Source organism: Oncorhynchus masou, chromosome 29 (assembly GCF_036934945.1).
Source record: "Oncorhynchus masou masou isolate Uvic2021 chromosome 29, UVic_Omas_1.1, whole genome shotgun sequence".
In the NCBI taxonomy this organism is placed as follows: Eukaryota; Metazoa; Chordata; class Actinopteri; order Salmoniformes; family Salmonidae; genus Oncorhynchus; species Oncorhynchus masou.
This window is the reverse complement of record NC_088240.1, coordinates 10,350,999-10,495,177: the sequence shown is the minus strand read 5'-3', so window position 1 is coordinate 10,495,177 and position 144,179 is coordinate 10,350,999. Positions and strand designations below refer to the sequence as shown.

At 42.5% G+C, this 144,179-nt stretch overlaps 3 protein-coding genes across 4 annotated transcripts in view; 1 reads left to right on the top strand and 2 right to left on the bottom strand.

Moving 5' to 3' along the window:
• Positions 1 to 26,872: 26,872 nt before the first annotated feature.
• On the bottom strand, positions 26,873 to 78,353 carry LOC135518970 (calcitonin gene-related peptide type 1 receptor-like). Its single transcript, XM_064943957.1, has 13 exons — positions 78,124 to 78,353; positions 45,829 to 45,954; positions 43,242 to 43,395; positions 36,480 to 36,590; positions 35,559 to 35,671; positions 35,030 to 35,121; positions 34,740 to 34,866; positions 33,984 to 34,137; positions 33,142 to 33,202; positions 32,791 to 32,857; positions 31,291 to 31,509; positions 27,762 to 27,803; positions 26,873 to 27,142 (listed from the first exon to the last, which is right to left on the bottom strand). The coding sequence occupies exons 2-13, from the start codon at positions 45,901 to 45,903 to the stop codon at positions 26,921 to 26,923; spliced, it is 1,437 nt and encodes a 478-aa protein (XP_064800029.1). The 5' UTR covers positions 45,904 to 45,954; positions 78,124 to 78,353; the 3' UTR covers positions 26,873 to 26,920.
• A 2,157-nt stretch (positions 78,354 to 80,510) lies between these two features.
• tfpia (tissue factor pathway inhibitor a) lies at positions 80,511 to 131,683 on the bottom strand. 2 transcript variants are annotated; one of them, XM_064943956.1, is made up of 6 exons: positions 131,520 to 131,683; positions 98,649 to 98,849; positions 84,684 to 84,860; positions 83,812 to 83,913; positions 82,415 to 82,609; positions 80,511 to 82,083 (listed from the first exon to the last, which is right to left on the bottom strand). In XM_064943956.1, the coding sequence occupies exons 1-6, from the start codon at positions 131,605 to 131,607 to the stop codon at positions 82,013 to 82,015; spliced, it is 834 nt and encodes a 277-aa protein (XP_064800028.1). In that variant the 5' UTR covers positions 131,608 to 131,683; the 3' UTR covers positions 80,511 to 82,012. The 2 variants fall into 2 exon arrangements, with proteins under 2 accessions (XP_064800028.1, XP_064800027.1); XM_064943955.1 differs by having other exon boundaries at positions 98,649 to 98,852; positions 131,520 to 131,680.
• A 10,161-nt stretch (positions 131,684 to 141,844) lies between these two features.
• LOC135518971 (PTB domain-containing engulfment adapter protein 1) overlaps positions 141,845 to 144,179 on the top strand; it is a 224,257-nt gene continuing 221,922 nt past the window's right edge. The window contains exon 1 of the mRNA XM_064943961.1: positions 141,845 to 141,947. The gene's annotated coding sequence lies outside the window, so the exon portion shown is untranslated. The remainder of the gene's footprint in view (positions 141,948 to 144,179) is intronic.

Sequence of the window (144,179 nt, the reverse complement as noted above, 5' to 3'; positions counted from 1 at the left end):
GAAGGCAGCCAGCTCTCCGGCCTCTCTTTCTCTGCCTCCTCTTCACGCAGATCACGGGGTTCAGGGCCTGTTCCCAAGGTATCCGTATATCCTCCTCCTCGGGCTCGTTAGAGTCGTGAAAGAAGAAAACGGATTATGTTAGTCCTTGGTGAGTATTTCGCAGTCCTGATGTCAAGAGTTGACAGTGCATGTCAGAGCAAAAACCATAAGGTAAAAGGAATTGTCCGTAGAGATCCGAGACAGGATTGTGTTGAGGCACAGATCTGGGGAAGGGTAAGAAAACCTTTCTGCATTATTGAAGGTCCCCAAGAACACAGTGGCCTACATCATTCATAAATGGAAGAGGTTTGGAACCACCAAGACTTTTCCTAGAGTTGGCTGCCAAGCCAAACTGAGCAAGCAGGGGAGAATAACCTTGGTCAGAGAGGTGACCAAGAACCCGATAGTCACTCTGACAGAGCACCAGAGTTCCTCTGTGGAGATGGTTGTCCTTCTGGAAGATTCTCCCTTCTCTGCAGCACTCCACCTATCAGGCCTTTATCGTACTGTGGCCAGATGGAGTTGGCAAAAGGCACATAAAGGACTCAGACAAGATTCTCGGGTCTGCTGAATCTAAGATTGAACTCTTTGGCCAGAATGTCAAGCGTCACGTCTGGAGGAAACCTGACACCATCCCTGTGGTGAAGCATCATGCTGTGGGGATGTTTTTAAAGCAGCAGGGAATTGACAACTACTCAGGATTGAGAGAAAGATGAATGGAGCAAAGTACAGAGAGATCCTTGATGAAAAAATGCTCAGGACCTCAGACTGGGGCAAAAGTTCCAACAGGACAACGACCCTAAGCACACAGCCAAGACAAAACAGGATTGGCTTCGGGATAAGTCTTTGAATGTCCTTGAGCGTTGAACATCTCTGGTGATACCTGAAAATAGCTGTGCAGCAATGCTCCCCATCCAACCTGACAGAGCTTGAGAGGATCTGCAGAGAAGAATTGGAGAAACTCCCCAAATACAAGTGTGCCAAGCTTGTAGCGTCATACCCAAGATGACTCGAGGCTGTAATTTCTGCCAAAGGTGCTTCAACAAAGTACTGAGTAAAGGGTATGAATACTTATGTAAATGTGATGAACCTGTTTTTGCTTTGTCATTACAGGGTATTGTGTGTAGATTGGTGAGGGGGAAAAATGATTCAATGCATTTTGGAATAAGGGGTCTGAATACTTTCCTAATGCACTGTACCCGTCTGTGCAGGTGAGCTCTGAAGACCTACAGTACATACCCAGGGAGAAGAAGTCACACATTGATATATGATTGGTTGACAGATTCGAAGAGGGATCATCCAGATATCCCGATAGATTCCTGACACAGAGGCGCGGACATGTAAATTATTGCTTTGAAATGGTTGACGCAAGAAATGGAACAAGACACTCAATGGGCTCTTGAATTTCCTCAGGCAGTTATATACTACTGAGTCAGTAACTCTGTAATGTGTAGTAGAATGACCCAGTTGATAGTTGATGGGGAATTTCAATATTTGTATCATCCCTCTTGCTTAACACAAAAGCATTCACAGTCATTTCTTAGCTCACGGAAATGTGCTTGGTCACTATCACAACCCCTTGAGATCATCTTTCACTTCAGCTCATATCTAAGTCAACAACTTGCATTCAGTGGCTGTGTCAATGATCCTTTCCTTTCAGAGGATAAAAAAATAGACTTATTTTTTATGTATTATTTTAGAATGTTCAATTGACCCAAATGTTCTGTTCCGGATGACAGTAGGCGGTTTTAGCTGGGAGCAATCCAATTCAAGACTGCATCTCTGGTCAGTTGGTACACACACACACACACACACACACACAAACGCACACACACACACACACACACACACACACACACACACACACACACACACACACACACACACACACACACACACACACACACACACACACACACACACACACACACACACACACACACACACACACACACACACACACACACACACACACAGCTCTGGTTACCCACACACAAGAGCTATGTCCTGACTTCTATTCTCACTCGGTTACGATACACCTGTCTTCGCACACCAGGCTCTAAAGACCGTTCGGGCTGACGCAAGTTGGCCGCTGCTTCGGAACTTCTCTCCGTTGGATCTCAGTGGATTATGCACATAGCATTGGACTTGGTGATTGAGGGCCTTGTTAGCCATACATTATTCCTGTGGGTGTGCAGGTCAAATAAACTGGTTGGTGGGACACAATCACTACTGTGATTGTTGGGCTTCCACAACTAACCTCCTACTGATGTTTTACTCATTCTCTTTGTTTTGAGAGGATAAACTTGCAACGTGTTGTTAGGCTGCCAAAGCCATTAGAGAAGAACTGCTGTTGATTTCTCAGTCGAACTAGGCTCTGGCCTTCAGATCTTTCTCACCAAGGCACTGCTCACAAAGGTAATGCTCACAAATAAAAATCCCCAAATAGATAATGCTCACAAAAGCAATACTTACAGAGATAATGCTACATAAAGATAATGCTCACAGGGATAATGCTCACAAATATAATCCTCACCTGGGTAATCTTCACAAAGGTAATGCTTACAAAGATAATGCTCACAAAGTTAATGCTCTTATGTGTGCTTTTATTCATGGTGCTGGTTTGGCCTCTGGGAAGGAGGGAAGAGCATCCAGGCAGAGACCTTGTTGTTACAATGCCAGGGGATGAATCTGATGCTGTTGAACTTAGTGAACTGTGAATACAGAGTTACAGCGTTTCAGGAAGGTTCCACTGCTTTAACAATCCGTGCTGTTTCAGATATCTGCAACAGCCATCACCATTACACACTATGGCACAGCATTTGTGATTTGACGACACGTGTGCATCGTTACTGTAATGAGCTTATGTCAGGTAGATAGGTGCACATGTACAGAAAGTTCTATAAGACTGCATGATTTACCGTCCAGAGTAGGCGAGCTACATTGGTTATTCATTCAGTACTTCTTTTTATAAGGGCACTGCAATACAATATGTGTCCTGAACACTGATTCGAATAACATACAGGGTTAGCATAGCTGCTCAGTGAAATGACAAACAAGCAGTCCATTGCCTTGGTCACATTACGCCAAAGCCTCCTTGGGTGTTTCCTGAGGCACGGAAAGACAGATCCGACCAATCCGATCCTTACTCGCAGCAGTGACCCCTACAAAGGGACAGAGGGGGGGGATGACTGAACACCCTCTCAAATATCAGCACCTGTCCCTGTTGTGTTTCTGGGGGGGGTGTAATGGGAGAGAGGAGTGTCCTACTCTTCTCAGAAAACCGAGGTCAACCAATGAACAACTCCACGTAACGGCCCACAAGAGGATCCCCTCAAATTCAGACCTGTCTCAGGCTACCGTTAACTTCTTATGGCGGCTGGGGCAGTATTGAGTAGCTTGGATGAAAAGGTGCCCAGAGGTGCCCAGAGTAAACTGCCTGCTCCTCAGTCCCAGTTGCTAATATATGCATATTATTATTGGTATTGGATAGAAAACACTCTGAAGGTTCTAAAACTGTTTGAATGATGTCTGAGTATAACAGAACTCAGGCAAAAACCTGAGAAAAAAATCCTAACAGCAAGTGGGAAATCTGAGGTTGGTCGATTTTCAACTCAGCCCCTATCAAATACACAGTGGGATATGGGTCAAGTTGCACTTCCTAAGGCTTCCATTAGATGTCAACCGTCTTTAGAAACTTATTTGGGTATTCTACTGTGAAGTGGACCCGAATAAGAGGGGAATAAGTCTGGTGTCTGGCAGAGTGCCACAGGCTGGTCACGCGCATTTCACATGAGAGGGAGCTGCGTTCCTTTGCTTTTCTGAAGACAAAGGTATTCTCTGGTTGGAACCTTATTGATGATTAATGTTAAAAACATCCTAAAGATCGATTCCATACATTGTTTGACATGTTTCTAAAGGACTGTAACTGAACTTGTTGACATTTCGCCTGCAACTAGTGAATGCGCTTCGTGAGTTTTGATTTGTTTACCAAACAAGCTAACAAAAGTAGCTATTTGGACATAAATGATGGACATTATCAAACAAATCAAACATTTATTGTGGAACTAGGATTCCTGGGAGTGCATTCTGATGAACATTATCAAAGTGAACATTTATAATGTTATTTCTAACTTCTGTTGATTTGGTTGGTTTGCTTTTTCCATAAAGCTTTTTTGAAATCTGACACAGTGGTTACATTAACTTCATGCGACGAGCAATCCCGGATCCGGGATCCTATTTATAGCCTCAAGCTCATTAGCATATCGCAACGTTAACTATTCATGAAAATCACAAACGAAATGAAATAAATATATTTCCCCTCAAGCTTAGACTTTTGTTAACAACACTGTCATCTCAGATTTTCAAAATATGCTTTTCAACCATAGCTAAACAAGCATTTGTGTAAGAGTATTGATAGCTAGCATAGCTATAAGCCTAGAATTCAGCCAGCAACATTTTCACAAAAAGAAGAAAAGCATTCAAATAAAATCATTTACCTTTGAAGAACTTCAGATGTTTTCAATGAGGAGACTCAGTTAGATAGCAAATGTTCAGTTTTTCAAAAAGTATTATTTGTGTAGGACAAATCGCTCCGTTTTGTTCACGTTTGGCTACGAAAAAAACACAATGAAGTAGTAGAAGTAGTAACTAGTATTCGTAAGTGGAATAGGTAGTGGCTCGGGTGGTAGATGTCCTTGATGATCTTTATGGCCTTCCTGTAAGACCACCCGATGTTACAGGAAGGCCATAAAGATCATCAAGGACATCTACAGTTCCGGTTGGAGCGAGCGGCCGCATCTACACTTCGGTCCGCAGGTAGTATAACTTTTTATAACTTTTCATTACATGTGTCTATCTATCCCTGTTCTCTCCTCTCTGCACAGACCATACAAACGCTCCACACCGCGTGGCCGCGGCCACCCTAATCTGGTGGTCCCAGCGCGCACGACCCACGTGGAGTTCCTGGTCTCCGGTAGCCTCTGGAACTGCCGATCTGCGGCCAACAAGGCAGAGTTCATCTCAGCCTATGCCTCCCTCCAGTCCCTCGACTTCCTGGCACTGACGGAAACATGGATCACCACAGATAACACTGCTACTCCTACTGCTCTCTCTTCGTCCGCCCACGTGTTCTCGCACACCCCGAGAGCTTCTGGTCAGCGGGGTGGTGGCACCGGGATCCTCATCTCTCCCAAGTGGTCATTCTCTCTCTCTCCCCTTACCCATATATCTATCGCCTCCTTTGAATTCCATGCTGTCACAGTTACCAGCCCTTTCAAGCTTAACATTCTTATCATTTATCGCCCTCCAGGTTCCCTCGGAGAGTTCATCAATGAGCTTGATGCCTTGATAAGCTCCTTTCCTGAGGACGGCTCACCTCTCACAGTCCTGGGCGACTTTAACCTCCCCACGTCTACCTTTGACTCATTCCTCTCTGCCTCCTTCTTTCCACTCCTCTCCTCTTTTGACCTCACCCTCTCACCTTCCCCCCTACTCACAAGGCAGGCAATACGCTCGACCTCATCTTTACTAGATGCTGTTCTTCCACTAACCTCACTGCAACTCCCCTCCAAGTCTCCGACCACTACCTTGTATCCTTTTCCCTCTCGCTCTCATCCAACACTTCCCACACTGCCCCTACTCGGATGGTATCGCGCCGTCCCAACCTTCGCTCTCTCTCCCCCGCTACTCTTTCCTCTTCCATCCTTTCATCTCTTCCCTCTGCTCATACCTTCTCCAACCTTTCTCCTGACTCTGCCTCCTCAACCCTCCTCTCTTCCCTTTCTGCATCCTTTGACTCTCTATGTCCCCTATCCTCCAGGCCGGCTCGGTCCTCCCCTCCCGCTCCGTGGCTCGATGACTCATTGCGAGCTCACAGAACAGAGCTCCGGGCAGCCGAGCGGAAATGGAGGAAAACTCGCCTCCCTGCGGACCTGGCATCCTTTCACTCCCTCCTCTCTACATTTTCCTCCTCTGTCTCTGCTGCTAAAGCCACTTTCTACCACTCTAAATTCCAAGCATCTGCCTCTAACCCTAGGAAGCTCTTTGCCACCTTCTCCTCCCTCCTGAATCCTCCTCCCCCTCCCCCCCCTCCTCCCCTCTGCAGATGACTTCGTCAACCATTTTGAAAAGAAGGTCGACGACATCCGATCCTCGTTTGCTAAGTCAAACGACACCGCTGGTTCTGCTCACACTGCCCTACCCTGTGCTCTGACCTCTTTCTCCCCTCTCTCTCCAGATGAAATCTCGCTTCTTGTGACGGCCGGCCGCCCAACAACCTGCCCGCTCGACCCTATCCCCTCCTCTCTCCTCCAGACCATTTCCGGGGACCTTCTCCCTTACCTCACCTCGCTCATCAACTCATCCCTGACCGCTGGCTACGTCCCTTCCGTCTTCAAGAGAGCGAGAGTTGCACCCCTTCTGAAGAAACCTACACTCGATCCCTCCGATGTCAACAACTACAGACCAGTATCCCTTCTTTCTTTTCTCTCCAAAACTCTTGAACGTGCCGTCCTTGGCCAGCTCTCCCGCTATCTCTCTCAGAATGACCTTCTTGATCCAAATCAGTCAGGTTTCAAGACTAGCCATTCAACTGAGACTGCTCTTCTCTGCATCACGGAGGCGCTCCGCACTGCTAAAGCTAACTCTCTCTCCTCTGCTCTCATCCTTCTAGACCTATCGGCTGCCTTCGATACTGTGAACCATCAGATCCTGCTCTCCACCCTCTCCGAGTTGGGCATCTCCGGCGCGGCCCACGCTTGGATTGCGTCCTACCTGACAGGTCGCTCCTACCAGGTGGCGTGGCGAGAATCTGTCTCCTCGCCACGCGCTCTCACCACTGGTGTCCCCCAGGGCTCTGTTCTAGGCCCTCTCCTATTCTCGCTATACACCAAGTCACTTGGCTCTGTCATAACCTCACATGGTCTCTCCTATCATTGCTATGCAGACGACACACAATTAATCTTCTCCTTTCCCCCTTCTGATGACCAGGTGGCGAATCGCATCTCTGCATGTCTGGCAGACATATCAGTGTGGATGACGGATCACCACCTCAAGCTGAACCTCGGCAAGACGGAGCTGCTCTTCCTCCCGGGGAAGGACTGCCCGTTCCATGATCTCGCCATCACGGTTGACAACTCCATTGTGTCCTCCTCCCAGAGCGCTAAGAACCTTGGCGTGATCCTGGACAACACCCTGTCGTTCTCAACCAACATCATGGCGGTGGCCCGTTCCTGTAGGTTCATGCTCTACAACATCCGCAGAGTACGACCCTGCCTCACACAGGAAGCGGCGCAGGTCCTAATCCAGGCACTTGTCATCTCCCGTCTGGATTACTGCAACTCGCTGCTGGCTGGGCTCCCTGCCTGTGCCATTAAACCCCTACAACTCATCCAGAACGCCGCAGCCCGTCTGGTGTTCAACCTTCCCAAGTTCTCTCACGTCACCCCGCTCCTCCGCTCTCTCCACTGGCTCCCAGTTGAAGCTCGCATCCGCTACAAGACCATGGTGCTTGCCTACGGAGCTGTGAGGGGAACGGCACCGCAGTACCTCCAGGCTCTGATCAGGCCCTACACCCAAGCAAGGGCACTGCGTTCATCCACCTCTGGCCTGCTCGCCTCCCTACCATTGAGGAAGTACAGTTCCCGCTCAGCCCAGTCAAAACTGTTCGCTGCTCTGGCCCCCCAATGGTGGAACAAACTCCCTCACGACGCCAGGACAGCGGAGTCAATCACCACCTTCCGGAGACACCTGAAACCCCACCTCTTCAAGGAATACCTAGGATAGGATAAGTAATCCTTCTCACCACCCCCCCTTAATGATTTAGATGCACTATTGTAAAGTGGCTGTTCCACTGGATGTCAGAAGGTGAATTCACCAATTTGTAAGTCGCTCTGGATAAGAGCGTCTGCTAAATGACTTAAATGTAAATGTAAATCTACCACCCGAGCCACTGACTGTTCACCCCGCTATCATCCAGAAGGCGAGGTCAGTACAGGTGCATCAAAGCTGGGACCGAGAGACTGAAAAACAGCTTCTATCTCAAGGCCATCAGACTGTTAAACAGCCACTACTAACACTGAGTGGCTGCTGCCAACACACTGACACTGACTCAACTCCAGCCACTTTAATAATGGGAATTGATGGGAAATGATGTAAATATATCACTAGCCACTTTAAACAATGCTACCTTATATAATGTTACTTACCCTACATTATTCATCTCACATGCATACGTATATACTGTACTCTATATCATCGACTGATTACTTGTTGGTTATTACTGCATTGTCGGAACTAGAAGCACAAGCATTTCGCTACACTCGCATTAACATCTGCTAACCATGTGTATGTGACAAATAAAATTTGATTTGACTTGATTTAGGTTAAAACACAATGAAGTAGCAGAAGTAGTAACTAGTATTCGTAAGGGGAATAGGTTAAAACACAATGAAGTAGTAAAAGTAGTAACTAGTATTCGTAAGTGGAATAGGTTAAAACACAATGAAGTAGTAGAAGTAGTAACTGGTATTCGTAAGTGGAATAGGTTAAAACACAATGAAGTAGCAGAAGTAGTAACTAGTATTCATAAGTGGAATAGGTTAAAACACAATGAAGTAGTAAAATTAGTAACTAGTATTCGTAAGTGGAATAGGTTAAAACACAGCTCTGTTCTGTAAATCCCCCATGCACCCTTCTTTCTCTCTGAAGATAGCAAATGTTCAGTTTTTCAAAAAGTATTATTTGTGTAGGACAAATCGCTCCGTTTTGTTCACGTTTGGCTACGAAAAAAACACAATGAAGTAGTAGAAGTAGTAACTAGTATTCGTAAGTGGAATAGGTTAAAACACAATGAAGTAGCAGAAGTAGTAACTAGTATTCGTAAGTGGAATAGGTTAAAACACAATGAAGTAGTAAAAGTAGTAACTAGTATTCGTAAGTGGAATAGGTTAAAACACAGCTCTGTTCTGTAAATCCCCCATGCACCCTTCTTTCTCTATGAAGTTCCAGCATGTTAGTAGTCTGTGTTCTTTCCCGCTTCCTTCCAAACCTTCTGAAATATCATGTCGTACTAAGAGTTTAGGTCCAAATTTGTCAAACTCCCCTCAAAAATACAATACACCCTAAGAAAAACGTTGAATTATCTCCGAATCTCACTAAAAAGTTAATGTGACCATCCAAAAGTTTGTACAGTAATCTTAACATCTCAACTGTGCTTACATAATGGCTAGAGTCCAGTCATTAGTCTAACAGTCCCTAAAGTCCAGCTGCACTCAAACCACCTCTTGTTGTTCTTGTTCAAAAACGGTGTACTTTCCAGATAACCATTTCCAAGTTCTGCAAATAAACAGATGTTTATCTCCATAAAAAAAAAGTTGTTTCAGTTCCTAAGGATACATCGCCGACATCAGCAAGGGCCTCTGTAATTGTTTTTATTGAGCAAAGACCCTTCCTTTGCCCCATTTCCTCTGTTATCATAGGGAGTGGGGGTGATTAGATAGGAAAAACACACAAGTTGGCGCCTTCCCATCCTGCCTTGCAGCCTACAAGAGTCTGAGCGGTTCAGGATCTTCGTAAATCGCTGCATAAAAACAAACCCAATGTTTTTCTGTTGTGTTCAACTGTCCATGCAAGGAAAGGACTTTAGTACAATAGATATTCACATATTTGATAAAGCACAATAAGGAAAATGTCCACTTCTGGGGTTTTAAAGCCATCCAGCTTATGGAGAGTGTCAAAAGTGATTGATGACATTTTTTTGGACATGTTTCACCACTCTTCAATAGGTTATGTCATCCTGAGGCTCAGTAGGGTTAGCCCGCTCTCTGCTATCCTCACTTAGGTGGTGGCCAGACTATAAACACTTGGTTTTCCTGGCACCGCTGTGATGGTGTTGCCCGATTGTTGATGAAGGACACCGGTGGTTGATTCTCATGAAGTCCTTTGTTTTGTTTGGCCAATCGTCGACAGGTTGAAGTCTGTCAGGCCACAGTATATAGGAAGGTCAGTCTGTTGATAACTTCTGATCAACATCCCTACACATTCATGGGGGTTACCCTGGGGGACGGGTGTGTGGGCTACACCAATGCCATGAAAAAAAAAATATATATATATATATATGAATGAGTGATGGTATAAAATGGCATAGGCAAGATACAGTGGATGGTATAGAATACAGTATAGACATATGAGATGAGTAATGTAGGGTATGTAAACATATGAAAGTGTCATTGTTTAAAGTGGCTAGTGATACATATATTACATACATTTGTCCATTATTAAAGTGGCTAGAGTTGAGTCAGTGTGTTGGCAGCAGCCACTCAATGTTAGTGGTGGCTGTTTAACAATCTGATGGCCTTGAGATAGAAGCTGTTTTTCAGTCACTCGGTCCCTGCTTTGATGCACCTGTACTGACTTCGCATTCTGGATGATAGCAGGGTGAAAAGGCAGTGGCTCGGTGGCTGTTGTAAAGAGTTTGGTCTCCTGTTTCTCCACACAGATCTTTACTATAGACTACTGAGGTATTCTGTATGTGAAACTCTGTCTGCAATTGCATTTTATTACAAAAGAGTTTTATACAAAGGTTCCTGTGCATCTATCTGGAAGACTGATTGTTAAAGGAAACTTACATCACCCAATGCAAAGGACTACAACATAAACGGGTTATAAATAAATATCTATTTTGAGTAATCAAAAAACAGTCTTTTCACTTTTTTCATCTTAGAAATACAAGGTCTCTAAAGTGGGCAATCATCATGTCAAGCCTCCCACGCTCTACAGACATGGCGACAGGTTGCCAAGCAGTTAAAAGCGTTGGGCCAGTCACCAAAAGGTCGCTGGTGTAACTAATGCGCTGAGAGTTGGGAAGCAAGTACGAATCAAATCAAAGTTTATTTGTCACGTGCGCCGAACACAACATGTGTAGACCTTACAGTGAAATGCTTACATACAGGCTCTAACCAATAGTGTGAAAAACAGGTGTGTGTGTGTGTGTGTGTGTGTGTGTGTGTGTGTGTGTGTGTGTGTGTGTGTGTGTGTGTGTGTGTGTGTGTGTGCGTGTGCGTGTGTGTGTGTAGCTTTCCCCCTTTTTCCTCTCTCTACCCTACTGATGTTGCATTTGCAAACCCCTTTGGATAACATAGAGATTCTGGGAACATCAGAAGGTGGGGGGAAATTAACTATATTCTGGTAATCCGACCAATTGAACATATGCGGTGGTACTTAATGAATATGATGTTAGTTCGGTTGTCATCTGAGACATTCTCATCAATGATAAGATAACCTAAACTTGACAGTGGAAAGTCTACACATCAGAGTTATCAGATTCACATGGAATTGTTGTTCAATTTAAATGTTTGAATATGAAATGATTTGTGATGGGATGAAATGTGAAGTTAGCTTCTAAAATGTGAGATTTGGGTTTTCATAAGGTTAGGGCTCTGCTCAATCAGTGGCCTGCCCCTGTGAAGGGACATGGGCTATACAACTTTTCAAATACGCCCTCCTCTCCCTTCCTATATAAAGCCTTGACGACAATATAACCTCCTGTTTCGAGGACGTAAGGAAGACGGTCCGATGTCAGAATGGTTCAGATAATAACTACAGAACGAAGGCAACATCAGCGTGAGCTTTGGTTGCAAATGGTATGAACTTTGAACTCTTATTCACTACAGAAGTGATACCTCCGAGCTGTTGAGTTAGCAGGTTAGGAAGGAACAGACAGAGTATCTCGTCTATCACACAACGATGTTACTTCAACATATCCAATTTACCAGCAGAAACATTCTTCAAAGGACAAAGGACTCGGTTGGGCAACACTGCCTTCCATCTACCACCAACCTACTGAAGTGCAGCTCAGAGTAAATATTTATTGCATTTTCCTTTTCCAAATGGGCGGTAATTTAGAATACACAAGATACTGTATTTATGATAGCACAGCTTCTCCCTTTGTCCCTCAGTCTTCCCGCTCTTTCACTCAAACCCAGCCCCTTTTCTTTTGTGTAACCAGCTGTCATATCTGTTCTGCCCGCTAGGGACATTTTCCTTTCTGAAAGAAATTTGTAATTAAGTTATGATTAATTATTTGTATGTGTTATTCTGTGTGATTAGTTAGGTATTTAGCAAATAAATAATTAAACTCTATTTTGCATTGCTAATTCAACTTGTTAGCCAGGGTTCGTGCAGATAACCAATAATTTACAATTTTGAGATGAGACTGAATTAAGGTGATGATTATTATTGACTGCATTGATGTAAAATATTACTAGGTCTTTAAGAGTTTATTTGGAAGATAACAGCTCTATAAATATTATTTTGTGGTGCCCCGACTCTCTAGTTAATTACATTTACATGATTAGCTCAATCAGGTAATATTAATTACGGAGAAATAATTTCATAGAATAGCATGTCATATCACTTAATCCGGCATAGCCAAAGACACGACAGTGTGTAGGTGAGTAAAGAAATAAAACAACAGCAAAATGACATTTGAAAATAACAGTAGCAAGGCTATATACAGACGACCGGTTAGTCAGGCTTATTGAGGTAGTATGTACATACATGTAGGTATGGTTAAAGTGACTATGCATACTGTATATGATAAACCGAGAGTAGCGGCAGCGTAATAGAGGAGTTGGGGGGCCACACAATGCAAACAGTCCGGGTAACCATTTGGTTACCTGTTCAGGAGTCTTATGGCTTGGGGGTAAAAACTGTGAGTGAGTGTTTTAATAAATAAATAAAAGAAACACTGAACACGAACACAAACAAAGCACTGACATGAAAACAGAGTCAACAACACCTGAGGAAAGAACCAATGGGAGTGACAGATTTAGGGAAGATAATCAAGGAGGTGATGGAGTCCAGGTGAGTGTCTTGAGGCGCAGGTGCGCGTGACGGTGGTGACAGGTGTGCGAGATAATCAGCAGCCTGATGACCTAGAGGCCGGAAAGGAAGTATAGGTGACAGCTGGTTTAAATCCCTGAGTCGACTTGGAGAAAAGTCTGTCCTTGAGAAAGGCACTTAACCATATTTGCTCCTGTATGTCACTCTGATTAATGACAAAAATATAAACGCAACGTGTTTATGTCATGAGCTGAAGTTAAAGATCTCAGAAAAAGCTTATTTCTCTCTAATTTTGTGCACAAATTTGCTTTACATCCCTGTTAATCAGTATTTCTCCTTCCCAAAATAATCCATCCACCTGACAGGTGTGTCATATCAAGGAGCTGATTAAACTGCATTATGCAAGTGCACCTTGTGCTGGGGACAATAAAAAGCACTCAACACAATGCCACATACAGGTATGTCTCAAGTTTTGAGGGAGCGTGCAGTTGGCCTGCTGATTGCAGGACGGTCCACCAGAGCTATTGCCTCTCAAAAATTTTGAGAATCTGGCAGTATATCCAACTGGACTAACAACCACAGACCACGTGTAGGCGAGTGGTTTTCCAATGTCAACTTTTTGAACAGAGTGCCCCATGGTGGTAGTGGGGTTATGGTTAAGGCAGGCATAGGCTATAGATAACAAACACAATTGCATTTTATTGATAGCAATTTAAATGCCAAAGATACCGTGATGAGATCCTGAGGCCCATTGTCATGCCATTCATCCGCCGCCATCACCTCATGTTTTAGCATGAGAATACACAGACCCACGTTGCAATCTGTACACATTTCCTGGAAGCTGAACATGACCCAGTTCTTCCATGGCCTGCAAACTCACCGGACATGTCACCCATTGAGCATGTTTGGGATGCTCTGGATCAACGTGTACGACAGCATGTTCCAGTTCCCGGCAATATCCAGTAACTTCACACAGCCATTGAAGATTAGTAGGCCAACATTCCACTGTCCACAATCAACAGCCTGACCAACTCAATGCCGAAGCAGCTGTGTCGAGCTGCATGAGGCAAATGATTGTCACACCAGAACCTGACGGGTTTTCTGATCCACGCCCCTACCTTTTTTTAAAGGTATTGACCAACAGATGCATATCTGTATTCCCAGTCATGTGAAATCCATAGATTCGGGCCTATGGAATTTATTTAAATTGACTGTTTTCCTTATATGAATCTTCAAAATTGTTGCATGTTGAGTTTATATTTTTTTTCAGTATTCATGGATTCCCTATTGACTACAGTGGATTTATATACAGTATATATATTCAAGAATAAACCACGTAATTTGTCAACACCATTCCCTCTTGTCCCGTTGTCTCCAAAGACCCCAAATATATTCTTAACCCTGGGCAATATTTTCCAGGCATGTCAGTGGTACCATGAAGGCCACAGACATCTCTTTATTGGCACTGCCAAACCTCTGGATGTCCCTGTTTTCCCCTCTTTTCCTCCCGCACCAGGCTTCGTTAGAGAGCCATGGGAGAATAAGAGCGCTGATCCGTGAGGGGAGAACCGGGGTTCTCTGACACATTTCACTAGCACTCATAGCGGGATGAAAACAGCTTTCTGGAGCCCACTGAGAACAATGGGAAGTTGGACAAAAGGAGGGCAGCATTTTGCCATTTGGGTGCATTGGGTGCATGTGGTTTGCTGGTTTGTTTCAGCAGCCGTGCACGGCACGTGCTCTGCTTCTGTTTTACAGCATTTTGGTTATTAGTGACAATAATGTTGAAGGTTCGTCTCCTTCCTTTAATGCATTTTGAACATGTGTCAATCAAAAGCTACTTTGTGCATTATGTGCCAGGTTTTACCAGGATGTGAATGAAGACCTGTCCATGGATTTGAATTAATGTCTTGGGGTTGCGACTAACGATTGGGCTGTTGGAGGACAAATCATTTTGTTCACTTAGAGGCTTAATACATTCTGTCTTGCAAGAGAAAAATACTCTTGAAGTTTCATGACAAAAGAAGTGGGAAGCTATCATTTTAGTAGGTAGAGCAATCATGAAACAAAAGAACAGTGTGCTGAGAACTTATATTTTTGCTCTACCAATTTTCATCCCACACATCGTTCCGTTTTTGGAGATCTGAGTCACTGAAACAGAATTCAGAGTTAAACAAAAAAATGCTGGAAATGATTTAACAGTAAAATGATTTGCTGGTACTTATGAGGTTTTGAAGGGCAGGGAGTCATCGACTGTAGTCTGAGTCTGCAGTTATGTTCTGTGTAATGCATGTTACTGTCACATTTGGAAGCTAAGCGCAGGTGACAGTGGCCCAAAGGAACCTTGTTCTGCTTTATCCAACCATTGGTGTGGCAGACCATGCAATATTCAGGTCATTCTGCAGGAAGGCAAGTTGGCATTGCAGCATTAGACCGACACGAAAGCATTCTGTCTCAGGCAATATACTGTAGAACTGGACTTAAAAGAGGAGTGCTGTGAGATGGGTTTTTTCTCTCTCTTTATGCAGACTTTTAAAGGAAAAGGTCTAAAAACATACGTGTGGACTGGTGTGAGAGCATTAGGAAGTGTTGCGAAGGGTCATTTGTGGACTGGTGTGAGAGCATTAGGAAGCGTTGCAAAGGGTCATTTGTGGACTGGTGTGAGAGCATTAAGAAGTGTTGCAAATGGTCATTTGTGGACTGGTGTGAGAGCATTAAGAAGTGTTGCAAAGGGTCATTTGTGGACTGGTGTGAGAGCATTAGGAAGTGTTGCAAAGAGTCATTTGTGGACTGGTGTGAGAGCATGAAGAAGTGTTGCAAAGGGTCATTTGTGGACTGGTGTGAGAGCATTAGGAAGCGTTGCAAATGGTCATTTGTGGACTGGTGTGAGAGCATTAGGAAGCGTTGCAAATGGTCATTTGTGGACTGGTGTGAGAGCATGAAGAAGTGTTGCAAAGGGTCATTTGTGGACTGGTGTGAGAGCATGAAGAAGTGTTGCAAAGGGTCATTTGTGGACTGGTGTGAGAGCATGAAGAAGTGTTGCAAAGGGTCATTTGTGGACTGGTGTGAGAGCATTAGGAAGTGTTGCAAAGGGTCATTTGTGGACTGGTGTGAGAGCATGAAGAAGTGTTGCAAAGGGTCATTTGTGGACTGGTGTGAGAGCATGAAGAAGTGTTGCAAAGGGTCATTTGTGGACTGGTGTGAGAGCATGAAGAAGTGTTGCAAAGGGTCATTTGTGGACTGGTGTGAGAGCATGAAGAAGTGTTGCAAAGGGTCATTTGTGGACTGGTGTGAGAGCATGAAGAAGTGTTGCAAAGGGTCATTTGTGGACTGGTGTGAGAGCATGAAGAAGTGTTGCAAAGGGTCATTTGTGGACTGGTGTGAGAGCATGAAGAAGTGTTGCAAAGGGTCATTTGAATTTCCAGACATCAACTGCAGCTAGTCGTGACCAATCCTACAGCCTTAACCTAGCTGTACATAGTTATAATTAATAAGATAAGTGAAAGATGTGAGGTTATGGGAACCATTTAGTTACTCATAGGTTTTATTGTTAAGGTATGTTATGACGATTATACACATTTTGTCCCTAGAGAGTTGCAAGAGGGACAGTGTTCCGATGTGGTTAATTTCTTGAGGTGGTGAATTGGTGCATCCATTTAGCTTAACTACGGGTCTCAACGCCCACCCACAGAATGAGAATACTACATGGACTGTTTGAATTCGTTAGACTTCCATTTGGAATGTATTCAGATCCCAAAATGTAAATACCAGTACGTACCAGGCCAATTTAAGGTTTATAAAGTACTGTATTATATTGATTACTGATCAAGACTGTAAAACCAGGAACCTGAAACCAGCAGGACTGTGGAGCCTGAACCTGAAACCAGCAGGACTGTGGAACTGGAAGTGCCTGTTTTGTATGATCATGGTTTAAAGTCATTAATTCAGGTTCTTCAACAACTCTCCCATGATTCTATCTTTACAGCAAAATACTAGCATTGTCATTGTTTTTCTGCTGTTCTGTTTCACATAGGATGGGATTGGATATTTTCACATAGGATTGGAGGTTTTCACATAGGATAGGAGGTTTTCACATAGGATAGGAGGTTTTCACATAGGATAGGAGGTTTTCACATAGGATAGAAGGTTTTCACATAGGATAGGAGGTTTTCACATAGGATAGGAGATTTTCACATAGGATAGGAGGTTTTCACATAGGATAGGAGGTTTTCACATAGGATAGGAGGTTTTCACATAGGATAGGAGGTTTTCACATAGGATTGGAGGTTTTCACATAGGATAGGAGATTTTCACATAGGATAGGAGGTTTTCACATAGGATAGGAGGTTTTCACATAGGATAGGAGGTTTTCACGTAGGATAGGTTTTTACATAGGATAGGAGGTTTTCACATAGGATAGGAGGTTTTCACATAGGATAGGAGGTTTTCACATAGGATAGGAGGTTTTCACATAGGATAGGAGGTTTTCACGTAGGATAGAAGGTTTTCACATAGGATAGGAGGTTTTCACATAGGATATGATAGGATATTTTCACATAGGATAGTCGGTTTTCACATGGGATAGGAGATTTTCACATATGATAGGAGGTTTTCAAATAGGATAGGAGGTTTTCACATAGGATAGGAGATTTTCACATAGGATAGGAGGTTTTCACAGGATAGGATAGGATATTTTCACATAGGATAGGATGTTTTCACATAGGATAGGATAGGATATTTTCACATAGGATAGGAGGTTTCACATAGGAAAGGATAGGATATTTTCACATCGGATAGGATGTTTTCACATAGGATAGGATAGGATATTTTCACATAGGATAGGATGTTTTCACATAGGATAGGATAGGATATTTTCACATAGGATAGGATGTTTTCACATAGGATAGGATAGGATATTTTCACATAGGATAGGAGGTTTCACATAGGATAGGATAGGATATGGAGACACATGGACACATGGAGTAAACAATAAACAAGCCAATAACACAATAAACATGTCAATGACACAGTAGAAAAAAAGAAAGTCTATATACAGTGTGTGCAAAAGGCATGAGGAGGGAGGCAATAAATAGGCCATAGGAGCGAATCATTACAATTTACCAGATTAACACTGAAGTGATAAATGAGCAGATGATGATGGGCAAGTAGAGATACTGGTGTGCAAAATAGCAGAAAAGTAAATAAAATAAAAACAGTATGGGGATGAGGTAGGTAGATTGGGTGGGCTATTTACAGATGGACTATGTACAGCTGCAGCGATCGGTTAGCTGCTCAGATAGTTGATGTTTAAAGTTGGTGAGGGAAATAAAAGTCTCCAACTTCCGCGATTTTTGCAATTCGTTCCAGTCACTGGAAGGAAAGGCGGCCAAATGAGGTGTTGGCTTTGGGGATGCTAAGTGAGATATACCTGCTGGAACGTGTGCTACGGGTGTGTGTTGTTGTCGTGACCAGTGAACTGAGATAAGGCGGAGCTTTACCTAGCATAAATTTATAGATTACCTGGAGCCAGTGGGCCTGGCGACGAATATGTAGCGAGGGCCGGCCAACTAGAGCATACAGGTTGCAGTGGTGGGTAGTATAAGGTGATTTGGTAACAGAACAGATGGCACTGTGATAGACTGCAACCAGTTTGCTGAGTAGAGTATTGGAAGCTATTTTGTAGATGACATCACCAAAGTAGAGGATCGGTAGGATAGTCAGTTTTACTAGGGTAAGTTTGGCGACGTGAGTGAAGGAGGCTTTGTTGCGAAATAGAATGCCGATTCTAGAATTGATTTTGGATTGGAGATACTTAATATGAGTCTGGAAGGAGAGTTTACAGTCTAACCAGACACCTAGGTATTTATAGTTGTCCACATATTCTAGGTCGGAACTGTCCAGGGTGGTGATGCTTGTCGGGCGGGCGGTTGCGGGCAGAGAATGATTGAAAAGCATGCATTTGGTTTTACTAGCGTTTAAGAGTAGTTGGAGGCCACGGAAGGAGTGTTGTATGGCATTGAAGCTCGTTTGGAGGGGAGGATTCTAAAACAATCAATAGTTAACTGATAAACAGTACGGTCATGACAGGATTATTATAAGTAAAAAGGAGATGGGTGTTATAAGAAGGCATGAGAAACCCGCACACTTCTCTTTCTCTTGCATTAATTTCTCTAATCCAAGATGGCGTAGCAGTTCAGATGTCTTTGTCTTCGTCGTGTTATTTTCCTTTGTATGTATTTCGTATATTTTTTAAATATTTTAACCTCAGTCTCAACATACTCTCCTGCAACCCGCCTCACCCAATGTGGTATTGAGCTGCTATTTTCTATACTTTAGAACCGGAACCCCCAACAGGAACTAGCCAGCTAACTAGATACTAACTAATAGTCTGGTTAGCCTGGTTAACTCCTGCCAGTCTATACAACGCATTTCAACCCAGAGCTTACCGGACTGCTCTTTCCCCACATCTCCGGTTTCCTACCGCAAGCTCTGAACTGGTTCACCTGTTTTGGTTAGTTATTATTGGTTTATTTCACTGTAGAGACTCCAGCCCTGCTAAATATGCCTTAACTTGCCCTTTAATTTTACCTCCCACAACATGCGGTGACTTCACCTGGTCTAAATGATGTCTCTAGGGACAAAACCTCTCCCATCATCACCTCATCACCTCTCTCAATGCCTAGGTTTACCTTCACTGTATTCACATCCTACCATACCCTTGTCTCTACATCATACCTTGAATCTATTCTTCCGCGCCCAGAAAGCTGTTCCTTTTACTCTCTGTTCCGAATGCACTAGACAAGCAGTTCTTTTAGCCTTTAGCCATACCCTTATCCTCCTCCTCCTCTGTGTCTTTGGTGATGTAGAGGTTAATCCAGGCCCTGCAGTGCCTAGCTCCACTACCATTCCCCAGGTGCTCTCATTTGTTGACTTCTGTAACCATAAAAGCCTTGGTTGCATGCATGTTAACATTAGAAGCCTCCTCCCTAAGTTTGATTTACATACTGCTTTGGCACACCCTGCCAACCCGGATTTCCTAGCCGTGTCTGTATCCTGGTTTAGGAAGGCCACCAAAAATCCTGAAATTCCCAACCCTAACTATAACATTTCCCAACAAGATAGAACTGCCAAAGGGGGCGGAGTTGCAATCTACAATTCGAGCTTCTACTTCTAAAAATCCACCTTTCCAGAAACAAGTCTCACCATTGCCGCTTGTTATAGAACACCTTCTGCCCTCAGCTGTGCCCTGGACATCATTTGTGAAAAGAATGCCCCCATCTATCTTCAGAGCTCTTACTGTTAGGTGACCTAAACTGGGACATGCTTACCACCCCGGCCATCCTACAATCTAAGCTTGACGCCCTCAATCTGACACAAATTGTTAATGAACCTACCAGGTACAACCCCAAATCCATAAACATGGGCACACTCATAGATATCATCCTGATGATGTCCTCTAAATACACCTCTGCTGTCTTCAACCAGGATCAGGATCCAACCAGGATCTCAGCGATCACTGCCTCATTGCCTGCGTCCGTAATGGGTCTGCGGTCAAACGACCACCCCTCATCTCTGTCAAACGCTCCCTAAAACACTTCAGCTTGCAGGCCTTTTTAATCGCCCTTGCCTGGGTATCCTGGAAGGATATTGACCTCATTCCGTCAGTTGACCTCATTCCGTCAGCACTTTAAAAGTGCTTTCCTCACCATCTTAAATAAGCATGCCCCATTCAAAAAATGCAGAACCAGGAACAGATATAGCCCTTGGTTCACTCCAGACCTGACTGCCCTTGACCAGCACAAAAACATCCTGTGGCATTCTGCATTAGCATCGAATAGCCCCCGCAATATGCAACTTTTCAGGGAAGTTAGGAAACAATATACACAGGCAGTTAGGGAGGCAAAGGCTAGCTTTTTCAAACGTAAATGTGCATCGTGTAGCACAAATTACAAAAAGTTCTGGGACACTGTAAAGTCCATGGAGAAAAATAACACCTCCTCCCAGTTGCCCACTGAGGCTAGGAAACACTGTCACCACCGATAAATCCATGACATTTGAGAATTTCAATAATAATTTTTCTACGGCTGGCCATGCTTTCCACCTGGCTACCCCTACACCGGTCAACAGCCCTGCACCCGCCACAGCAACATGCCCAAACCTCCCCCATTTCTCCTTCACCCAAATCCAGATAGCTGATGTTCTGAAAGAGTTCCAAAATCTGGACCCCTACAAATCAGCTGGGCTAGACAATATGGACCCTCTCTTTCTAAAATGATCCACCTCAATTGTTGCAACCCCTATTTCTAGCCTGTTCAACCTCTCTTTCGTATCATCTGAGATCCCGAAAGATTGGAAAGCTGCCGTGGTCATCCCCCTCTTCAAAGCGGGAGACACTCTAGACCCAAACTGCTACAGACCTATATCTATCCTACCCTGCATTTCTAAGGTCTTCAAAGCCAAATTATACAGATCACTGACCATCATACATATCACTGACCATTTCGCTGCTATGCAATCAGGTTTCCGAGCTGGTCATGGGTCACCTCAGCCACGCTCAAGGTCCTTAACTATATTATAACCTCCATCGATAAAGGACAATACTGTGCAGCCGTATTCATCGACCAGGCCAAGGTTTTTGACTCTGTCAATTACCACATTCTTATTAGCAGACTCAACAGCCTTGTTTTCTCAAATGACTGCCTCGCCTGGTTCACCAACTACTTCTCAGACAGAGTTCAGTTTGTCAAATAGCAGGGCCTGTTGTCTGGACCTCGTGCAGCCTCTATGGGGGTGCCACAGGGTTCAATTCTCGGGCCGACTCTTTCTCTGTATACATCAATGATGTCGCTCTTGTTGCTGGTGATTTGCTGATACACCTCTACGCAGACAACACCATTCTGTATACTTCTGGCCCTTCTTTGGACACTGTGTTAACTAACATCCAGACGGGCTTCAATGCGACACAACTATTCTTCCGTGGCCCCCAACTGCTCTTAAATGCAAGTAAAACTAAATGCATGCTCTTCAACCGATCGCTGCCCGCACCTGCCTGCCTGTCCAGCATCACTACTCTGGACGGTTCAGACTTAGAATATGTGGACAATTACAAATACCTAGGTGTCTGGTTAGACTTTAACCTCTCCTTCCAGAGTCACATTAAGCATTTCCAGTCCAAAATTAAATCTAGAATCGGCTTCCTATCCTTGACTTCAGCGATGTCATTTATAAAATAGCCTCCAACACTCTACTCAGAAAATTGGTTGCAGTCTATCACAGTGCCATCCGTTTCGTCACCAAAGCCCCATATACTTCCCACCACTGCGACCTGTATGCTCTCGTTGGCTGGCCCTCGCTTCATATTCGTCGCCAAACCCACTGGTTCCAGATCATCTATAAGTCTTTGCTAGGTAAAGCCCCGCCTTATCTCAGCTCACTGGTCACCATAGCAGCACCCACCCGTAGCATGCGCTCCAGCAGGTATGTTTCACTGGTCACCCCCAAAGCCAATTCATCTTTTGGCCGCCTTTCCTTACAGTTCTCTGCTGCCAAAGACTGGAACAAATTGCAAAAATCACTGAAGCTGGAGACTCATATCTCCCTCACTAACCTTAAGCATCAGCTGTAAATAGCCCATCCAACTACCTCATCCCCATATTGTTATTTATTTCATTTATTTTACTCCTTTGCACCCCAGTATCTCTACTTGCACATTCATCTTCTGCACAGCTATCACTCTTGTGTTTAATTGCTAAATTGTAATTACTTCACCAAGACGGCCTATTTATTGCCTTACCTCCGTAATCTTACCTCATTTGCACACGCTGCATATAGATTTTTGTTCCTTATTGTGTTATTGACTGTACGTTTGTCAATTCCATGTGTAACTCTGTGTGGTTGTTTGTGTCGCACTGCTTTGCTTTATTTTGGCCAGGTCGCAGTTGTAAATGAGAACTTGTTCTCAACTGGCCTACCTGGTTAAATAAAGGTGAAATATATATGTAGATTTTTAATTGTTGGTATCACTTATTTTTTATTAAAGCATATGTGTCAGCCTCTTTGCCATTCGTCAAAGCTTTGTTGAGTGTTTGCAATTTGCACCCACAAATAGACATTGCTCCACCCACATCATTCCAGTGTGTGCAAAAGGATTGGAATCAAAAGATGCACTTGTCTTTGGTATCGCCATGCAACAAGATAGCCCCGATGTGCAGGTGCCTTTTTTAACTCTGTTATTAAAAGACCAAACAGTTGTCCAAATGCTTCTTGCTTAAGTGATGTCATCAAGAGTAATTGCATTGAGCATGATCTGGAGTCAAGATCCTCTTCACTGAAAATGTTGAATTTAACAAACACATACACCTACCATTTTGTGCAATGGCTTGTTGTGCAGTCATTGTACAAATGTGTCAATATCTAACTGTTGCTGTAGCAATATGAAGTGATCACAACAAAAGGACATTATGTGACTTTCCGATCAAAATGAGACAATTCAAATAGTGTATCTTATTTTGTCTGTTGAAATAGACAATATCAAAAAGTGATTTGCTAGTAAAGTACGATTGTCTGATATAGATTCAGATAAAAATCAGAGAGAAAAATTGATTTTACACAAATATATATTTTCACATCCAAAGAATAAAACATATACAAATGACTTTCATACAGTAGAGTGGAGGCAGGGTGTGTAGACTTCCAAAGACACACATATATATATATATATATATATATATATATATATATATATATATATATATATATATATATATATATATATATATATATATATACAGTACAGTTGTAACATACAATACAGACATTGTCCTTGAAAATACTTTGTAGCAAGTGCTACTTGAAATATCAAAGTCGTCCAATATGAAAACGGCTTTGAATACAGTTTTAAGATCAGATTAAGTCCTTTAGTTAGAAACTGTCCTGCAGTCCGTGTCACATTCTGACAAATGTTACGAAACAGGATGCATTTAATTCACTTGCCATAAATACAGCTAGCTAATATGCAGATGTATCTGAGAGTTGGTACCGACATGTGTTCTGGTCCTATACACACGCTTGTGCAGTGTCATGGTGTTCATTTAGTTACCAATGGTCACTGTATGATTATGATTGAATAACGTTCCAGTGGTAGATGCCTGTTCCTCTTCCTACAAAAAAACTGGAAAAACAACTCCAAAGGAAATTACAGATGCAATTCAGGCATCATTCACCCTCCATCGGAGGACACAGGCAACATGGAGGTGTGGCTTTGCTTGTACCCTTGTGCACAGCTAACAGAAAGGGCACAAAGAACATTAATTTAAATGTCCGACTGATGGGTAAGGTACGCTAATAATCGTGCTTCCTCTAACATCAACAAAAACAGCAAAATGGTACAAACAAAAAAGCGAACCCCCTGACAACCTTCCACACATTAGACAGCTGCTTCCTATTTCAATGCCTCGCATACACCCATAAATACTGTGTTATATACACTGCACATTCACAAAACAGTCACAGCACCCACCCCCTGCAAGATTTACAACATATTTACATCTGATTGTGAGTTGGTTCTAGCATTTGGATGAAAACATTATTTTAATAAAGTTATGAAATCCAAATGAATGATCCAAGGAGGAAATGTGTAATATATGAACATAGTGAATAAAGTGTATACGTATCACTGAGAGGAATGTAATGTTGATCCTATGTATAAAACTATTCTATAGATTTACAACAGTGCCATAACCAAATTTCATCATTGAAGTAATATTCAGTTGTACAAGGACAGATATTGGCATAAACTATAATAGTTGGTAATGGTAAAGCTTGTAACTTTTCACAAGTTAATTAAGCACCAAAAAGTGACTGTACTGTATCTTTTTGTCAGGGTTTCCATTAGCTGGTAATAGTTGGCTTTTGGCCGCTAAAAAAATACAAAAGCCAATAAATAAAATTGGCACCGGCCATTTGTCTGGGAGGAAGAAATAAAATACATCAAAATAAGGCTTTTTACCCCATTCATTAATAATGGAAATACCAATTGCTGTAAATGCATTTCACCGGTCACGCTTATAAGGCTATGCGCTAATTTGCCGAATTTAGTGGAATTAAATTGGCGCGTGTGTATATTCGCAATATATCTTATTTATCACACACTCACAGCATACAGATACAGAACCTTTGTGTGGAAAATCTGTTAGACCGCTTTTATAAACCCAGTAATTGCGCAACAATTGTAAATGCAATCCTGCATTAAAAAATAGATTTTGGGTCACAATTAAAACGAGCTACTATTTTTTTTCTCAACTGGTAATTGTAGCACTCTTCTCATTCGCCATTCAAATACATAGGGAACGGAAGGCAAGCTCTGTCATCATAAGGTCCTGTGTTCAGTCGGTAGAACATGCTGCTTGCAATGCCTGGGTTGTGGGTTTGATTCCCACAGGTGACCAATACAGAAATGTGTTTACTCACTACTGTAAGGTGCTCTTGATAGATGTCATATTCAATTTGTCTCCCCTTCTCGTAAGCCTGTTATATTGGACAGTGTCATTTTTATTGATATGTTTGTAAGTGTCAGCAGAGTAGCCTACCCTGTAATTTGTCTTATTAAAAAGATTCTGCTAATGTCTCCAGTCAAATAAAGTGTAGTAGAATTGCATGATGTGTTTTTCCCAGAAAGAATAAACGTATATAGCCCAGGCTAGTATTCAATACACACTCCACCATTCATTGAAATTCATTTTTTTGCAGACAGTGATTGAGTTATTAGCTTAAATTCTGACTATCCAATCTACTCATCACATTATGAATGGTAGACTATCTTACATAAGTCTACAAATGCAATGATGCACGGAATGCTTAATTATAAAGGTGTATTTTTTATGGTGAACATTTGCTTCCCCAAACTTGAAACTCACGTGTCACATATACATATGCTAGCTCGTGATTTTGCTCTTTCGATACTCGTCTTGTTGGCTGAGGAAAAGTACATGTGAACAGTTATTCTAACATCTTCAAAGTGCGCAGTAAGGACACAAGTCATTGCATCCTCAACTTGCATGTTCTGTTCAGATGAATTACAATAATCTAAATGTGATTTATGTAATTCTGAGCAGTGGGTGGAAGCCCTAATCAGGTTACGCACCCAATGCATATGGGTCCAGTAAATGTCTCGAAGATCCATTAAATTAAAATATGCCTGTCAAATTTCCAGCGACACATTTTCATAATGGAAACCCTGCTTTGTGTATAGTTGCTGCAAGTGTAACCTTGTCCTCAACTTTAGCCTAGATTCAGCTAGACTAGAGGAATACAGAGCATAGCCTCATAGTGGTATAGTTGTAATGTGTAAAATTAACCGACAAGAGCGATTATTGGTTTGGCACAAAGCAAGTCACAAATAGCATTTTTTTTTGGCAAACAGCCAAGCTTTATCTAAACTCATAATATCATAATTTGGATTGTCAAACCTCCTTTTGACTTGTACAGTCATGTTGAAAGGACTGCCCAATATGTAAATGCTTTAAGACAAATAATCAGAATATATACATTCGGCTTCCACTGAAAAGAGCAACAGCATGTTAGAACATGTATACTTAGAATATAGTGATTCTGACAAGGCAGATAAAACGATTAAGTGCCCATTCAAACATGTTAATCGAAGGTAGCAAATGTAGTTTTTTTCAGTGTGTATAATTCTTCTATTGTTTATCCCTTCTTTTTTGGGGGGGTGCTTATGCAGAAAATATCGGGAGAACAGTTCAGTTCTCCAACGTCGCTGTGTGACAGTAACCCAGTAACCATAGTAACAAACTGCAGCCCACCCAACCTCCATTCCCAAACACACTGCAACCCCCACCACTTCCCCCACCCCTCCCCTCATTCCCAAACACGCTGCAGCACACCCTCCCCCCTCCTCCCCCCAACCCTCCATTTCCAAACAAGATGCAGCCCCTCTCCATTTCCAAACATGCTGCACCCCCACCCCCCCTACCCCACCCCTCCCCTCCATTCCCAAATACACAGCCGAGTTAGCCTTTCTTCAGGCAAACGGGTTCTCCGATTTTAAGATGGAGGTCTCGATGTCAAGGCAGCCCCCCTTGCCATTCAAGTGTTCTGTGTTGCTGTCGATGCTGTAGCAGCCCTGGACATCGGTGATGGACGAGGCTGTGTATGAGGCGGACCGCATGGCATCCGAGTGGGTCAAGGTGCTCCCAAACTGCATACGGTACTGTTTCCAATGTCTCCTCAGAACACCTTGCACCTGCCAAGACACAATGTGGACCATTTCATTCAGTACACAGAATATACATGAATACAATTAGCAATGAATTACTTTCATGAATGACTAAGAATGAATTAACCCTAATTGCAAGACTATCCATGTATCTTCATACAGTATTTGCCTCGCCATCTTCCAGTCATTTACAAGGACCCTTGTCCTCTCCATGTGTCTTGTGAAGCATGGCTGTCAAAGGAGGTAAAGGGCCAAGCAAACCAAATCCATACCCTAATTACTACTTTGGTACAAAACCCTCTCTAGCACTGCTGATACCACTCTGTGGACGGTCCCTTGACATCTGGATGCATGCCAATGCTTTCATGATCTCTAGTCTGGGAGAATCCACTCCTGAAGCTCACACACTCCTATGCAATGCTCTGGAAGGTCAACTCCCGGGGAGGGTATGCAAAGAGAAAGTGTCCTAACCTCAGCTTATACACACAGGGGGCTGAGGACAAGGAGGTACAGGGGAGGAGAGAATTGCAAAATTCCTGAAACAGTCCTGGAAAATTCTTAGCTGGCAAGGGAATCATCCAACCTAGAATTCTTTATCTGGGATTTCAGAAAACCTGATGGACATGATTGTGGGTGAGAAACATACCTCTCCGTTGAAGAAGCAGAAGATGGTGGCCACCAGCAGCCCCTGAAACAAAAGTGTTGCCCAGTCAGGTGATTAATGCATCATCATTTCCCGAGGAGAATGTCTCAAGTTCTCTAACAGCAAAAAAACTGTTGAGGCATGGGGCAGAATGCTGATTTTCACACTTTCATGCATTTTGGCATCAGGTCTTTCGAGGAGCATGTAAAACAAGTGTGAGAGAGAGAGAGAGAGAGAGAGAGGAGAGACAGAGAGAGAGAGAGACAGCAAGAGACAGCGACAGACAGAGACAGAGTGTGACAGAGAGAGAGAGAGAGAGAGAGAGAGAGACAGCAAGAGACAGAGAGACAGCAAGAGACAGCAACAGACAGAGACAGAGTGTAACAGAGAGAGAGAGAGAGAGAGAGAGAGACAGCGAGAGACAGAGACAGACAGAGACAGAGCCGTACAGAGAGAGAGAGGGAGAGAGAGAGAGAGAGAGAGAGGGGGGGGGAGAGAGAGAGAGACAGAGACAGAGCAGTACAGAGAGAGACAGAGAGAGAGGGAGAGAGAGAGAGAGAGATAGAGACAGCAAGAGACAGAGACAGACAGACAGACAGACAGAGCGGGACAGAGAGAGACAGAGAGAGAGGGAGAGGGAGAGAGAGGGAGAGAGAGAGAGAGAGAGAGAGAAAGAGAGAGACAGCAAGAGACAGAGACAGAGCGTGACAGAGAGAGAGAGAGACAAAGACGTTGTGTTGTATGATTTATTGAGCTGAATCAGCCTGGCCCCAGAACGCTCCAACTGCACCTCCCCATCATGAGCTGCAGCATTCAACCCTCCCCTCCCAGACAGTGACTTATGTTTTCCTTCCTGCCAGTCTTCCACAGGCCATGGGATAAAGATGCAGGAGCTGACAGGAGTCGACCTGGTCTTCATAAAAACTCACAAGCCAATAATAGGGAACACAGTGAGAGACAGTGGCTTTAGATGAATGTGTTTGATGCGCTTATAGACAGTAACTCTGGACAAGAACATCTGCCAAATGACAAAGGACAACACACACATCCAATGCTATCAGAAAGTATTCACACCCCTTGACTTTTTCCACGTTTTGTTGTGTTACAGCCTGAATTTAAAATGTATTAAATAGAATGAAAAGTGAAACGTATTAAGTCAATAGATATTCAACCCGTTTGTTATAGAAAGCCTAAATAAATTCAGGAGTAAAAATGTGCCTAACAAGTCACATGGTCTCTGTGTTCAATAATAGTGTTTAACATGATTTTTGACTATCTCATCTTTCAACTACACACCTACAATTATCTGAAAGTTCCATCAGTCGAGCAGTGAATTTCAAACACAGATTCAACCACAATAACCATGAAGGTTTTCCAAAGAAGGGTACCTCTTGGTAGATGAGTCAAAATAAAAAAGCAGACAATGAATATCCCTTTGAGCATGGTGAAGTTATTAATTAGGTTGAAGGAGGTTGTATAGATACAACCAGTCACTGCAAAGATACAGGCATCCTTCCTAACTCAGTTGCCGGAGAGGAACTCAGGAAATAGCTCAGGGATTTCACAATGAGGTCAATGATGACTTTAAAACAGTTACAGAATTTAATGGCTGTAAGGAAACTGAGAATGGATCAACAACATTGTAGTTACTCCACAATACAGACAGAGTGAAAAGAAGGAAGCCTGTACATAATACAATTTTTACAAAACATACATCCTGTTTGTAATGAGTCAGTAAACTAAAACTGCAAAAACTGTGGCATAGGAATGAACGAACCGGCCTTGTCCGTACCATGAAAAACAGCCCCAGACCATTATTACTCTTCCACCAAACTTTACAGTTGGCACTATGCATTGGGGCAGGTTGCGTTCTCCTGGCATCCACCAAACCCAGATTCGTCCGTTGGACTGTCAGATGGTGAAACGTGATTGATCACTCCAGAGAACGCGTTTCCACTGCTCCAGAGTCCAATGCTTCACACAACTCCAGCCGAAGCTTGGCATTGCACACAGTGACCTTAGGCTTGTTTGCGGCTGCTCGGCCATGGAAACTCATTTCATGAAGCTCCCAACGAACATTTATTGTGCTGAGATTGTTTCCCGTGGCAGTTTGGAACTCGGTAGTGAGTGTTACAACTGAGGGCAGATGATTTTTACACGCTACGCGCTTAAGCACTTGGTGGTCCCGTTCTGTGAGCTTGTGTGGCCTACCACGTTACGGCTGAGCCGTTGTTGCTCCTAGATGTATCCATTTCACAATAACAGTACTTACAGTTGACCGGGGCAGCTCTAGCAGGGAAGTTATTTGAAGAACTGATTTGTTTTAAAGGTGGCATCCTATAACGGTGCCACAATGAGTCACTGAGCTCTACAGTAAGGCCATTCTACTGCCAATGTTTGTCTATGGAGATTGCATGGTTGTGTGCTCGATTTTAAACACCTGTCAGCAACGGGTGAGGCTGAAATAGCTGAATCCACTCATTTGAAGGGATGGCCATATACCTTTGTATATATAGTGTATATATTTAATCACTTTGGAATTCAGGCTGTAACAACAACATGTGGAATAAGTCAAGGGGGATGAATACTTTCTGAAGGCATTTTACATAGAAATTCATTCACCACAAGCCAACTGGGAGACACACCAAACATGTGGAAGAAGGTGCTCTGGTCAGATGAAACCAAAATTGAACTTTTTGGCAACAATGCAAAACATTATGTTTGGCGTAAAAGCAACACAGCTCATCACCCTGACCACACCATCCCCACTGTCAAACATGGTGGTGGCAGCATCATGGTTTGGGCCTGCTTTTCTTCAGCAGGGACAGGGAAGATGGTTAAAATTGATGGGAAGATGGATGGAGCCAAATACAGGACCATTCTGGAAGAAAACCTGATGGAGTCTGCAAAAGACCTGAGACTGGGACGGAGATTTGTCTTCCAACAAGACAATGATCCAAAACATAAAGCAAAATCTACAATGGAATGGTTCAAAAATAAACATATCCAGGTGTTAGTATGGCCAAGTCAAAGTCCAGACCTGAATCCAATCGAGAATCTGTGGAAAGAACTGAAAACTGCTGTTCACAAATGCTCTCCATCCAACCTCACTGAGCTCGAGCTGTTTTGCAAGGAGGAATGGGAAAAAAATTCAGTCTCTCGATGTGCAAAACTGATAGAGACATACCCCCAAGCGACTTACAGCTGTTATCGCAGCAAAAGGTGGCGCTACAAAGTATTAACTTAAGGGGGCTGAATAATTTTGCACGCCCAATTTTTCCGTTTTTGATTTGTTAAAAAAGTTTGAAATATCCAATAAATGTCGTTCCAATTCATGATTGTGTCCCACTTGTTGTTGATTCTTCACAAAAAATACAGTTTTATATCGTTATGTTTGAAGCCTGAAATGTGGCAAAAGGTCGCAAAGTTCAAGGGGGCCGAATACTTTCGCAAGGCACTGTATATTACTGTAAGCCTAGAAATGTATAATTTCACTGAGCTGGGGTAACTAGCAGAGAATAGATAGTCTTACCTGATAATGCATTAAGATGTGCATGATGTAGTCGTAGATCTCAGAGGAGACTCGTTCCTCTGGTTTGTAGGGCAACAGGACGTACTGGATGCCCAGGAGAGGTACAAGAATCAGGGTGGCGCGCACAGCCTTCATGTAGAGGCTGGACTCAGCCTGGTTGGTCACCTTCAGCTTGGTGATCAGGACGCGCACAATGTTCAACAGGAAGAACAGGTTAACCTTGGAGGAGAAGGAGAGAGAAAACGGACAAATTAGTCCGAATAATATTAGCAGTCTAGAGGACATGATTATCCAAAGGACCCGCTATACCATACCGGAAATATAGAAGAAATACTGTTCAGGACTGTTAGCAACAGTGTGTTCATTTCTTGATGTTGGAAAATTGTGAATTCTTAAGTTTCTGAATCACTGATGTCGAGAGTGGATTCACATAATCACCATTACAATTCTCGTATTGACCAGACAAGGAGAAAACATAAAATCAAATCAAATGTATTTGTTAAGCCATTTTTACATTAGCAGATGTGCTTTTACAGAAACCCAGCTTTAAACCCTGAACAGAAACCAATGCAGATGTAGAAGCACTGTGACTAGGAAAAACTCCATAGAAAGTCAGGAATCTAGGAAGAAACCTAGAGAGGAACCATGCTCTGAGGGGTGGCCAGTCCTCTTTTGGCTGTGCTGGGTAGAGATTATAAGAGTACATTGAAATTTTTAAGGCCAGATCGTTCTTCAAGATGTTCATAGATGACCAGCAGGGTCAAATAATAATCACAGTGGTTGTAGAGAGTGCAACAGGTCAGCACCTCAGGGGTAAATGTTAGTTAGCTTTTCATAGCTGAGCATTCAGAGGTCGAGACAGCAGGTGCGGTAGGTAGAGAGAGAGAGAGAGAGAGAGAGAGAGAGAGAGAGAGAGGGTCAAAAACAGCAGGTCGCATGTCCAGTGAACGGGTCAGTGTTCCATAGCTGCAGGCAGGACAGTTGAAACTGGAGTAGCAGCACGACAAGGTAGCACATTATGCAGAAGTCCTCAAAATAAAGAAACATCAGCACATCTGATAAGACAATGCAGCGGTGTACCAGATTGGACCCTCAGACAATAATTGTAAAGCACAGGAGGATGCTTGATTTGCCGGTTTACTTTGAAGGGTGACCAGTGACATGTTGTTCTGCCAAATGACTCATGGATGAGTCAGTCCACAGAGGGACCAGCCGTTGAGGCCAAACTGCAGGTAAATTAAAGGGATAGTTCTGTGAAATTATTTACGTAGATATTACTTGGCCAATTTAACAAAACTAAACTGTGAATTTCAGTCTCTCCTTGTCCATAGGCTGCTTTCACGGTAAGGAAATTAAATATGTAATTTCACTGAACTATCCCTTTAAAATTAAAACAACATTCTGTTACACTGCACTCCCCTTTTTATCCAAGATTGCACTCAACAGTCGCCAGAATATAGTTTTTTAATTTCCCCGAACCTAACTGTATTGCAGACTTACCAACAGAGCAGCGCAGATGGGCCCATGGATTATGTAGAGGAGTGAAGTGTTGGAGCTTATCCAACAACTGTAGGAGGGAGAATCAGGCATTCAGGAGAATCAGGCATTCAGGGTCTGCTACTTTTATTGTTGAAATTCGATTTAAAAGGAGATGCTTACAGGAAACATATGAATAAAAAAATGTAATTGAAAGCACTAGAAAGCAATCGATATCAGGGTAGGGAATACTGGTAGCTGTCATAGAAACTAATGACAGGACATAGGCATTATGCTGTATGAATAGTTTGTAGTTTTAAGGAATGATCAATTCGATGAAAACAATTAAGGGAAAAAGCGATGGAAGTAACTCACTTGTCATTGTAGTAGTAACTGCGAGCGATCGCATGTATAGATGCTGGAATTAGAGGAAAGCCTGAAAAACAACAGACATCCTTTGTTAGTGACAAACAATGCTACTTCCATGAAATAACATCACACTTCATATCCTATAAGGGATATGACGTTATCCCCAAAATATACCCCACCCGTGGAGATAGTACCACATCCCCCAAAAACCTACCCCAGCCGAGGAGATAGTACCACATCCCCCAAAAACCTACCCCAGCCGAGGAGATCCCAAAAACCTACCCCAGCCGAGGAGATAGTACCACATCCCCCAAAAACCTACCCCAGCCGAGGAGATAGTACCACATCCCCCAAAAACCTACCCCAGTCGAGGAGATAGTACCACATCCCCCAAAAACCTACCCCAACCGTGGAGATCCCAAAAACCTACCCCAGCCGAGGAGATAGTACCACATCCCCCAAAAACCTACCCCAGCCGAGGAGATAGTACCACATCCCCCAAAAACCTACCCCAGCCGAGGAGATAGGACCACATCTGCCAAAAACCTAACCCCAACCGTGGAGATCCCAAAAACCTACCCCAGCCGAGGAGATAGTACCACATCCCCCAAAAACCTACCCCAGCCGAGGAGATAGTACCACATCCCCCAAAAACCTACCCCAGCCGAGAAGATAGTACCACATCCCCCAAAAACCTACCACAGCCGAGGAGATAGTACCACATCCCCCAAAAACCTACCCCATTCGAGGAGATAGTACCACATCCCCCAAAAACCTACCCCAGCCGAGGAGATAGTACCACATCCCCCAAAAAACCTACCCCAGCCGAGGAGATCCCAAAAACCTACCCCAGCCGAGGAGATAGTACCACATCAAGTGCTGTTTCTCAGCGAACACGGCAACAACGATGAGGGTATGCAGGTATATCCCTTCACATAGCATCCAGAAGTAGTTGCAGCCAAACAGATAAAGATGGATGAACACGGACACTTTACAGCTTGTCTAGAAAAAAGAACACGGGGTGAAATTTAGGGCTGGCCACACGATATACGACATCATCACCATATTTAGGTGCCGATACCATATCTATTGCGATTCTCAAGATTCTATATGTATTGCGATTCGATACTGTGACTTTATTGTGATTTGATATTCCTAACATATTGCTCATAAAATAGCAGAGTTTTGACACAGGTACAGCTGACTGGCGCTAGCTGTCGCTACCTAGCTAACGCAAAAATAAGTACTATCAATTTGGATCCATGTCACGTAGTTTTTCTGGGCAAAATATCTATAAATGAATATCTATAAATGAATATCTATAAATGCAGCAGTAAATTAGCAGTGTGTGTCCTACCATTACCCTGGTGTGTGGCTGTATGATATACATAACATAGTATAATATAGATATACAATTATTTATATTTATATACAAACGCATGTTATCTACCACCCACACACCTACCTACTACCCACCCACCCATCCATTCATCCATCCATCCATCCATCCATCCACCCATCCCTCCAACGATCCATCCATCCACCCATCCAACCATCCAACCATCTATCCATCCAGCCATCCCTCCAACGATCCATAAACTCACAGGGTTTCTTTGTACCAGTTCCTGGTTATTCGCCACAGCGGTCAACCAGATGATGGTGATGACCGAGTTCAAAACAAAGGAGAAGAAGAGGTTTTTGTGGAGAGTGACCCTTTGGCAACTTAAACTCCTACACGAAAGGAGAAAAGGAGTAGACGTTGTCATTGTGGAGATAAAAACAGAAACACAAGGTAAAAAGTTATTTGTACCAGCTATCTGTGAATAAAAACAGACCGAGGAACAACGCCTTTGAGTATTTAATTATTTATGTTGTTTGGTTAATTTATACTCACTTGAAATTGAAAAATATTCCCAGGGAAATGAATAGGGATATCAGTGACAAGCCGTGGCCAATGAGAGCCAAGTAGAATAAATTCATGGCAGTCTGGAAGAGAGTAGACACGATAAGCCTCATATTATCCTAGCATGTCTTAGCCTGGCTAACACCCTCACTACATAATGCACTCAATAATCAATATAAAATGTCCTTGTTAGTTTTAGTCAAAGAGCCCTGATAATCACAGAGCAGAGAGCTCAAAGCCTTAGCCAAATACCATCTCCACATGTTTTTTCAAATGCTTTATGTCCATTCAAAACAGCAATCTGCAAGTTTCTCTAGGAGGGCATACATTTACATTTAAGTCATTTAGCAGACGCTCTTATCCAGAGCGACTTACAAATTGGGCAAAATAACATTCCTCACATGCAGCAAGCAACTGTTTTTGAATTACTAGAACATCCATTTGATATTCTTTTGACTTTATACTGTAAAATCTTGTGTAATTGAGAAGATGAATAAAAATATTTCAGACTGTGACGTACCATCCTGCCTTCTTTAGTGTGCTCGTTGCATCGCGTGTAGTTAGTCCACGTTCGGTTGCTGTCGGGATGCAGAAACCAGTGTCCGTTCTCACTGCAGATTTTTGTCACCATTTCTGTAGAGCATTACATCAAAATGCTGGAGATGAAACTCTAACCACATCAGATACAGGCTTCAAAATGCAGAGATCTGAAGTTCATCTTCAAAACAGGTCCTTTTTCAGAAAATGTCATCTTTCCTCGCAGTAATATAATTTGCAAGTGCTTTTAAAGCAACAAAGTTTCTGAAGCCTCTGGGACTTGAATTAAATAAAAAGTAAATGGAAAAAGAAAAAAGAAAGGCATTTGATAAAAAAAGGATGGGACTGCCCCTCAAAACGACCAAACGAGCCCGGAAGGAGGAGGGATTGCTGTGTCTGCCTCAAACCCAGTGTTTCTCAATGTTGATCCTGGAGGATCCACTGTATGTTGGATTTCACTACCAATGATATCACCCCATTAGACTAGGGCTGTAGAACTCCAGTCCTGGAGAGCTACATGATGTGCAGGCTTTTATTCCAGCCCAGCACTAATACACCAGATGAAACTGGTCGTGGTCCCGACTGATGACTATGATTAGGATTATTTGAAAAAGATGTGTTAGTGCTGGGCTAGAACAAAACCCTGTGGTTTATTTACATCTGCTTGGTTCGAGGGAACTAATGAACTAGAACACCTTGAATCTGCTATTTTAGAATTATTCCAAGACAGAACATATCACATGAAATAGCTGAAATGATTCAAAGTTACATTTTCTACATTTAATTCAGCAGTTTTTATGGGAGTTGCAGGTTTAAATGAAAACCTGCATAAAAGGTGGGTCCCCACTCCCCAGGAACTTTAGCCCATGTCGGTGGGCACATGGTGGGCCTTCAAGGGGCTCACCTGAGGGGTCAAAGTCCTGGAAGTAGTCAGGGCAGTGCTGCTCTGAAGTGAAGCCTGCCTCTGTGTCGTCCCAGCACAGCCATCCATCCCAGGTCCGGTTACACACTGGCCCTGCAGCATAGAAACCATCAGAGTTCAAATAAAGCACTTGTTCACATAAAGCAGGAGCACTGAGAGGTCACTGAGAGGTCACTGACACTGTCTGCTACAAGAATCAACAGGTCACGTCAATCAATACGCAGTTGAAATCAATATGTGATATAAGTAAAAATGTTGTTTGTTGACATCACAGTCAGTAGTTATTAGAGACACCTGCTGATATATTGTGTTGCTAATGCTAACGTCTTCATTTATTCTTGCATACAAATCAGGTTAAATAGATTACGATTCTGCCAATGCTCCTATTGTATGGTGGAAATGAGACATTACAGTAGATAACCCAGATATTGAAATATCCCTCATCCCATATCATTGTTTCCTGACTCTGTCTTCCATCAACCATAACATCAATTTTAGGGAAAAAAATTGAATGGGAAAGGCATCTTTTAAAGAAATATCAGCCAGGATGTGTATCTACCTCTGCCTCTCTCACTGTATTAAATATCAGCCAGGATGTGTTTCTACCTCTGCCTCTCTCACTATGTTAAATATCAGCCAGGATGTGTTTCTACCTCTGCCTCTCTCACTGTGTTAAATATCAGCCAGGATGTGTTTCTACCACTGCCTCTCTCACTGTGTTAAATATCAGCCAGGATGTGTTTCTACCTCTGCCTCTCTCACTGTGTTAAATATCAGCCAGGATGTGTTTCTACCTCTGCCTCTCTCACTGTGTTAAATATCAGCCAGGATGTGTTTCTACCTCTGCCTCTCTCACTATGTTAAATATAAGCCAGGATGTGTTTCTACCTCTGCCTCTCTCACTGTGTTAAATATCAGCCAGGATGTGTTTCTACCTCTGCCTCTCTCACTATGTTAAATATCAGCCAGGATCTGTTTCTACCTCTGCCTCTCTCACTATGTTAAATATCAGCCAGGATCTGTTTCTACCTCTGCCTCTCTCAGGAGAGACGCTATCCGAAGCGGTGCAGCCAACGGGTTTCTCCACGCATCGCGCCGACAGAAACAAACACCTTTCTGGTAAGAAGAGGGGTGGAGGCGTATGCCTTATGGCTAATGAGGCATGGTGCGATGAAAGAAACATACAGGAACTCAAATCCTTCTGTTCACCTGATTTAGAATTCCTCACAATCAAATGTAGACCGCATTATCTACCAAGAGAATTCTCTTCGATTATAATCACAGCCGTATATATCCCCCCCCAAGCAGACACATCGATGGCTCTGAACGAACTTTATTTAACTCTTTGCAAACTGGAAACCATATATCCGGAGGCTGCATTCATTGTTGCTGGGGATTTTAACAAGGCTAATCTGAAAACAAGACTCCCTAAATTTTATCAGCATATCGATTGCTCAACCAGGGGTGGAAAACCTTGGATAACTGTTACTCTAACTTCCGCGACGCATATAAGGCCCTGCCCCCCCCTTTCGGAAAAGCTGACCCACGACTCCATTTTGCTGATCCCTGCCTACAGACAAAAACTAAAACAAGAAGCTCCCACGCTGAGGTCTGTCCAACGCTGGTCCGACCAAGCTGACTCCACACTCCAAGACTGCTTCCATCACGTGGACTGGGACATGTTTCGTATTGCGTCAGATAACAACATTGACGAATACGCTGATTCGGTGTGCGAGTTCATTAGAACGTGCGTTGAAAATGTCGTTCCCATAGCAACGATTAAAACATTCCCTAACCAGAAACCGTGGATTGATTGCAGCATTCGCGTGAAACTGAAAGCGCGAACCACTGCTTTTAATCAGGGCAAGGTGTCTGGTAACATGACCGAGTACAAACAGTGCAGCTATTCCCTCCGCAAGGCTATCAAACAAGCTAAGCGTCAGTACAGAGACAAAGTAGAATCTCAATTCAACGGCTCAGACACAAGAGGCATGTGGCAGGGTCTACAGTCAATCACGGACTACAGGAAGAAATCCAGCCCAGTCACGGACCAGGATGTCTTGCTCCCAGGCAGACTAAATAACATTTTTGCCCGCTTTGAGGACAATACAGTGCCACTGACACGGCCTACAACGGAAACATGCGGTCTCTCCTTCACTGCAGCCGAGGTGAGTAAAACATTTAAACGTGTTAACCCTCGCAAGGCTGCAGGCCCAGATGGCATCCCCAGCCGCGCCCTCAGAGCATGCGCAGACCAGCTGGCTGGTGTGTTTACGGACATATTCAATCAATCCCTATACCAGTCTGCTGTTCCCACATGCTTCAAGAGGGCCACCATTGTTCCTGTTCCCAAGAAAGCTAAGGTAACTGAGCTAAACGACTACCGCCCGTAGCACTCACTTCCGTCATCATGAAGTGCTTTGAGAGACTAGTCAAGGACCATATCACCTCCACCCTACCTGACACCCTAGACCCACTCCAATTTGCTTACCGCCCAAATAGGTCCACAGACGATGCAATCTCAACCACACTGCACACTGCCTTAACCCACCTGGACAAGAGGAATACCTATGTGAGAATGCTGTTCATCGACTACAGCTCGGCATTCAACACCATAGTACCCTCCAAGCTCGTCATCAAGCTCGAGACCCTGGGTCTCGACCCCGCCCTGTGCAACTGGGTACTGGACTTCCTGACGGGCTGACCCCAGATGGTGAGGGTAGGTAACAACATCTCCTCCCCGCTGATCCTGAACACTGGGGCCCCACAAGGGTGCGTTCTGAGCCCTCTCCTGTACTCCCTGTTCACCCACGACTGCGTGGCCACGCACGCCTCCAACTCAATCATCAAGTTTGCGGACGACACAACAGTGGTAGGCTTGATTACCAACAACGACGAGACGGCCTACAGGGAGGATGTGAGGGCCCTCGGAGTGTGGTGTCAGGAAAATAACCTCACACTCAACGTCAACAAAACTAAGGAGATGATTGTGGACTTCAGGAAACAGCAGAGGGAACACCCCCTATCCACATCGATGGAACAGTAGTGGAGAGGGTAGCAAGTTTTAAGTTCCTCGGCATACACATCACAGACAAACTGAATTGGTCCACTCACACAGACAGCATCGTGAGAAGGCGCAGCAGCGCCTCTTCAACCTCAGGAGGCTGAAGAAATTCGGCTTGTCACCAAAAGCACTCACAAACTTCTACAGATGCACAATTGAGAGCATCCTGGCGGGCTGTATCACCGCCTGGTACGGCAACTGCTCCACCCTCAACCGTAAGGCTCTCCAGAGGGTAGTGAGGTCTGCACAACGCATCACCGGGGCAAACTACCTGCCCTCCATGACACCTACACCACCCGATGTTACAGGAAGGCCATAAAGATCATCAAGGACATCAACCACCCGAACCACTGCCTGTTCACCCCGCTATCATCCAGAAGGCGAGGTCAGTACAGGTGCATCAAAGCTGGGACCAAGAGACTGAAAAACAGCTTCTATCTCAAGGCCATCAGACTGTTAAACAGCCACCACTAACGTTGAGTGGCTGCTGCCAACACACTGACTCTGACTCAACTCCAGCCACTTTAATAATGGGTATTGATGGGAAATGATGTAAATATATCACTAGCCACTTTAAACAATGCTACCTTATATAATGTTACTTACCCTACATTATTCATCTCATATGCATACGTATATACTGTACTCTATATCATCGAATGCATGCTTATGTAATACATGTATCACTAGCCACTTTAACTATGCCACTTTGTTTACATACTCATCTCATATGTATATACTGTACTCGATACCATCTACTGTATCTTGCCTATGCTGCTCAGTACCATCACTCATTCATATATCCTTATGTACATATTCTTTATCCCCTTACACTGTGTATAAGACAGTAGTTTAGGAATTGTTAGTTAGATTACTTGTTGGTTATTACTGCATTGTCGGAACTAGAAGCACAAGCATTTCGCTACACTCGCATTAACATCTGCTAACCATGTGTATGTGACAAATAAAATTTGATTTCAGGATGTGTTTCTACCTCTGCCTCTCTCACTATGTTAAATATCAGCCAGGATGTGTTTCTACCTCTGCCTCTCTCACTATGTTAAATATCAGCCAGGATGTGTTTCTACCTCTGCCTCTCTCACTATGTTAAATATCAGCCAGGATGTGTTTCTACCTCTGCCTCTCTCACTATGTTAAATATCAGCCAGGATGTGTTTCTACCTCTGCCTCTCTCACTATGTTAAATATCAGCCAGGATGTGTTTCTGCCTCTCTCACTATGTTAAATATCAGCCAGGATGTGCTGCCTCTCTCACTATGTTAAATATCAGCCAGGATGTGTTTCTACCTCTGCCTCTCTCACTATGTTAAATATCAGCCAGGATGTGTTTCTACCTCTGCCTCTCTCACTATGTTAAATATCAGCCAGGATGTGTTTCTACCTCTGCCTCTCTCACTATGTTAAATATCAGCCAGGATGTGTTTCTACCTCTGCCTCTCTCACTATGTTAAATATCAGCCAGGATGTGTTTCTACCTCTGCCTCTCTCACTATGTTAAATATCAGCCAGGATGTGTTTCACCTCCTCACTATGTTAAATATCAGCCAGGATGTGTTTCTTCTGCCCCTCACTATGTTAAATATCAGCCAGGATGTTTTCTGCCTCTCTCACTATGTTAAATATCAGCCAGGATGTGTTTCTGCCTCTCTCACTATGTTAAATATCAGCCAGGATGTGTTTCTACCTCTGCTCTCACTAGTTAAATATCAGCCAGGATGTGTTTCTATCCTCTCACTATGTTAAATATCAGCCAGGATGTGGGGCTTCTGTCTCCGGAAGGATGGTCACTGTCCTGTTAAATATCAGCCAGGATGTGTTTCTCCTCTCACTATGTTAAATATCAGCCAGGATGTGTTTCTGCCTCTCTCACTATGTTAAATATCAGCCAGGATGTGCTTCTGCCTCTCTCACTATGTTAAATATCAGCCAGGATGTGCTTCTGCCTCTTCACTATGTTAAATATCAGCCAGGATGCTACTGCTTCTGCCGTCTGCCTCTCTCACTATGTTAAATATCAGCCAGGATGTGTTTCTACCGGATGCGAGCTCTCACTATGTTAAATATCAGCCAGGATGTGTTTCTACCTCTGCCTCTCTCACTATGTTAAATATCAGCCAGGATGTGTTTCTGCCTCTCTCACTATGTTAAATATCAGCCAGGATGTGCTTCTGCCTCTCTCACTATGTTAAATATCAGCCAGGATGTCTTTCTGCCTCTCTCACTATGTTAAATATCAGCCAGGATGTGCTTCTGCCTCTCTCACTATGTTAAATATCAGCCAGGATGTGTTTTACCTCTGCCTCTCTCACTATGTTAAATATCAGCCAGGATGTGTTTCTACCTCTGCCTCTCTCACTATGTTAAATATCAGCCAGGATGTGTTTCTGCCTCTCTCACTATGTTAAATATCAGCCAGGATGTGCTTCTGCCTCTCTCACTATGTTAAATATCAGCCAGGATGTGCTTCTGCCTCTCTCACTATGTTAAATATCAGCCAGGATGTGCTTCTGCCTAAAAGCTCTCACTATGTTAAATATCAGCCAGGATGTGCTTCTGCCTCTCTCACTATGTTAAATATCAGCCAGGATGTGCTTCTGCCTCTCTCACTATGGTAAATATCAGCCAGGATGTGCTTCTGCCTCTCTCACTATGTACTTTGTATCTCTTTTGTCAGGTGTTTAAGAATTTGTCCTTAAGTGACTTGCCTAGTTTAATTTAAAATATATATATATATATATATATATATATATATATATATATATATATATATATATATATATATATATATATATATATATATAATATATATATATATATATATAAATAAATAAATAAATACAAATAAAAGAAAGGTCGTAAATGCACTTTTGCAAATATCTCCAAATGTTTTGGTTTGATAAGTCAGATAAATCAGGATTATGTTTAGAGTCTATAAAAAGCTGTGGCATTACACCTGTAGCGTTCCCCTAACATTAAGTATGACTGAACACAGCTAACACTTTACGTCTGTTCTGTCAGATGCTCCCTCTCTCTCCCGAAGCCTCCTGCAGCTCCCCTTCCTCACTAACTACTCCTTACCTCTCCTCACGCACTTACAACCACCACTCTCAGACAGACACCCTAGAGCCACACCTTACTGTGTGATAGGATTTCTAATTAGCCAAGACGCCAAGCGAACACCTCCTAGCTGATTGCCGGTGTGACTGCAATGCTAATCAGACACAACGCTTGTGGATTACCATCCAAATGAGAAGTTTACAGCACCTTGTGTAAATTACAACACAGCAGCACTGATATATTGGCATTCCTCTCAGTCCCTCAGGCTGATTTAAGATGCACTGTCTCCTCACCTGCCAACTGGTTAATGTTAATGGTCTGGATACTAATAGACTGGTGGGATTATCACACTTTAGTCATTGACTACACAAAACAGATTATTTTCTTCTTCTTCTCCCTATAAAAGAGCTCCTGAGTGGACATCAGGTGCTCAACTCGAGGGCTTATGCAACATGAATCGATCCCACTTAGGATTCAAACTCATGCACTCAGTAATCAAGTTATCGTACCTAATGGGCTGAAGATGTAGCCAATAACCATTAATTTTTGGCGTTTGGCAAATATTTTTCCTGAAAGCAGGTAATATCTGTTGTTTTTGTTACCTATTTTGTTGTGGTCGTTATCCTTCATGATTTTCTGGTAGCACTCGAACTGGGCTGTCACAATCTTGTTCCTGGTGAGTCCTATATCGTGGTAGACATTCAGCTGTAGGTGCTGCTGGGTACTGTTCACCTCTGGGCTCGCCGCAACTAAGATCTGCAAGGAGAACCCATAACATCACATACCATACCATAACACATAGCATCACATCACATACCATAACACATAGCATCACATCACATACCATAACACATAGCATCACATCACATACCATAACAGATAGCATCACATCAGAATACCATAACACATAGCATCACATACCATACCATAACACATAGCATCACATCACATACCATAACACATAGCATAACATACCATACCATACTACACTGCTTAAAAAAATAAAGGGAACACTAAAACAACACATCCTAGATCTGAATGAATGAAATATTCTAATGAAATACTTTTTCTTTACATAGTTGAATGTGCTGACAAAGAAAATCACGCAAAAATGATCAATGGAAATCAAATTTATGAACCCATGGAGGTCTGGATTTGGAGTCACTCAAAATTAAAGTGGAAAACCACACTACAGGCTGATCCAACTTTGATGTAATGTCCTTAAAACAAGTCAAAATGAGGCTCAGTAGTGTGTGTGGCCTCCACGTGCCTGTATGACCTCCCTACAACGCCTGGGCATGCTCCTGATGAGGTGGCGGAGGCTCTCCTGAGGGATCTCCTCCCAGACCTGGACTAAAGCATCCGCCAACTCCTGGACAGTCTGTGGTGCAACGTGGCATTGGTGGATGGAGCGAGACATGATGTCCCAGATGTGCTCAATTGGATTCAGCTCTGGGGAACGGGCGGGCCAGTCCATAGCATCAATGCCTTCCTCTTGCAGGAACTGCTGACACACTCCAGCCACATGAGGTCTAGCATTGTCTTGCATTAGGAGGAAGCAGGGCCAACCGCACCAGCATATGGTCTCACAAAGGGTCTGAGGATCTCATCTCGGTACCTAATGGCAGTCAGGCTACCTCTGGTGAGCACGTGGAGAGCTGTGCGGCCCCCCAAAGAAATGCCACCCCACACCATGACTGACCCATCGCCAAACCGGTCATGCTGGAGGATGTTGCAGGCAGCAGAACGTTCTCCACGGCGTCTCCAGACTGTCACGTCTGTCACATGTGCTCAGTGTGAACCTGCTTTCATCTGTGAAGAGCACAGGGCGCCAGTGGCGAATTTGCCAATCTTGGTGTTCTCTGGCAAATGCCAAACGTCCTGCACGGTGTTGGGCTGTAAGCACTACCCCCACCTGTGGACGTTGGGCCCTCATACCACCCTCATGGAGTCTGTTTCTGACCGTTTGAGCAGACACATGCACATTTGTGGCCTGCCGGAGGTCATTTTGCAGGGCTCTGGCAGTGCTCCTCCTGCTCCTCCTTGCAGAAAGGCAGAGGTAGCGGTCCTGCTGCTGGGTTGTTGCCCTCCTACGGCCTCCTCCACATCTCCTGATGTACTGGCCTGTCTCCTGGTAGCGCCTCCATGCTCTGGACCCTACGCTGACAGACACAGCAAACCTTCTTGCCACAGCTCGCATTGATGTGCCATCCTGGATGAGCTGCACTACCTGAGCCACTTGTGTGGGTTGTAGACTCCGTCTCATGCTACCACTAGAGTGAAAACACCGCCAGCATTCAAAAGTGACCAAAACATCAGCCAGGAAGCATAGGAACTGAGAAGTGGTCTGTGGTTATCACCTGCAGAACCACTCCTTTATTGGGGGTGTCTTGCTAATTGCCTATAATTTCTAACTGTTGTCTATTCCACTTGCACAACAGCATGTGAAATGTATTGTCAATCAGTGTTGCTTCCTAAGTGGACAGTTTGATTTCACAGAAGTGTGATTGACTTGGAGTTACAGTGTGTTGTTTAAGTGTTCCCTTTATTTTTTTGAGCAGTGTATAACATAGCATGGGCTGGCAGGTAGCCTAGTGGATAGAGCGTTGGGCCGGTAACCCAAAGGTTGCAAGATCAAATCCTTGAGCTGACAAGGTAAAAATCTGTCATTCTGCCCCTGTTCTTAGCTGACTTGCCTGGTTAAATAAAGTACACTGCTTTTGTATTCAATGGATTTTCTGCTGTCTGATATTTTTGTTCTAGATCAGTCTGCCAGTGTCCTGACCTATATATTATTATATTGACCACTTACTAATTATACAGGCACCTTATTGATTACTCATCAATATAAATGTTCATTCACCAAAGTTATTTAGATTTTCCACATAAAGAAATCACTAGAGCGAGAAAGGATACATACACCAATTAATGCTCCCAAACAACCATGGTGTTGTACTACTGAGCAGAGTATTAACATGGCACACATGTTATACAGTGTATGAATCCCCCCACTGACACAGTAGACAATATGGTCCTGCATTTGTGTGTGTGTGTGTGTGTGTGTGTGTGTGTGTGTGTGTGTGTGTGTGTGTGTGTGTGTGTGTGTGTGTGTGTGTGTGTGTGTGTGTGTGTGTGTGTGACAGAGAGAGCGACAGATAGAGATACAGAGTAAAGAAAGTTAACTCTTGCCTCAGTAGCAGTGCCCAGTAGGAGACAGATGACCATCCAACAGTACCCAAAACAATCCATCTTCTTTTTTGGCATATCAAACAATCCACTCTTCTGGTTATTTCTCCCTCTTTAATGACTATCGATCTGTTGAAAGGGAGAAAAAGGCCATTGAAACACAGACTTACATTGTCATTTACACCATTAACTGTTTCTTAGTAAGAAGAGGGTTTGGACAGGGTTTCCCAGTATTTTCAGGTTTTCTCTCACAAAAATCACAATTTATTTGTATAATAACAACAACATTCGGATGTTCTAAGTCCACATCAATGCTAAAAACACATCAGGAGACCCATTTTGAGGTCTGAAAAAATCGTAAAATTGTTGAATTCTGGATGTAGTTACCCTTTAACTCAACTGGGCACCACCCAGAGACTGTTGTTTGGTTAGCTGCGTTTCTGTGGGGCTCATCTGATTGCAGAGTTTGCAAAACAAATAGCCACTGGGTCGATGCAAATAATCATGATATTATTCTAGCAGGAAGGCACAGGCTACTTTGTAGTTAACATTTAATTGAGAAGATTTTTGGGAAAGCCTTTCTATCTACCAGGAGATGGTTATCATTAGCATTATCGCTAATGGGTACAAAGTGACATACGCACGCACACACAGCATACAAAACACACAGACAGGGACGGGAGGTAGTGTACCAAGTGGGGCGGCAGGGTCGCCTAGTGGTTAGAGTGTTGAACTAGTCACCGAAGGGTTGCAAGTTCAAATCCCCGAGCTGACAATGTACAAATCTATCGTTTTGCCCCTGAACAGGCAGTTAACCCACCATTCCTGGGCCGTCATTGAAAATAAGAATTTGTTCTTAACTGACTTACCTAGTAAAATAAAAACTCTATCCTGTTTCTCAATCTGGTTCTCTTTATCATTCTTCTCAATCTGGTTCTCCCTCCCTCAGCCCATAACTCTATCCTGTTTCTCAATCTGGTTCTCTCTCCCTCAGCCCATATCTCTATCCTGTTTCTCTCTCTGGTTCTCCCTCCCTCAACCCAAAACTCCATCCTGGTTCTCTCTCCCTCAGCTCATAACTATTTTGTGCTCTTAAAAGGGCATTCATTTAACATGAATATCACAGCAATTAACACCATTACATTTCCATTCCTCCTTCACCGCTGCCGTTGTATTCCTTCTCACATCTATGCGCTCGCCTCTCACCTCTTCCCTTTGCTTGTGAACTTCAATACACATCAGCTGTATGTGACCAGGCGAAAAACACTTTCCAAGCCAAACAGCTACACGCTGCCTACATAGTTGTCAACATTATTAGCTAAAGTAACGTCATAGTCAGCAAAGCTAATAGAACTAAGACGTTAGTAAACCCGCTACAATCATGCAGTAACGTTACAATGTACCGTCAGTAAGCAGTTACACCGGCAGGCCCCAGGGGCAAAAAAATAGTCAACCCAAAAAGCTTGACTTGGAAGAGTTCCAGTGTTGTGTTGGATAGTCATAGCCAGCTAGCTAACATAGCATCCCTCTGTTATAGCCAGCTAGCTAACATAGCATCCCTCTGTTATAGCCAGCTAGCTAACATAGCATCCCTCTGTTATAGCCAGCTAGTTAACATAGCATCCCTCTGTTATAGCCAGCTAGCTAACATAGCATCCCTCTCTTATAGCCAGCTAGTTAACATAGCATCCCTCTGTTATAGCCAGCTAGCTAACATAGCATCCCTCTGTTATAGCCAGCTAGTTAACATAGCATCCCTCTCTTATAGCCAGCTAGCTAACATAGCATCCCTCTGTTATAGCCAGCTAGTTAACATAGCATCCCTCTGTTATAGCCAGCTAGCTAACATAGCATCCCTCTGTTATAGCCAGCTAGTTAACATAGCATCCCTCTCTTATAGCCAGCTAGCTAACATAGCATCCCTCTGTTATAGCCAGCTAGTTAACATAGCATCCCTCTGTTATAGCCAGCTAGCTAACATAGCATCCCTCTGTTATAGCCAGCTAGTTAACATAGCATCCCCCTGTTATAGCCAGCCAGTTAACATAGCATCCCTCTGTTATAGCCAGCTAGTTAACACAGCATCCCCCTGTTATAGCCAGCTAGTTAACATAGCATCCCTCTGTCATAGCCAGCTAGCTAACATAGCATCCCTCTGTCATAGCCAGCTAGCTAACATAGCATCCCTCTCTTATAGCCAGCTAGTTAACATAGCATCCCTCTGTCATAGCCAGCTAGCTAACATAGCATCCCTCTGTTATAGCCAGCTAGCTAACTTAGCATCCCTCTGTTATAGCCAGCTAGTTAACATAGCATCCCTCTGTTATAGCCAGCTAGCTAACATAGCATCCCTCTCTTATAGCCAGCTAGTTAACATAGCATCCCTCTGTTATAGCCAGCTAGCTAACATAGCATCCCTCTGTTATAGCCAGCTAGTTAACATAGCATCCCTCTGTTATAGCCAGCTAGCTAACATAGCATCCCTCTCTTATAGCCAGCTAGTTAACATAGCATCCCTCTGTTATAGCCAGCTAGCTAACATAGCATCCCTCTGTTATAGCCAGCTAGTTAACATAGCATCCCTCTCTTATAGCCAGCTAGCTAACATAGCATCCCTCTGTTATAGCCAGCTAGTTAACATAGCATCCCTCTGTTATAGCCAGCTAGCTAACATAGCATCCCTCTGTTATAGCCAGCTAGTTAACATAGCATCCCTCTCTTATAGCCAGCTAGCTAACATAGCATCCCTCTGTTATAGCCAGCTAGTTAACATAGCATCCCTCTGTTATAGCCAGCTAGCTAACATAGCATCCTCTGTTATAGCCAGCTAGTTAACATAGCATCCCCCTGTTATAGCCAGCCAGTTAACATAGCATCCCTCTGTTATAGCCAGCTAGTTAACACAGCATCCCCTGTTATAGCCAGCTAGTTAACATAGCATCCCTCTGTCATAGCCAGCTAGCTAACATAGCATCCCTCTGTCATAGCCAGCTAGCTAACATAGCATCCCTCTCTTATAGCCAGCTAGTTAACATAGCATCCCTCTGTCATAGCCAGCTAGCTAACATAGCATCCCTCTGTTATAGCCAGCTAGCTAACTTAGCATCCCTCTGTCATAGCCAGTTAGTTAACATAGCTTCACTCTGTTTGAGCAGGGTGTTTCAGTAGGCTAAACTAGCTGGCTACATTTGCTAGCTAAGTAAGTGGAAAAAATATACACACTCTCTCTTTCTCTCTTGCTTCTCCTTCATTTTGGAAGAAATTAATTTGTAAGTTTACGGAAGGGGGTGAGAACCATGAGCCTCCTAGGTATTGTATTGAAGTCAGTGTACCAACAGGAAAACAAAAGCTAGCTGTCCCCCGGCTACACCATGGGGCTACCCTACAGAGTGCTGTTGAGGCTACTGTAGATACTTTTTGCAGATAGTGTGTTTTAATCAATTGTTTGGTGACATGTGATTATATTTCGTATGCTTTACAATTAAAATGTTTATGAAATTCACTGCAGAGGATGGTCCTCCTCTGAGGAGCCTCCACTGATATACACCCATTTGCTCTCTACCTAAATCAAATGAACTCCCAAAGGAAGTGAGCGCTCTTGTCCCCCCTCCTCAGATTATTCCCAACCACGGACATCACATGGGCTCCGTAGTGCAACTGTGGGCTGTGCTGTGCCATCACCATTACTTAAGGCAACAGAGCATACATATGTAATCCAGTTCAGATCTTATTGGACCGTTCTTATTGGCCTAGAGGATGTACAGAGGGCAATAGGGACAGTGAAGAAACACCTCATGTCTAATATGTTCAAACTTGATTGACTTGGAGGGATTTTTCTTGTACATTTTCTCATCTTGGTGTAGTCCTAATGTATTTGTATAGAGCTCAACACTGTGGCTGAAGACATATACAGTAAAAAGCATTTGCTAGTCCACACAATCTTTGAGAAAAGTCTTTATACTGCTCTCTTTGTATTTTGAAGTATTTGCATTGCATTAACATTACATTTTGAAATTCCCAATGCATACAGTTGACACAAGTCTTTGTCAGGTGCATGCGAACACCAGTCTCTTGGACGTTAATGTATATGAATCACGATTTAGAAGCGTAGCCCTGACACTTTGGACAGAAAAGGTTACAGATTGTCCCTTTAATATGAGTATTGTGGAATTTGTCTGGAAAGAGACACCGAAGACTACGCATTTAAAGCAGCATGGTAACGGTTTGAGGTTGCAGCACGGCTGGTGCATAGTTCAGAAGACACAATTCAAATGTGCACATGCCCCTCAGGTTGAACAAGTTTGCTTTTCAAAATCAAGGGAAGGTGAGGGAATTTCCTTGTTAGCCAAATGTGGTTGCCGTATTGACCAAGATAAGACTACATTTCTGCACAAACGCCATTTAGCAGACATTTAGTGAGTGCATACATTTTCACATTTGTTCATACTGGTCTAGCACTTACAAGCAATAATCCAGCTGATTACCAAGACATGCAGACATGTTTGCAGAGTCAGAGTTCCGTATGATGCATCGGCTGAACATTGACATCATTGCAGTAATGTTGCTATTTGGACAGCGGTTAGCAGATGTAACTATTGAAATAGCAGTGAAGAACATTCCCTGACACATAAGCCTCCATTGTGTATACAACAGTTATAACAGAATATGTTAGCTAAATATGTATGTTTATGGAAGAGGAGCTGTGCTACTTGAGTGGACGGGTTAAGTGAACTGAAATACACTTAATGGCACTTAATGGCCTAAAGGAGTAGGACATTTTTATTCTTCAAGTTCAATTAAACTGGAAGGCAATTGAGCCAGGAGAATAGGAAATACAGCTGAGAGAAATACATTACTGTTTGTATTCAAGAACATCCAGCCAGGGGGGCCTCCCGAGTAGAGCAGCGTTCTGAGGCAGTGCTGAGGCGCCACTCCTGCCTGGGGTTCGATCACAGCCGGTCGTGACCGGGAGCCCCATAGGGAGGCCCCCTGGCTGGAAGTTCCTGAACACAAACAGCAGTGTTTCTCTCTCAGTTGTTCATACTGGTCTAGCCAGGGGCTTTCTATGGGGCTTTCCTTGGCTCATCGCGGTCTAGCAACTCCTTGTGGATGGCTGGGCACCTGCAGGCTGACTCAGGTTGTCATTCGAACAGTGTGTCCTCTGACACATTGATACAGCTGACTTCCGAGATAGGCCAGCTGCAAAGTCAAGATTGGCCACAGGGCCAATTGTAAAAATGTATGAAAAAAATAATGAGCTTTTTGGTCTCAATTTAACATTAGGCTTAGGAATTAGTTTTGCAATCGGGTTAAGGTTAGGGTTTAGCATTGTGTAACATCAGGTTTTATGACTTTGTGGCTGTGCTAGATAGTGACCACCCTACAGCGCTGCCTCCAGAACAACATTCATGACAGAAAACACTAACCTGCAGAACTTTCCTGCAATCTAGGAAATGTAAAACTTATAGTGTATTTGAGGTTTAAAAGGGATTCTGAAGTTTCTCATTTCCACTTTGAAATGTCAGACTTGATTTTCCCTTACGAAAAATGTATCAACCCCCACAAAAATGTCCCCACATGAATTATAATCCACCTAATTATTCACATTTCCAGTTGCTGCAGTACTCTTTTCCTGCTGTAGCAAACTGGCTCAAATTAAGATCCTACATCATACCTCTGCCTCAAAGCCCAACAATCATGAACATGGGTAACTTCACTTCATCCTGTGCTATGCTATCTAGATCCAAGCCAGGGGAATGAATGCCAGCCTCCCAAGTGTGCTTTGTGTTAAAACCCCATTACACCAGAGGAACGCTGGAACTGGATTTGTAAAACATTATGGCAACGTGCAAATTGGAAACAGACCGGAAACGATCAGCTGTACTGTCACAAGCTAACGGTCCTCGCTGCCAAATCCCCCAGCTGTACTGTCACAAGCTAACGGTCCTCGCTGCCAAATCCCCCAGCTGTACTGTCACAAGCTAACGGTCCTCGCTGCCAAATCCCCCAGCTGTACTGTCACAAGCTAACGGTCCTCGCTGCCAAATCCCCCAGCTGTACTGTCACAAGCTAACGGTCCTCGCTGCCAAATCCCCCAGGTGTACTGTCACAAGCTAACGGTCCTCGCTGCCAAATCCCCCAGCTGTACTGTCACAAGCTAACGGTCCTCGCTGCCAAATCCCCCAGCTGTACTGTCACAAGCTAACGGTCCTCGCTGCCAAATCCCCCAGGTGTACTGTCACAAGCTAACGGTCCTCGCTGCCAAATCCCCCAGCTGTACTGTCACAAGCTAACGGTCCTCGCTGCCAAATCCCCCAGCTGTACTGTCACAAGCTAACGGTCCTCGCTGCCAAATCCCCCAGCTGTACTGTCACAAGCTAACGGTCCTCGCTGCCAAATCCCCCAGCTGTACTGTCACAAGCTAACGGTCCTCGCTGCCAAATCCCCCAGCTGTACTGTCACAAGCTAACGGTCCTCGCTGCCAAATCCCCCAGCTGTACTGTCACAAGCTAACGGTCCTCGCTGCCAAATCCCCCAGCTGTACTGTCACAAGCTAACGGTCCTCGCTGCCAAATCCCCCAGCTGTACTGTCACAAGCTAACGGTCCTCGCTGCCAAATCCCCCAGGTGTACTGTCACAAGCTAACGGTCCTCGCTGCCAAATCCCCCAGCTGTACTGTCACAAGCTAACGGTCCTCACTGCCAAATCCCCCAGCTGTACTGGAGTGGCTGACTCCAGCCTTTTACAAACTGAGATTACAATGAACGATGGATCTGTCCAATGACAACTTAAAACATATTACAGAATTCATACATGGTTTATCTGGATAGGATTTAGATATGCAGTGCTACTTCATGATACACATCCCAGTGGGTAAAACTTGGCAAAAACTGATTAAAATTAAGTCAACCAGTTTTGCCCGCTGGGGTATCGACCGAGAGGTTTGTAGAAATGTGTTATCTAATCAGCAAACCATCTTAAGATACCAATAGAGAAATACTTAGCTCTATGTGAAAAGTGGCTGTGAAACTTTTTACTGTGATAGACAATATCTGCAAAAGCCATTCCCATTTCATTGTTTTTGTAATCTGGACATTCACTAAATATCTTAAATTGTTGCATATTTTCAAGACGAATAACCATGACTTTAACAATCCTAACGATATATCACATTGTGTAAGACATTGAAAGGATTTTTCAAGATTGAGATGAGGAATATATTTTCAGAATGATTTAATGTTTATAGTACATCTAAAAGTACAAGTACAACCCACAGGTATAAGTAGCTGTTAAAGTGCTTTAGGAGGACCACCCAACCCTTCCCATGAATCATGTTGCCATGGACTACAATACCCTATGTCTGGCGCTGCACACTATAAGACAAATGGAGGAATACAAAGATTATGTATATACTGTATATAAGATACATGTCTCTCCGCCCTAACAATGGGCTGTCTAGCTCCCGCCTATCCTTTCTTTGGATTGGTGGATACATCTCATTATTGTAATCCTTTTTTAGAATGTTCGATGAGTGTTGTTGATGTCAACCGCCTGAATTCAAAATAGAGAGATACTATGCTACGAGCCTCATGCCATAAATATGCATAGCCATCTTGAGACAACTCCGATATGAAGTTTTTTTTCTCAAAGTTGCCAGGATGTATTAAATAGGGTGAAATGTTCATTGCAGAATCAATTCTATTGTAATAAAATTAAACAGTAAAGATGATTTAATCGCGTGGAGTATCCAATCGTGTCCTTTCAATCCACTTTAGCTACAACAGGATGTATTTTCTGTCTGAAACGCGGCCCACAGGGAAGGGCCTCAGCAAGTATCGGGTTGGTTATTTATCTACTTATTTATGTTTGTCTTGTACAGTACGTACGTCAGAGTAGTAGGCCAGGAAAGAGGTTAGTCACGGAGACTTTGTCATGAAACAACCTTACTTCTTCTACATCTAAAGGCCCAGTGAGTTCCCTGAGAAATATTCAGAAAAGCTGTGAGTTCTTGCCCGCCGCCAGAAGCAAACAAAGGAAAGATCCAGCGAGCGAGTAGCCTTTGCTTATCAACTCCATTGTCCGTCAATACGGTTGCGTGTTGTAAACATCCTACTACCCTCACAGGATGTTTACGCCCCATCCTTTACAAGTTCCTCTTGAATGGCTTTTAGAAAATGCATTTATTTCACAATTTAGAAAACTCTCAAACATTGCGCTCTTTTTCTCACAATATGAGCCGCTGCGATTACATTTATTGGTCAATAGCACACAAAACATAGACCAATCGCAAGGACACAAACATATACATTGGCCAGATCAAATGCTTACATAATTCCCAATACTGTTTAAGAAATTCAAATAGTAAAATGGCAACTGGAGCACCTAGATAAGAGCTGTGTGTGTACATATGAACAAAAACACTGCTGGCAAAATATCGTTAGTTGTTTATCTTTCTTTGTGAAATCGTGCAGTATTCACTACAGGTGGGTGTATTTTATGCTTCACATATTTCAAATGACTTTACGATTCACAAGTTTTAACATTGAGTTCAACAACTGTGTAGGAAGGATCGTTGGGGAGAGAGGGAGGAGGTCTCATTGGTCAGTGCTGCAGTCAACATGCAGCTTTTAAACATTAAACTAGTGGCAGATGTCACATGGGAACGAGGGGAGGACTGACGGGCTTCTGGTTGCATTTAGGTCTGACATAACCCAGAGTAGCCCAGAGTAAACCTACTCCTGGGCCTGTATTCATAAAGAGCCTCAGAGACGGAGTGCAGATTTAGGATTAGGACACCACAGTTAATTTATTATCAGCTAAAAGGCTAAACTTAACCGAGATCGGCACTCCTACTCTGAGAAATGTTATGAATACAGGGCCAGGAAAAAAAAGCTACTTATTGGAGAAGCTTAGTAGAGTTGTTTTATCAGGTTTTCCTTCACAGCAGTACCAAGAGAAGTGGCACCTTATCTTTGACACAAGCAAGGACTTTGATGAAAAGGTTTTTTTCATTTTCTCCTAATGGTGTGCAGGTGAATGACGTACGGCACTCTTTCCTACACGAGATACCGTAATTCAAGGCAACAGGTGGTTGAGTGCACAGGCATTACCAGCTGCGACCATGAAACACTTTTCTGAGGACCCGACATAAGGATTGCAGGTGGTAGATGATGTGTTTGAATGAATTTGAATCCAACTTTATGGAGAGCAGTTCATATTATCCAGCTGGCCTGTGTTTATTTGCATATGCTGCTTTTAAGACCTGCTAAGAAGCCCTATGTTAATGTCAAGGGAATGCATTCAACGAAACACCATTCAAAGACTATTTTTTGTTAGACCCATCTGTATGTCATTATTAAATATATTGAACTCTGTCTAGCAGCTATGGGGAACTTGGGTAGAATGTCTCTTGATGGGTAACGACCTTTGGTTCCTAGAATGTCTCTGGTCGGAACCAAAGATCACCCCTACCTTGTCACAACACAACGGATTGTCTCAAATGCATTAAGAAGGAAAGAAATGCCACAAATTAACTTACAACAAGGCACACCTGTTAAGTGAAATGCATTCTAGGTGACTACCTCGTGAAGCTGGTTGAGAGAATGCCAAGAAGAGCGTGCAAAGCTGTCATCAAGGCTACTTTGAAGAACACTTTTTTGGTTACCATATGTGTTTCATACATAGTTTTGATGTCTTCAATATTATTCTACAATGTAGAAAATAGTACAAATTAAGAAAAACCCTTGAATGAGTATGTGTGTTTGGGATCACTTAGAAATGTCCTTGTTTTTGATAGAAAAGCACATTTTTCATCCATTAAAATAACATCAAATTGATCAGAAATACAGTGTAGACATTGTTAAACACCAGTCTCAACGTGAACACTGAAGAGTCTACTATGGGATGCTGGCCTTCTAGGCAGAGTTCCTCTCTCCAGTGACTGTGTTCATTTGCCCATCTTAATATTTTATTTTTATTGTCCAGTCTGAGATGTGGCTTTTTCTTTGCATCTCTGCCTAGAAGGCCAACATCCCGGAGTCGCCTCTTCACTGTTGACATTGAGACTGCTGTTTTTTACGGGTACTATTTAATGAAGCTGCCAGTTGAGGATTTGTGAGGTGTCTGTTTCTCAAACTAGACATTCTAATGTACTTGTCCTCTTGCTCAGTTGTGCAACTGGGCCTCCCAATCCTCTTTATATTCTGGTTAGAGACAGTTTGTGCTGTTCTGTGAAGGGAGTAGAACACAGCGTTGTACGAGATCTTCAGTTTCTTGGCATTTTCTCTCATGGAATAGCCTTCATTTCTCAGAACAAGAATAGACTGACGAGTTTCAGAAAAAAGTTATTTGTTTCTAGCCATTTTGAGCCTGTAATCGAACCTACAAATGCTGATGCTCCAGATACTCAACTAGTGTAAAGAAGGCCAGTTTTATTGCTTCTTTAATCAGGACAACAGTTTTCAGCTGTGCTAACATAATTGATCAAATGTTTTCTAATGATCCTCTAATGATCCTCTAATGAGCCTTTTAAAATGATAAACACAATGTGCCATTGGAACACAGGAGTGATGGTTGCTGATAACGGGCATCTGTACGCCAATGTAGATATTCCATTAAACATCAGCTGTTTCCAGCTACAATAGTCATTTACAACATTAACAATGTCAACACTGTATTTCTGATCAATTTAATGTTATTTTAATGAACAATGTACATGCCCTAGGAGGGCAGGGTAGCCTAGTGGTTAAAGTGGTGGACTAGCAACCAAAAGGTTGCAAGTTCAAATCCCTGAGCTGACAAGGTACAAATCTGTCATTCAGCCCCTGAACAGGCAGTTAACCCACTGTTCTTAGGCCATCATTGAAAATTAGAATTTGTTCTGAACTGACTAGCCTAGTTAAAAAAATATATACAGTATATATGTTAGTGTATGCATGTGCATCCAATAATATATGGTGAGCTTAATTTCTTCAAGAAACCTGACTACATTTAGGGAACATTGTCTCAGAACAATTTTTAACAACCAACTCAGAAGCAGAGGGCCAAACAAGAAAATGTTCTGCCATGTTCTCAGAACCTTCTAGGTACATTATTGACATGTCTTCTGGGTTGTGCACTAATAACTCTGTGGCATCCCTACCATATATATGATCATGGATGTTCCTGGCCTCACATCTCAGGCGGCATCCATTTTAGCAGGACAGAACGGATGGGCCTCATCATGCTGGATCATAGTTTGCCTTGGGCACTACCAGATGTCAGGGAAAACAATAAAAAACCCACACAGACTCTAGGAACGAGACGTTTTACAAGTGGACACGCAAGTAACCAAACGTGTTAGGCATGAATGTTATGATTAAACAACTATCATATAGAAAGAAAATCTGACCCAGTTGAGGAAAAGAGCAGATAAACACAGAGGCATGCAGTATAAAGCAAACACTTCTGTCGGGGCAAGAAAAGAGGCTTCATATTGGCACTGTAAGCGGGAGTGAAGGACCTAATACCCACTTTCCTCCTCACCCAGATGCCGAGCCTCTGTCTCTTCCCACAGCGCCTGCAGATGGTTTGCCAACCCTCCCAAAGCTTGGCATCCACACTCAAGAATCTATCCACCATTGTGTAACTCACTAGAAGGCTAACTAAGACAAGGCCAATGAAGGCATTCCGGACATTTGTTGAGAAGGAGGACGTCTCAAGGAGGTATCCCTGGTGCTAAATGACTATTGGACACACAATGGTAGAGTATGCTGTTATTACAAAAACATGGTATTAATGGACTTGACAAAAATGCTAATTCTGTTTCTGTAAGAAAATGCAAGGGTAAAGAGAAAACAAGTTTATTCGTTTTTTTCCCTCCATGAAATAGACTTGACAAATCACAAGTGACCTTTGAAGGTTAAAACTAGAGAGTTTATGAAATGTTGATGAGATTGAAGTGCAAACGTATCAAGTGCCATGTAATGTACCTTGCTGAAGTATCAGGACTGTGCCCAGAGCAAAATGAGGCACAGAACAGTCAGGACATTCACCAAAGTAAGGACAGACAGGAAAATAAGGGCAGTCATGACGATCAGGACAGTCAGGAGACAGCCCTGGACAGTCAGGAGAGCCAGGATGGTCAGGACGGTCAAGACAGTCAGGACAGTCATGACAGTCAGGACAGTCAGGACGGTCAGGAGAGTCAGGACAGTAAGAACAGACAGGACGGTCAGGACAGTCAGGACAGTCAGGAGAGTCAGGACAGTCAGGACAGTAAGAACAGACAGGATGGTAAAGACAGTCAGGACAGTAAGAGCAGACAGGATGGTAAAAACAGTCAGGACAGTAAGAACAGACAGGACAGTCAGGACGGTCAGGACGGTCAGGACAGTAAGAACAGACAGGATGGTAAAGACAGTCAGGACAGTAAGAGCAGACAGGACAGTCAGGATGGTCAGGACAGTAAGAGCAGACAGGACAGTCAGAATGGTCAGGACAGTAAGAACAGACAGGATGGTCAGGACAGTCAGGACAGTAAGAGCAGACAGGATGGTAAAGACAGTCAGGACAGTAAGAGCAGACAGGATGGTAAAGACAGTCAGGACAGTAAGAACAGACAGGACAGTCAGGACGGTCAGGACAGTCAGGACAGTAAGAACAGTCAGGACAGTCAGGATGGTCAGGACAGTCAGGACAGTAAGAACAGACAGGACAGTCAGGACGGTCAGGACAGTAAGAACAGACAGGATGGTAAAGACAGTCAGGACAGTAAGAGCAGACAGGACAGTCAGGATGGTCAGGATAGTAAGAGCAGACAGGACAGTCAGAATGGTCAGGACAGTAAGAGCAGACAGGACAGTCAGAATGGTCAGGACAGTAAGAGCAGACAGGACAGTCAGGATGGTCAGGACAGTAAGAACAGACAGGATGGTAAAGACAGTCAAGACAGTAAGAGCAGACAGGATGGTAAAAACAGTCAGGACAGTAAGAGCAGACAGGATGGTAAAGACAGTCAGGACAGTAAGAACAGACAGGACAGTCAGGATGGTCAGGATAGTAAGAATGGTCAGGACAGTAAGAACAGACAGGATGGTCAGGACAGTCAGGACAGTAAGAGCAGACAGGATGGTAAAGACAGTCAGGACAGTAAGAACAGACAGGACAGTCAGGATGGTCAGGATAGTAAGAATGGTCAGGACAGTAAGAACAGACAGGATGGTCAGGACAGTCAGGACAGTAAGAGCAGACAGGATGGTCAGGACAGTCAGGACAGTAAGAGCAGACAGGATGGTCAGGACAGTCAGGACAGTCAGGACAGTCAGGACAGTAAGAGCAGACAGGATGGTCAGGACAGTCAGGACAGTAAGAGCAGACAGGATGGTCAGGACAGTCAGGACAGTCAGGACAGTCAGGACAGTAAGAGCAGACAGGATGGTCAGGACAGTCAGGACAGTAAGAGCAGTCAGGACAGTCAGGACAGTCAGGACAGTAAGAGCAGACAGGATGGTCAGGACAGTCAGGACAGTAAGAGCAGACAGGATGGTCAGGACAGTCAGGACAGTCAGGACAGTCAGGACAGTAAGAACAGACAGGATGGTAAAGACAGTCAGGACAGTAAGAGCAGACAGGACAGTCAGAATGGTCAGGACAGTAAGAGCAGACAGGACAGTCAGAATGGTCAGGACAGTAAGAACAGTCAGGACAGTAAGAACAGACAGGATAGTCAGGACAGTCAGGACAGTCAGGACAGTAAGAACAGACAGGATGGTAAAGACAGTCAGGACAGTAAGAGCAGACAGGACAGTCAGAATGGTCAGGACAGTAAGAGCAGACAGGACAGTCAGAATGGTCAGGACAGTAAGAACAGTCAGGACAGTAAGAACAGACAGGATGGTCAGGACAGTCAGGACAGTCAGGACAGTAAGAACAGACAGGATGGTAAAGACAGTCAGGACAGTAAGAGCAGACAGGACAGTCAGGATGGTCAGGACAGTAAGAGCAGACAGGACAGTCAGAATGGTCAGGACAGTAAGAACAGTCAGGACAGTAAGAACAGACAGGATGGTCAGGACAGTCAGGACAGTCAGGACAGTAAGAACAGACAGGATGGTAAAGACAGTCAGGACAGTAAGAGCAGACAGGACAGTCAGGACAGTCAGGACAGTAAGAACAGACAAGATGGTAAAGACAGTCAGGACAGTAAGAGCAGACAGGACGGACAGGACGGTCAGGACAGTAAGAAATGGAAATGCCAGTTAGAAAAAATACCAGAAATACGGGTCAGTATCTACTTGTAATCATACTTCAACATCCAGGTATACAGCAACAATATTCTGAGATTTAAAGCAATGTAATTTGACAGAGCCTGACATCTTGTATTTCAGCCATACAGACAAAGTTGTCATTGTAGACTAAACTAAGTTTAATTTTCTATGACATGTACATGTAATGCCTTGGAGAAGACAAACTTAAATTACTCAAGCGACAACATTAACTATATTTCTTAATTATTCTTATTATTATTTTTTTTACTGAAATGTTTGCCTGAAAACAAAGTACAACACTTATTCCCACCACTTTGGTTTTCTGCCTTCAATGTCATGTCATCCTTGAACAAAGCAATGTGTAATTATATAATTTGTTTACCAGGCGAATAGGAAAAACAAGGGGAAACTCCGAAAACAAAGGGAAAAACCAAAACAAGGGGAAAAACCAAAGAAAAGAAAACATACACACACACACACACACACACACACACACACACACACACACACACACACACACACACACACACACACACACACACACACACACACACACACACACACACACACACACACACACACACACACAGAGGACACTCATGGGAAATAATCTGGTTTCAAAGGTTTGCTATGTTGCACAGAGGAGAAAAAACATCTGTAGAATACAGAGGTATCAATACAGGGGTATACAGTGCATTCGGAAAGTATTCAGACCCTTTTACTTTTTCTACATTTTATTAAATGACAGTCTTATTCTAAAATGGATTTAATACATCAATCTACACACAATACCCAATACCGACAAAGCAAAAACAGGTTTTTTAGAAATGTTTGCCAATATATTACACATAAAAACAGAAATACCTTATTTACATAAGTATTTAGACTCTTTGCTATGAGACTAGAAATGTATTTCATCTTTATTTAACCAGGCAAGTCAGTTAAGAACACATTCTTCTTTTCAATGACGGCCTGGGAACAGTGGGTTAACTGCCTGTTCAGGGGCAGGACGACAGATTTGTACCTTGTCAGCTCGGGGGCTTGAACTCACAACCTTCCAGTTACTAGGCCAACGCTCTAACCACTAGGCTACCCCGCCGCCCAAAATTGAGCTCAGGTACATCCTGTTTACATTGATCATGCTTGAGATGTTTCCACAACTTGATTGAAGTCCACCTGTGGTAAATTCAATTGACTGGACATGATTTGGAAAGACACACCTGTCTATTTAAGGTCCCACAGTTGACAGTGCATATCAGAGCAAAAACCAAGCCATGAGGTCGAAACAATTGTCCATGGAGCTCCGAGACAGGATTGTGTCGGGGCACAGATCTGGGGAAGGGTACCAAAACATTTCTGCAGTATTGAAGGTCCACAAGAACACAGTGGCTTCCATCATTCTTAAAAGGAAGAAGTTTGGAACCACCAAGACTCTTCCTAGAGCTGGCCGCCTGGCCAAACTGAGCAATCGGGGAGGGACCTTGGTCAGGGAGGTGAACTAGAAGCTGATGGTCACTCTGACAGAGCTATAGAGTTCCTCTGTGGAGCTAGGAGAACCTTCCAAAAGGACAACCATCTCTGCAGCGCTCCACCAATCAGGCCTTTATGGTAGAGTGGTGAGACGGAAGCCACTCCTCAGTAAAAGGCACATGAAAGCCCGCTTGGAGTGTATCAAAAGGCACCTAAAGGACTCTCAGACCATGAGAAACAAGATTCTCTGGTCTGATGAAACCAAGATTGAATTCTTTGGCCTGAATGCCAACTGTCACGTCTGGAGGAAACATGGAACCAGGTTCTCCAATTATATAATACAGTTATTATTATATCCCTACAGTGAAGCATGGTGGTTGTGCCATCATGCCGTGGGGATGTTTTTCAGCAGCAGGAACAAGGAGACTAGTCAGGATCAAGGGAAAGATGAACGGAGCAAAGTACATGCTCCAGAGCGGTCAGCCTTTAGCCCTTTATCATAGCTTCTAATGGGATACCATTACATAGTGGGCCTTTGCCCTTTATCATAGCTTCTAATGGGATACCATTACATACTGGGCCTTTAGCCCTTTATCATAGCTTCTAATGGGATACCATTACATATTGGGCCTTTAGCCCTTTATCATAACTTCTAATGGGATACCATTACATACTGGGCCTTTAGCCCTTTATCATAGCTTCTAATGGGATACCATTACATACTGGGCCTTTAGCCCTTTATCATAGCTTCTAATGGGGTACCATTACATAGTGGGCCTTTAGCTCTTTATCATAGCTTCTAATGGGATACCATTACATAGTGGGCCTTTAGTACTTTATCATAGCTTCTAATGGGATACCATTACATAGTGGGCCTTTGCCCTTTATCATAGCATCTAATGGGATCATTACATGGGATACCTTTATCATAGCTTCTAATGGGATACCATTACATACTGGGCCTTTAGCTCTTTATCATAGCTTCTAATGGGATACCATTACATACTGGGCCTTTAGCTCTTTATCATAGCTTCTAATGGGATACCATTACATAGTGGGCCTTTAGCCCTTTATCATAGCTTTATCATAGCTTCTAATGGGATACCATTACATACTGGGCCTTTAGCTTTATCCTTTTATCATAGCTTCTAATGGGATACCATTACATACTGGGCCTTTATCATAGCTTCTAATGGGATACCATTTAGTGGGCCTTTAGCCCTTTATCATAGCTTCTAATGGGATACCATTACATACTGGGCCTTTAGCCCTTTATCATAGCTTCTAATGGGATACCATTACATAGTGGGCCTTTAGCCCTTTATCATAGCTTCTAATGGGATACCATTACATACTGGGCCTTTAGCCCTTTATCATAGCTTCTAATGGGATACCATTACATACTGGGCCTTTAGCCCTTTATCATAGCTTCTAATGGGATACCATTACATACTGGGCCTTTAGCCCTTTATCATAGCTTCTAATGGGATACCATTACATACTGGGCCTTTAGCCTTTATCATAGCTTCTAATGGGATACCATTACATACTGGGCCTTTAGCCCTTTATCATAGCTTCTATCATGGGCTTCTAATGGGATGGGCCTTTAGCCCTTTATCATAGCTTCTAATGGGATACCATTACATACTGGGCCTTTAGCCCTTTATCATAGCTTCTAATGGGATACCATTACATAGTGGCCCTTTACCCTTTATCATAGCTTCTAATGGGATACCATTACATATTGGGCCTTTAGCCCTTTATCATAGCTTCTAATGGGATACCATTACATACTGGGCCTTTAGCCCTTTATCATAGCTTCTAATGGGATACCATTACATACTTTAGCTTCTTTATCATAGCTTCTAATGGGATACCATTACATACTGGGCCTTTAGCTCTTTATCATAGCTTCTAATGGGATACCATTACATACCTTTAGCCCTTTATCATAGCCTTTAGCCCCTTTATCATAGCTTCTAATGGGATACCATTACATAGCTTCTAATGGGATACCATTTAGCCTTTCTTTATCATAGCTTCTAATGGGATACCATTACATACTGGGCCTTTTTAGCTTCTTTATCATAGCTTCTAATGGGATACCATTACATAGTGGGCCTTTAGCCCTTTATCATAGCTTCTAATGGGATACCATTACATAGTGGGCCTTTAGCTCTTTATCATAGCTTCTAATGGGATACCATTACATACTGGGCCTTTAGTTCTTTATCATGGCTTCTAATGGGATACCATTACATACTGGGCCTTTAGCCCTTTATCATAGCTTCTAATGGGATACCATTTGGGCCTTTAGCTCTTTACATACTGGGCCTAATGGGATTTAGCCCTTTATCATAGCTTCTAATGGGATACCATTACATACTGGGCCTTTAGCCCTTTATCATAGCTTCTAATGGGATACCATTACATACTGGGCCTTTAGCCCTTTATCATAGCTTCTAATGGGATACCATTTAGCCCTTTATCATAGCTTCTAATGGGATACCATTACATAGTGGGCCTTTAGCTCTTTATCATAGCTTCTAATGGGATACCATTACATACTGGGCCTTTAGCCCTTTATCATAGCTTCTAATGGGGTACCATTACATACTGGGCCTTTAGCCCTTTATCATAGCTCCTAATGTGATACCATTACATACTGGGCCTTTAGCCCTTTATCATAGCTTCTAATGGGATACCATTACATACTGGGCCTTTAGCCCTTTATCATAGCTTCTAATGGGGTACCATTACATACTGGGCCTTTAGCCCTTTATCATAGCTGCTAATGTGATACCATTACATACTGGGCCTTTAGCCCTTTATCATAGCTTCTAATGTGATACCATTACATACTGGGCCTTTAGCTCTTTATCATAGCTTCTAATGGGATACCATTACATAGTGGGCCTCTTGCCATTTATCATAGCTTCTAATGGGATACCATTACATACTGGGCCTTTAGCCCTTTATCATAGCTTCTAATGGGATACCATTACATACTGGGCCTTTAGCACTTTATCATAGCTTCTAATGGGATACCATTACATACTGGACCTTTAGCCCTTTATCATGGCTTCTAATGGGATACCATTACATACTGGGCCTTTAGCCCTTTATCTTAGCTTCTAATGGGATACCATTACATACTGGGCCTTTAGCCCTTTATCATAGCTTCTAATTGGATACCATTACATAGTGGGCCTTTAGCTCTTTATCATAGCTTCTAATGGAATACCATTACATAGTGGGCCTTTAGCCCTTTATCATAGCTTCTAATGTGATACCATTACATACTGGGCCTTTAGCTCTTTATCATAGCTTCTAATGGGATACAATTACATAGTGGGCCTCTTGCCATTTATCATAGCTTCTAATGGGATACCATTACATACTGGGCCTTTAGCCCTTTATCATAGCTTCTAATGGGATACCATTACATACTGGGCCTTTAGCCCTTTATCATAGCTTCTAATTGGATACCATTACATAGTGGGCATTTACCCTTTATCATAGCTTCTAATGGAATACCATTACATAGTGGGCCTTTAGCCCTTTATCATAGCTTCTAATGGGGTACCATTCCATACTGGGCCTTTAGCCCTTTATCATAGCTTCTAATGGGATACCATTACATACTGGGCCTTTAGCCCTTTATCATAGCTTCTAATGGGATACCATTACATAGTGGGCCTTTAGCTCTTTATCATAGCTTCTAATGGGATACCATTACATACTGGGCCTTTAGCTATTTATCATAGCTTCTAATGGGATACCATTACATAGTGGGCCTTTAGCTATTTATCATAGCTTCTAATGGGATACCATTACATAGTGGGCCTTTAGCTCTTTATCATAGCTTCTAATGGGATACCATTACATACTGGGCCTTTAGCTCTTTATCATAGCTTCTAATGGGATACCATTACATAGTGGGCCTTTAGCTCTTTATCATAGCTTCTAATGGGATACCATTACATACTGGGTCTTTAGCTCTTTATCATAGTGTCTAATGGGATACAATTACATACTGGGTCTTTAGCTCTTTATCATAGCGTCTAATGGGATACCATTACATAGTGGGCCTTTAGCCCTTCATCATAGCTTCTAATGTGATACCATTACATAGTGGGCCTCTTGCCATTTATCATAGCTTCTAATGGGATACCATTATATACTGGGCCTTTAGCCCTTTATCATGGCTTCTAATGGGATACCATTACATACTGGGCCTTTAGCACTTTATCATAGCTTCTAAAGGGATACCATTATATACTGGGCCTCTTGCCCTTTATCATAGCTTCTAATGGGATACCATTACATACTGGGCCTTTAGCCCTTTATCATGGCTTCTAATGGGATACCATTACATAGTGGGCCTCTTGCCATTTATCATAGCTTCTAATGGGATACCATTATATACTGGGCCTTTAGCCCTTTATCATGGCTTCTAATGGGATACCATTACATACTGGGCCTTTAGCACTTTATCATAGCTTCTAAAGGATACCATGGGATACCATTACATACTGGGCCTATTGCCCTTTATCATAGCTTCTAATGGGATACCATTACATACTGGGCCTTTAGCTCTTTATCATAGCTTCTGATGGGATACCATTACATACTGGGCCTTTAGCCCTTTATCATAGCTTCTAAAGGGATACCATTACATACTGGGCCTTTAGCCCTTTATCATAGCTTCTAATGGGATACCATTACATACTGGGCCTTTGGCTCTTTATCATAGCTTCTAATGGGATACCATTACATAGTGGGCCTTTAGCACTTTATCATAGCTTCTGATGGGATACCATTACATAGTGGGCCTTTAGCCCTTTATCATAGCTTCTCATGGGATACCATTACATAGTGGGCCTTTAGCTCTTTATCATAGCTTCTAATGGGATACCATTACATACTGGGCATTTAGCTCTTTATCATAGCTTCTAATGCGATACCATTACATAGTGGGCCTTTATCATAGCTTCTAATGGGATACCATTACATACTGGGCCTTTAGCCCTTTATCATAGCTTCTAATGGGATACCATTACATAGTGGGCCTTTAGCTCTTTATCATAGCTTCTAATGGGGTACCATTCCCCAAAGTTGGTATCCCTCTGGGAAATGTAAAGTTATTCTATAATTCTATTATAAACAATCAAATAAAAGTTTAGTGGGGAGTGGACCTCTCAACCCACTGGAAGAGGACCGGTCCCTCCGTAGTCTCTGAAGTTTAGCATGTCAATCTAAATTTAACCATGTCACTCCATAAATTTCATCCCACTGCCTGAGACAAGTACACAAACAACAAGCCACAGGTTCACATCTCCGTTCTACGCTAAGAAAAAGGGATTTCAACACTCCCAAAGAAACACAGAAGGGTATGAGGGCTCAGAGTAGAAGTTGGCCTTGTTGAGGACCTACCGATCAACCATCAGGTTAAAGTTCCCAAATCTTCCCATAATCATTATAGCTGCTGAGAGTAAAACTGATTAAGTGCAACTAAAACTGATCAACTGAAACTGGTGGAGGCTTTTATGTCGCCCATCTATTGCCTTATTAACACTATAGGGCAGGCCAGTACCCGGAGCCTACTGTTCAGCCCAGTATCTCCACTTCCAGTCCAGTCCAGACTCACATTAAGCATCTCCAATCCAAAATTAAACTGTTTCGCAACAAAGCCTCCTTTACTCATGCCGCCAACATTCCCTCGTAAAACTGACTATCCTTGACTTTTGCGATGTAATTTACAAAATAGCCTCCAACACTACTCATCAAATTGGATGTAGTCTATCACAGTACAAGTTTGTCACCAAAGCCACATATATTACCCACCACTGCAACCTGTATGCTCTCGTTGGCTGGCCCTCGATTCATATTAGTCGCCAAACCCACTGGCTCCAGGACATCTATAAGTCTTTGCTTGGTAAAGCCCCGCCTTATCTCAGCTCACTGGTCACCATAGCAACACCCATTTTTTATCGTGTTATTGACTGTACGTTTGTTTATGCAATGTATAACTCTGTGTTGTTGTTTGTGTCGCACTGCTTTGCTTTATCTTGGACAAGGGGGCAGTGGTAAATGAGAACTTGTTCTCAACCGGCCTTCCTGGTTAAATAAAGGTGTTCTCAACTGGCCTACCTGGTTAAATAAAGGTGTTCTCAACCGGCCTACCTGGTTAAATAAAGGTGTTCTCAACTGGCCTACCTGGTTAAATAAAGGTGTTCTCAACCGACCTACCTGGTTAAATAAAGGTGTTCTCAACTGGCCTACCTGGTTAAATAAAGGTGTTCTCAACCGACCTACCTGGTTAAATTAAGGTGTTCTCAACCGGCCTACCTGATTAAATAAAGGTGTTCTCAACTGGCCTACCAGTTTAAATAAAGGTGTTCTCAACTGGCCTACCTGGTTAAATAAAGGTGTTCTCAACCGACCTACCTGGTTAAATAAAGGTGTTCTCAACTGACCTACCTGGTTAAATAAAGGTGTTCTCAACTGGCCTACCTGGTTAAATAAAGGTGAAATAAAAATAAATAAAAAACCTCTACCTACTGCCCAGACCAGAACCTCTACCAACTGTCCAGACCAGTACCTCTACCTAATGTCCAGCCAGGTACAGCTCCTACTGTCCAGAACAGTGCCTCAACCTACTGTCCAGCCCAGTACATATACCTAATGTTCAGCCCAGTACCTTTACCTACGGTCCATTCCAGTATCTCTACTTACTGTCCAGCCCAGTACCTCTGCCTACTGTCCAGTTCAGTACCTCTACCTACTGTCCTGCCCAGTAGCTCTACTACCTGTCCAGCCCAGTAGCTCTACCACCTGTCCAGCCCAGCGTCCAACTACTGTCCAGCCCAGTAGCTCTACCTACTGTCCATTCCAGTACCTCTAACTACTGTCCATTCCAGTGCCTCTACCTACTGTCCAGCCCAGTAGCTCCACTTACTGTCCAGCAAAGTACCTCTACCTACTGTCCAGTTCAGTACCTCTACCGACTGTTCAGCCCAGTAGCTTTACCTACTGTCCAGCCCAGTACATCTACCTACAGTCCAGCCCAGTATGGCTCCTACTGTCCAGCCCAGTATGGCTTCTAAGGTCCAGCCCAGTTTGGCTCCTACTGTCTAGCCCAGTACATCTACCTACAGTCCAGCCCAGTATGGCCCCTACTGTCCAGCCCAGTATGGCTTCTAAGGTCCAGCCCAGTTTGGCTCCTACTGTCCAGCCCAGTACATCTACCCACAGTCCATCACAGTACCTCTCCTACTGTCCATATCAATATCAATACCTCTAACTAGTGTCCAGCCCAGTAGGGCTCCTACTGTCTAGCCCAGCATGAAACCTACTGTCCAGCCCAATACCTGTCCTAAAGTCAAGCCCAGTATGGCCCCTACTGTCCAGCCCAATACCTGTCCTAAAGTCAAGCCCAGTATGGCCCCTACTGTCCAGCCCAATACCTGTCCTAAAGTCAAGCCCAGTATGGCCCCTACTGTCCAGCCCAATACCTGTCCTAAAGTCAAGCCCAGTATGGCCCCTACTGTCCAGCCCAATACCTGTCCTAAAGTCAAGCCCAGTATGGCCCCTACTGTCCAGCCCAATACCTGTCCTAAAGTCAAGCCCAGTATGGCCCCTACTGTCCAGCCCAATACCTGTCCTAAAGTCAAGCCCAGTATGGCCCCTACTGTCCAGCCCAATACCTGTCCTAAAGTCAAGCCCAGTATGGCCCCTACTGTCCAGCCCAATACCTGTCCTAAAGTCAAGCCCAGTATGGCCCCTACTGTCCAGCCCAATACCTGTCCTAAAGTCAAGCCCAGTATGGCCCCTACTGTCCAGCCCAATACCTGTCCTAAAGTCAAGCCCAGTATGGCCCCTACTGTCCAGCCCAATACCTGTCCTAAAGTCAAGCCCAGTATGGCCCCTACTGTCCAGCCCAATACCTGTCCTAAAGTCAAGCCCAGTATGGCCCCTACTGTCCAGCCCAATACCTGTCCTAAAGTCAAGCCCAGTATGGCCCCTACTGTCCAGCACAGGATTTTTTTTTTTTTTTTTTAAATTTGACCTTTATTTAACTCGGCAAGTCAGTTAAGAACAAATTCTTATTTTCAATGACAGCATAGGAACAGTGGGTTAACTGCCTGTTCAGTGGCAGAACGACAGATTTGTACCTTGTCAGCTCAGGGGTTTGAACTTGCAACCTTTCGGTTCCTAGTCCAATGCTCTAACCACTAGGCTACCCACTAGGCTCCTACTGACCAGCCCAGTACCTCTCCTACTATCCAGCCCAAGATGGCTTCTACTTTCCAGCACTGATTGGCTTATACTTCCAGCCCAGAACCTCTACCTAATGTCCAGCCCAGTATGGCTCCTACTGTCCAGCCCAGTATGGCTCCTACTGTCCAGCCCAGTATAGCTCCTACTGTCCTGCCCAGTTTGGCCCAGTTTGGCCTCTACTGTCCAGCCCAGTTTTGCTCCTACTTTCTAGCCCAGTATGTCCTACTGCCCAGGCCAGTTTGCCTCCTACTTTCTAGCCCAGTACAGCTCCTACTGCCCAGGCCAGTTTGCCTCCTACTGTTCAGCCAAGGACCCGAAACCTACTGTCCAGCACAGTATAGCTCCTACTGTCCAGCCCAGTACCTCTACCTACTGTCCAGCCCATTACTTCTACCTACTGTCCATGCCAGTATCTCTACCTACTGTCCATACCAGTACCTCTCCTACTGTCCAGCCCAGTGTGGCTTTTACTGTCCAGTCCAGTGTGGCTTTTACTGTCCAGCCCAGTTTGGCTCCTACTGTCCAGCCCAGTTTGGCTCCTACTGTCCAGTCCAGTTTGGCTCCTATTGTCCAACCCAGTACCTCTCCGACTGTCTAGCCCAGTTTGGCTCCTACTGTCCAGCCCAGTACTTCTCCTACTGTCTTGCCCAGTTTGGCTCCTACTGTCCAGCCCAGTACCTCTACCTACTGTCCAGCCCAGTACTTCTACCTACTGTCCATGCCAGTATCTCTACCTACTGTCCATACCAGTATGGCTCCTACTGTCCAGCCCAGTAACTCTCCTACTGTCCAGCCCAGTGTGGCTTTTACTGTCCAGTCCAGTGTGGCTTGTACTGTCCAGTCCAGTTTGGCTCCTACTGTCCAACCCAATACCTCTCCTACTGTCTTGCCCAGTTTGGCTCCTACTGTCCAGCCCAGTACTTCTCCTACTGTCTTGCCCAGTTTGGCTCCTACTGTCCAGCCCAGTATTGTGAAAGTGGTAGTCTTTCTGACAGTTCCCGCCCTGATCTCAATGGAGGATAGTTTCCAGTGAACTTGGCCTGGATCTGAAAGATTGCTAGCAGGCCTGACATCTACCAAAATAACCCTGGGAGCTGGATCAAGTTCAACTCTGTTTTAAGATGACCCAGAGGCCAAAGGATCTGCCCCCATGCGCACGCCACAGGCCCGTCACAAGTGCGCACACAACTACTCCCGTCACAAGTGATAGACCCATGTAGGCTACTGTTACTGTACCATCAGTATGTTTACACGTCAACTTGTAAAGAACAACACATGTAAATACATACATGGAAACATGATGTATATAAGTCGAGGTAGGCTAGGGGTTAAGAGTGTTGGGCCAGTAACCTACAGGTTTCTGGTTTGAATCCTCGGGCCGACTAGGTGAATCATCTGTTGATGTGCCCTTAAGCAAGGCATTTAATCCTAATTGCTCCTGTAAGTCGCTCTCGATAAGTGTCTGCTAAATTACTTACATTTCAATTTACAAGGGATAATAGAGTACAGTGCACTGCAAACTCAAGGATGTAATCAACTTGTTGTGATGCACAAATAACAAAAGCACAGTATTGACATATGAGTGGGATTAGAACTATAGGAGATCATAAAAATAAAATGTTATTTTAAATACAGTATGTACTATGCAGACACAATCTACCTCTCTTAACAGGATTAAATTGATATTATAGGGCTGAACTGTTCTGCTCCAGGTGGGGAAGACATGCATACTAATTAAACTGGATGGATGGGGGGAGATAAATACTAACTCCACTGGATGGGGGAGATAAATACTAACTCCACTGGATGGGGGACACTAACTCCACTGGATGAAGGAGATACATACTAACTCCTCTGTAGGGAGAAGATTGTAACTCCACTGGATGGAGAAGATACAGAACAACTCCACTGCATGGATAATATACATACTAACTCCACTGGATGGAGAAGATAGATACTAACTCCACTGGATGGAGAAGATACAACATAACTACAATGAATGGAGAAGATACATATTAACTCCTCTGGAGGGAGAAGATACAGAACGACTCCACTGCATGGATAATATACATACTAACTCCACTGGATGGAGAAGATTGTAACTCCACTGGATGGAGAAGATACATATTAACTCCTCTGGAGGGAGAAGATAGATACTAACTCCACTGGATGGAGAAGATACATATTAACTCCTCTGGAGGGAGAAGATACAGAACAACTCCACTGCATGGATAATATACATACTAACTCCACTGGATGGAGAAGATACATATTAACTCCTCTGGAGGGAGAAGATACAGAACGACTCCACTGCATGGATAATATACATATTAACTCCTCTGGAGGGAGAAGATACAGAACGACTCCACTGCATGGATAATATACAAACTAACTCCACTGGATGGAGAAGATTGTAACTCCACTGGATGGAGAAGATACAACATAACTACAATGAATGGAGAAGATACATACTAACTCCTCTGTAGGGAGAAGATACATACTTACACCAATGGAGGGAGGAGATACACACTAACTCCACTGGATGGAGAAGATTGTAACTCCACTGGATGGAGAAGATTGTAACTCCACTGGATGGAGAAGATGCATAATAACCCTAATGGATGGAGAACACACATACTAACTCCACTGGATTGCAAACATACACACTAACTCCACTGGAAGGAGAAGATACATAATAACTCCACTGGAGGGAGAAGACACACACTAACTCCACTGGAAGGAGAAGATACATAATAACTCCACTGGATGGAGAAGATACATAATAACTCCTCTGGAGGGAGAAGATACATAATAACTCCTCATACTAACTCCACTGGATGGAGAAGATACATATTAACTCCTCTGGAGGGAGAAGATACTAACTCCACTGCATGGACTCCTCTGGAGAAGATACATAATAACTCCACTGGATGGAGAAGATACATAATAACTCCACTGGATGGAGAAGATACATAACTCCACTGGATGGAGAAGATAACTCCTCTGAAGAGGGAGAAGATTGCAATAACTCCACTGGATGGAGAAGATACATAATAACTCCTCTGGAGGGAGAAGATACATAATAACTCCACTGGAGGAGAAGATACTAACTCCACTGGATGGAGAAGATACATAATAACTCTCTGGATGGAGAAGATACATAATAACTCCACTGGAAGGAGAAGATACATAATAACTCCACTGGATGGAGAAGATACATACTAACTCCACTGGATGGAGAAGATACATAATAACTCCTCTGGAGGGAGAAGATACATAATAACTCCACTGGATGGAGAAGATACACACTAACTCCACTGGATGGAGAAGATACATAATAACTCCACTGGATGGAGAAGATACATAATAACTCCACTGGATGGAGAAGATACATAATAACTCCACATAATAACTCCACTGGATGGAGAAGATACATACTAACTCCACTGGAGGGAAGATAATAACTCCACTGGATGGAGAAGATACATAATAACTCCTCTGGAGGGAGAAGATACATAATAACTCCACTGGATGGAGAAGATACACACTAACTCCACTGGATGGAGAAGATACATAATAACTCCACTGGATGGAGAAGATACATAATAACTCCACTGGATGGAGAAGATACATAATAACTCCTCTGGAGGGAGAAGATACACACTAACTCCTCTGGAGGGAGAAGATACATAATAACTCCTCTGGAGGGAGAAGATACATACTAACTCCACTGGATGGAGAAGATACATAATAACTCCTCTGGAGGGAGAAGATACATACTAACTCCACTGGATGGAGAAGATACATAATAACTCCTCTGGAGGGAGAAGATACACACTAACTCCACTGGAAGGAGAAGATACACACTAACTCCACTGGATGGAGAAGATACAAACTAACTCCAATGGATGGAGAAGATACATACTAACTAAACTTGATGGAGAAGATACATACTAACTAAACTTGATGGAGAAGATACATACTAACTCCACTGGATGGAGAAGATACATACTAACTCCACTGGATGGAGAAGATACATACTAACTCCACTGGATGGAGAAGATACATACTAACTAAACTTGATGGAGAAGACACACATAGTAACTCCTCTGGAGGGAGAAGATACATACTAACTAAACTTGATGGAGAAGATACATACTAACTAAACTTGATGGAGAAGATACATACTAACTAAACTTGATGGAGAAGATACATAATAACTCCTCTGGAGGGAGAAGATACACATACTAACTCCCACGGTTCCTTTCTCGCTCTCTGTGCCCTATCAGAAGCCACCTCCTCTATATTCAGCCTGTAAATCAGGAGGGTCGTGTCAGCCAACGGCAGTTTGGGTTGTCAGTGAAACATACATAGTTATAATTAACGACATTAACGACAATTAACGACATATTAACGACATTAACAACAATTAACGACATATTGATAAGAATTTTGGTGGGTGCTTACATTTGCCTTATTCCACACACGTACAAGTGTGTATTAAAATTCATGTGTGAATTGGAAATGTGTTGTTTTTTCTTTGCATTCCCCAACTCCCCCTGAGACACCCTCGGAGAGTCACGGCAAGGGTCTGCCATTATCAACAGCGACCCTGGAGCAATTAGGGTTAATTAAGTGCCTTGCTCAAGTCATTAACTGAAAGAATCTTCTGTAATACATGTGGGGGTATGTGGGGCGGCGGATCTTTTTAACATCATTGAGATTTTACTCTGAATTAAATACAGAGACTCGAGGGAGGTTTGAATAGAGTGACGCATATCAGCATCAATACATTTGAGTGTAATGTGGTAGCCGAGGCCCAGGGAGAGAGGTAAAGATATGATGTGTGTCGAGGTTGTGTTTAGACAGGGGAATTCAATAATGGCCCTGATGCACTTGAATGGGACAGGATATGAGATGGTGGTGCTATTAGCCAGCTCTCAGATTAATGACTAAACCAAGGTCTGGTGAGAGAGAGAGAGAGAGAGAGAGAGAGAGAGAGAGAGAGAGAGAGAGAGAGAGAGAGAGAGAGAGAGAGAAGAGAGAGAGAGAGAGAGAGAGAGAGAGAGAGAGAGAGAGAGAGAGAGAAAGAGAGAGGGAGAGAGAGAGAGAGAGAGAGAGAGAGAGAGAGAGAGAGAGAGAGACCAACAAGCTCTCAGATTAATGACTAAACAAAGGTCTGGAGAGAGAGAGAGAGAGAGAGAGAGAGAGAGAGAGAGAGAGAGAGAGAGAGAGGGAGAGACCAACAAGAGGGGAGAGAGAAACAGACAGAGAGGGAGAGAGATAGAGAGAGGGGGGGAGAGAGAAAGAGAGATGGAGAGAGATAGAGAGAGAGAGAGAGAGAGAGAGAGGGGGGGGGGGACAAGCAGGGGCCTCCAGCATGATAAAAGCGTCACAATGCATTTGTGTTCGTGTGCCCCGACTTCAAAACAGGAGAGATGGCTGAGCAGCATACCCTCCTCCCCATTGTAACTATTCCCCAGGTTGTTGCTGTAAATGAGAACGTGTTCTCAGTCAACTTACCTGCTAAAATAAGTGTTAAATAAAATAAAAAGGCATAACCTATCTGCTCCCTGGGGAGAGGGAGATGGAACCTGGATACACCTTCTTGGTGAGAGCAGGTTGTCTTAGACTGTGGCAGCTGTCGTCTAAGATAATGTTCAGATACTCGAAAAGTAAGGGGAGAGTCGTGTTGAGAATTCGCTCTCAATTCGTTGAGAGATCCACTTTGCAGACCAAACATTGAACTATAACAGATTTGAAGGTAGCTCTTGGTATAATCCATCATATTTGTCTTGGAAGAAGGGTATTTTGTTTTGTTTATTCCCTCCCCATGTTATGGATGCTTTGCACACTTTTTCATAATGGTGTGAGCAGTGCGTTCATATTCACATGTATGGTATTAGGTATTTTATTAGGATCTCCATTAGCTGTTGCGAAAGCAGCAGCTACTCTTCCTGGCTTCCACACAAAACATGAAACATTACATAATACAGAACATTAATAGACAAGAACGGCTATCAACATGTAACGTGAATCTCCAGGTAAGATGATAAAGACTGAGTTTTACTGATCAAAAACACTGTCCATTCTGTAGATAGACCAGAGTGAGAAACAGACACTTTTTCTAGCGTCAACAGTTCTCCTTGTTGACTCTTCTGGACGCCTCAGCCTAGGCATACTCTGTGCCGTGTAGATGACTGAGCTTCTCGAGGCAATATCACCAAGTCACGGAGGTACCTTTAACATTTAATATCCCATTTGGAGTTAGCCTTCAATACCCACTCCACAGGACTGGTCGGGGGAGGAATCCAAATCCAATGTTTTATAGTTCAACACAAAGACTCCCCACACAAAAATGTACTTGGGTTCCTTTCACTATATGAGCTAATATATTTACTGTGAACACTTGGCCATTGAGCATTTTGAGTGAAAATCCTTGTAGACTTATTAGACACGCCTGCTTCTCATGGGGTATTCAGTCAGTCCGGAAAACACTCTCTGGCTGTCCTATATCTCCAGGCCACACAGTGAAGCGGCATCTTTTCCGCAGCTTTCAAATGGAACACATACAAATCATGAAAGATTTCATAAATGTTGTGAAGCAATAATATTTTTGTTTCATGTCATATTTTCTTCATGGCGGTGGGTTATTGTGGATGTTTAATAAGTCATTTTACTTGAGAATGTGAGATAAAAGGGTGCAATCTATGGACGGGTTAAAGAGGCAGAGGACAAATATGGTGTCAGCCAAATGCATCTGGAAAGGTTTTAAAAAGTCTCAACGGTCCTGATGAACTTGAATGTTCTACAGTTCTGAGTTTGTTCATGTGTACTCTATCCTCTCCTTGATGGAGAAATATCTCTGCCTTCCTCATCGTATCATACGCGAGATCTGCCAAATGTGAGCATCCTCATCATATTCATCACGTTCTTCCCTCTAGCTGCCCCAATACATTTCATCATGTCCAATCTGTGGCTTACATAACCATGCAGATGATTCAACAACAACTTGAGATTGCTCTGGTGCCAAACACCAGTGTTGGGGTATACCACATGACTGAGGAGAGCGGGCACATTTACACTACAATGCTGTCAGTAGCAATCAGGTCATCTGGATGTGCCGCCCAATGTAAAAAGGCACAGTGGTTATTCTTTCATGTTTGTTTTTTTATCAATGTTTTTATGAATATAGTTATGCTTTCAAACGTATCGGTTTCTGTGGGAAAAAAATACATTTCCCTTGCATCTGAAGACAGTTCATGATATTACAAGATACAATAATTATCATTCTTTAAACTCTCCAGTCAACTCATTATCAAACAGCAATATGACATATAAACTTGTCGAATGCCCAGGAAATCCTTTTCGTTTTGCATTAACATGGTCATCATGCTAATTTGTGATTTATAGGTTACCTACCCATCACCTTGTGCCCTAAAATGTAAATGTGGGTAGCCTAACACTTAGGTTCCACTGTAGCCTAAAGTTTGGAAAGGTTATATAAGGTTGTAAAAACGAATCTTGAATGGGGTCTGAGAGTTAATACAAATGTATTATTGCAAGTGTTGTCTTCCCTATAAACATGTTATGTAGCATGTTGGAGGGCAAACGTACTTATAAGCTACCTTTGCATTTGTTTAATATTCCAATCATTTCAAACCCTTTCAAATGAAAACCCTTGTCATAGATCAAACAAATCCGTCAAAAAACGATCCTAAATTAAGGATTAAGTATTAATAGGCTATTATCAATGATTGTATGATGATGACGGGAGTCATCATACACTATTTGTACACATGTACAAACCATGTACTATATATATATACATGGTTAAATAGTACATTGTTTGTACATGTGTACAAATAGTGTATGATGTGTTAATAACGAGGCTCTATATATATATATATATATATATATATATATATATATATATATATATATATATATATATATATAATTTCCCTATGGAATTATGCAAAATAGTGCAAATGACTAACCTATCTGCGGTGCGCAATTGTTTTTGGAAGACTACAAGAAATAGGCTATTGTTATCCCTGTCGACAGCGGACTGAAATCTATCCAGGTAGCTTTAGAAAAGCACAGACATGCAGCAGACTCTTTCCGATTATCATGGGCTTGAATTGGATATGTATAGGCTATTGCTTTTAGAAAAGGAAAAGCAAATTACTTATGCATCGATACTGGAATCGATGCATAAGTGGACAAATAAAATAGTAATCCTAAACCAGATATGTAAATATTCCCATTATTAATACACTATTCGAATGGTTCTTACCTGATGCGATTAGTTCACAATCCAATGCTACCGCGATTTAGAAAGTCACATTAACCGACCAAACACTCCAGCGACAGCTTTTTTTTCGACAAATGCAACCTCCGCAGCAATGTTAGTGAACCAAACCTAAAGGGTTTCAACACTCAATGAATAAAGTGTCGGACTGGAGCCGCTGTCAGATTGTGGGAGGCATTCGCATTAGACTACTTCCTGTTACATCACGAATTAGCCTACAGCTCTTCAGGAGAACCCACCAACCCACCACGCAAATGATATAGACCAGGGATGGGAAACTTTGACAGGGGTGGCTCGCGCATCTGTATATGCACATCCTTACCCACACATGTAATCAGAGCCGGACCAAGTCTTTCACGAAATGTTGTTAACCCCACCTTGCCAGCAAAGCATTTTAGCCGACCCCCCCTCCTCTTGACAGGAGATATACATAATACAAAAAATGTTGAGTTAATGCCCTGCAATTCTACACGTTTTGCCATAGTGCGGAGAGAAATGTTTGCAGTTTTTTAATATGATATCTGAGTGAGAGTGACTAACAAAATAAATGGGGGGGGGGGGGGGGCAGGTCGGTAATTCGACCATGTTAACTACAAGTTTAGATAGCTGGCCACTAGACTAATTTACCAGTCTAAAACATGTTAGCTGATATGGGCTAATTGAGTGGCTGTCAGTGACTGACATAACAGAAAACTGCTGATGCACAAATTTCAAATTGTACCTTGTGTATTTGTCACAGATCCCTCTGGAACTTTCATTGCACACACGTGTCCCCTATTCCACCTGATTGTATTTGTATGTATGTGCCCTTCGTTCACCATGGTGGGGTCCATTATTGTCACATTGTCCGTTGGTCGTGTGAGTACCTGTGCTGTGTGTTTTGTGGATTGCGCAGACGATTATGGGTCTCCTCCCGTGTGGTAATCATTGTGCACGTGTGTTATTTATTCAAGTTACGCTCTTTTGTTTGGGTTTCTGTCTGCAGTTTGATCCAATGCATTGGCTGTAAACATTCGTTATGGTTCTAAATGACAGGAACATTCCTGCAATTCGATGTCTTCTCATATGGAAGAAGCTCGCTCTGTCTACGCTTAACAAACCTGTGAGTGTTCATCTCATTATTAGACTTGGTTTATTTATCATAAATAGGTAAACTGACTGACATACAGGTAACAATTTTTTACTTTTGTTTATTTGGTAAATATATTCCTAACTCTTTCTTGAACTTCACTGTTGGTTAAGGGCTTGTAAGTAAGCATTTCACGTTAAAGTCCACACTTGTATTCGAAACATGTGACAAATAAAGTTTGATTTGAACTGTCCAAATCATTTAAACACTTGAGTAAATGAGGGATACAAAGTATGGTGAAAGCGGGTGCTTCCACACATGTGTGGTTTCTGAGTTAATTAAGCAATTAACATCCATCATGCTTAGGGTCATGTGTAAAAAATACTGGGCAGGCCATACTTTTGGCTACCATGAATATGCCCCCATAGAATGACAATGTCCCCATCCACAGAGCATGAGTTTTCACTGAATGGTTGGTTTGATGAGCATGAAAAAGATGTAAACCATATGTCTTGGCCGTCTCAGTCACCAAATCTCAACCCAATTGAACACTAATGGGAGATCCTGGAGCAGCACCAGCGTTTTCCACCAAACGGTATTTCTCGTGGAAGAATAGTGTCACATCTCAAGAACTGTTTTGGACATGGTCTCATTTATAATCTATTGAGGTCATTACATTATTAAAAAAAATATGAATGTAGACTATGATTGCAGAGAAATTCCCAACAAACAAATAGGTCATTTGTCAATTTGCAATCATATATCATTCAAGTGAAGGCCATTATGGAACCGTTAGAACTACCATGATAATACAACACTGCCCCCCTGTGTCTCAGTGATGCACTTATCAGTGGAGTCAATTCCAATAGCCTGCTGTACTTCAATGTGAAAGTGGACTTGGAACGGAATTAACATATGCACAAAGGTGCAATGTTGATGACTATGCCAAATTAAATGTAGTCTCAAATGGGTTGCTGATATGTTGTTTTCACCTGGTAAAAAACAATACCATGGAAAAAGACATTACTCATATGAAGGGGTACACAGATAATGTACAGTACTCAATATAGATCATGTACAGTACTCGATATAGATCATGTACAGTAATCGATATAGATCATGTACAGTAATCGATATAGATCATGTGCAGTACTCGATATAGATAATGTACAGTCATTGATATAGATAATGTAGTCATTGATTTAGATAATGTACAGTAATTGATATAGATAATGTACAGTTCTTGATATAGATAATGTACAGTAATTGATATAATGTAAGTCATTGATATAATGTACAGTACTTGATATAGATAATGTGCTTTATTGTATGATATTACATGTACAGTGCTTTTGGGATAATCAATGTTCATCATTTGTCAATAAAACAACTTGTCTGGTGTCCTCAGGAAGAAAGAAAAATACAATTATAGACTGGTATTTGGTATGAGACAGTAAAAAAATGTATACAATTGTGATATTACTAAAAACATCTTCTTACAAAGTGTTAAAAGGTTACAATAAGCAATACAACATTACACAATAGGCCAAAACAAGCCTTTGATACAATTGCTGCAAGACTAAAAGGACATACCAAAGTCAAATAAGAATGATATAAATAAAGACTCATTCAAAAGTAGTGTATGTAGGAAGGGTTTAATAAGAAGTAGGAAGGGTTTAATATTAATAGGAAGTAGGAAGGGTTTAATAGGAACTAGGAAGGGTTTAATGAGAAGTAGGAAGAGGTTAATATTAATAGGAAGTAGAAAGGGTTTAATAGGAAGTAGGAAGGGTTTAATGAGAAGTAGGAAGGGTTTAATATTAATAGGAAGTAGGAAGGGTTTAATAGGAAGTGTTTAATAGGAAGTAGGAAGGGTTTAATGAGAAGTAGGAAGGGTTTAATATTAATAGGAAGTAGGAAGGGTTTAATAGGAAGTAGGAAGGGTTTAATATTAATAGGAAGTAGGAAGGGTTTAATAGGAAGTAGGAAGGGTTTAATGAGAAGTAGGAAGGGTTTAATATTAATAGGAAGTAGGAAGGGTTTAATAGGAACTAGGAAGGGTTTAATGAGAAGTAGGAAGGGTTTAATATTAATAGGAAGTAGGAAGGGTTTAATAGGAAGTAGGAAGGGTTTAATGAGAAGTAGGAAGGGTTTAATATTAATAGGAAGTAGGAAGGGTTTAATAGGAAGTAGGAAGGGTTTAATGAGAAGTAGGAAGGGTTTAATGAGAAGTAGGAAGGGTTTAATATTAATAGGAAGTAGGAAGGGTTTAATAGGAAGTGTTTAATAGGAACTAGGAAGGGTCTAATATTAATAGGAAGTAGGAAGGGTTTAATAGGAAGTAGGAAGGGTTTAATGAGAAGTAGGAAGAGGTTAATATTAATAGGAAGTAGGAAGGGTTTAATAGGAAGTAGGAAGGGTTTAATGAGAAGTAGGAAGAGTTTAATATTAATAGGAAGTAGGAAGGGTTTAATAGGAAGTAGGAAGGATTTAATGAGAAGTAAGAAGGGTTTAATATTAATAGGAAGTAGGAAGGGTTTAATAGGAAGTAGGAAGGGTTTAATGAGAAGTAAGAAGGGTTTAATAGGAAGTAGGAAGAGGTTAATATTAATAGGAAGTAGGAAGGGTTTAATAGGAACTAGGAAGGGTTTAATGAGAAGTAGGAAGAGGTTAATATTAATAGGAAGTAGGAAGGGTTTAATAGGAACTAGGAAGGGTTTAATGAGAAGTAGGAAGAGGTTAATATTAATAGGAAGTAGGAAGGGTTTAATAGGAAGTAGGAAGGGTTTAATATGAAGCCTTGATTTAGACAGATCGAAACAAGATGTTGCTGTTCTTCTTCTTTATACGAATGACCTTCCCTTTGTGATGGTGATCTGAAAATGAAACAGCACAAATTAGTTATGTTTAAACACTTCTCCAGGGCACTAGTCTAAAAATGAACATTGAATTCAATTCATATCTTAACTGTTAATTTACAAAAACACTGTTAATTCAATTTATTTGTTTCAATTTTTTTTAAATTAAAGACATACGGGTGGAACAAGTGCAGTACGGACACACCTGTTTCAAATAATACAACTAATTATAGTCTTCAGTCTGGATATTGATCATTTGAATCAGGTGTGTTAGTGCTGGGGATGGAACAAAATCCTGCAACCCCAGGTAGCTCTATAGGGCTGGTGTTGGAGATAACTTGGATCTTACCTGGCTTCATACACATCTTCATGCAGTGTCTCTTGTGGACAAAGTTGTTCTTGTTGCCCCCGCAGCCATTGTAGCGCAACGACTGACATCTCTTTGTCTTGGGGTTATACACGTATCTCCTCTCAGTTCTCTCCTCTCCATCACATGTTGTGCCCTTGTCAATGGGACTGAGACACAAGTCCGGAGGATTGAAGTCTGAAAGAAATGCACAGAAGCAATTCTAAGATGAAATGACGTGCTAATAGCACAAGTCATGGTGTAAAACAATGACTCCATCATACCAAAGACACATTGTCTAAGTATGTAAGTATCTAGGCTACATCTGCAGTTTAGTTCTGATAGAACATACTTCTCTGAAAGCCTGATGTGAAGTTCATGGAAATCTACTGTTAAAGTGGCTAGTAGAACCTACTGCTACTACTATTACCTTGTACCATAACAAAGGAAACTTCATTTTCACCACCTCAACACCACCTCAACACCACCTCAACACCACCTCAACACCACCGCAACACCACCGCAACACCACCTCAACACCACCTCAACACCACCGCAACACCACCGCAACACCACCGCAACACCACCTCAACACCACCGCAACACCACCTCAACACCACCTCAACACCACCTCAACACCACCTCAACACCACCTCAAGCGTCAAACTGCGGAGAAACAAAAATCAAGTAAATGTCAGCCTTTGGTTAAGGGAGCACTGAAGAGCTCCTATGTCACTCGACTGGAATGACAACCACGTGTACAGAGACTCTCCTGCACTGAATTCACTGACATGGGTGGAATTCTGTAACATGAATCACAACTACTTGTCCATGACTGAGTGATGGCCAAAGACTCCCAGCTCCCCAATGTACTGCGATGTGACCTCTGTACCAGACACGGGTGTTTCTGAGCACTAACTCTCTCCCCATACCTTGTACACTCCCATTTTAATAGCAGTGAATCAATGTCACATGGAAGGAGGAGAAGGGAGGAGGTATTGTGGGCACTATGCTGCCTTTATACGTTGTAGTGTGTTTACCAGCAGCTAAACGATTTCTGAGATGGCGCATGTAAAATGACTGTCTCTCTCTTACCTAGCAATTGTAGTTGCCGTAGTACACATGACAAACGACTGCTTTCCTTAATACCTGTGCTTCCTGTGGCCTGGTGCTTGTGATCGTTCTACTGCCCATGTGGAAAGCCCCTCACAGTATTAGTAGTTGTGATACTGTAGTTAACTTAAAGGGAGTGACATCACACCACCACAAGGGGCTGCCAAGAGACTGGAGCAACACAGTAGTGTTCCCAGCATTGACAGATCCACAGGGGTACAGGGTTTGTTGAATAAATAAAGATGATACAAACATGAACTCAAAATACATAAACATTGTTGTCTTACCAGTTACTTTGAGAGACTGCACACTAGGCTGGCTATGGGGTTCTGGGACGGTGACCTCCAATTTAGGGGCCACATCCAATTTAAGGGCCACAGTGGGGTTTTCTGCAATGAAACCAAAGCATGGTTAGAGTTTAATTCCATAATATGTTACTGCATTTAATAGAAATGTACTATAATACAAGCAGTGTACTACTCTGTTGTTATAATATTAACATACAGCATAGAGAAGTTGTTATCCTTATGGACTCAGGTTAGATGAAGAGAACAATTATTTTGAGCCCAAAGAAGATGGATTAAGGATTCTGATACACAATGACAATGTAATTATTTTGCAGTTATCATCCATTTGTTTTCTTACATTGTTTGGTCACTGTAGAAAAATATATTGGTAATTTTTGGGGGACAAAATGCAGTCAATGAATGTAGACAAATTCAAAATCAGGCCTATGTCTAAAATAATTGAATATGCTAAAAAAAAAAAAAAAAAAAAAATGTAAAATGAAGGTGAAACATGACGATGGTCAGTCAACAAGATCATTTTCTAGTAAGTGCAATATTCACAACATCCACTGCAGCAAACACGTGAGTATTTGAGCTTTCAAAGAGGTATAACTATCTAAGAATACACAGCAAACTTTTAAGGCATCAGAGAAGTAATACTGTATACTCCCCTAGCACATTTACATGTTAGTCATTAAGCAGACTCTCCTATCCAGAGTGACTTAGAATTAATGCGTTCATCTTAAGATAGCTAGGTGAGACAACCTAGCTATAGAAAGTCATAGAAAGTACATTTTTCCTCAAGAAAGTAGCTTCCAGCAGTCAGTGCTAGTAAGAAAAGGCCTATGGTTGGTTGGTCTCTTTTGGACTACCTGGGTTCTGGCATCTAGCCTGGCACTCTTTCATACTCTTGAAGTTGTTGGCATTGCCGAAGCAGCCTCCATAGTAGAAGTGCTTGCACTCCTGGCTCTGGTTGTCAAATAAGTAGCGAGTTACCAGACCTCGACATGGCCCCGGAGCCTCCTCCAGGTGACAGGGACTCTTGTCAACTAGAAACAGATGGAGAAAGAGGGAAGAGAGAGAACATTATTGAGATAATGAAAAGAGGAGAACATTATTGAGCCTCCTCCATGTGACAGGGACTCTTGTCAACTAGAGACAGATGGAGGGAGAGAGAGAAGGCAGAGAGAGAGAGAGAGAGAGAGAGAGAGATAACATTATTGAGATACTGAAAAGAGGAGAAATGAGTACCAGCTACTGAGTCATTTGAAGAGATGACAGCAGGAAATGTTGAAAAAAGTACAGTATGCGAGATAGGCTTCCTGTCCCCTAAGTCAAATACAATCTACACTACACTGCAATCTACCCTTGGACCAGTAAATTGACTTCCAGGCAAACTGTGAATAATAGAGAAAGAGGTGGGACTAACACTCTGGAGAGCTAGAGACACAGACAGAAAATATGATGAGAGGGGGAGGAGGTGGAAAAAGAGAGAACACACACTCAGGCATGGAGGAAGATAGAAGGTCGGCTGCTGACACAGTTAGTTATGAATGGATAGGGAGTATGAGAAACAGACACCTCACAAGTCCTCGACTGGCAGCTTCATTAAATAGTACCCGCAAAACACCAGTCTCAACGTCAACAGTGAAGCTGCTGGCCTTCTAGGCAGAGTTGCAAAGAAAAAGCCATATCTCAGACCTGCCAATAAAAATAAAAGATTAAGATGTGCAAAAGAACACAGACACGGGACAGAGGAACTCGCCTCTTCACTGACGTTGAGACTGGTGTAGACGTCATCTAGGGGGTGATTGATTTCATGTCGCCCCATATACAGTGCCTTGCGAAAGTATTCGGCCCCCTTGAACTTTGCGACCTTTTGCCACATTTCAGGCTTCAAACATAAAGATATAAAACTGTATTTTTTTGTGAAGAATCAACAAGTGGGACACAATCATGAAGTGGAACGACATTTATTGGATAATTCAAACTTTTTTAACAAATCAAAAACTGAAAAATTGGGCGTGCAAAATTATTCAGCCCCTTTACTTTCAGTGCAGCAAACTCTCTCCAGAAGTTCAGTGAGGATCTCTGAATGATCCAATGTTGACCTAAATGACTAATGATGATAAATACAATCCACCTGTGTGTAATCAAGTCTCCGTATAAATGCACCTGCACTGTGATAGTCTCAGAGGTCCGTTAAAAGCGCAGAGAGCATCATGAAGAACAAGGAACACACCAGGCAGGTCCGAGATACTGTTGTGAAGAAGTTTAAAGCCGGATTTGGATACAAAAAGATTTCCCAAGCTTTAAACATCCCAAGGAGCACTGTGCAAGCGATAATATTGAAATGGAAGGAGTATCAGAACACTGCAAATCTACCAAAACCTGGCTGTCCCTCTAAACTTTCAGCTCATACAAGGAGAAGACTGATCAGAGATGCAGCCAAGAGGCCCATGATCACTCTGGAGGAACTGCAGAGATCTACAGCTGAGGTGGGAGACTCTGTCCATAGGACAACAATCAGTCGTATATTGCACAAATCTGGCCTTTATGGAAGTGGCAAGAAGAAATCCATTTCTTAAAGATATCCATAAAAAGTGTTGTTTAAAGTTTGCCACAAGCCACCTGGGAGACACACCAAACATGTGGAAGAAGGTGCTCTGGTCAGATGAAACCAAAATTGAACTTTTTGGCAACAATGCAAAACGTTATGTTTGGCGTAAAAGCAACACAGCTCATCACAATGAACACACCATCCCCACTGTCAAACATGGTGGTGGCAGCATCATGGTTTGGGCCTGCTTTTCTTCAGCAGGGACAGGGAAGATGGTTAAAATTGATGGGAAGATGGATGGAGCCACAAATACAGGACCATTCTGGAAGAAAACCTGATGGAGTCTGCAAAAGACCTGAGACTGGGACGGAGATTTGTCTTCCAACAAGACAATGATCCAAAACATAAAGCAAAATCTACAATGGAATGGTTCAAAAATAAACATATCTAGGTGTTAGAATGGCCAAGTCAAAGTCCAGACCTGAATCCAATCGAGAATCTGTGGAAAGAACTGAAAACTGCTGTTCACAAATGCTCTCCATCCAACCTCACTGAGCTCGAGCTGTTTTGCAAGGAGGAATGGGAAAACATTTCAGTCTCTCGATGTGCAAAACTGATAGAGACATACCCCAAGCGACTTACAGCTGTAATCGCAGCAAAAGATGGCGCTACAAAGTACCTTTGAGTACCAGTATTAACTTAAGGGGGCTGAATAATTTTGCACGCCCAATTTTTCAGTTTTTGATTTGTTAAAAAAGTTTGAAATATCCAATAAATGTCGTTCCACTTCATAATTGTGTCCCACTTGTTGTTGATTCTTCACAAAAAAATACAGTTTTATATCTTTATGTTTGAAGCCTGAAATGTGGCAAAATGTCGCAAGGTTCAAGGGGGCCGAATACTTTCGCAAGGCACTGTATAGGACACATGACTTGACCAGGGCCAAGCCCCAGTAGATAAAAGTCACTTCATATCCTGACACTTCATGGCTATGATATTGCTTTTTTTTCTCCTCTCGAATTAATAGAAATATTTCCGTCAAGTGGCCGTACATTATCGGGCGAGACATCCCAAAAATGAAGAGGTCATGAATATATAGATGCTGTAATTAAAGCTGTACTTAATACCTCAGCCTCTCTGAGTTCTAGAAGAGTCTAAGACAAACTAATAACTGTCATCCTCAAATATGTTGTGAATAATTATATATTGTATCCTACTGTTTATCCCTTTGTCACCAAATATCAAGTCCTTTTTCATTTCTAAACACAACTTTTACCAGACTGTGTTAAAGCATGTCAGAGAGAATGACTTGACTTTAACAGCAACACTACCTGAAAGCAGAGACTTTTTTCCTTTGTGTTTGTGTGACCCAGCCCGTTGAATAATTCAAACCAGCGATTCAACTGAAAGGCATTTAAGTTGGAAAAAGCTATCAGTGTTATGGTGGTGAATTACAGGTGACCAGTCAGAATAATATGTCTCTCTGTCTTTCAAGGTTATGGCTGCTGTCCAACTTGACATACTGGAATTTTCCAGGTGAAAGTAGTTGTCCAATACACTACGGCCCTGTTCTAATACTCATATATACAGTGGGGCATAAAACTATTAAAACTGGATGTTCTTTTCTCATTTTGTCTGTCATAGTTGAAGTGTTCCTATGATGAAAATTACAGGCCTCTCTCATATTTTTAAGTGGGAGAACTTGCACAATTGGTGTCTGACTAAATACTTTTTTTGCCCCACTGTATATATACTGCTCAAAAAAATAAAGGGAACACTTAAACAACACAATATAACTCCAAGTCAATCACACTTCTGTGAAATCAAACTGTCCACTTAGGAAGAAACACTGATTGACAATAAATTGCACATGCTGTTATGCAAATGGAATAGAAAACAGGTGGAAATTATAGGCAATTAGTAAGACACCCCCAATAAAGGAGTGGTTCTGCAGGTGGTAACCACAGACCACTTCTCAGTTCCTATGCTTCCAGGCTGATGTTTTGGTCACTTTTGAATGCTGCCGGTGCTTTCACTCTAGTGGTAGCATGAGACGAAGTCTATAACCCACACAAGTGGCTCCGGCAGTGTTGCTCATCCAGGATGGCACATCAATGCGAGATGGCAAGAAGGTTTGCTGTGTCTGTCAGTGTAGTGTCCAGAGCATGAAGGCGCTACCAGGAGACAGGCCAGTACATCAGGAGACGTGGAGGAGGCCGTAGGAGGGCAACAACCCAGCAGCAGGACCCCTACCTCCACCTTTGTGCAAGGAGGAGCAGGAGGAGCACTGCCAGAGCCCTGCAAAATGACCTCCAGCAGGCCACAAATGTGCATGTGTCTGCTCAAACAGTCAGAAACAGACTCCATAAGGGTGGTATGAGGGCCCGACGTCCACAGGTGGGGGTAGTGCTTACAGCCCAACACCGTGCAGGACGTTTGGCATTTGCCAGAGAACACCAAGATTGGCAAATTCGAGACTGGCGCCCTGTGCTCTTCACAGATGAAAGCAGGTTCCCACTGAGAACTTGACAGACGTGACAGAGTCTGGAGACGCCGTGGAGAACATTCTGCTGCCTGCAACATCCTCCAGCATGACCAGTTTGGCGGTGGGTCAGTCATGGTGTGGGGTGGCACTTCTTTGGGGGGCCGCACAGCTCTCCATGTGCTCGCCAGAGGTAGCCTGACTGCCATTAGGTACCGAGATGAGATCCTCAGACCCCTTGTGAGACCATATGCAGGTGTGGTTGGCCCTGGTTTCCTCCTAATGCGAGACAATGCTAGACCTCATATGGCTGGAGTGTGTCAGCAGTTCCTGCAAGAGGAAGGCATTGATGCTATGGACTGGCCCGCCCGTTCCCCAGACCTGAATCCATTTGAGCACATCTGGGACATCATGTCTCACTCCATCCACCAACGCCACGTTGCACCACAGACTGTCCAGGAGTTTGCGGATGCTTTAGTCCAGGTCTGGGAGGAGATCCCTCAGGAGACCATCCGCCACCTCATCAGGAGCATGCCCAGGCATTGTAGGGAGGTCATACAGGCACGTGGAGGCCACACACACTACTGAGCCTCATTTTGACTTGTTTTAAGGACATTACATCAAAGTTGGATCAGCCTGTAGTGTGGTTTTCCACTTTAATTTTGAGTGTGACTCCAAATCCAGACCTCCATGGGTTGATAAATTTGATTTCCATTGATCATTTTTGTGTGATTTTGTTGTCAGCAAATTCAACTATGTAAAGAAAAAAGTATTTAATAAGAATATTTCATTCATTCCGATCTAGGATGTGTTATTTTAGTGTTCCCTTTATTTTTTTGAGCAGTGTATATATGTAAGTATGTGAAATTATTAGTGGATTTGGATACACCCCATTGCTGACAGGTGTATAAAATTGAGCACACAGCCGTGCAATCTTCATAGACAAACATTGTCAGTAGAATGGCCTTACTGAAGAGCTCAGTGACTTTCAATGTGGCACCGTCTTAGAACAAGTCAGTTAATCTGCCCTGCTAGAGCTGCCCGTGTTAATCTGTAAACTCTGTTATTGTGAAGTGGAAACATCTCGGAGCAACAAAGGCTGAGCCGCGAAGTGGTAGGCCACATAAGCTCAAAGAACGGGACCCTCCTCTGAAGTGCGTAGCGCGTAAAAATCGTCTGTCCTCGATTGCAGCACCGGGTTTCAAACTGTCTCCGGAGGCAGCGTCAGAACAATAACTGTTAGTCGGGAGCTTCATGAAATGGGTTTCCATGGCCGAGCAGCCGCACACAAGCCTGAGATCACCATGCGCAATGCCAAGCGTCGGCTGGAATGGTGTGAAGCTTACCAGCATTGGACCTAGAGCAGTGGAAACGCGTTCTCTGGAGTGCTTCACTATCTGGTGTTACCTGAGAGTAGTCCTGTATCTCTGATGGTGAGAACACAACCTGCTCCAATGCATAGTGCCAACTGTAAAGTTTGGTGGAGGAGTCATAATGGTCTGGGGCTGCTTTCACCTGGATTCGCCTGGTCAGTCTATGTCATGGACAGAGCAGGTGTTCTTACGGTGGCCAAGACCATACAGCGGTTTAACTGGACAGGTTCCACTCAGAACAGGCCTCACCATGGTCGACCAAAGAAGTTGAGTGCACGTGCTCAGCGTAATATCCAGAGGTTGTCTTTGGGAAATAGGTGTATGAGTGCTGCCACCATTGCTGCAGAGGTTGAAGGGGTGGGGGGTCTGCCTGTCAGTGCTCAGACCATATGCCGTACACTGCATCAAATTGGTCTGCATGGCTGTCGTCACAGAAGGAAGCCTCTTCTAAAGATGATGCACAAGAAAGCCCGCAAACAGTTTGCTGAAGACAAGCAGATTAACGACATGGATTACTGGAACCATGTCCTGTGGTCTGATGAGACCAAGATAAACTTATTTGGTTCAGATGGTGTCAAGCGTGTGTGTTGGCAACCAGGTGAGGAGTACAAAGACAAGTGTGTCTTGCCTACAATCAAGCATGGTGGTGGGAGTGTCATGGTCTGGGGCTGCATGAGTTCTGCCGGCACTGGGGAGCTACAGTTCATTGAGGGAACCATGAATGCCAGCATGTACTGTGACATACTGAAGCAGAGCATGATCCCCTCCCTTCGGAGACTGGGCCGCAGGGCAGTATTCCAACATGATAATGACTCCAAACACACCTCCAAGACGACCACTGCCTTGCTAAAGAAGCTGAGGGTAAAGGTGATGGAATGGCCAAGCATGTCTCCAGACCTAAACCCTATTGAGCATCTGTGGGACATCCTCAAACAGAAGGTGGAGGAGTGCAAGGTCTCTAACATCCACCAGCTCTGTGATGTCGTCATGGAGGAGTGGAAGAGGACTCCAGTGGCAACCTGTGAAGCTCTGGTGAACTCCATGCCCAGGAGGGTTAAGGCAGTGCTGGAAAATGATGGTGGCCACACAAAATATTGACACTTTGGGCCCAATTTGGACATTTTCACTTAGGGGTGTACTCACTTTTGTTGCCAGCGGTTTAGACATGAATGGCTGTGTGTTGAGTTATTTTGAGGGGACAGCAAATTTACCGTGTTATACAAGCTGTACACTCACTACTTTTCATTGTAGCAAAGTGTAATTTCTTCAGTGTTGTCACATGAAAAGATATACTCAAATATTTACAAAAATGTGAGGGGTGTACTCACTTATATATATATATATATAAAATCAGAGGAAGCTGGTGGGAGGAGCTGGAGGACGACGGGCTCATTGTACTGTCTGGAATGTAATTAATGGTACGGAGTCAAACGTCAAGGTCTACCGACTGAGTCACAAAGGACAATACATCCTTCCCTCCTCCTATCCTTGAAGTAACTATTGATCTGGCATGACATAAATGATGAAAGCAATGTCGTGGAAAGCTTGCTTCCGACAATCCAGTCATGACAGATCCATGAGGGAGGGAGGGAGGCAGGATGGATGCATTTCAATACTATTCCAATTGTGTCATTGTATTCTGTTACAGAGGCATTAAAAACGAATGGCCACTAGATGGAGCCATTCATACTCTAATGTATCCCACAACAAGGCCTCAGCTTCATCAGGACTGACTGATAGAGAGGTTATCCTTTAAAAGAGGAATTAAGAGTTTTACAAGCTAGAAATAAAACAGGGTTAATCCTTGACACTGACACCATCTGACGCGTTGACACTCCCATACTCACATTGACTAAGGATGTTCCCTTGTCTGAAGAGGACTCTCTGAGACTGTATCTCTGATGGTGTGACATTATACTGTGTTGTAGTGTTGGAGGTGTTACCTGAGACTAGTCCTGTATCTCTGATGGTGTGACATTATACTGTGTTGTAGTGTTGGAGGTGTTACCTGAGACCAGTCCTGTATCTCTGATGGTGTGACATTATACTGTGTTGTAGTGTTGGAGGTGTTACCTGAGACCAGTCCTGTATCTCTGATGGTGTGACATTATACTGTGTTGTAGTGTTGGAGGTGTTACCTGAGACCAGCCCTGTATCTCTGATGGTGTGACATTATACTGTGTTGTAGTGTTGGAGGTGTTACCTGAGACCAGTCCTGTATCTCTGATGGTGTGACATTATACTGTGTTGTAGTGTTGGAGGTGTTACCTGAGACCAGTCCTGTATCTCTGATGGTGTGACATTATACTGTGTTGTAGTGTTGGAGGTGTTACCTGAGACCAGTCCTGTATCTCTGATGGTGTGACATTATACTGTGTTGTAGTGTTGGAGGTGTTACCTGAGACCAGTCCTGTATCTCTGATGGTGTGACATTATACTGTGTTGTAGTGTTGGAGGTGTTACCTGAGACTAGTCCTGTATCTCTGATGGTGTGACATTATACTGTGTTGTAGTGTTGGCAATGTAAAAATGGTTTCGGGTCGTTTACAATTGACAGTCTAAGTTTTGACTAGCCTCCCACACAACACGTCTATAGTGATTAGGGGCCTTAACTGGTAGAGCTGAGTAAGTGTACGTTGGAATTTCCAGGAGCAAGTGAAATAATGGGAGCTCTGCACTACAGCTGTGATCTACACAGGGCTCCCCCATTATTCTAAACTCTCATTGTTCAGCCTGTTTGTGTGATAGGGTGTTAGAGGTGGGGGCACCAGAGTGGAAGGAGGGCAGGGACCTCTGTGACATATAATGCCCTGACACAGTAGGGGTAATGAGATATGGTCCTCTGTAGCCACGGAGCTCGCAGCCAACAATATGAGCCGTGGGCTTCACAAAGTAATTCCATTATTCTTTGTCCTCTTTGGCAGTTTAAGATGACAACAATGCCTTGCCACAAGCTTGGAACAGTGTGTGACTTTATGACTAAGGCCTTGAGCCTACTTAATGAAGTGAGTTTTACCCATAAAACGCAATGAACACCTGGAGAAGTGTTGTATAAATCCATTATCATCATCAATGTCATCATCATTATCATTATCCATTGTCTGAATTTACAGAAATTGGTGGAGAGCAGACAGATTGATTAGGTAAAAGGTAAATGAATTGTCATTACTGAAATGGTGTTCCTATTAGTTTAACATTTTCCTTTTAAGACTTATATGTTCCTTGAGAATTTCTGCGAAGAAGCCATTATGACATCAGTCTTCATATTATTTCCATTCAGTACATGCAGGTATTGAGAGAGTAAAATAAATGTCACGTTGTGACAACATGATAATATCTGAGGTGTTTCATGTGTCCTTGACTGTTGACTCCTACATAGACTTTCTTTTCTTAGCTTGTTATTTTTCTTCATCTCACGTGAGGTTTGGTAGCAATAGAAATACATTGTGACATTGTCTCTTGACATAATTGTGACTACTTAATTTCAGTGGAACAGGATGGCAAGATGGCGCTGATGGAGATACCAGCTTCAGTTCTAGCCCTTAGGAAACTGTGTAGTATTGAGTTTTTTCTGTATTATTTATTATGTTGTTAGCCCAGAAAACCTTAAGTGTTATTACATACAACCGGGAAGAATTATTGGATATCAGAGAGACGTCAATGTACCAGCAGAACCAGCACTACGACCAGGAATACAACTTTCCCAAAGCAGATCCTTTATCTGCACCTCCCAGGGCATTTAAACAGATTCCAGAGGCCGACACAAAACAACGCCACAGGAAGAGAGGGTGCCGGAGCGGTCTTCTATTGGGGCTTCGGAGGCGAGCACACAACCCACCACTCCCGAGTATATTACTCGCTAATGTCCAGTCCCTAGATAACAACGTTGATGACATCTGGCCAAGAGTTGCTTTCCAAAGAGATATCCGGGATTGTAACATACTCTGTTTTACGGAAACATGGCTAGCTGGAGACATGCTGTCTGAGTCCATACAGCCAACGGGATTTTCAGTGCATCGCGCCGACAGGAATAAACATCTCTCCGGTAAGAAGAAGGACGGGGTGTATGTTTTATGATTTGATTCATAGAGTAATTGTAACAACATACAGGAACTCATCCTTTTGTTTGCCTGACTAGAATTCCTCACAATCAAATGCAGACCATATTATATCCCAAGAGAACTCTCCTCGGTTATCATCACAGCCGTGTGTATCCCCCCGCAAGCGGATACCAAGACGGCCGTCAAGGAACTTCACTGGACTTTATGCAAACTGGTAACCATATATCCTGAGGCTGCATTTATTTTATCTGGGGATTTTAACAAAGCTAATTTGAGAACAAGGCTACCTAAATTCTATCAGCATATCGATTTCTGTACACGAACGAGTAACATGCTCAACCATTGCTACTCAAACTTCAGCAATGCATACAAGGCCCTCCCCCCCTCCTTTTGGCAAATCTGACCATGACTCCATCTCGTTGCTCCCCTCCTATAGGCATTAACTAAAACAGGAAGCACCCGTGCTTAGGTCTATCCAATGCTGGACTGACCAATCGGATTCCACGCTTGAAGATGGCTTCGATCATGTGGACTGGGATATGTTCAGGGTAGCCTCAGAGAACAACATTGACATTTACGCTGACTCGGTGAGCGACTTTACAAGGAAGAGTATAGGAGATGTTGTACCCACTGTAACTATTAAAACCTTCCCTAAGCAGAAACCGTGCTTTCGCACAAAGCTGAAAGCACATACCACTGCATTTAATCATGGCAAAGTGACTGGAAATATGAGCAAATACAAACAGTGTAGTTATTCCCTCCGTAAGGCAATCAAACAAGCAACGTGTCAGCATAGAGATAAAGTGGAGTTGCAATTCGATGGCTCGAACACAAGACGTATGTGGCAGCGTCTACAGACAATCACGGATTAGAAAAGGAAAACCAGCCAAGTCGAGTACATTGACGTTATGCTTCCAGACAAAATAAACAAATGATTTGCGTGCTTTGAGGACAATACAGTGGCATCAACGTAGCCCGCAACCAAAGACTGTGGACTCTCCTCCTCCGTGGCCGGCGTGAGTAAAAAATGTAAACGTGTTAACCCTTGCAAGGCTGCCAGCCCAGATGGCATCCCTAGCCACGTCCTCAGAGAATGTACAGACCAGCTGGCTGGTGTGTTTACGGACATCATCAATCAATCCTTATCCCAGTCTGCTGTTCCCACATGCTTCAAGACAGCCACCATTGTTACAGTTCCCAAGAAAGCCAAGGTAACTGAGCTAAATGACTATCGCCCCGTAGCACTCACTTCTCCCATCATGAAGTACTTTGAGACTAGTTAAGGACCATATCACCTCCACCCTACCTGTCACCCTAGACCCACTTAAATTTGCATACCGCCCCAATAGGTCAACAAACAATGCAATCGCCATCACACTGCCCTTTCCAATCTTGACAACAGGAATACCTATGTAAGAATGCTGTTCATTGACTCCAGCTCAGCATTCAACACCATAGTACCCTCCAAACTCATCATTAAGCTTGAGACACCAGGTCTCGACCATGCCCTGTGCAACTGGGTCCTGGACTTCCTGACGGGCTGCCCCCTGGTGGTGAAGGTAGGAAACAACATCTCCACTCAACTGATCCTCAACACAGGAGCCCCATAAGGGTGCGTTCTCTGCCCCCTTATGTACTCTTTGTTCACCCACGACCAATTGGCCATGCACACCTCCAACTCAATCATCAAGTTTGCAGACGACACAGCAGTGGTAGGCTTGATTACCAACAATGACGAGACAGCCTACAGGGCGGAGGTTAGGGCCCTCGTGTGTGGTGTCAGGAAAATAACCTATCACTCAATGTCAGCAAAACAAAAGAGATGATCTTGGACTTCAGGAAACAGCAATGGGAGCACCCGCCATCCACATTGACGGGACAGTAGTGGAGAAGGTGGAAAGTTTTAAGTTCCTCGGCGTACACATCAGGGAGAAACTGAAAAGGCTCAAATGCACCTCTTCAACCTCAGGAGGCTGAAAAAATGTGGCTTGTCACCGAAAACTCTCACTAACTTTTAGAGATGAACAATTGAGAGCATCCTGTCGAGATGTATCACCGCCTGGTATGGCAACTGCACAGCCCACAACCGCAAGACTCTCTAGAGGGTGGTGCAGTCTGCACAATGCATCACCGGGGGCAAACTATCTGCCCTCCAGGACACCTACAACACAGGAAGGCAAAAAAGATAATCAAGGACAATAACCACCCGAGCCACTGCCTGTTCACCCCGCTTCCATCAAGAAGGCGAGGTCAGTACAGGTGCATCAAAGCTGGGACAGAGAGATTGAAAAGCAGCTTCTATCTCAAGGCCATCCGATTGTTAAACTGCCATCACTAGCACAGAGAGGTGGCTGTTGCCTACAGACTTGATATCATTGGCCACTTTAATAAATGGAACACCAGTAACACTACTTTAACAATGCCACTTTAAGATTGTTTACATAGCTCACATTACTCCTCTCATATGTATATACTGTATCCTTCACTACCTATTCTTTACTATCTATTGCATCTTAGCCGTTCTGTCACTGCTCAGCCATATATTTTATACTTAGATATTCTCATCCCATTCCTTTACTAGAATGTGTGTATTAGGATTTGTTGTGGAATTGTAAAGATATTACCTGTTAGATACTGTCGGATCTAGAAGCAATAACATCTGCTAACCAAGTGTATGTGACCCATAAAATGTGATTTGATTTGGATGTTACCCTCACAGGACAACCATCATTTTCTTATTTAATTCAATATGCCTGGTTTCATCGACATGTTGAATAAAACAATAATATAAAAGTGTTACTGGCAGGATGGAAATGCACCCACAATTCCCTTATACGTCAACTGAATAATGCATACAATGACACAACATTGTACCACCATGACATTGAGACATACATCCGTAATAAATTACACTTTTAAGAAAGCAGTGTTTCTAGCTACAGACAAAGTAGAGTTTCGCACGTGGTTTCTCCACTGTGATATCCACAGCATAATTCATATTGATCCGACATCTATGAATATTGCTTATCTATCTCACTTCAATAACACCCACGGTTTAGGTAACACTCAAAATGCAAAATCAAATCAAATGTTATTGGTCACACACACATGGTGAGCAGATGTTAATGCGAGTGTAGCGAAACGCTTGTGCTTCTAGTTTACAGATTATTATCATCAGCCCAATCGTTTCACACGTACCACATAATATTATTATCAGCCCAGTAGTCTCTACAACGAGAATGAGCCTGGATGTCAGTCTTTTTCACATAGCCAATCAGCCAACAGCGCCATTGTCCCGGGCTTGACAATAGATTTGGCTGATAGTTTGACAGAGAAACATGCAAACTTTCTCAGAAAGGCATTGGGAATGTGTTTGGGAGTGAGAGTTTGGTCTGACAGTCGAACGACAGCATTCCACACAAAACCATAAAGCGCAAAAACTATTACTGCTGCCTTGAACGTATGATAGAACACTATTCTACTATAAAACCTGCCAAACCAACTACGTCGATAATGTCATCGTGTTTACTGGCTCAAAAACAGTGAGTAAATTTACATGCACAATCCTAATTTGCTATTAAACTGATTATGGCAGAAGGCCGAGTATGGCATTGGGCACATAAACACTTTACTGTGCTTATCTTAAAATTGGCCTCAGGTCAAAATCCAAGTAAGCATAAGCCGATTAAAACACCTGGTTTTCTGAGCAATTGTTTGAATTACTCCATGGGTGTATTTGACCTGTGCATGTGCCAGGACCTCTTATGTGTGAGTGAAGTGTGTTTGGATTTTTCTTTACTATGCATCTTAGAAATAGAATAACATAGTTTTCGCAAAAACAACATGCTAGAACGTTTATTTTGATTGGTGATTTTCTGCATTTATCAGCGTGCCATCTGATCTCAGATGAGTCCATGGAAACAGGCTTATTAGGGAAATCGCTCTTCTTGCAAAGCATGTAATCGTTTTAATCAAACTATTATATTAACCTGACTATCAACAATAATCACATTATTGTATGCATGCAACCGTACTCGCTGTCTAATCTATTTTGATATTTTGGCAACATAGCAGATAATTGTTTTGAAAAGGACAGAAACCAACAACATAGTAATCAGTGAATTGGTTGACCAGGGAACATCTTATCATTCCTAGTAAAGGAAAAAAAATCTACAAAAGATACTGTACATTTCCTGAAGAACATGTGTGCTTGCTTCATCTGTCTAAATAAAATAACACAAGTCTTTCTGAATATACAGAATGATATTTGGTACAAAAATGAATAATTTTTCACACATCAACAGAGGCCCATTTTTACATTTGACCTGCAGAGAAATCAGAGAAAGGTTTCAAAAACTCACCAGACACCAGGCACATTTCCTCACACGCCTCCAAGGTCTCAAAATTGTTGGCGTTGCCTCTGCAGCCGCCGAACTCGAAGGCCTCACAGCGGCCCGTGTCAATGTCGAAGTAGAAACGCTCCTTTAATGCCTTGCAGGGCCCTTCGTCCTTCTTCAGGGCGCACGACTGGTGGAAAATGAAGAGCTCAGGCTGGGCTCCATCTGCTATGGAGAGAAGAAAGCCAAATTTAGCATACTGCCATGCAAAGATTCACAGAATCCATGGAAAAGTTCTGGTGTAATTTAGGTCAACGCTTTAACCTGAGGCTTTGGACTAGGTAAGAACATCTCTGTGGTACATTCCAGATGATTTGAATGGTTGTGTGTAGATATTGGTTGTGGGGGAGTCTGTATAAATGGTTTGACCTTACAGCCTTGCTGCTGGTCACTCATAACAATGCTGAATAGAATTCAACACGTTCAGAATTCTGATCTGCTCTACTGAGCAACATATGCCCACACTCAGACTCAACAACAAAAATAAAACTCTCAAAAATGTAGCTGTGGCTTTAGCAGTGCTTTATACTGTAAATGCATTCCACCAAACACACGTTTTACATTGCATAGAACATGTGTTCTACAAGACGTGGGAACAGATGACTTGAGATACTATCAAAATGCTGTAGCATCTTCACAGCAAGCAGCCAAGATGTTAAATCACCATCCGTTTGCTGCTCGGACTCTCTCTCTCTCTTTATCTCCCTCTCAATTCAATTACATTCAAGGGGCTTTATTGGCATGGGAAACATATGTTTACGATGCCAAAGCAAGTGAAATAGATAATAAACAAAAGTGAAATAAACAATAAAAACTGAACAGTAAACACTACACTCACAAAAGTTCCAAAAGAATAAAGACATTTCAAATGTCATATGTCTATATACAGTGTTGCAACAATGTGCAAATAGTCCCCCTCCTGTTGTGTTCTGGGCAGCCGGGGTCTGGATTCAGCCTGCTGTGAAAGTCCCGTCCCTTCAGATCACACTGTGAGGAGCATAATCTCTGTCTGAGGAGGGCTGGGGCTCTGCAGATGGTGGGGTGGAGGGTGGGTGGGTTGAGTGACAGCCTCCTTCCCATTGGGTGGATCACTTAACCTTCAACATCCTGATCTTCCGGATCTGCCAAGAGGGACTGGGTTTTCCTTTTCCACACTGTAGATTAGGTTAGTTGGTTCCTGTGGTTATGCTGTAGATAGTACATACTGTAAGTAACTATGTGATACATACAGTTAACTTGATGTGTACCTGTCATCATATACAGCTGCATATAAGGTAATATAAACAACCGCAATGTGACAATCAAGCTCCATAGCCGTCTATTTGTATATATAATCATGGTAAACAGTAATTCGCTGTGTGACACTTTGTTGGCGAGGGTCGTTTTGATGGCATACAACCTGACAACTATTAAATGCTGTTGCATTACCTGCTGAATGGCATCCTCAGTATATCCAGCCCAGCAACACCTCCGAACTCCACAGCCCCACCATGCTGCCCAGGCCCCAGCCAGCCCACAGCAAGACAGCCATCTCTACAAATACCCTCTCGCATGCTAGCCTACCTCTGGGCTTATAGTAGTTTGCTTTTGCAGGGCCGATTAAATGTTTTCTGAGCATGGCTACAGATATTGTATACAATCCTCTGTCCGGGCAGATAAGCAGAGGGAGGAGTGCCCATGCAGGGGTAATTACAGACAGGCAATCCACATGCTGTCTCCGTCTCTGTACCGCTAGGCCCTCTTTGTAAACATGTATCTGTGCTTAGCCTCCCTAAAGAGGGCAATAATGTTCCTATTGTTTGTCTTTCCCTCAAAAAGCCACACCACCCTGAGAGCAGCAGCAGTCACTTCGCTGTTCAGTCCTAAGATGTATGAAAAGACAAGGCAAACGTGACTGCTCAACTGAACTAGCTTTAAGTGGGCACTTGGAAAACACCTCATTTCATTGGAAGATGTGTAATAAGTCTGGAGGAAAAAGAAAACAGGATGTTCCTATTGATTTGAACCCCCGTGAGGTCAACAGGAGTACTGTACCACAGTCAATGTGTTCTTCCATTACTTATTGTCCAGCTTTGGTAATGTGGGCCATCCAAACACAACACTCCTAGAGACAACCCTATTGCCTCAAGCAGAGGATGTGGGCTCAAATGCAACACTGGAAACTAAAAACAAACTTGTAGATGCTAATAAAAGTATGATCTTTGATCTTGAAAAAGTTAGACTTGGTGCACAGTAACTTTAAACAAATTGATGCGTTATAGTATAGTAAAAAAACATTATAATAAATTGGAAGTGAAACTTAACAGTGCACTTCTTACTCCTTCCCTTCCAAACCTTCCTCCCTCTCCAAACGTTATTCTCCTTCCTCTCTCTCCAAAAGTTATTCTCCTTCCTCTCTCTCCAAACATTATTCTCCTTCCTCTCTCTCCAAACGTTATTCTCCTTCCTCTCTCTCCAAACGTTATTCTCCTTCCTCCCTCTCCAAACGTTATTCTACTTCCTCCCTCTCCAAACGTTATTCTCCTTCCTCTCTCTCCAAATGTTATTCTCCTTCCTCCCTCTCCAAACATTATTCTCCTTCCTCTCTCTCCAAACGTTATTCTCCTTCCTCTCTCTCCAAACGTTATTCTCCTTCCTCCCTCTCCAAACGTTATTCTCCTTCCTCTCTCTCCAAACATTATTCTCCTTCCTCTCTCTCCAAACGTTATTCTCCTTCCTCTCTCTCCAAACGTTATTCTCCTTCCTCCCTCTCCAAACGTTATTCTCCTTCCTCTCTCTCCAAACATTATTCTCCTTCCTCTCTCTCCAAACGTTATTCTCCTTCCTCTCTCTCCAAACGTTATTCTCCTTCCCCTCTCTCCAAACGTTATTCTCCTTCCCCTCTCTCCAAACGTTATTCTCCTTCCTCTCTCTCCAAACATTATTCTCCTTCCTCTCTCTCCAAACGTTATTCTCCTTCCCCTCTCTCCAAACGTTATTCTCCTTCCTCTCTCTCCAAACATTATTCTCCTTCCTCTCTCTCCAAACGTTATTCTCCTTCCTCTCTCTCCAAACGTTATTCTCCTTCCTCTCTCTCCAAAAGTTATTCTCCTTCCTCTCTCTCCAAAAGTTATTCTCCTCCCTCCCTCTCCAAACGTTATTCTTCTTCCTCCCTCTCCAAGCGTTATTCTCCTTCCTCCCTCTCCAAACGTTATTCTGCATCTCAACAATGGACCAATGAGTTGGAGCTATTAATATGAATCTTCCCAGAATACATCAATAAAAGCCTGGTCGGCGCCAACCAATAGATCAGCATTTTCAGGTTACTCCCAAAATATGTACTGTAGAGTCTGGCACCAAATGTACTGACACATTTTGGGCGCTTAACATTTCCTCTAGGCAGCTGCATTTTTTTGGGCCCCGCAGGCAGGTTCTGCTTCGCCAAGACTCAGCCTCCACACACCTCAATTTGGATAATGGGCTGAATTACACAATGCTGGTGGTGTGCCAAGCTCTTCAGTAATGCAGAATATAGGCAGGTTGCCCCAAGTAGTGCTTGTTTAGGGGAATGTCAAGGGGAAGGCAGCAAACATCATTCAATATCAACAATGTGAGGGGATACCAAATTATAATCCCATAATATAACAGGTCCAGTGGCGATTTTAGCATGTAAATCTTCATGGGGCAAACTCCCCCCCCCCAAAAAATAAAAATGTGGAATGCATGTCAGCAAAGCCACAACACAACACTAAGCAATACATGAATTGCACTATAACAGTGACAAACGGTGCCCACAAACTGTTAGGGTGTACATAAAGCTGTCCCACCAGCAGAGTCCCAACAGCAGTCCCAACACCTTACCACTGCTACACCTGGCAATCAGCGGATCCTTGTCTGCCAGCAAAACAGTTCCTTCAGCCTCATTTACTGCCTTTCAAAAAAACATAGCTGATATGGCTGATTGCTTAAGCTGTGGTTACTACTGACAATTGAGATGTACAAACTATGGCATAAGGGGGCAACTAGCAGATAAGAGGCAATCTGTAATTTCGATCAAGACATTAATGAGCAAGCTAGGACGGACCTGGTCAAAATAACTATTTGTTCAGCACCTTTGAAATGTACAGCGACAGAATTCAGAACATGGGCCGATCTTACAGTGTTCACCCTATGCACCAAGTCAGAACCATAGGATAAATAAAGGGGGAATATAAGCAGACAATGAAAGCTCATTCAATATTCAATGATTACATTTCAATAAAACAGGCTATAGACTATATATGCACCACCAAGTCAGAACTGTAGGGGAAATTATTAGGGGAAAAATGAACAAATGATCAGGGTGAGGCAAATGGGCTGCTAACAGCTTACTACACAACATACACTTAGTATTACCTTCTTAGCTACAGTATATGTGTCTCCCTATATATATATTTATTTACATTGTTTGCAAACTGATATGTGACACAGTACACTGGTACTGTATATATATATATATATATATATATATATATATATATATATATATATATATATATATACAGTTCCAGTCTAAAGTTTGGACACACCTACTCATGCTGGGTTATTTCTTTATTTTCTTTTACAATTTTCTACATTGTTCAATAATAGTGAAGACATCACAACAATGAAATAACACGTAGGGAATCATGTAGTAACCAAAAAAAGTGTTAAACCAATCAAAAAATATGTTATACTGCATTTGAGATTCTTTAAATTAGCCACCATTTACCTTGATGACAGCTTTGTACACCCTTGGCATTCTCTCTTCTGGTATACAGAAGATAGCCCTATTTGGTAAAAGACCAAGTACATATTATGGCAAGAACAGCTCAAATAAGCAAAGAGAAACAACACTCCATCATTACTTTAAAACATGAAGGTCAGTCAATTCGCAAAATTTCAGTGTAGTTGCAAAAACCATCAAGCGCTATGATGAAACTGGCTCTCATGAGGACCGCCACGGGAATGGAAGACCCAGAGTTACCTCTGCTGCAGAGGATAAGTTCATTAGAGATAACTGCACCTCAGATTGCAGCCCAAATAAATGCTTTGCAGAGTTGAAGTAACAGACACATCTCAACATAAGCTGTTCAGAGGAAACCGCGTGAATCAGGACTTCATGGTCGAATTGCTGCAAAGAAACCACTACTAAAGTACACCAATAAGAAGAAGAGACTTGCTTGGCTCAAGAAACACAAGCAATGGACATTAGACCAGTGGTTTTTGGTTCCAACCTACCGTGTCTTTGTGAGACGCAGTAGGTGTAGGTAGGTGAACAGATGATCTCCACGTGTGTGGTTCCCAACGTAAAGCATGGAGGAGAAAGTGTGATGGTGTGGGTGTGCTTCGCTGGTGACACTGTCAGTGATTTATTTAGAATTCAAGGCACCCTTCACCAACATGGCTACCACAGCATTCTGCAACGATATGCCATCCCATCTGTTTTGCGCTTAGTGGGACTATCATTGTTTTTTCAACAGGACAATGACCCAAAACACACCTCCAGGCTGTGTAAGGGCTATTTGACCAAAAAGGAGAGTGATGGAGTGCTGCATCAGATGACCTGGCCTCCACAATCACCTGACCTCAACCCAATTGAGATGGTTTGGGATGCGTTGGACCGCAGAGTTAAGGAAATGAAGCCAACAAGTGCCAACAACAACTCCTTCAAGACTGTTGTAAAAGCATTACAGGTGAAGCTGGTAGTGTCAGAAGGTGTGTGTAGCTGGTGTATGAAGTCAGGTGCAGGAGAGCAGAATGAGAGAGCAACGTACTTTACTCAACAAGGCACAAGGTAACAATTACACTTGACCAAAACAAGACGGTAAAGATAACGCACGGGTGAACACAGCACCCGTCAAAAACCCAGCCATCAAAATAAACCTAACTGAACATGAAATAATCCCGCACAACACCATGTAGGAAACAGAGGGTTTAAATACAGGAACAAATCATTTTGAAATGGAGAACAGGTGTGTGAAATCAAAGACAAAACCAAAGGAAAAAGAAAAGGGGATCGGCGATGGCTAGTAGACCGGCAACGCCGACTGCCGAGCACCGCCTGAACAAGGAGAGGCACCGACTTCGGAGGAAGTTGTGACAGGTCGAGAGAACGCCAAGAGTTTGCAAAGCTGTCATCAGGGCACATGGTGGCTACTTGAAAGAATATCAAATATATTTTGATTGTTTAACACTTTTTTTGTTTACTCCATGATTCCATATGTGTTATTCCATAGTTTTGATGTCTTCACTATTATTCTACAATATAGAAAATAGTACAAATAAAGAAAAACACTAAGTTTTCTAAACCCTGAGTAGGTGTGTCCAAACTTATGACTGGTAATGTGTATATATATATTTATATATATATATTGCAAAACAGGTTGGGCTCTGCCCTGAATGACGGGTCGCCACTGGATAAGTTGAATAAGATCAATTGCATTGGCTTACAGTAGGTGTGTCCAAGTGATTGTTCCGACTAGTTCCAAGTCCAAGTTAGTCACTGTTATCAAAACAATAAGTCATGTGGATGAAGAAGTGAGTCTTACTGTCAAGACGTTACGGTCTTCAGATATTAACACGAGTCAGCAATTATGTCCCTCATGACAGAGGGTTCAAGTGAACTGTCACCACAATTTATTTACGTGACCTAATGTTCACCCGGGTCATCAGGTAGGCAGATTTGGGTGGGATCACTGTAATGGGAGTATATAAAGTAAAGGGCACATCATCTTTGTCTGTGCAATTAAAGCCTAAAAAAAGTGTCCGTGTTAATCAGGGCATGGCCTTAAGGACGGTGGACAAAAGAGAGGACTTTGACTCGTAGCCAAGCAAAAGGCTGGGTTCCAATCTGTCAAATCAGCTTATATGGACCAGAGCAACAGGCTACGGTCACAACCAATGAAAGATTCATTCACAAGATTTAGGAGTAGAGTGATGCTTTCCCTGTAATGTTGAGAGAGACGTAGAGAAAGACAAAGAGGCAGAAGAGACACAGAGAGAAGAACATAAATAGATTGGTGCCACCATTTAACTATGAATCAGAATATTACAAAAGTAGGATGACACAGAATGAAACTGGGAAATTGATACATAATGGTGATGATAGAACATAAGGCATTGCTCCTTGAGACAATCTCTCACATAAACTAGAGGATTCCTTTCAGAAGAGACTAATGATGACCTCATAATGGCAAGCATCCTGTGATTCACATTAGAGATCAAATACGCATCAGGCACTTCCAAACCAGATCCAAGGAATCTGGGTAAAGTGTGTTTTCTACATGGAGTATACCGTTACCACTTATATTTAGGCCCTAATCTACAGATTTCACATGACTGGAAATACAGATATGCATGTGCTGGTCACAGATACATTAAACAAAAAGTAAGGGTGTGGATCAGAAAACCAGTCAATATCTGATGTGACCACCATTTGCCTCATTCAGCACGACACATCGCCTTCGCATAGAGTTGATCAGGCTGTTGATTGTGGCCTGTGGAATGTTGTCCAACTACTCTGCAATGGCTGTGTGAAGTTGCTGGATTTTGGCGGGAATTGGAACTCACTGTCATACTTGGTCCAGAGCATCCCAAACATGCTCAGTGGGTGACATGTCTGGTGAGTATACAGGTCATGGAAACTACAACATTTTCAGCTTCCAGGAATTGTGTACAGATTCTTGCAAAATGGGGCTGTGCATTATCATGCTGATACAGCAGATGAATGGCACAACAATGGACCTCAGGATCTCATCATGGTATCTCTGTGCATTAAAATTGCCATCAATAAACTGCAATTGTGTTCGTTGCCCACAGCTTATGCCTGCCCATACCATAACCCCACCGCCACCATGGGGCACTGTTCACAATGTTGACAGCAGCAAACCACTCGCCCACACGGCATCTGCCGGTACAGTTGAATCCGGCATTCTTCTCTGAAGAGCACAATTCTCCAATGAGCTAGTAGCCATCAAAGGTGAATATTTACCAAGTCAGCATGTCAATTGCACACTCTCTCAAAACTTGAGACATCTGTGGCATTGTGTTGTGTGACAAAACTGCACCATTTAGAGTGGCCTTATATTGGCCCAAGCACAATGTGTAATGATCATGCTATTTAATCAGCTTCTTGATATGCCATACCTGTCAGGTGTATGAATTATCTTGGCAAAAGATAAATGCTCACTAACAGGGATGTAAACAAATTTGTGCACAACATTTGAGAGAAATAAGCTTTTTGTGCGTAAGGAAAATGTCTGGGATATTTTATTTCAGCTCAAGAAACATGGGACCAACACTTTACACAACAGTTGCTTAATTTCCTTAAAGCGTACAATGAAAGCCATGCATTTTAAATCTGTGTTGCATAGACAGTTTCTCTTCATCCTTTAGGAACATCTATAGATACATTTTGTATCACTGCTTCGCCCAATAACTTATCCCATTCGTCTGCATTGGGCCTGAGTTAGGATTCAATGGGGATTGCCTTCAGCACAGCCGCTCTACAATGTCTTCGGTCTTTAGGCTCAAGGCTTTGGCAAGTAATAAATCAAACTTCCAGCTTGTCAGTTGCTGTCGGTTGTCGTTGGTTGCTGAAATCCCTTCACTACATCTGCCCGAGGTAATCTCCCAATCCTGGTTTATCAGGACCAATTCAGTCTCCCACTGACTCCCTGCCTGGGAGAAATTTCCCCACTGCCTCCCCCTCTGTCATGGTTTTATCATCTTCACCTGATATCTCAGATAAGGCTCTATGTGTTTTTACGTTGAAAGATAACAAACAAGCGAAGCAGAAAAATCCTCTATGCGTCAAATGACCCTGCTCATGTGAGATGGTGGGTCTGACATTTCGCAAGTCCAGGAATCAACGAACCAAATAATCTAACACTTTGCCAATTAGAGAGTAGGGACCTTCATAAGGTACAGTAGCTGATTGGGGTAGCTGGCTCTTTAACTCAGGCGGGGAAATGGCTGAACACATGGCAGCAGTTGATGTGGACATTAGTTAGTCATAAGTTCTGTAGGGCTGAGAGGGGAAAATCAAAGCACCATATGGCATCCCAGAAACCCCCTGACAAGAGGCAGAGAGAGTTATTTGTGTCATTGCTGGCAAGGACGACCAGTGAGTCACCCAAAACGAAGGGACTTAGATGACACCAGTCGATGAGTATGTAGTGTGGAAAATCAATATGCCTCATTCAAAAGGACATTGATATGGCATATTGAAGTCCTTGGTCACCCCATCATTTTGTCACCACAAGAGAGAGAGAAGGGACATGTGTTTGCATATAGGGCTTTGTATACATACCGCAGAGCACTTAAGCTTAGCATAGTTACCACACTAATTATGTATACACCGTACTTAACGGACCACTTTCCTTTCTTCTTAATATTTAATTGGAATATATAACCAGATTCTGTATCATAGGAATTTGACGCTATTTCCTACTTCCCAGTAGGGCTTTTTGAAATGTTTTTATACTATTTATAATCACTACCGGTCAAAAGTTTAAGAACACCTACTCATTCAAGGATTTTTCTTTATTTTTACTATTTCTACATCGTAGAATAATAGTAAAGACATCAAAACTATGAAATAACACACCAAAAAAGAGCTAAACAAATCAAATTTTATATTTGAGATTCTTCAAAGCAGTCAACTTTAATTTGCCTTAATTACAAACTTGTTTGGATCTGTAAATATGAATACATGTATTATGTATGTGGGAGAAATCATTATTGGTTTCATGGTGGTATAGTTGTCGGGATCGTAGTTGTGTTTTCACAAAACAAGCGAGAACACAAAGCTTCTATATGCACACAGCAGACCTTGAACAATGAACAAAAATGTGACGACCGCCTCGATTCGGTCTTATGTAGCAACATTTGAAATTGTGTTTTTAAAATTGGACAAAAGTAGACTCAGAGCTAGAAAATTGCATATCATACACTGCAGTTGAGGAACAAAGTTAAAGTAATTCTGCTTTGAAAGTTGATAAACTTGTAACCCCACTTTTGAGAAAATGTCATTTGAATGTTTTGGTACACCTACTGGAGAGCTCTTCTTTGTCTACACCCATTCAGCACCATTCACACTCTCTTAAGCCTTAGCCCCACCTATCTCTTTAAGGATTCACATGTGGTAAACACATGCTAAAATCTAAGTTTATTTGTCATATTCACAGGATACAGAAGGTGTAAATGGTACAGTGAATTGGTTACTTACATAGTAGCAATATCAAAAACAGAAAGTTTCTTAATATTTGATCATTATTAGATGACGCTTATCCGACATACTGTGGGGCAAAAAAGTATTTAGTCAGCCACCAATTGCGCAAGGTCTCCCATTTAAAAGGATGAGAGAGGCCTGTAATTTTCATCATAGGTACACTTATACTATGAGAGACAAAATGAGAAAAAAAATCCAGAAAATCACATTGTAGGATTTTTAATGAATTTATTAGCAAATTATGGTGGAAAATAAGTATAAGACCCACAGTACATGTCTAAATTGATGGGTCATGTGAAGGAAATGCTGTAACCACCCACCAGGCACATCTACTAAATGGATGGGTCACTATTGTCTAAACATGTACACATGTTCATGAAATACAATAGACGGCCGTAATCACTCCCAGACACACCTGGCTAATTTGATGGGTCCTGTAATAATCCGGCCTAAGCGGAGTCTTTTGTGTAGACATGTAGCTAGCTAGCTAAATGAATGAACCGGAATAATCCCAACTCATAGTACTACCAATACAAACATTGTCATAGCTGTAGGATGAATTTGCAGGTAGCTAAAGCAAACCAACTATTTTCAATGTTAGCTAGCTCACAAAAAGCTATAATTAGCAACGCAAATGGATTTCTGATTCAAATAATATTACTATACAGATCATACACGTAACGTTAGCTAGCTAGCGAGCCAGCAAGCTAGCGTTTGCTAGCTAACTAACAGTATGCTTTAACTTGCAATAAAAAATGACTTTCTGACAAAATTAGAAACATATCTGAAAATGGAGCTAGACTCTTACCAGTATACATGGATGAACCTCGTCACGGCAGACTGGAACCATTTAACTCTGTTTTGTTTGTAGCTAACTTTACATCTTGCTTGGCCAGCGTTGTGTCAAGTCACTAAGGTCCACATTGGCCGTGGCAATGTGCAGAAAGTATCCCATCACTTTTTCCTACTGATCTATCGATAGCACCTGCTAAATTCAGGGCATCAATGTTGTTGAGAAAAGTAGTAAACATTTTGTAGTTCTCGATGGATAACGTTATATCTTTCTAAAACAGTAGAAAGGACTATCAACACATACTGAGCAGTTTATAATCAGAAGTGTGCTCCATGGCAGACCAATTCAAAGTAATCTCCCGGAATGTCCAGCCCATCTATTGGCTTTTTCTGTGGCTAAACCAACTGGGCTAGTAATTTAACAATTTTATTCGTATTTATGGATGGAAAACAAGTTTGTTATTTAGACACATAAATGTTTGTTTCTATCAAAAAACAAACACATTTGATTTAAAAAATGAATGTTTACATTCAAGTGCCGTTTCTGTGAAGTAGTGACGTGCGAACATGTACCAGGTTATCTGAAACGAGTCCCAAATTTCTCCCCTCTGCCAAGTTAGTCTGACAGGGACTATATTGTTGTTTATTGGTTAAAAAGGTCTGCACTCTGCCAAGTTGGTCTGACAGGGACTATCCTGGGAATTCTACATTTTAACAGGAAGTCTTTTAGTGGCTGGCTCTGCTAGCACATTCCAGTAAAAAGTCCTTAAATGATTTAAACCCTTTTCATCACTACACAGTAAACACTTTGATTATGTTGTAAAAATTTGCTAAATTGGACATAAATATGATATTTAGCCTGAGTTACAAAAATTAATATTTACATGAAGCTGAAACAAGTGTACAAGCCGACCTGAAGTAAATGAACGAGGCAAAAGTGCAAGTCAAATGTCTCTAAGGTAAGCCAATGTTTACTTGAGGTTGCTATGATGTTACAGAGCTGCTTTTGGACTGATATATCTGAGGATACAAGTACAAAGCAAACACTTCAGATGCACCTGAAATATCATTTATCATACAAGACAGAGAGTTTCAAGGACACAAGAGGACGCAGTCCACTATTCATGTGTGAATGTTTTCCGCCTAGCAACTCAAGTCCTTCCTTGAAGAGGATGTGATTATATTGTAGAATAAATGGAAGACACCCAGAGAGAGAGAGCTTTCGTCTCATGTCACGCTCAGACGATCAACACTTTAGATGTGCTTGAATAAAATGGGAAGATCAATATGTTGTTCTTTTCCAGGTTATCAACACTCAGATGATAAAAACGAGATAAAGGGAACCCTTTTATCTTGGCAGCAGTAAACTGAACTGCATTGGAACTCAGAACTACATTCAATACTATTCCTTAGAGGGATTACCACTGCAGCAGCCAAGATCAGAGCACATACTTGTTTTCCAATAGCAACACATATGAATTGTGAAACTCAATGGAATTTCATAACCAGTCCAATTTGTACAACTTCAGCTCCAGAACGCCCAAATGGAATTGTCATTGCTATTTAAAGTACTGCCAACCTTTTATTGCTCGGTACTACCATATCGCAAATACGGCAAACACACACACACACACTTCCAAAAGGGCCTCTACACTCCATCACAATGTGAGTCTAATTACTGTTACTGAGGTCCCCACAGAGGTGATCAGCAGAATCCTATCTGACATTATAAACTTGGTGGTTAGAGTCCTGAATGCTGATTGGCTGACAGCCGTGGTATATCAGACCGTACACCACGAGTATGACAAAACATTTATTTTTACTGATCTAATTACGTTGGTAACCAGTTTATAATTAGCAATAAGGCACCCCGGGGGTTTGTGGAATATCGCCAATATACCACGACTAAGAGCTGCGTTGCGTCGTGTCTAAGAAAAACCCTTGGCCGTGGTATATTTGCCATATACCACACACCCTTGTGCCTTATTGCTTAAATATAGCATGCCCTTTCACTTTCACTTTCCTTACCCACTACCCATCCCTTTCACTATCCTTACCCACTACCCACCCCTGTCACTATCCTTACCCACTACCCATCCCTTTCACTATCCTTACCCACTACCCACCCCTTTCACTATCCTTACCCACTACCCACCCCTTTCACTATCCTTACCCACTACCCACCCCTTTCACTATCCTTACCCACTACCCATTCCTTTCACTATCCTTACCCACTACCCACCCCTTTCACTATCCTTACCCACTACCCATCCCTTTCACTATCCTTACCCACTACCCACCCCTTTCACTATCCTTACCCACTACCCACCCCTTTCACTATCCTTACCCACTACCCATCCCTTTCACTATCCTTACCCACTACCCACCCCTTTCACTATCCTTACCCACTACCCATCCCTTTCACTATCCTTACCCACTACCCATCCCTTTCACTATCCTTACCCACTACCCACCCCTTTCACTATCCTTACCCACTACCCACCCCTTTCACTATCCTTACCCACTACCCATCCCTTTCACTGTCCTTACCCAATACTAGGCTAGACAATCTGGACCCTTCTAAAAGTATCCGCCGAAATCTTTGCAACCGTTATTACTAGCCTGTTCAACCTCTCTTTCGTATCGTCTGAGATCCCAAAAGAATAGAAAGCTGCCGCGGTCATCCCCTTCTTCAAAGGGGGAGACACTCTAGACCCAAACTGCTACAGACCTATATCTATCCTACCCTGCATTTCTAAAGTGTTCGAAAGCCAAGTTAACAAACAGATCACCGACCATTTCGAATCCTACCGTACCTTCTCCACTATGCAATCTGGTTTCTGAGTTGGTCATGGGTGCACCTGAGCCACGCTCAAGGTCCTAAATGATATCATAACTAGAGGTCGACTGATTAATCGGAATGGCCGATTAATTAGGGCCGATTTCAGGTTTTCATAGCAATCAGAAATCAGTATTTTTGGGCGCCGATCTTATTACATTTGTTTTTTAATACCTTTATTTAACTAGGCCAGTCAGTTAAGAACACATTCTTATTTTCAATGAAGGCCTAGGAACGGTGGGTTAACTGCCTTGTTCAGGGGCAGAACGACAGATTTTAAACTTGTCAGCTCGATCCAACCTTACAGTTAACTAGTCCAACGCAATAACGACCTGCCTCTCTCTCGTTGCACCCCACAAGGAGACTGCCTGTTACGCGAATGCAGTAAGCCAAGGTAAGTTGCTAGCTAGCATTAACCTGTTGGTACTAGGGGGCAGTATTTACATTTTTGGAAAAAAAACGTTCCCGTTTTAAACGTGATATTTTGTCAGGACAAGATGCTAGAATATGCATATCATTGACAGCTTTGGATAGAAAACACTCTAACGTTTCCAAAACTGTAAAGGTATTGTCTGTGAGTATAACAGAACTGATGTTGCAGGCGAAAGCCTGAGAAAAATCCAATCCAGAAGTGCCCCAGGTTTTGAAAGTCCCTATTCAGCTGTGAATGTGCCATCAACGAGCTTACGCTTTCTACGTATTCCCCAAGGTGTCAACAGCATTGTGACATAGTTTTACGCATTCCTGTTAAAGAATAGCCGTAGGCGGCCACATTGCGTAAGTGGTCACATGGCGGCTCCGAGAGAGATTCTCGCATAAAATACAGAGGTAGCCATTACTCCAATCGGTCCTACTGAAAAACGAATTGTCCCGATGGATATATTATCGAATAGATATTAGAAAAACAACCTTGAGGATTGATTATAAACAACGTTTGTCATGTTTCTGTCAATATTATGGAGCTAATTTGTAATATTTTTCAGCATTGTGGTGACTGCAATTTCTGGGCGATTTCTCAGCCAAACGTGAAGAACAAACGGAGCTATTTCGCCGACAAAAATAATCTTTGGGGAAAAAATAAACTTTGGCTATCTACCTGGGAGTCTCGTGAGTGGAAACATCCGAAGTTCATCAAAGGTAAATTTAATTTGATTGCCTTTCTGATTTTCGTGACAATGTTGCCTACTGCTAGCAAGGCATAATACTATGCTAGTCTATAATAAACTTACACAAATGCTTGTCTAGCGATGGCTGTAAAGCATATTTTGAAAATCTGAGATGACAGGGTGATTAACAAAAGGCTAAGCTGTGTTCCAATACATTTCAATTGTGATTTTCATGAATAGGAAGATTTTCTAGGAAGATTTATGTCCGTTGCGTTATGCTAATTATTGTCAGGCAATGATTACGCTCCCGGATCTGGGTTTGAGAGTCACAAGAAGTTTTAAACTTATCTGATAAAAAACAATCAATCATAATCACTAGTTAACTACACATGGTTGATGATATTACTAGATATTATCTAGCGTGTCCTGCGTTTCATATAATCTGACTGAGCATACAAGTATCTAACTATCTAACTGAGCGGTGGTAGGCAGAAGCAGGTGCGTAAACATTCATTCAAAGAGCACTTTCGTGCGTTTTGCCAGCAGCTCTTCGTTATGCGTCAAAGCATTGCGCTGTTTATGATTTCAAGCCTATCAACTCCCGAGATGAGGCTGGTGTAACCGAAGTCAAATGGCCAGCTAGTTAGCGCGCGCTAATAGTGTTTCAAACGTCACTCGCTCTGAGCCTTCTAGTAGTTGTTCCCCTTGCTCTGCACGGGTAACACTGCATCGATGGTGGCTGTTGTCGTTGTGTTGCTGGTTCGAGCCCAGGGAGGAGCGAGGAGAGGGACGGAAGCTATACTGTTACACTGGCAATACTAAAGTGCCTATAAGAACATCCAATAGTCAAAGGTTAATGAAATACAAATGGTATAGAGGGAAATAGTCCTATAATAACTACAACCTAAAACTTCTTACCTGGGAATATTGAAGACTCATGTTAAAAGGAACCACCAGCTTTCATATGTTCACATGTTCTGAGCAAGGAACTGAAACGTTAGCTTTCTTACATAGCACATATTGCACTTTAACTTTCTTCTCCAACACTTTGTTTTTGCATTATTTAAACCAAATTGAACATGTTTCATTATTTACTTGAGGCTAAATTGATTTTATTGATGTATTATATTAAGTTAAAATAAGTGTTCATTCAGAATTGTTGTAATTGTCATTATTACAAATAAAAAAATAAAAAAATTGGCCGATTAATCGGTATCGCCTTTTTTGGTCCTCCAATAAATCGGTATCGGTATTGGCGTTGAAAAATCATAATCGGTTGACCACTAATTATAACTGCCATCGATAAGAGACAATACTGTGCAGCTGTATTCTTCGACCTTGCCAAGGCTTTCGACTCATTCACCACATTCTTATCGGCAGACTAAACAGCCTTGGTTTCTCAAATGACTGCCCCACCTGGTTCATCAACTACTTCTCAGACAGAGTTCAGTGTGTCAAATTGGAGGGCCTGTTGTCCGGACCTCTGGCAGTCTCTATGGGGGTGCCACAGGGTCCAATCCTCGGGCAAACTCTCTTCTCTGTATACATCAATGATACATCAACACATCTTGCTGCTGGTGATCCTCTGATCCACCTCTATGCAGATTACACCATTCTGTATACATCTGGCCCTTCGTTGAACACTGTGTTATCTAACCTCCAGATGAGCTTCAATGCCATACAACTCTCCTTCAGTGACCTCCAACTGCTCTTAAATGCTAGTAAAACTAAATGCATGCTCTTCAACCGATCGCTGCCCACACCTGCCCGTCCGTCCAGCATCACTACTCTGGAAGGTTCTGACTTAGAATATGTGGACAACTACAAATACCTAGGTGTCTGGCTAGACTGTAAACTATCCTTCCAGACGCACATTAAGCATCTCCAATCCAACACTCTTCTCAACTAATTGGATGCAATCTTTCACAGAGCCATCCGTTTTGTCACTAAAGCCATAGCAGCACCCACATGTAGCACGCGCTCCAGCAGGCATATTTCACTGGTCACCCCCAAAGCCAATTCCTCCTTCGGCCGCCTTTCCTTCCAGTTCTCTGCTGCCACTGACTACAAAAATCACTGAAGCTGGAGACTCATATCTCCCTCACTAGCTTTAAGCTACAGCTGTCAGAGCAGCTCACAGATCACTGCACATAGCCAATCTGTAAATAGCCCATCCAACTACCTCATCCCCATAATGTTATTTTTTATTTTCTTTGCTCCTTTGTACTCCAGTATCTCTACTTGCGCACTCATCTTCTACACAGCTATCACTCCAATGTTTAATTGCGATATTGTAATTATTTCACCACTATGGCCTATTTATTGCCTTACCTCCCTTATCCTACCTCATTTGCATACAGAGTATATAGACTTTTTCTATCGTATTATTGACTGTGTTTGTTTATTCCATATGTAACTCTCAAATCAAAAGTATTTATATAGCCCTTCGTACATCAGCTGATATCTCAAAGTGCTGTACAGAAACCCAGCCTAAAACCCCAAACAGCAAGCAATGCAGGTGTAGAAGCATGGTGGCTAGGAAAAACTCCCTAGAAAGGCCAAAACCTAGGAAGAAACCGAGAGAGGAACCAGGATATCAGGGGTGGCCAGTCCTTTTCTGGCTGTGCCGGGTGGAAATTATAACATAACTCTGTGTTGTTGTCTGTGTCACACTGCATTGCTTTATCATGGCCAGGTCGCAGTTGTAAATGAGAACTTGTTCTCAACTAGCCTACCTGGTTAAATAAAGGTGAAATAAATAAATAAAATACCAATCCCTTTCACTATCCTTACCCACTACCCACCCCTTTCACTTTCCTTACCCACTACCCACCCCTTTCACTTTCCTTACCCACTACCCACCCCTTTCACTTTCCTTACCCACTACCCACCCCTTTCACTTTCCTTACCCACTACCCAACCCTTTCACTTTCCTTACCCACTACCCACCCCTTTCACTATCCTTACCCACTACCCACCCCTTTCACTTTCCTTACCCACTACCCACCCCTTTCACTATCCTTACCCACTACCCATCCCTTTCACTATCCTTACCCACTACCCATCCCTTTCACTTTCCTTACCCACAACACATCTGACCCTATCCACCACCCATCCCTTTTCTTATCCTTACCCACTACCCACCCCTTTCACTTTCCTTACCCACTACCCATCCCTTTCCTTACCCACCCCTTTCACTTTCCTTACCCACTACCCACCCCTTTCCTTACCCACTACCCATCCCTTTCCTTACCCACTACCCATCCCTTTCCTTACCCACTACCTATCCCTTTCCTTACCCACTACCCATCCCTTTCCTTACCCACTACCCATCCCTTTCCTTACCCACTACCCATCCCTTTCCCACTACCCATCCCTTTCCTTACCCACTACCCATCCCATTCCATACCCACTACCTACCCCTTTCCTTACCCACTACCTATCCCTTTCCTTACCCACTACCCATCCCTTTCCTTACCCACTACCCATCCCTTTCCTTACCCACTACCTATCCCTTTCCTTACCCACTACCCATCCCTTTCCTTACCCACTACCCATCCCACCCACCCCTTTTTCCTTACCCACTACCCATCCCTTTCCTTACCCACTACCTATCCCTTTCCTTACCCACTACCTATCCCTTTCCTTACCCACTACCCATCCCTTTCCTTAACCACTACCCATCCCTTTCCTTACCCACTACCCATCCCTTTCCTTAACCACTACCCATCCCTTTCCTTACCCACTACCCATCCCTTTCCTTAACCACTACCCATCCCTTTCCTTACCCACTACCCATCCCTTTCCTTAACCACTACCCCTACCCATCCCTTTCCTTACCCACTACCCATCCCTTTCCTTACCCACTACCCATCCCTTTCCTTACCCACTACCCATCCCTTTCCTTACCCACTACCCATCCCTTTCCTTACCCACTACCCATCCCTTTCCTTACCCACTACCTATCCCTTTCCTTACCCACTACCCATCCCTTTCCTTACCCACTACCCATCCCTTTCCTTACCCACTACCTACCCCTTTCCTTACCCACTACCCATCCCTTTCCTTACCCACTACCCATCCCTTTCCTTACCCGCTACCCACCCCTTTCCTTACCCGCTACCCACCCCTTTCCTTACCCGCTACCCATCCCTTTCCTTACCCGCTACCCATCCCTTTCCTTACCCGCTACCCATCCCTTTCCTTACCCGCTACCCATCCCTTTCCTTACCCGCTACCCATCCCTTTCCTTACCCGCTACCTATCCCTTTCCTTACCCACTACCCATCCCTTTCCTTACCCGCTACCCATCCCTTTCCTTATCCCGCTACCCACCCCTTTCCTTACCCGCTACCCATCCCTTTCCTTACCCGCTACCCATCCCTTTCCTTACCCGCTACCTATCCCTTTCCTTACCCGCTACCTATCCCTTTCCTTACCCGCTACCTATCCCTTTCCTTACCCGCTACCTATCCCTTTCCTTACCCACTACCCATCCCTTTCCTTACCCGCTACCCACCCCTTTCCTTACCCGCTACCCATCCCTTTCCTTACCCGCTACCCATCCCTTTCCTTACCCGCTACCCATCCCTTTCCTTACCCGCTACCCATCCCTTTCCTTACCCGCTACCCATCCCTTTCCTTTTACCCACTACCCATCCCTTTCCTTACCCGCTACCCATCCCTTTCCTTACCCGCTACCTATCCCTTTCCTTACCCACTACCTATCCCTTTCCTTACCCACTACCCATCCCTTTCCTTACCCGCTACCCACCCCTTTCCTTACCCGCTACCCATCCCTTTCCTTACCCGCTACCCATCCCTTTCCTTACCCGCTACCCATCCCTTTCCTTACCCGCTACCTATCCCTTTCCTTACCCGCTACCTATCCCTTTCCTTACCCACTACCCATCCCTTTCCTTACCCACTACCCACCCCTTTCCTTACCCACTACCCATCCCTTTCCTTACCCACTACCCACCCCTTTCCTTACCCACTACCCATCACTTTCCTTACCCACTACCCATCCCTTTCCTTACCCACTACCCATCACTTTCCTTACCCATACCCATCCCTTACCCATCCCTTTCCTTACCCACTACCCATCCCTTTCCTTACCCACTACCCATCCCTTTCCTTACCCACTACCCATCCCTTTCCTTACCCACTACCCATCCCTTTCCTTACCCACTACCCATCCCTTTCCTTACCCACTACCCATCCCTTTCCTTACCCACTACCCATCCCTTTCCTTACCCACTACCCATCCCTTTCCTTACCCACTACCCATCCCTTTCCTTACCCACTACCCATCCCTTTCCTTACCCAGACAAGAGACAAATGCATTGAGCAGTAAATGTGACCAGAGGTTCTGAAGGTGTAGGTTCTAAATGTGTTCTGGCATCAGGAGAGAAGCTTTAATCAGATCCACTACTGAATATCCAGGCCTTCCATTATTACTAAAGGGAGTGGGGGAGGAAAATAAAGTATAAAAGCAGGACGAGCAATACAACCTATGAAACAGTCTCAAACTAAAGGTTGACTATGCCAAGCCACTAACATACATTATTATCTCAAAAAGCAGAAGCTCTTTTTCAAATCCTTTGAACAATTCTCAAGCCTTGCCCTAATACGGAGGAAATCAAGGAACCTCTAGCACTCCCCATTAAAAGCACTTTACATAGTATTGCTCACTCTGTTCAGATCTCTTGTGAAAGGCAAGTGTAGACTCAGACCAACCAGGCCTCTTTTCCGCACCTTTTGTACACTCTTGGATTTCAGCAGTTCTGCATGAGAGCTTAGCACAACATTTCACAACATCTTGTTATGACATCTCCCTTCATCGTTCCGTGAGAGTTCTGATCTGTTATCTCATCAAAGGTATTGTAGGCTAGGCTTAGCAGAACGCTTGCATCGTAGGTACTTAAAAGGCATGTGTCTGAACATACAGCATCTCTCTCTATATCTTGTGAACATCAGACCTGGTGTTTTCATGAGAGTTCTCTTCTCACCATGTGGCCTGTTATTTTATACAGCACACCAGGGGGACATTTTGGGGCTAGAGTATAGGGCTAGAAAGGTGACTGGTCCAAATCCCGGAGCCGACAAAGTGAAAACCTGTCGCTGTGACCTTGAGCAAGGCAATTAACCCAAATTGCTCCAAGGGCGCTTGCCAATGGTGACACTGGCCATGATCCCATTCCCTGCGGTCGTCTCAGGGGGAGTTGGGATATACAAAAAAAGAAAATCCATTATGCAATAGTACATGTGTGCAACAGGACAAATATAAGCCCCACCCAAAATATTATTATTTTGACAAAAGAAAACTCTAAAGAGGTTGTGAACAATCTACCATATCAATTCATATAGGCCTATTTAGGCAAGGCATTTGAATCAAACCAGGTTGGGTTTACATCACATCTTCATAGATTATCACTGGCTTTTCATGAACGTCACAGTCAAATAAGAAAGTGTGTATAAGTATGGGAAAAGGCTCGAGGCAGTAAGTAATAGTGTCTTTTGACACAACTGCTGAAGAATTGAATGGTCAAAATGGGTCACTAATGTGCAGTGGAAGATCCTGGCCAATCATAGGAAAACATATGGCCTCATAGAGATAAGAGATGGGGGAAACCCAGCTCACAGGCCACCTTTCTAGCTCCACTGTGTTCTCAAAAAATGTAAGTCTTAAACCATTTCATTAGGGTTTTCATTTTGTTTCCAAGTCTTCCAGTAACTCAAGCCACATGTCTGATGGAGCCCGTATCATGTAGAGACCATTGTTTCCTGACCTCAGCACTGAATCATCTGTTAGTCAGACAGGAAGAACCGCCATAATCCTATCCGCTCACAGATGCTCGGTGAAATCCTCATCAGCCTACATACACACCCCACATACTGTATACTCCCCCCAACAGTTTAAGAACAAGGACACATATATCCCTATCAACTCAGACATGCACCAGCCTGTACTGACTCATAGGAAGAGGCATGACACACGGGGCTATTAGATGGTTGAACACAAAGCAATAAGTGACATCATATAGTCTGTTACTCCCGGCAACTGCAATAAAATGTGTCATTTGGCCCTTTGTTCAGTTTGCCCAAGGTGCATCCTATTTCTATCAATTTTTAACTCCTACACTACGCACAAACCCTTGTCGTAATGATTTTGAATGCCAACATTGATGTTTATAAGGCTACGGTATCATAATGACTTGGAAAGTATTGGAAGCCCCTATGAGATATAAACTTTTAATTAGAGTTTTGAAAAGTGGGACGCAGTATCTCTTTTTTAGCCCGACCAACTTTGTATTGTGGGTGAGGGAAAGCCTGATAGCTAGCCAGTCAGGGGCGGATGGAAGCAATGGGCAGGGAGTAGGCATTGCTTCTCCAGATATAGCACCGCAAGTTGAAGCACACCAATTTCTCCAAGTGACAGTGGACAGGACATTGGGATTAACCTGTGGCTGAGGATCCAGCCAAGTACATTTGTCATCTCAACGCTGTGTCATGCATTAGTGCAAAGACATTTTCTCACATGCTCCACTGTTTGTCACTGTATCCCAATGCAGTGCCAGAGCCTTTCTGGAAGTGGTGAAACTGCACTTCATGTGTGCAACTGAACTGAATCCCAACAGAATGAATATCTCTTTCCAGCAGAGACGTAAACATCTAGCTGAGTGTCTGTATCACTCTGATGAAGTTAAAGCTGAATATATAGGCTATGACAATGTTTTACACCGAATATGTATTCATTTGTTCACTCTGACTGGCATGCACAAAGTGAACATTGAGGCTATGACATGAATACGAATTGAAGGAAAGTGAAAGTAAATAACATACAAGGTTCTTAGATGGGAGACTTGACCGATATATAGAAAAGGCTAATTTATGTCACGTTATGGTACTGTATCTCTTGTGCAATTGATTTAACTGGGAAATGTTTTCACTTTCCGTATAGTACCAGAGCCTAGACCCTGTGTTCTTGCACTTTCCTGGTTTACTATTCAGATTTTTATCTCAATTTGTATAATTCCGGCTGCGAAAGCAAAAACCTGTTACATTGATACGCCATCCAACACTCCTTCCGTGGCCTTCAACTGCTTTTAAATGCTAAGTGCTCTTCAACCGCTTGCTGACTGCACCCTCCTGCCCGACTAGCATCACTACTCTGGTAGGTTCTGACTTAGAATATGTGGACAACTACAATTACCTAGGTGTCTGGTTAAGCTGTAAACTCTCCTTCCAGACTCACATTAAGCATCTCCAATCCAAAGTTAAATATAGAATTGGCTTCCTATTTCGCAACAAAGCCTCCTTCACTTATGCCGCCAAACGTATCCCCATAAAACTGACTATTCTACCGATCCTTGACTTTGGAGATGTAATTTACAAAATAGCCCCCAACACTCTACTGAGCAAACTGGATGTAGTCTATCACAGGGCCATCTGTTTTATCACCAAAGCCCCACATACAGTGGGGCAAAAAAGTATTTAGTCAGCCACCAATTGTGCAAGTTCTCCCACTTAAAAAGATGAGAGAGGCCTGTAATTTTAATCATAGGTGCACTTCAACTATGACAGAGAAAATGGAGAGAAAAAAATCCAGAAAATCACATTGTAGGATTTTTTATTAATTTATTTGCAAATTATGGTGTAAAATAAGTATTTGGTCACCTACAAACACGCAAGATTTCTGGCTCTAACCGACCTGTAACTTCTTCTTTAAGAAGCTCCTCGGTCCTCCAATCGTTAACTGTATTAATGGCACCTGTTTGAACTTGTTATCAGTATAAAAGACACCTGTTGACAACCTCAAACAGTCACACTCCAAACTCCACTATGGCCAAGACCAAAGAGCTGTCAAAGGACACCAGAAACAAAATTGAAGACTGAATCTGCAATAGGTGAATCTGCAATAGGTAAGCAGCTTGGTTTGAAGAAATCAACTGTGGGAGCAATTATTAGGAAATGGAAGACATACAAGACCACAGATAATCTCCCTTGATCTGGAGCTCCACGCAAGATCTCACCCAGTGGGGTCAAAATGATCACAAGAACGGTGAGCAAAAATCCCAGAACCACACGGGAGGACCTAGTGAATGACCTGCACAGAGCTGGGACCAAAGTAACAAAGCCTACCATCAGTAACACACCAGCAACAGTGTGTGAAAACCTTGTTAAGACTTACAGAAAACTTTTGACCTCTGCCATTGCCAACAAAGGTTATTTAACAAAGTATTGAGATAAACTTTTGTTATTGACCAAATACTTATTTTCCAAAATAATTAGCAAATAAATTCATAAAAAATCCTACAATGTGGTTTTCTGGATTTTCTTTTTCAAATTTTGTCTGTCACAGTTGAAGTGTACCTATGATGACAATTACAGGCCTCTCTCATCTTTTTAAGTGGGAGAACTTGCACAATTGTTGGCTGACTAAATCCTTTTTTGCCCCACTGTATGAACAGAACATCTCTCTCAGTAGACAAAATATTACAAACACCTAGCAGCCAAGTAGATTGGTCACGAAAGTCAGAAAAGTAATAGATTAAATCGCTTACCTTTGATGATCTTCGGATATTTGCACTCACGAGACTCCCAGTTACACAATAAATGTTCCTTTTGTTCCATAAGTATTATTTTTATATCCAAAATACCTCCATTTGTTTGGCTCGTTATGTTCAAAAGTCCACAGGCTCGAGCAGTCACGACATCGCAAACGGAAATTCCAAATAGTATCCGTAATGTCCACAGAAACATGTCAAACGTTTTTTATAATCAATCCTCAGGTTGTTTTTAAAATATATTAATCGATAATATATCAATCGAGACTGTCGCTTTTTCAATAGGAGAGGGAGAGACAATGGCTGCCCCACTCTGTTGAGCAAGCAAAACTCTGCAAACACCCAGCTATCCACTGACGGGATGCTATCTTTCTCGCTCATTTTTCAAAATAAAAGCCTGAAACTATGTCTAAAGACTGTTAACACCTTGAGGAAGCCATTGGAAAAGGAATATGGTTGATAGGCATCCAATGGAACAGAGAGCTTTCAGGAAAAACAGCACTTCCTGTTTTGATTTTCCTCAGGTTTTTCGCCTGCAATATCAGGTCTGTTATACTCACAGGCAATATTTTTGACAGTTTTGGAAACTTTAGAGTGTTTTCTATCCTAATCTGACAATTATATGCATATTCTAGTTTCTGGGCCTGAGAAATAGGCAGTTTCAAATGGGTACCTTTTTTAGCCAAGAACGAAAATCCTGCCCCATCTCACTCAAGATTGGATCCCCCGAGCCGACAAGGTGAAAATCTGTCGTTCTGCCCCTGAACAAGGCAGTTAACCCACAGTCCCTAGGCCGTCATTGAAATAAGAATGTGTTCTTAACTGACTTTCCTAGTTAAATAAAGGTATAAAAAAATGTTTAAAAATAAGTGAATAAGCAAATCAGCGCCAAAAAATACAGATTTCCGATTGTTATGAAAACTTGAAATCGGCCCAAATTAATCGTCCATTCCGATCAATCGGTCGACCTCTAATCAGTTCATCTTGCATTTATGCGATGGATGCAGATATGCTGCTTTCAGATCTGCTTAGCAGAGAAGACAGATAACATGTTCAATGGACGGTAAGCCAGCATATTGATTGCTGTAGTTAAAGCAGTCTTATAAGCTTGTACCAGATGGCTCCTTGCCAGAACAATCCCAAGGAGCATGCTGCAGCAGCCCAGTGCAGTCAACATTCTGTTTTTCCTCTGATTTACATCATACTGTATAACAGCTGATGAAACTAACAATGTAAAAGTGTTAACGAATTTGATCTCTGTAATTTCCTGATAGTTGTTGGTTGAAAATACAATATACACAGGATGTTCTAATCAGCAGTTTGCATAGGAGTTTGGGGTTTTCATGGTGACATCACCATGCGGTACCATGCAGTAAATTAGTTAATAGACCAATAACAAAGAGTTCCAAACCTCAGCCAATAACAGCTAGTTCTCAGATTTCCCCTCCCCACTTAGACCACTCACAGACAGTCCAAGCTAAATTCTTGCTTGAGAAATAGTTTTGCCAAAAAGCTTTTTTTACCCATTTTAATTTAGATCTATTACAGTAAAGAACTTTATTGTTTGTCACGGCCGTCAAAAGAAGTGGACCAGTGTGGTGAGCATACATTTTCCTTTTATTTTAAAATGTCGCCAAAAAAACAACAAACGAAAGAAAGAAAGAAAGAAAGAAAGAAAGAAAGAAAGAAAGAAAGAAAGAAAGAAAGAAAGAAAGAAAGAAAGAAAGAAAGAAAGAAAGAAAGAAAGAAAGAAAGAAAGGTGACGCTTACAGGGCTAAGTGCCACAAACAAAGTTAACTACCCACACTGAAAGGAGGGAAAACGGACTACCTAAGTATGATTCCCAATCAGAAACAACGATATACAGCTGTCCCTGATTGAGAACCATACCCGGCCAAAACATAGAAATAAAGAAACATAGAAAACAAAACATAGAATGCACACCCCACATCACACCCTGCTCTAACCAAATAGAGAAATAAAACGGCTCTTTAAGGTCAGGGTGTGACATTGTTACTCAGAAATTATATGACATTGTTCCTGTTCCCAAGACTAAGGTAATTGAGCTAAACGACTACCGCCCCCGTAGCACTCACTTCCGTCATCATGAAGTGCTTTGAGAGACTAGTCAAGGACCATATCACCTGCACCCTACCTGACACCCTAGACCCACTCCAATTTGCTTACCACCCCAATAAGTCCACAGACGACGCAATCACAACCACACTGCACACTGCCCTAACCCATCTGGACAAGAGGAATCCCTATGTGAGAATGCTGTTCATCGACTACAGCTCAGCATTTAACGCCATAGTACCCTTAACTCGTCATCAAGCTCGAGACCCTGGGTCTCCACCCCGCCCTTTTGTCATCAAAAGCACTCACTGACTTTTACAGATGCACAATCGAGAGCATCCTGTCGGGTTGTATCACCGCCTGGTACGGCAACTGCTCCGCCCACAACCGTAAGGCTCTCCAGAGGGTAGTGAGGTCTGCACAACGCAACGCCGGGGGCAAACTACCTGCCCTCCAGGACACCTACTCCACCCGATGTCACAGGAAGGCCATAAAGATCATCAAGGACAACAACCACCCGACCCCATGCCTGTTCACCCCACTATCATCCAGAAGGCGAGGTCAGTACAGGTGCATCAAAGCAGGGACCAAGAGACTGAAAAACAGCTTCTATCTCAAGGCCATCAGACTGTTAAAAAGCCACCACTAATATTGAGTGGCTGCCAACACACTGACTCAACTCCAGCCACTTTAATAATGGAAATGCATGGAAATTGATGTAAAAATTTTTTATCACTAGCCACTTTAAACAATGCTACGTAATATAATGTTTACATACCCCACATTACTCATCTCATATGTGTATGTATATACTGTACTCTATATCATCTACTGCATCTTGCCATCTTTATGTAATAGATGTATCACTAGCCACTTTAAACAATGCCACTTTTATATGTTTACATACCCTACATTACTCAGCTCATATGTATATACAGTACTCTATACCATCTACTGCATCTTGCCTATGCCGTTCTGTACCATCACTCATTCATATATATTTATGTACATATTCTATATCTCTTTACACTTGTGTGTATAAGGTAGTAGTTGTGGAATTGTTAGGTTAGATTACTCATTGGTTATCACTGCATTGTCAGAACTAGAAGCACAAGCATTTCGCTACACTCACATTAACATCTGCTAACCATGTGTATGTGACAAATACAATTTGATTTGATATTGATATAAAAATGGCTACATTGGGCCTTTAAATTGCCTGCAGGTGAGATTTATGGTAATTTTAAATTGACACTGTCCCATTAAATATGTTAAATATGTTTAGGGCCGAACACTGACTAAGTGTTGAAATCATTGCACATTTTCACTGGTCGAACCCAAAGGGCTGCCACTCTTTTATAGATCTCAGCAGGTGATCTAGCTACTGTAGCCTACCTCACAAACTCACAACAATACACTAAAACAGAGTTACAGTAAGCTTTCCTGAGGTCAAACTCCTTAATATATAAGCTAAAAGCAAATTAAAAATGGCACATGCTAAGCAATTTCCTTTTGCATATCGCCGGGGGATTTAGCATAGCGGACCATATCAAACACTGAGTGAACAGCTTATTAAAATTTCCCCACAAATTCATGCGTGAGGGGCTGTTCATGCTGTTCACCTCCACCAGATGACTAGAGGGGCATTAAGATTCCCGTCCATTTCAAAGTTGATACTAATGTTGTGTTTGTAAAAGGGCAGGGAATTATTCTACTGTTTTTCCTCTAATTTACTTTTAAAAAATAGCAACACAACATGCAACCATTTCAAAGATTTTGCTGAATAACAGTTCTTATAAGGAAGTTAGTCCATTTAAATGAATTGATTAGGCCCTAAACTATGGATTTCACATGAATTGCCAGGCCAACCCACTGGGGAGCCTGACCCAGCCAATCAGAAGGAGTTTTTATTACAGACAGAAATTCCCCCCTCCCTTCCTCTGATGATCACGCAGGTGAAGAAGCCGGATGTGGAGGTTGTGGGCTGGTGTGGTTATACGTGGTCTGCGGTTGTGAAGCCAGTTGGACGTACTGCCAAATTCTCTAAAAAGATGTTGGAGGCGGTTTATGGTACATTTACATTACATTTAAGTCATTTAGCAGACGCTCTTATCCAGAGCGACTTACAAATTGGTGAATTCACCTTCTGACATCCAGTGGAAGAGAAATGAACATCAATTTCTCTGGCAACAGTTAAGGTGGACATTCCTGCAGTCAGCATGCAAATTATGGGCACTCAAGCATATTGTATACTTCAAGAAGGTCTTGTGATATAGAGGCCAATTGCTTGTTGTGTATTTGTGTTTGTGCAAATCATTACAAGTTAATAATGAGTGTGTACACTGAGGTGCCCTAAAAATGTAAACATGCAAAAAGGCAACAAACTTGTTAAAGACCAAACGTATAGTGTCTAAATGTACCAGGTTGAATTCAGTGTTTGGATTAAACAAGACATATTTTACAGATGTAGGATCGTCATTTGAGCCAGTTTGCTACAGCAGGAAAATAATCCTACAGCAACAAGATCTGTGGAATTATTATGTGGAATTATAATTCATGGACATTTTTGTAGGAGTTTATACATTTTTCGTAAAGTTCTCCTGCAACAGGGTGATCAAATTAAGATCTGCCAACTGTAGCAGTCATATCATGGCTTTGGCCCAGATGTAGGCCATATCCTAGGTAACACACATTACATTAAAACACATACAGTAATAAAGTGGTCATACAATGGCAATAGTACAGTAACACAGTATATCCCAGTAAAATACTAATATGAGGGGATTTAAATTCTATTGCAGACTATTGAACTTCATGTCTTCTACAGAACCTCAATGACAGGCCGTCGAGGATATCTGGCCAGGCTTGCCCTACAGTATATTTTGTACCATCCCTACTCATCGCGCCACCTTAACAACCTTTGAGACTATTGCAACCTGGCATAAGGAACTCCCAGCTGCAGCTCTGATCAGGGTATGAACTGTGCGCCATCTGGACTTTAGCCCAAACCCCAAAGACGATGTTTCACATCTGCAAGAATCAAATTGAGACTAAGGGTTCTCCCAAATAGCTGTGTCCAACATGACAATACATCATACATGGTGCTAAGACTTGTCATTTTGACCCCAGGGGCAATTTTTTTTTTATCATAGACCAAAGTTGGTTTATTAAATTCTTCAAATTGTTCATGAATTTGTCAATCAACTTATTTTTAACAAATCTAAATCATTGTTTAGTGTTTCTGTATTGACATGGAATTTTTTTAAATGCAAGTCCTTTGGGTCCGTTTTGATCCCAGCCAACAACATTTCTGACTATAGTAATTTGATGAATCTGACCTTTATTTGAATTTAGGTATCTCTGGAGACATAATAAACAAGATATCCATAACACCAGAGGGTGGATGGGGACCTGTATCAGTAATTTGGTCCAGATAGACAGATTAACTACAGAGATATATCTCCCCATGTATGCCCAAGATTGTACTTTTCTCTACCTCATATCGTACAACTGTGTACAAAACCAAAATTACCTACGTTATATGCATATACAATTTTGCCAATAGTATAAATACGTAATAGTACTGCTATACAGAACTCAGATATGCTCTGAATCTACATACAGTTGAAGTCGGAAGTTTACATACACTTAGGTTGGAGACATTAAAACTAGTTTTTCAACCGCTCCACACATTTCTTGTTAACAAACTATAGTTTTGGCAAGTCGGTTTGGACATCTACTTTGTGCATAACACATGCCATATTTCACTTAGAATTCACTGTATCACAATTCCAGTGGGTCAGATGTTTACATACGCTACGTTGACAGTGCATTTAAACAGCTTGGAAAATTCCAGAAAACGATGTCATGTCTTTAGATAAAGCTTCTGATAGGCTAATTGACATAATTTGAGTCAATTGGAGGTGTACCTGTGGATGTATTTCAAGGCCTACCTTCAAACTCTGTGCCTCTTTGCTTGACATCATGGGAAAATCAAAAGAAATCCGCCAAAACCTCAAAAAAATGTTTTGTTGACCTCCACAAGTCTGGTTCATCCTTGGAAGCAATTTCCAAATGCCTGAAGGTACCATGTTCATTTGTACAAACAATAGCATGGAAGTATAAACACCATGGGACCACGCAGGTGTCCTTCCGCCCATGAAGGGCGGAGATGAAGATGGTATGAACATAAAACGTGGTATGAACGTAGAAATGAACGTACTTTGGTGCAAAAAGTGCAAATCAATCCCAGAACAACAGCAAAGGACCTTGTGAAGATGCTGGAGTTAACAGTTACAAAAGTATCTATATCCACAGTAAAATGTAAAACGAGTCCTAAATCGACATAACCAGAAAGACCGCTCAGCAAGGAAGAAGCCACTGCTCCAAAACCACCATTAAAAAAAGCCAAACAACGGTTTGCAACTGCATATGGGGACAAAGATCATACATTTTGGAGAAATGTTCTCTGGTCTGATGAAACAAAAATATAACTATTTGTCCATAATGACCATCGTTATGTTTGGAGGAAAAAGAGATAGGCTTGCAAGCCGAAGACCACCATCCCAACCGTGAAGCACGGGGGTGGCAGCATCATGTTGTGGGGGTGCTTTGCTGCAGGAGGAACTGGTGCCCTTCACAAAATAGATGGCTTCATGAGGTAGGAAAATTACGTGGATAAATTGAAGCAACATCTCAAGACATCAGTCAGGAGGTTAAAGCTTGGTTGCAAATGGGTCTTCCAAATGGACAATGACCCAAAGCATACTTCCCAAAAAAATTTAAATCCTATAATACCCTCCAACATTCTATATGTGCAACTTGTTATGATATGTTGGATGCTATACCATTTGTTTTATGCTTTTTGATGCATGTGGCCACAGCCCATACGACTCCCATTGTTTCATAAACAACGTTGATAATGCTGACTTGGCTGTGCCCTATGGTTTTTATCACATAAATATGTCAAGCTGTATATTTACTTCAAAAACTAAATGATGCTTGAATCAAATGATGGTAACTCTGCTTTTTAGTACTTATGACGATTCTACTTTGGAAAAAAACTGCACATTATATCAAGGTAGATATTTGGGGGGGGCTTTACAGAATAAGCAACTTAAGTGTTTCCCAATTTAGCTAAAATAACAGTCTGTTTTGGTAATTCTTTTCCCCAGATAACATTGTTGACATGTCTAGTGATATTTTGATGATAATTACATTTATATTTTGCTTTGATTGTTGCTTTTTCCAATAGTTTCTTCTTGGGGTCAAAATGACCCCAGTTGGTAATCAATGTATGTAAAATATGTTGGGAGCTTGAGGGTTAAAAACGTGGTTTGATAAATGGCCTAAAGCTTGGAAAGAGGTTGCCTACCAGGTCTTTTAAAACGTCAAGGAGAATGCACAGCATTGGAAAACGGAAATCAAATGACTTAGTCCTTAGGCTATGTTGTTAACAAGTGGCAGGATATACGGACAATTGACCAGGCACAATTAAAATATGACAATACATAATAATAGCCTATTTTTAAGTAGGACGTTTAATGGTTGTCCCCTGGGAATTGTATGGAATTTTACGCGTGTTCGTCAAGCACATCTGTGCACAAACACTAGGCTATAATTAACTATTAACAATGGTTAAGCCCCTTACGAAAAAGATTGCAGTCAGAGTGCAGTTTAACTGTAGTACAATGCAATATAAGTGCAGTTAAAGCGCAGTCTAACTACAGCATGCTGCAAATCCTTCGTTCAAAAGAACACAGTTTTTTTACTACAATAATTCCGTGTTTTTACTGCAATTACAGTGCGGTATCGTTCAACTGCAGTTCAATTCTGCAATTACTGCGTCCAAAATACCACAGTCGACTGCAGTTACTGCACTTTTACTGCAGTTTCAAAACGGCAATACTTTTTTTGTAAGGTTTTGTGTCAACATAACCGAACTAAAGCTGAGAGAAATGAGCGTGAAAGCAGCATAACTCCGTTTTCTGTTTATCCATGTTGGGGATATCAAGCGCCATCATTTGATATTGAATTGGCTAAATCCAAATTACTCCCGGGCTTCTTGACACGTGAAGTCTATTCCGGGGAAATATTGAAAGACATACATCTTGAAACAACTAACGTACACAACTGTAGATCGTTGAATGCAAAGTCCAACTCGAACTCATGGACACACAAGGGAGAAAATTATATATCAACAAGTAAGAATTCTTATCTTACCTATTCCAGAGTCTGAATCACAAGATCCCAAATAAGCGGAATGAAGTAAAACAATGCATGGAATCCACCAGCTATTCATTGCAGACATGTCAGCGGTCGGGGAAGTAGACTACAGTAAAGTTGCTGTGAAACCTTCTTGAACTTTTGTTTAAAAGACCGATGATGGTAGCTGATCATCCACGCACTTCCGGTTAGTAATAGACTGGCTATATTTACTCTCCTTGATGGTGAGCTGGATACAAACTCTTAAAACGGTTCATATTACATTTTTCGAAATTAATAATAAATAACTATATTTCTAGTTTTATTATCAGTCGGACAAGTTCTCTCTTGAGATTACATATTTTTTAATGTATCTAGGCAAGTCATTATGAACAAATTCTAATTTACATTGACAGCCTATCCTGGACCAATTGTGCACAGCCCTATGGGACTCCCAATGACAGCCAGATGTGAACCAGGGTCTGTAGTGATTCCACTTGCAATGAGACACAGTGCCTTAGACCACTGTGCCACTCAGGAGCCAAACCTAAATAATTAAACGTTGAATATATAGAGATCTCTTTATATATATATATATATAGGTTTAGGACAATAGCAAGGTTTAGGAGTGAATATATATATGTATATATAACTCCTATATATTCACTCCTAAACCTTCTACTATGGATGATAGTAAAGTGTTGCATTTGTGTATGAATATTAGCTTACACTAATAATATGAATAGATTGGGCTCCTGAGTGGCACAGTGGTCTAAGGCATTGCATCTCAGTGCAAGAGGTGTCACTATAGTCCCTGGTTTGAATCCAGGCTGTATCACATCCAGCCGTGATTGGAAGTCCCATAGGGCGGCGCACAATCGGCCCAGTATCGCCTGGGTTCGGCTGGGGTCGGTGGTCATTATAAATAAGAATTTGTTCTCATCTGACATGCCTAGTTAAATACATTTTTAAAATGGTGTTCAAACTGTATCTTCATTACATTGTGGAGACGACTGTGACCATACAGAAGCACCATTACATCGCCATAATGCATTGAAAGTAAGCTACAAATGCCTCAATGTGATTTAGAGTTTTTATGTTATGGTAGTGATGACTGGTCATTGCATGTTATTCTTCTCTCTATAACACTTTTCTTTTCTAATGTTTACCAAAATCAGGTATTATACATTTGAATGAACCTGTTGATGAGTGTAAATGTATTATTATTGTTGATCTTCCAAATGTACAGTTGTCACCTTTCATATTTGGAATTCTTTGGAAACCAAAGGAACTTCTCTCTCCATAACTTGGGATGTGGTGAATAGTGGCAAGCTATGACCTCTGGTCACATCTTGTCAGCTCTCTCTACACCTTAATCTGCCACTATGTATTTCACTGCAATGACATATTCACATCTGAAGCACATTACTTGTTCAGTTTTTGCCAGAAACTCCATCAAAGTGTCTATCTCATTCAGGGAACGTGTACATGACTGGTGGTCTTTGGGAACACTTCAGATAAAAGCTCAATCCTAGCTTGTATTGAAAATCTGGGATCTATCTGGGAAATTGGATTGTTGTAGGTTTTGGATTAAGCTGTAGGGAAAACATGCACTGTACTGTAGGCCTAGATCACCTGCACAATGTTAAACTGATCAAACAATGCATTACTGTATGGTAGCCGATACCTGTGTAAACTAGGCCTTCACGGGGATATTTCAGTGAGAAGGCATACCAGGATGGTACTGCATCTTTCTGCCTAAGGTGAGTGCTTTTATTAGCAAGTGAAGACTAAATAGGGGCCAAACCTCTTTACAATATTGACAATATAACACACTGAAGCAAATGAATAAGTCTACAGCTATATACTTTCTCCATCATGTCTGTTGTGGGACAGCACCTACCAACCACCACCTGTCTGCCCAGGACAGAACGACAAGGGTTTCAAATACTTTTTTACACATAATGGAATTCACCAGGGAATGTTCTATTATACAGTGCCAGTCAAAAGTTTGGACACACCTCAACTCATTCAAGGGTTTTTCTTTATTTTTACTATTTTCTACATTGTAGAATAATAGTGAAAACATCAAAACTAGGAAATAACACATATAGAACAATGTAGTAACCAAAAAAAGTGTTAAACAGATGTATTTTATCTTTGAGATTCTTCAAAGTAGCCACCCTTGCCTAGATGACAACTTTACTGTAAAAGGTCTTGAAGTAGCTGGTGCAGAGGAGTCAGACGCAGGACAGCAGAGATAAGTAATAAAAGTTACATTACTCAAAATTGCCAAATACATGAAGATATACCAAGCCCACACAAAAGGACTGAAATACATAAAACAAACACTCACAAAAACCATGGAGAAAACAGAGGGTTAAATTAGGAACATGTAATTGGGGAATTGAAACCAGGTGTGTAAAACAAAGACCAAACAAATGGATATTTTTTATTTTACCCTTATTTTACTAGGCAAGTCAGTTAAGAACATATTCTTATTTTCAATGACGGCCTAGGAAAAGTGGGTTAACTGCCTGTTCAGGGGCAGAACGACAGATTTGTACCTTGTCAACTCGGGGATTCCAACTTGCAACCTTCCGATTACTAGTCCAACGCTCTAACCACTTGGCTACCCTGCCGAAAAGTGGTTCAGCGATGGCTGGAAGGCCGGTGACGTCGACCGCCGAACGCCACCCGAACAAGGAGAGGGACCGACTTCGGTGGAAGTCGTGACATTTACACACTCTTGCCATTCTTCTTAGGAGGTAGCCTAACTGTGAGTCAGATTTAGAGGAATTTCATTTAAATCTACCTGTATGGTATAAGCATTACGTATCACATGTAATGTTTGATGGAAGTGATGTATTATCCTGGTCCAGAAAATCCTCAGGTAGGGGAAAGTAGGGTAAATTGAGCCATTTTTTTTACATTCAGCATCACTCTGTAAAGGGAAATACCGTATAGCGTTATTTTTAACACAGCTATCTATACATATATATCAGGATGTTGTGTCCCTGAAAATAATCAGAATTCATGTAAACATTACAGTTTTGAACTTGTCCAGAACTTGTCCCTTGGCACAACTTAGCCTGGGTATGGGGTAAATTGGACTGCTTGAAAAGTGTAAGTTTAGCAAAGCCACCTACACATTTCTGTACTGAATTAAATATTACCAGTACCTTTTTAAAACCATGTCTATCTTTATTTTCCAAACACAATTCAACACAATCACAATCACTTTTTTCTGTTTTTATTTTTTCTGTTTTATTTCACCTTTATATAACCAGGTAGGCTAGTTGAGAACACGTTCTCATTTACAACTGCGAACTGGCTAAGGAAAAGCACAGCAGTGCGACACAAACAACAACACAGAGTTACACATGGAATGAACAAGCATACAGTCAATAACACAATAGAAAAAAGAAAGTCTATATACAGTGTGTGCAAATGGCATGAGGAGGTAAGGCAATAAATAGGCCATGGTAGAAAGTAATTACAATTTAGCAAATTAACACTGGAGTGATATATGTGCAGATGATGATGCGCAAGTCGAAATACTGGTGTGCAAAGGACAAAAAATATATAAAAAAACAACAGTATGGGGATGAGGTAGTTGGATGGGCTATTTACAGATGGGCTATGTACAGGTGCAGTGATCGGTTAGCTGCTCGGATAGCTAGTGTTTGAAGTTAGTGAGGGAAATATAAGTCACCACATTCAGCAATTTTTAGCAAAGACTTATAGATGACCTGGAGCCAGTGGGTCTGTCGACAAATATGTAGCGAGGGCCAGCCAACTAGAGCATACAGGTCACAGTGGTGGGTCGTATATGGAGCTTTGGTGACAAAACAGATGGCACTGTGATAGACTGCATCCAGTTTTCTGAGTAGAGTGTTGGAGGCTATTTCGTAAATGACATCGCCGAAGTCGAGGATCGGTAGGATAGTCAGTTTTACTAGGGTATGTTTGGCAGCGTGAGTGAAGGATGCTTTGTTGCGAAATAGAAAGCAGATTCTAGATTTAATTTTGGATTGGAGATGTTTAATATGAGTCTGGAGGTAGAGTTTACAGTCTAGCCAGATACCTAGGTCCACATATTCTAAGTCAGAACCGTCCGAAGTAGTGATGCTAGTCGAGCGCGGGCAGCAAACGGTTGAAAAGCATGCATTTAGTTTTACTAGCGTTTAAGAGCAGTGGGAGGCCACGGAAGGAGTGTTGTATAGCATTGAAGCTCGTTTGGAGGTTTGTTAACACAGTGTCCAAAGAAGGGCCCGATGTTTACATTTACATTTAAGTCATTTAGCAGACGCTCTTATCCAGAGCGACTTACAAATTGGTGAATTCACCTTCTGACATCAGTGGAACAGCCACTTTACAATAGTGCATCTAAATCATTTAAGGGGGGGGGTGAGAAGGATAGCTTTATCCTATCCTAGGTATTCCTTGAAGAGGTGGGGTTTCAGGTGTCTCCGGAAGGTGGTGATTGACTCCGCTGTCCTGGCGTCGTGAGGGAGTTTGTTCCACCATAATGGTATACATAATGGTGTCATCTGCGTAGAGGTGGATCATGGAATCACCCGCAGCAAGATTGACATCGTTGAGATACACATAGAAAAGAGTTGGCCTAAGAATTTAACCCTGTGATACTCCCATAGAGACTGCCAGATGTCCGGACAACAGGCCCTCCGATTTGACACACTGAACTCTGTCTGAGAAGTAGTTGGTGAACCAGGTGGGGCAGTCATTTGAGAAACCAAGGCTGTTGAGTCTGCCAATAAGAATGTGGTGATTGACAGAGTCGAAAGCCTTGGCCAGGTCGATGAAGATGGCTGCACAGTACAATCTTTATCGATGGCGGTTATGATATTGCTTAGTACCTTGAGCATGGCTGAGGTGCACCCGTGACCAGCTCGGAAGCCGGATTGCACAGCGGAAGAGGTGGGATTCAAAATGGTCAGTGATCTGTTTGTTAACTTGGCTTTCAAAGACTTTAGAAAGGCAGGGCAGGATGGATAAAGTTCTATAACATTTTGGGTCTAGAGTGTCACGCCCTTTGAAGAGGGGAGGACCGTAGCAGCTTTCCAATCTTTAGGGATCTCGGACGATACGAAGAGAGGTTGAACAGACTGGTAATAGGGGTTGTAACAATGGATAATTTTAGAAAGAGAGGTGCCAGATTGTCTAGCCCAGCTGATTTTTAGTGGTCCAGGTTTTGCAGCTCTTTCCGAGCATCTGCTATCTGGATTTGGGTGAAGGAGAGGCTGAGGAGGCTTGGGAAAGTAGCTGCGGGGGGTTTGGAGCTGTTGGCCGGGGTTGGGGTAGCCAGGAGGAAAGCATGGCCAGCCGTAGAGAAATGGTTGTTGAAATTCTCGATAATCGTGGATTTATCGGTGGTGACAGTGTTACCTAGCCTCAGTCCAGTGGGCAGCTGGGAGGAGGTGCTCTTGTTCTCCATGAACTTTTCATTGTCCCAAAACTTTTTAGAGTTAGAGCTACAGGATGCAAATTTGAAAAAGCTGGCGGAGGTGTATTTGGAGGGCAATTTGGTAAGGATGATATCTATGAGGGTGCCCATGTTTACGGATTTGGGGTTGTACCTGGTACAACCCCAAGGCATAAAGCAATCACAGGTGTTGATTGGGAGAGCTAGCTAAGACAACAATGGGCAAGACAACAGCTCATCAGCTAAGACAACAACAACAGGTAAAATGGCGATGAATGGGCAGAGAGGTCAGTAAACTACACACAGGGCCTGAGTTCGAGGCTGGGGCTGACAGATAGCAAAATGGAGTACCGTGATTAATGAACAGTCCAGCAGGCATCAGCTGTGTAGCCAAGTGATCATAGGGTCCAGTGAACAGCAATAGATGAAACAGGGAAGCCGCTGGCTAGTCATTACTTCCCAGCTAACAGGAGACACAGCGTTAAAAGTTAGCAGGCCGGGGCTACGTCCGGCAAAGGCCGGTTGGGGGCACAGCGGGTGGAGTTACGTCGGCAGACCAGTAGTGGTGGAACGGCCGGGCTTCGTGTTGACAAAGGGTCCAGGCCAGTTGGCAAAAGAGGTATTGTAGGTTTTAGTACTTTTGTTTGCTAGTCTGGAGATGCGCCTGGCTCGTGGCTAACTGGTGCTAGCTTCAGGACAGGGGTGTTAGCCACTATAGCCACTCGGTAGCAGCTAGTTAGCAGCGATGATCCAATGCAAAGGTCCAGAACTTACGGCAAGGATCCGGATGAGTAGTGGAGTTCTAGCCATGTTGGGGAAGAGTCCGAGAGGCATCAACCGTGTAGCCGAGTGATCACTGAGCGGTCCGGGATGTGGGCCTGGCTCATAGCTAGCTTTGTGACTGGGCCACGAGGTGGCAGCTAGCTAGTTGTGATTATCAGGAGTAATGATCCAGAGCTTATGGCAGGAATCCGGCATTGTAGTGGAGAAAACAGTCCGATACTGGCAGGCTGGCAAGTGTTATCCAGGCTAAAAGCGACTGGTGTCTGTGCCAAAGGTAAAGGCCGCAAGCAGTGGCTGACAATGACTAAATAGCTAGTTGCTAATTTGCTGGTTAGCTTCTGATGGAGGTTCTAGCTAAAAGGTCTAACAATAGCGGATCCTTATCAAATTGGGTGAGGCGGGTTACTGGAAGGTATATTTCATTTAAAAATGGAAAAGAGATTGAAAATAAATGAAAATATATACAAAAAAAGACGAAAAATACAAAATGTACACTGGAGAACGACAAACCGCGTTTCTGCAATGCTATGTCATCTTGGATCAGTATGTTAATAATTTTAAGCATCTTTTAACACAGGCTTCACACCTAACAATATGTTGTACTTTTAACATAGGCCAGGCCCTGCTGTTACCTCATATCCCAGTAACAATGCCTTGATTTAGGCCTGGGAAGAAAACACTTTAATTTTCTCAACTTGCCATAGGCTCAACCAGTTTATCCCAAGGCAAACATTTTGACTATATTAGTCCACACAACTACAAGGATGCACGTTCATGCTAGGTTTAGAACCTCATATTGAAGTTTATAGATGTTTAGAACAATCTTTACATGATCTACTTTGGTCAAGATACAAGCATCATGAAACCTCTAACATACAGTAATACATTCATTTGAAAATCCATTCTTTGGACCGAACTTGCTTACCACTTTTTCCATGTGGTTTCTTCCTCCATGGACTCCGTGACATTATTAACCTTTCCTCCATATTTGGTCAAATTATTCATTTTGTGTATGGTTTCCTCGAAGCAAGGGTGGCTCCCCTACCAAACAAAGGACCTAGTTCCTAAGTTTCTGCTTGTGGGTGTGAAGAGGTGAATTCCTCTCTATCCAATGTGGTCCAATTGTATGTGTGTGTGTGTTTGTGTGCATGTGCATGTGTGTTTGTGTCTGTGTGAGATGTGTTGTCTGCGTGTGTTAAACATAAAGTCAGTCAGTTGGAATCATATTCAAAGCTCGGATGGTATTTCCTGTGTCCCAGTTTCCCCATGATATCGTAAACTCTATTTTTCCCGTTTGGCCAACTGGTTCCACACAGTATCGTAGCGGAGTTTTATACCCACAATCTGATAGCGGTTAAAAGTCATTTCAATTCGACATGATAATCAAATGTATCATGTGTATTTTGTATACACGTGTTCTCACTGGATTGTACCAACATACTGTGGCTATACTTTAAATGGAGCAGAGTGGGGAACTCATTTTTCAAACCCACAGCCCTCTGTAGCCTCTGTGACCTCTGACATCTGTAGACTCTGTGGCTCAGATTAAAGCCTATTCAAACATAGAGACGTCAAGTCGCCATGACCCATTTGGCTCCAATGGGGCTTAAAGTGGCTATTAGCTGTAGCCTCTTGAGGTATCCCCTAATAAGAAGCAGATATGAAAAGCATTTTCAGCCCTTGTAATTAAACGGTTCAAGGTTAATTATCTAATGAAGCATATCTCTATGCTCGTTGTGTTGATAAATGACCTAAATGTAGCCTCTCATGATAGTCGAGATGGTGATTGTAGTTTAGGTCAAAAGGGAGACTGAAAGCTGAAGACAAGGTATGCTGGCAAGGTGTCAGTGCTTAGGCCTTAGCTAGTTCATAGAATGAGTTTAAATTAGCCAAAAGCCGCTAGAAAGTACACCTTCATGAGCTGGTGGCTATAAAGGGGAAATCTGTAGTTGAAACATAACAAAAGTGCAGTCCCTGCCATTGATTTGGTAAAAAGCTGAAGGATTGGTACAGTACCAGTCAAATTGCCAGGGTTAGAGGTTCCCAAACTCGGCTCTGCCCCCCCAAACCCCCGGGTGCACATTTAGGTTTTGCCCAGTTAGGTTTTGCCCATTTAGGTTTTGCCCATTTAGGTTTTGCCCATTTAGGTTTTGCCCATTTAGGTTTTGCCCATTTAGGTTTTGCCCTAGCACTACACAGCTGTTTCAAACAAACAACTCACCATTATGCTTTTTTTAATTTTCTTTTATGGTTATGACATTATTTTTTATAAAGCTTCAGCTTTCAAATTCCGAAACAGAGTTGTGGATGCAAGGACTGACCATCCATGATATCAACATTATAGTTATGAACATGTTTTGAGGCTGTACAGTTTTCGTTTACCTTTACTTTGTTTACCAACATTCGAGTAAAAGCTTCTATTTTGGGGGTCAGAAGAGGGTGATGTCCTTCCTGCCTCTCTCTCTCTCTCCCTTAAACACAGCTGGTGATTCCAGAGATGTGGAGGTCATCTCTCAACAAGAAGCAGCAGCAGTGGATTGACCAGACACTGTTTACCAGGAGCCTCCTACAGAGCTCACAGTTCATCACTGTCCTTTCCCTGGTGGGGAGAAGACCAGAAGAGGGTGATGTCCTTCCTGTCTCCAAGGCCTGCCTCAGAATGTGCTGGGGTGAGTTTTTACATAATAAATGAGCAGCTTAGAAATGGTAATTTAATATTTTATTCTCTCATGATGTATCAATGTCTCAGGATGCCACTGGGTAAACATATCTAACTGATTAACTTCTCTGTGATGATATGTGGAACAAGGTGTGTCTGAAGTAAACAGAGGAACTGTCTGGTATAATTAGAGGTCAAGACTGGACAAGGAGGGTTGGATAAACTCCTCTCTATGAAGATGAGTCCTGTCTGGTATAATTAGTGGTCCAGACTGGACAAGGAGGGTTGGATAAACTCTCTATGAAGATGAGTCCTGTCTGGTATAATTAGTGGTCAAGACTGGACAAGGAGGGTTGGATAAACTCCTCTCTATAAAGATGAGTCCTGTCTGGTATAATTAGTGGTCAAGACTGGACAAGGAGGGTTGGATAAACTCCTCTCTATGAAGATGAGTCCTGTCTGGTATAATTAGAGGTCCAGACTGGACAAGGAGGGTTGGATAAACTCCTCTCTATGAAGATGAGTCCTGTCTGGTATAATTAGAGGTCAAGACTGGACAAGGAGGGTTGGATAAACTCCTCTATGTGGAACAGGTGTAACTATTTATCAGGTGTAACAATCAAACCTCCCTATTGGCTGTGTGTTCCACATTCTAAAGTAGAACCATCATTTTACTTGCTGAAATAATGTCCAGAAATGACCTCATTGGACAGAAAGTGGAACTCCTCCCACACGCATGTTGAACAAATATAATGTTTCCCTGAAACAAAGTATTTCTGTAGTTTCATAAAATAAGAAAGTAATTTGTAAGTCGCTCTGGATAAGAGCGTCTGCTAAATGACTTAAATGTAAATGTAAATGTTCTGATGGGCTACGACACCTGAACTAAGCTCATGAAGTTATATTTTTCCAGAATCGATGGCTACATATCATACATTTAAACATCCAAAAATGGATTTAGCGACTGCGGATTGGACCTTTAATGTGAATACCCTTTCTGAACCCATGATCACCTGGACCAATTTACAAAGACATCCAAGATGAATATCACTACCATTATTACTCTGAGCTTGAGAGGAAAAGCCTTCCCTAACCTAACACGGTGCTGTTATTGCAAATAATAAAACGCCAACCCATTACCCCCGCTATGCTCCCATAAAGGTTAGAGCAATTCATTATTTGTTTTGCATGGCCGTTCCCCTCCTGATGTGTTTGAAATGGCCTCCCTAGGATTTGTGCTCACTGTCAGCACACACAGAGAGCAGGATATATACGACTGGGAAGAGCAGCCTTTCACCTTGAGGCAAAACAGAAACGGCTGTTGCTTGGAAACAGAAGAGGAATCCCATTCCATCATTCATTATGAACTATGTGGTATCCTCCCCAATACTGCTCACTGATAACACTCAGCCAGCCAGGCCATATTCAATTAGCCTCCAGCCCCGAGAGCTGAGCAGATGTATCAAACGTCCAAATGTCCTTGGAAGGAGACCTTCACGGTCATCTTAGATCAAGAGTGAAGCCATCAAGGATCTTCCTCCAAGCTCTAAGGGAAAAGGTAAACTTTTATAACATGTCAGGTTAGATTTTTGAGTGATCTGTTTTCATTCACTTTGGTAGCCAGCTAGCCCATCTATCATCAACTTAACTTGAGAATTGAGAAAAGTTTCCACAAAGTCTTTTGTCTCCATGTTGCCCAACAGTTCATTGCCACAACAGTGACATAATGGTGGGAACAAAAGTTATTTTCTTGTAGTGAAATGGGTTTCTGTATCAAGATACGGGTTGGGAGTACTGCATTATTATTTTAGGGAAAGAAATGCATCTTGATTTGAAGAACATTGGTAATGTCTAATTTCTGACTTATTTTAGACCAATACCTGGACTCAGTTGTTCGATGCTCCGTATTTTATCATTTTGAATTGTGTCAGCATTAATCATGACACTGTAGTCAATTTGCCATCAAGCTTTCTGACAACAGTCCATCTTGAGGCAATCACATTCTTATAGACGAGTAAGCTAACAACATCACGAAAACAATGCGCACGCTTTAATGGAGCAGAAATCCACTTGCTGTTGGGATTCTGGATGGCCAGATAGCTAGCAAAAATGAAGACAAGAAACTGGCATGTGGGGAATCGTAGGTGTCTCGTTTCAGCAAATTTGATCTTGTTCTTGATACCATGTCTTGTTTTGAGATGTTTTGAGTTGTCACGTCTATGCTAATATGGCTCAAATTTGCTAGCTAGTAAACCAACAACTGTAAAAATGTATTTGAGAGACAAAAAGTGCTCAGTGTGCAAATGTATTTGCGTTTTCCATAAACATTGGAGACAAAATATAGTTTGCATGTTGTTAACAATCTAAGCCAACCCCTTCTGTTTTGCCCCAAAGTTGTGCATGCGTAGATCTTGTTGCTAAACAACCAACCCGTCTGTCTATACAGAGGCAATTTAGAAAAAAGTCATTGCAAACATGGTCTGATAAAGGTCTATGCATCTTATAGTAAGACATCAAACTGGTGCCTCACTCTACACAAACACAACACCAGCACCAACACACAGAGATAGCAGATGGGCTGTCCGATCAAGTTTCCCTCAAATCCATCCATGAAAATATAAGGTGGCAGCTGGAGCATTCCTGCTGTTATTTCGGTTCAACCTTCGCTAAAGCAAGCAGAATTTAACCATTATTCTAGAGTGGAAACTCAGAAGACAGGTAGAATTGTCAGCGCCATTAAAAAGAAAAGTAAAAAAGTAACCTGATTAATATGGATTGGGGGACGAAGCTAAATGTTGAAGAATAAAGCCTAAAGACATTCCATATTATACCATTTCTTTATACACAAATGGGACTACAAAGGCTTCATGCTGCAATTAACATTCCAGCATGAATATCTGATTATGGTTCCAGGGTCAAATAGGTTAGGTTATTAAGGATCAAGATTGAAGAGAGTAACCCATCTTTAAAACATTCGATAGACTGCTATCAATATCATATAACTCTGAAATAAAGACATTACAGAGGATTTGGATCTTACATTGGGTGTAGTGTTTCAACCATTATCCAACAGCCTCACTGACCTATCATGGACCTAGGCCCCAATGAATTTTTTTTTTTTTTTTTCACCTTTATTTAACCAGGTAGGCTAGTTGAGAACAAGTTCTCATTTACAACTGCGACCTGGCCAAGATAAAGCATAGCAGTGTGAACAGACAACACAGAGTTACACATGGAGTAAACAATTAACAAGTCGATAACACAGTAGAAAAAAAAGGGGAGTCTATATACAATGTGTGCAAAAGGCATGAGGAGGTAGGCGAATAATTACAATATTGCAGATTAACACTGGATTGATAAATGATCATGTACAGGTAGAGATATTGGTGTGCAAAAGAGCAGAAAAGTAAATAAATAAAAACTGTGGGGATGAGGTAGGTGAAAATGGGTGGGCTCTTAACCAATAGATTATGTACAGAAATGAACTGCAGACAAATGAAGATGGTGCTAAACGTTAACTCAAGAGTGTTTACACTGCTAGATGTTAGCTATTTTAAAACTCACACACCCTCCAAGCTCTTGGGTATAACAGGTGCTGTAACCTGTTATAAATTATAGGTCTAACAGTTATTGTTTCTTTTGATTTTCTGTGCAAATTAAATACTGTTCATCACACCAGTTATGTCTCAATGAGGAAATGTGTAAATATCAAGTATGGACAAAATTATCCCACTTTGTGTAGACTTGGCCTGCACTCCTTTTGCAGTGACATAATTAGCTGCAGGGTCAG

What these genes read in the sequence shown, in the direction of transcription:
- LOC135518970 (XM_064943957.1), bottom strand. Translation starts at nt 45,903, where the DNA reads ATGCCAAAAAAGAAGATGGATTGTTTTGGGTACTGTTGGATGGTCATC. An exon ending in AACTGGTACAAAGAAACCCT is followed by an intron (nt 34,138 to 34,739) that starts GTGAGTTTATGG and finishes TCTTTTTTCTAG; the next exon opens with ACAAGCTGTAAAGTGTCCGT. An exon ending in ACATCTTAATGCATTATCAG is followed by an intron (nt 27,804 to 31,290) that starts GTAAGACTATCT and finishes CTTTTGTTTCAG; the next exon opens with GGGCTGCTGGTGGCCACCAT.
- tfpia (XM_064943955.1), bottom strand. Translation starts at nt 131,607, where the DNA reads ATGTCTGCAATGAATAGCTGGTGGATTCCATGCATTGTTTTACTTCAT. An exon ending in GGAAATGTGCCTGGTGTCTG is followed by an intron (nt 84,861 to 98,648) that starts GTGAGTTTTTGA and finishes ATCTGTTTCTAG; the next exon opens with TTGACAAGAGTCCCTGTCAC. An exon ending in GGCTAGATGCCAGAACCCAG is followed by an intron (nt 83,914 to 84,683) that starts GTAGTCCAAAAG and finishes GTTTCATTGCAG; the next exon opens with AAAACCCCACTGTGGCCCTT.